This window comes from Meleagris gallopavo, chromosome 1 (genome assembly GCF_905368555.1).
Source record: "Meleagris gallopavo chromosome 1, MGAL_WU_HG_1.1, whole genome shotgun sequence".
Taxonomy (NCBI): domain Eukaryota; kingdom Metazoa; phylum Chordata; class Aves; order Galliformes; family Phasianidae; genus Meleagris; species Meleagris gallopavo.
The window spans coordinates 168,348,041-168,492,219 of record NC_139404.1 but is presented as its reverse complement, the minus strand read 5'-3'; the positions used below and the strand labels follow the sequence as shown (position 1 = coordinate 168,492,219).

Genomic DNA, 144,179 nt, shown 5'->3' with positions numbered 1-144,179 from the left:
TTTGCAAATCTTTGTTTGAAAATATTTTCTTTGGTATTTATCCAGCTTCACTGGGAGAGATCTGCCTCATCTAATGCTAGCACTTCTGAGGTTAAGTAGCTGGTTTAAGCATCTAATTTAAAAGCTTTCTGTATAGATGATGGAGAAAAGTAGGCACTTTCAGAGGGCAATCCATTCTGTCACTATTGTTCTAGCCCTTAGATGATGATGAACCACTCCATGGGGATACAGATATCCCTTGATTGCAGACAGAGTTCAGGCAATTTGTTTGGAGAAAGCATGACTGAGTCAGATGACTCCTGGTAACGACTTACCTTTTTGCCAAGCAACAGATCTTTACCAGGACTTCATGGAATAAGTCACCCATTTTGAGGTCAGCCATTATTCACTTCCATTTGTACATACACCAAGGGGATAGGTGGGACCAGTTTAAATGCAGCTCTGCTTTGGTCATGACTTAAAGTTCTTCACAATGCCAAGGAGATCTCCACTAACAAGAGGCTACATTTAAGTCACCAGCCACTCTGCCCAACCTTGGTTTTTAATATAGGCAAGAAGGAGACATTAAGCATTTATGAAGAAAAAAAAAACCTCTGTTGAAAGAACCACAGCACAAGAGACAAAGAATGTTTCTGTCAAATACACAAGACACTGAGGCCATGTCTAGACATTAAACTGTGTGAGGAAGTGCTCCTCAAGCATCAGGACTTATTCATCTTTGCTGTTAAAAAAGTCACTGTCCTGGCTCGGGGCTCTGGCAATAATGTTTTTTTATTGCCTGATTTGGGAGTTAGCATAAACCAGAATCTATTCCCAACAGGGAATTCGCATGCAGTCTCCATTTGGAGGATAAGAAAGCGTTAGCAGCGTGGATATATGTTGCTGAGTGCCCATTTACCCAAATGCAGGAGAATGGTTTTGAAAAGATTAGTTATAGGTATAGACCACAGTATACTGGTGAGACACAGACTGTTAGACAGTAGACATAATATTGCATGCTGAAGTTCATATCTCCATACTTGTAGCACATTTTGAAATAGAGAAGCAAAGGTTTTCTCAGTACTCACACAAAAGATTCATTTTTCGTCTTCTTCCATTTTATGATCTTTCTTTACATTTTTAACCTCTCACCCACGTAGTTTTGATTGATTTACACCACCTCAGAAAAGCTCAGTTGCAGCAACTGCTGCTAAGAGGAAAGATCACCCCCATAGGTGACCATGTCCCATGACTGCCTTCTGCTGCCACCTCCAATAGCATTTTCAAAAGCAGATCATCTAATAGCAGCCTACCAGAAGAATAGCTACCAGGATGATGAAGCCAAATGTTTTAGTACTGGCAGATGATAGATCAAAGGAGCAACAGACAAAAATCACAGCCTGGGAGGTTCAAGGACATTAAGAAATCTTCTCGACTGGGAAAGTCATGTAGCACTGGAACAAGCTACCAAGACAATGCTGAGGTCTCCATCTCAGGTAGTCTTCAAGGCTTGGGTAGAAAAAGCCACAGCCAATCTAGCCTAGGACCAATGACAGTCCTGCTTTAAGTGGGTGGCTGAACAGGATGAGCATGAGAGGTACCTCCCAAACAACATTTCTATAAGCAGCTGAATGTTTTTCCGAGTGTTCACCGCGTGAGAGTGCTATGCTATCCCTTCCAGCTCTTCCTTTCATCGAAGCTAGACTCAGGTCAAGCAGCAGAACCCAGAGGTCATACAGGAAGGATTACTTCCTTGGTATGCTTTCCTCTTCCTCATACTCCTTCTTCTGACCTCAGCAGAGCTGTGCAGGTTTGCCTAAAGAAAGAATGTGACCTTTTGACAGCAGAGTTCTCCAGCAATTTGTTCTAGATGGAAGTTATTTCCTCTGATTCCCTCTTGTTTTTTTCCTTGCCTCTTTGCCACAAATGGGAAGATTTGCTATGTCTGGAATGTAAAGTTTTGGTCACCACTCACGAGGATAAAATTCCCATTTCAACAACGTGCACCAAAAGTTACTTTCAGACAAGAGCTGTACAGTTTTGCAAAGAGCTGTCCCTCTTGCAATGGACTATGCATCAACATAATTTCCCAAATATGTCTTGAGCGTTTCTTTTTTTGAGTATAAATGGTAAAGAAGGTTAAGCTTCTTAAAAAGTATGCTTTGCTTCATGAAAAAGCTAGTATGCCAGGCTGAAGCAATGGTAGTGGCATAAGTAAATATATTAGAAGTTGCATAGTTCATATGTTAAATTCATATTATAGAGATGCCTAATATTTATGGTAAACATGCATATATATATAAATTTATAATTAAAAATAAATATGTTTACATACTTAATATGCATTTACATAAAAACTGAAGAAATATCTGTGGAGATGAAAATATTTTTTGCTGTACCTTTTGTTGTTATGGAGGTAAAAGACATAAACTGCATAGTAATGCAACAAGTCACTTGATTTTTGACTGCCTAACCTGTTCCTTGTACTCTAGTCCACTTACATGGTACTTAGTCTGGGTAGCTTTAAATTACTGATATTTAATAATAATATAAAGAAAAATAACCAACTGGCAAGATTTGCTTTGCTCCATTTCTGTATCTCACAGTGTTGCAGAAACCAAGCAGTACTCAAATGCCCAATAATCTGCACAATCAGAACTGGAAAGAGTCTTAAATCTTAACCAGAGCTGAGATCAGAAGTAAATAAAAGAAGGAAATTCTTTGCTATAAAACTCTTTTGCTCCCTAGGACTTCCCGAAATACAACGGAAGTTCTTTAAATGACTTGAGTGTCTATTTTAATCAAAAGAAATCTGTCACAAACCAGTAGTGCCTTTTATAATGGAAAGCACTTCTTCAGGTGATAAGTCTTAAAACCTTAAAAACATAATTTTATTACATACTTACAAAGCTTTGATAGATATTTTGAGCTAACATTTTACTGACCATAAACTATTATTCCCTGCTAGATTGACATAGTTAGCCTGAGAGAAGAAAATGTTTGGCTCTTTAGAAAGTAAGGCACATGAAAAAAATAGTGGGAAAACGCTATTTTTAAAAAGACTCTAAGCATTTTTCTAATAGGTTTTCTGTAAAATATGTTGCAGCTGCTGAGCACATGGTACGTCGGAAGCTTGGACTGGTGCTCCTTTGGGACTTCTCGCACAATTTGCTCTTGGATTTTTTTTCCAATACAGATCACTGAGATTTCCCGGAAAAGCAAATTACCTCTGTTAAAAAAGGGAAGGGAGTAGAGTCTATTGTTAAGTTTTCCTTTATTGCTAAAGCAAATAATAATGGTGTAAATGGTTACACTGGATGGTCAATTCAATTGAATTTAAATCAGCAGAAAACCCAGAGCACTTGCAAAGAGGTTTCATGAATGCAGTTCAGGATTGCAATGAAGCACAGGAGCTGTTGCTACCACCTTTTCTGTTTTTAGGCTGTAGGCCTTCCTTGCACTTTACCTGCTGGCTCCTGAGGACCAGCCTGCTTTCAGGAACCAGTCTGCCCAGATCTACCAGGCTGAGAGGAGGCATGACATGATGTACAAATATCAGACATCTGGTTGGGACACTGATTGAGACCTTCTCTTTCTACTCTGCCCTCAGCTGCCTTAATGTACAAGGTAGGTATTGCTGGGCAGTTGAATGGTGCTCTTTGCTCATCTCATAGCAATGTCCTTTCCTGAAGGGCAACAGGGAGAAGATGATGTAGCAGCTCTGGTATAGGCAGGAACAGTCTTAGGCCACTCATGGATCACTGTCCCTCTCCCTCTCTGGCAGATGTTGGTCTATGGAAGCCTCTTGTGCTCTTTGAACACAGACTGACGTACTGCCTGAGCAGAAGCACCAAGATCCATATGTTGAGCTCTTCTCTTCCTATGCTGTACCTTCTCAAAACATTTTTATGAGAACAAAGTACATGGCTTCATCAATACATTGTAAACAGAAAGAATAAACAGGTAGACACAGATATATATAGAATCACAGAATTGCTCAGGTTGGTCATGATGGAATGATCATCAAGTCTAACCACAACCTAACCATACTTCCCTAACTAACAACCCTCCACTAAATCATGTCCCTGAGCACCACATCCAAACGATTTTTAAACACACCCAGGGATGGTGACTCAACCACCCCCCTGGGGAGCCTATTCCAGTGCTCAACAACCCTTTCTGTAAAGAAGTGTTTCCTCATATCCAACCTAAATTTACCCTGGTGCAGCTTGAGGCCATTTCCGCTCATCCTGTCACCTGTCACCAGTGAGAAGAGACCAGCCCCGCTCTCGCTGTAAGTACCTTTCAGATACTGGAAGAGAGAAATAAGGTCTCCCCTCAGCCTCCTTTTCCCCAGACTAAACAGCTCCAGTTCCTTCAGTCGCTGTATCATGCATCTTCCAGCCTTTAGTTGTTGGGTTTGTCTTTCTTCCATGCTAACTGCAGAGACAAGGGGCAGCCTGCCTGTGAAAGTCGTCATCATGAACAGCACTGTGCTATTTTCAGAACTGTCACTGATTTTTCTGGTGAAGACATACCCTGGGAGTGAGATCGTCATGACATATAAGTGACTCAGGAAAGAAACAGAGAAACCACCCACCTTCAAAGCAAATGCACCAGAGTCCTAATTGCAATTAAGAAAACAACTCCAGAATGCTGTCATCATTGGATGCTTCCAATTTCATCCTCCTTTTCCAAAACATTGCCTAATCACTAAAATGCACAAGCCATGATGAGGGGAGATGAAGGAATAGGTTAATGGTTAGCCATCACTGGAGGAACTGGTGATACAGAAAATGTGAACAAATCCTCAAGGAACAGCAGCTAGGGGTGGATTAGAGTCCAGAGATCTCAGAATCATCTTATCTCTTCAATCAACTGTTAATAATTGTAGGAGGATTTCCTCTATACAGAAGTACAGTGACAAAAAGAAATCCATCTGGGGAGAAAATACTCCTCCATTTGAGACACTGTGGATCAGTGACTAAAATTATGTTGATTGGTGAACACAATTGGAAGCCAGTGGTATTTAAGGGACCTGTCAAGACACTCTTTGATACTCTATTGTGCCTAGGTTTCCTCAACAAGATTTTGAGGCTTTAGCTGAACATTAATGTTCTATGCACATCTTACTGTAAAAAAACTTCTTGTTCATATCCAATCCAAATCTTCTCTCCTTTAGTTTGAAACCATTTCTCCTCATCCTATTGCAACAGGCCCTGCTAAAGAGTCTGTCTCCGTCTTTTCTGTAGCTCCTCTTTAAATACTGAAAGGCCACTCTCAGGTCTCCTCAGAGCCTTCTCCATGCTGAACAGCTCCAGCTTTCTCAGCCTGTCCTCATAGAGGAGGTGTTCCATCCCTTGGATAACTTTTGTGGCCTTCCTCTGGATGCGCTCCAACAGATTCACATCTCTCCTATACTGAGCAATCCATATCCGGACGCAGTTCTCCAGGTGACATCTCACCAGTGCAGAAAGAAGGGCAGGATCACCTCCCTCAACCTGACGTGTCCCATCATAGTGTGCAGCCAAAAAGTCCCTACTGGAGCGCCACAGGCCAATGCCAGGGACTTCCTCACTGTACCATGTGCTGCGCCAGGCATGCCATGGCAGCATCAAAGCTCAGCACGTGGGTGAGTGGCTATGCTCACCTACTTTCAGGTATCAACAGACTATTTTGCAGAATTTAGTCACTGTTCCAAATGGCTTTCAATTGAGTTTGGCTCTTAGTTAATGCTTTTCATCAAGGAGGTGCATTTAACCCTGCACCAGGGTTAATCTTACACCAAACCCTGGGTAGAACTTGGTGACTGCCTTACTCCTACCCTCCTCAGAGAAGAAAACTGTGAGAGCTCTCTGAAGCTCCTTAGAACTAGCACTTTCATTCTCTTTCCTTGCATAAATATAATCCAAGGTAGAAGTTGTCAGAAGATCCTACCATTTTGAAGTTAAAGAGTAAAACAATATCAGAGATACATGACTTTAAGTTTTCCCTTGGACAACATGACAGGCTGTCTTGCACCTGGGTCAAGGCAACCCCCATTACCAATACAATTGGGGGATGAAAGAACTGAATGCAGCCCTGCTGAAAAAGACCTGGGGTACTGGTGGATGAGAAATTAGACATGAGCCAGCAATGTGCCCTCACAGCCCAGAAAGCCAACTGTATCCTGAGCTGCATTAAAAGAAGCATGTCCAGCAGAGCAAGAGAGGTGATTTGTCTCTCTGCACTGTGTTAGTGAGGCCTCACCTGGAGTATGGCATCCAGATTTGGAGTTCTCAGTACACGAGAGACATAGACCTGTTTGATCTCATCCAGAGGAGGGCCACAAAAATGATCCATGGAATGGAACACCTCTCTCATGAGAGAGCTGGGGATGTTCAGCCTGGAGAAGGCTCCAATGTGACCTGATATCAGCCTTTCAGTATCTAAGTGGGAGCTATGGAAAAGGACAGACTCTTTAGCAGGGTCTGTGGTGACAGAACAAGGGGAAATGGCTTCAGGCTCAGAAGGGTAGATTTATGTTAGATATAAAGAAAAAATCTTCTACAGTGAGGGTAGTGAGGCACTGAAACAGGTTGCCCGGTGATGTGGTTGAAGCTCCATCCCAGGAGACTTTCAAGTCTAGGCTGGATCAGGCCATGGGCAACCTGATGTAGCTGTGGTGTCCCTGTTCACTACGGGGAAGTTGGACTAGATGGCCTTCAGAGGTCCCTTCCAACTCTAAGGACTCTATGATTCTATGATTTCTAACATGGTACTTAGAAAAAAGATCCTTATCCTCTTATGTAGTAAATTTTGAGAAATTATTAGAATAGCACAAAGGGAAGTAAAAGTGCTCTGCATCTTGTCATCTTGTCACAGCCGTGAGAATTTGGGTACAAATACCCTCAGTGTTCTTAGGTCATACTGTGGAAGATATATCCCTAATCAAATAGTCCTTTTTCTTTCTTTCACGATGTCAATATAGAGACTGATCACCCTTGATTTTTCATTGGTGGTTTATCTGTGCTGGGGACTAGTGAGTCTGGGGGTGTTTTAGGAGCAGCATTGGTCTGGAACCAGAGCAGCTTCCTTTGCTGCCCTGTGCACGCGTCCATGGGCAGTTATGTTCCTGGTCTCTATTTCATTTAAATATTTCCTATACCTTTAAACAACTTAACCTATATCCATTTGGACTAATTTCAGGCTTTGCTTTTTGGAGTCAATTTCTCCTTTTCTCATTTATCTCATTTACAAATGAGACGTGGGGAGTAGGCAGAGCAACTTCGTCTGCAGGGATTGTGCTGCAGCAGTCTGACAGCTGCCCAGCAGATGCACAAGGGAAGCTAAATGGCCGTAACCAGGTACTGTCAGGGAAGATGCAAGAGTCTTAGGTCTTTGTTAGGCAGGTGCTGCTCTTTTCAAGCAGAGGAAAACGATATTTAAAAAAAAAACTGCAAGCAAAAATGTTCAGTCACAAAATATTTTCCAAGTAAAGATTCCTTTTGCGAATTTTGTAGCTTTTTCTCTTGTAGGCATTTAGCTCTTGGACTCTTCCAGCACTAAGTGTTGATAGCTTCGCTCTGGATCAACAAACTGTGAGGGAAAGGTACTTATATATGCATGGATTCAAGAAAAGAGCCAGCAACATCTCTAGCAGATTTTCTGCTACTTGTCCAGGATCATGTGTTACCTGTACCCATAATACCACAGGGAAAACTTCCCAAGGGCATGTCAGAAGAAGCTCCTCTTTGGCCTAAAAAAAAATGCCCAAACATTTACATATTTTCTACAAAAATACTGGCCTCTTTGGAAAGCCTCTGTTTGATATGCCTCAGTATGCAGTGTGCTTCTCCTCCCCTCCATGTGCTAACATCCCAGACAACCCACCAGCATATAAGATGTTCTCAGATTCCTAGAGAAAACAGAGACTTCATAGGCACGCCAATGTAGCAACACTTCCATAGAAAACAGCAAGACCAACTTAGAGTGAGCTATCTCCTATAATTTGGAAACCACAGCTTGACTGTACCTGCTGGAAAGTGTGTATCCTTCTCCTTGGGGGGAACTACAAACACAAGAACGTGAGTGTTCCTGGGCCTGGTCATCTGCACCAAGCTCCTCATGCTGAAGCAAGATGCCCCAGTAGACATTTTGCTCATTTGCAAAGCAAAGCCTAGTGTTGACTGTGACCCAAACATCATCCCCCATCATGAGACTTGAGAGTTTGCTCCAGTAAGGTCAAGAAAAAGGGATTTTGGTAGTATACTCTTTTGCTGAGATTCAGACTATGCTTCAGACAAGATCCAAACCCACTTTTATAATTTCGGCCTTTTCCTGGTGCGAAGTGAGATTAGTGTTTACTGGGTCTGTTTCAAAGCAGCAATCTAGTAATCCCTGTAGGCTACATTCTGAATTAAGTTCTTTCACATGTTTGACTCCAAAAATCCCACTTGGAACTTTGATCAGATATAAATTAAGTAGTGTCACATATAATGATCCTGTTCTCATCCAAAGTAGTTATGGAGCTTGCTGGTCTCTCTAATCTCATCTCCATTTGCAAACATAACACCAGCACTGTGGTTTGGGTCATCTTCATGTGGTCAGGCACAGTCGCTAGAGGGAAGGACTCGTATTGTGATGGGGAGGTAGCAGTCTCCCCTAGCCAAGCAGAAGCATCTTGTGATTCCCCAACACCTCAAGGAGAAGGGTGGGGGACTAGGCTCGTACAAGTTCAACACTTTCAGGTGTATCACAGTGTGGGAATCCTTGTTTCATGACACTTGATGAGTCAGCTGTCTTTTGCAAGCTTATCAGTTTAAATCGCTATTTTCCAGTTTCTCAGCAGGGTTTGCTCAATACGAAAACAAACTACACGGGGCATTAACTCGTCTCTCCTGGAGCTGATCCAGCAAAATGTAGAATTGCCAGTGTGTGAGAAAAAATCTTCCCATCAGGAATACTGCTGCTCTGACAAAAAAATGACTATAGCAAGTATTGATCTATTAGATTTTTATAATGAATGGGTGTGAGCTCAATACCAAACTGCCATCAGCACATTTTTGCACAGATCAAAACCCTTCAAGAAAACATTTCAAGATACACTGAAGTTTAGGCTTTGCTAATTCAAAATTCAAAAGCAAATTTCCCCAGGGTTTCACCAATGGTTTCAACTTTATTGAATGAACCTGGCTGATGGACCTGTTTGCACAAAAATAAAGGAAACATCTCATTTTTTACACACAATTAGAGAGTTACATCTGTAAGTTCAGGCTCAAGATCAAGTCATGGCTAGTATGAAATCAGTTAACTTAGAATCTTTGGCCAGTGGCACATGCAAAGTCATCTGACTGAAATCTCTTTCACTGGGAGTTAAGGTTATCTGCAGTTGTGATGTTGTACTGAATAACAACAATTACTTAAAGATTTAGTTCTTTGCATTTGAAGTTTTGATGCCTTATTGCTGATTGCATTAACCACATAAACACCTTGTGTTAATCATTTCAGATCTGGATATGTATTCACAGTGAATTTTCCCATTTTACCACTAGAGAACAGCCCATGCAGGAGGGAAGCACATACAGACATTGCTATCAGCTCTCCCATGGCCAGCCGGGGACAATGTTATGTTCCCAGGTGTGTCACTGACATCAAGGTCTGAGTTCCCTGATGCATCCTTCCTCTCTCTCATACTCTTTCTTTTGCCATCCAGTATCCAACACACATGAGGAATGAATGTGCTCTGGGCGGAAAGCCTCTGACAACATGCTGCCTTACTGAGATAGTGGAAAGTGTTGAGGTTTTGACACCTTGCTCTGCAACAGTCTCTCAGCAAGTAGTAAAGCCCCATTGGCCCCCAAGACAGACAAGCCACTCTACTCTTACTGTCTTTTTTTTTTGTTTGCAATTGATTTCTGCTCACCTTTAATCATTATGTACTTACCATAACACAGGCCAGTGCTTTATTAAATGGGTTGCCTGTTTGCTCACACAGGCATCCCATATCTGAAACTCCAAGTCTCTGCCTAGAATATAACTCCAGGGCAAAAGCAGAAAACTTTTCTCTTTGCTATTGCAAATCCTCTGAATAAACACCAATAGCTTTTCCTTTCCCAAAGGAATAAAATGAATTGAATATTTCCTAAGATAAAAGGCCATTTCAAAGGGTTCATTCCCCTGCTAGCCCTAAGCCAGTAAAATCAAAGTGACTCAAGTAAAGTAGTGTAAGATGTGGAATCTTCAGTAAAGGAGAGACATAGACCTGTTGGAGACTGTTAAGACAAAGTCCAGCAAAAAATGATTCAAGGGATGGAACACCTCTCCTACGAGGACAGGCTGAGAGAGCTGGGGCTGTTCAGCTTGGAGAAGAGAAGGCTCCAGAGAGAGCTGAGAGTGGCCTTTCTGCATCTAAAGAGGGACTGTAAGAAGGGCACAGACTCTTTAGCAGAGTCTGTTGTGATAGAATAAGGGGAAATGATTTCAGACTAGAAGAGGGGAGATTTATACTGGATATAAGGAAGAAGTTTTTTACAGTAACATTGATGAGGCACTCGCACATGTTGCCCAGAGTGCTGGTGGATGCCCCATCCCTGGAGACATTCAAGGTCAGGCTAAACAGGGCTCTGAGCACCTGATGGAGTAGGTGTCCCTGTTCATGGCAGGGGAGTTGGAGCTGATGGCTTTTAAGGGTCCTTTGCAACTGAAATATTTCTATGATTCTATCATTCTCTTATTCTTATATATGGAGGTCTTTGGGTAACCAGAAGCAGAAAGATTTAAGATGAGGCCATTGTTTCCCCTTCAAGGGAAGACTCAGGCTGAAGGTCCTCCTTCCAGAATGGCAGGAGTTTCCCACATACCAAGGTTCACTCCCAAAAAATGCATGGCTGGTTTTCAAGTTTCTCTGTGTGTTCTGTATGAGGCCCAAGAGAAGGGTGGTCAGGGGAAGCAAAGCACAGAGAACCTACAGAGAGAGCCACCATCATGACACACCCAGAATCCCATGAATCCCATGAGGTTGCTCTTGCCTTGGAATTCCCCCACCCTTGCTCAGGCTACTTCCATGTTTTTATCTATTAGCAGGCTCTCTTAGTTCCTCCCATGCTGGAGGATGAAGGAATTTCCCCACATTTCAATCCATTTGATCCAAGACCACACCATGTAGTGATCTTTCTATCTACTGAGGACGTGTGCTGAAGGTATATTCAAGCCTGGGGAAGAGGGATATCTCGAAGTAGATGAGGCAGCAATACCATGGATATCACCATGTCTGTCCAGAGTTTCATGCATGTTCTGGAAAATTCAGACAAGTTATCATGGAAGGGACTGACTCTGTTTCTTCAGTGCCTTATTGATTGCACTTATGGACCTTGTGGAAAAAGATCTTCTGCAAAAAAATCCTCATGGACCATCACTTCATTGGAGAATTTTTTCTGATAAAATTCAGCCAGGATTTCAGCCTCTCTACTAGCACAAGTCTCTATGTCAAAGCTGACAGCTCAATTGATTTGCTTTGAGTAGTATTATTTCCAGCTCCCTACAGTGTCTGAAGCATCAGCACAGGGATATGGCTTGCCCTTCTGGAGATGCATCAGGAGGCTATGCCAGACATCCAGAGGTGTCTTGGAGTGCTCTGCTTTGCTTAGGTTTAAACAACTGAATCGGGTCTGTGGCATGTATGCAATGGACACCTTGCTTATGGCATGATGCAGAGTGCCAGCCTCATGCTCAACTAACTACAACCTCAATTCAGTAAAATTAACCAGAGGTGTTCACATGCTTTAGAAGAATGATAAAGTTACTTTTGGGGTGTCCAAGCCACACTTGGCACTAAGGCAGCAGAAAGTGCTGTAGGTTCAAGGGTCCCCATTTAAGGGCAAGCCTGAAATCTAAGCATATATGGAGCACAGAAAAATACAGGGACAGGTTGCTGGGCTTGGAGCTGTAGGCGGATGCAGCAACCTCTGCTTTGGTTTCTCTCACTAGTGGGTTTACTTCAAAGACATTGATGCTATTTTAGTAGGTTGCCTTATATTTATTTCTCCTTTTTATCTGTGTGATGAGTTAAAAAATGCCATATGCCTGTTTTTATGTTCCTTGGGCTTCACCCCCACGCACACACCCCATGCACACACACACACACAGCTTCCAGTTGACTAAGGAATGTTAAACATTTATCTGTGGCTCAGCACAGCCACTGGTATACCAAAGCATACATCCAGTGTGGGTGTACCGAGAGATATAGATGCCATATGGAAACTACATCTGACATGTACGGCTTGGGACAAATGGGAAAGAAATCTGTGCCACTCACGCTTACCATGCAAAGAGTGTTTTTTTCTGAAAATCTCAAGTTGTTTTGACTTTATATGTCTCTGATGCACCAAAATGCAGACAGTGGCTTGTCATCAGAATAGAGCCAGAGGGGGAGATACGGATCAAGAGTGGCATGGAGGGAGAATTGGTCGCCCTCAGCCTCCTCCCCTCATCCACATTTGCAAATGGGTTGGACCCAGCCTAAGGAGGCAGCTGTGTTACGCCCACCCACCGACTGGCAGCTCCGAGACGGCATTCCCATGACTGCCAGGAAAGAGCTGGCTGCCATCCTGCCTCCCAGAGCTCCCTCCCTCAGGGGACAACATACACCTCACCTTCTGAAAACTGAATTCCCTGATTCTTTATTCAGCCAAACGATGGCTGATAGGCAAAGAAGAGAAATCAAGCAGGGCAAGGAGTTTCAGGTGGGTTGAGAAAAAGATAAGTTAGAAAGAGGATTTAATTATACAGATTTTATGGTGATTAGGGTCACCCGAGTAGGTAGACAAATTTGCACATGGAGGAAGTTTTGCTCCAGTGGCAATAACTTCTTCTCCTTCTGTCCTGTCTCCATTAAGAGCTGGTCTAGACAGTACATTGCTCCAAGCATCTAGAGGCAGCCGACCTTGGCAGCCCCTCTGCTGCTAATGGCAAGTGGGGTTGCACCAGTGCTGATGCAACTTGTTGGGATGTTCAAGACAGGTTCAGCCCCCGGCAGAACTCAGGCGGTCTGTAGGGAGGCTGCTTTCCAGGGGCGGGGAGGAGAAGTGCCAAGATTTATGGAGGAGGCTGGCAGCCATCCATGGAGAGGTTTGGGAGTGGGAGGCTCCATCACCCATTCTCTATGCAAAGAGACTTGTAGTGCTGTTAGTGTAAGGTTGTACAAAGACCCAAGGGCTGGGCTTGGCAGAGGGAACATGTTGTTCTTCAGTGTGAAATGGATGTGGAGCCAAAAAAGCTGGTGTCAGGAGGACCTGGGTAGTCATCCTTCTCGGCACATGTGGGAGACACGGGCTGTGGCTCTCTTCTCCAGCCCTGCAAGACCAAAGCTGCAACTGGGGGAATAGTTGATGGATAAATTAATTTGTTTAACTTCTAAAATGCAGCATCTGTCTGGCTGTGGTTGCTCATCACTAGAGTGAATGATGGCAAAATGTCATAGGCTTTTTCTTCCCAAGCATCAAAGCTATTTCCAGTACTGACAAGCTGCTGTGGGGTGCTGGTGGTGGCACTCCCCAGATGAGCAAGTCTCTCAGCAACCATTACTTTGTCTCAATTCAGTGGAACTTGAAAACTCTAACAATATCACAGTCCCAGGGAAGAGAATTTTTCACTTCTGTCGGAATGGGGGTAGAGGAGGAGGAGGAAGAGGCCAGAAGGCAGAAGCAGGCCAAGTTACAAACACATGGAGGGAGAATTAAAAACGTCCTGCAAAACAAGAACCAAGGAACGTGCCTTCTCCTTCTCCTTCAAGCAACTGCACAGCAAGGTGCTGACTGTAAAAACAAATACAACATTACAATGCTTACAATGCTGGAGCAGGAAAAAACTAAATCCCAATCACAGAAATGCAGAGAAGAAAAAAATTAATCAAGTAATGCCAAACCTAATAATAACAGCCCTCACCATCAGCCTCCCCAAAAGAGAGGAAAAGGAAAACAAAGGCTCTGAAACACAAAACACAGGAATTCTGGAAAATATCAAACAAATGTAAGAAAAACAAGGAGTGCAAGACTACACACAGGTCTCCACTTCCTTTTTCCCCCTTATGTATACAGAGAAAGAGAGGGAAAGCAAGCACCATTCCCAGACAGCTGTGTTTCTGGAGCTGGTAGATTAGAATATTACTTGTAAGCCATTTGAATGAAGAAGGCAGCTACATTTTACTCTTATGAGGGGTCTTAATGGAATCATTCTACTGAGCTGGGCATAAGGCCAGTGTGACTGTATTTGGACCCTGTTCTGAACCTTTGTACTGAATTGAACTTAGCTGTGTAGGCAGTCCAATAGCAAAGGTGATTCCTTGGCAAGAAAGGGATCTTAGAGAAAGATAAAAGACTCAGGCCCTGCTAGAGGGAATCATTCCCTCCTGCTTTGCTAACACCAGGCTTTCTTACACGTGCTACAAAGCTGGACTGTCAAAACCACTTCATCTTACCCAGGGCACTCACAGCACCTGAGATTGGGCACAACTTTGTCATGGCTTTCGCACTGATCCTGACATAGGGATGGGATTTGCCCCACCTCTACAAAGGAGACATTTCTCGCTAACATAGTTGCCCAAGGGCTGGCAACTATGGTAAGCACTGCAGAGAAGCAATCCTTTCTAAGGTGGCATTCATCTCTTGTTAAAGTAGGTGTCTGAAATAGGTCAACTGAGTCAGTCTGAGAAGTACCAATTGCTTTTTATTGCCTACTAAGGGACTGTAGGTATCTAGTTCAAATGCAGATGTGTGGTTATATGAGATTAATACCATCCCTGTTGACCTTGGGCAAGTCTCTTGCTACTTCAGTTTCATCTGCAGGCCAGCTATGATATCTGCCTTATTTTGATACCTCTTTTCCAAGAACAATGATAGGTAAAAACTGAGTTTTGATTATTAATATTATTGTCCTTTAAAAATAGTAAAGGACTCTCTCACTTCATGGGTTTTAATATTTGTTTTAGCTACATTTATTTTAGCTCTTTAATTTCCTGTGCACATTTTCAGGGAATTTATTTATTTATTTATCTATCTATGGGTCTAAAGAAGAGAAAGAGAATGAGAATTCTGCTCAACCAATGAGACTCACAACTCCTATTGGCCTTCCCTTCCTGCTTCCATGCTTCTTTCCACTCATTCATCCTAGATCTCCCTTTTTCGTCTTTAATCCCTTCCCACTGGCTATCCAACTTAGCTAGTCCAAATTTCCCCCAACCACCCCTCTTGAAGCTCATTCCCATTTCCTTGTTGACATAGCACTGAGAAAACAAAAGAAATATAATTGCTACTTCCAATGTCTGTGTTTGGATGTGAACATGGCAGGGGAGGGACTCTGACTGTGTGGGAATCCCTGTTGACTCAGTTGCTTTCCTCAGCACAACTGCATGGAAAAGAGTAAAGCCCTTCTAGGTTTAAGTCACAAAGCTTTGCTGAGCCAGCTACTTATAAAGGGATGAGAGTTTTGCAATCACAGGCAGATTTCCCACAGATACAAAGGTACATCCCCAATGCAAGACCACCAACCTGACAAATTTTGAATCTGTGTCACACTGTCTGGGAGGTAAATTTTCTCAGAGGACAGACCACCAGAGCTTTTTAATGTAGATGAAAATACTCATTTTTACAGTGTTCTTGGAAATGGATGAGTCCATCTGTATTATTTTTTCCTTCTCCATGTCCCTCCACATCAAGGTAAAACTCTGGAGACAGCTGAGAAAATTCTGACATACTTAACAGGACTATCTCCAGTAATTTCTGTAATAGTCAGGCTACTCACACTGCTATTCACAGCTAATAAAACAGTGCATAGCATAATTTACCCACAAATTTCATTCAGCTCCAAAGCTCAGATGACTTGCTACCCCTCCTTCCCAATGGAAACATTCTGCTCTTACAAAGAGATGGATTTTACAAACTACACCAAACCTTAAATAAACAAGGTCAAAAAGTTGCCCATATTGCGTCTTTATCTGATTTATTGTTGGGTCTGATTCAATAGATGTGAGTGATGTGAGTAGGTATGAGTGAGTTGAAATGCTGAGTCCACACAACCCATATCTTGTATATGGCATAAGTACATGAACTCAGGCGCATGCAACATGTCTTATCCACAGAAGTCATTGTAATGTTCCTAAAAATTGTTAAAAGAGCCTAAGTGTGGCATGAAGGAAAGATATAAAAGCTATGGGGATATCTTCATATACTTTTAAGGAGTATTTGTTGTACGTGAGCCTGTAAAGCTGCTTCCTGTATTCTGGTGCACCGTCCTTGTTCAATTTCTGTTCGATTTACACTCTGTGTGACATTGGGCATTTTTCTCAAACAGCTTCGTAGGGCTGGTCATGATGCATCTCTATACCTCTGTTTGTCCAGTCTATTCCTAAAGACACCAAAAGATAAGGAGTCCAGTTTCCCCTCACAATCTCCTTCAGTATTTCACCATCCACACTGTTTATCTAATCTCAACATTCCTTGTTGCTGTTTAAACCCATCCTAACTTTCCCACCATGGACATGGAAAACAGACAGCTTCCTTCCATTATGCATCAAACTTACAGTTAACTAAAGGCTGTTATCATCCCCTCCACTTCCCAGTACTCTTTTCTTGTTATTAAATCATGCTGATATTCAGCTTTTTTTTCCAAATGTAGGTTTTATAAACCACTGACCACTAACATGGCTGTCTCCTGAATTCCCTCTGAATGGTCTATAGCTGTTGCAAAGCCCAGTCTCCAAAATCAGACATATCTTATAGTTGAGGACACTTCTTGGCTGCACAGGATAGATGACAGATGGAGCATGTCAGGCTTCTCCATGTCTGTCACAGCATGTCACCATGTCAGGCTCATAACTGCAGATATCTCAACATGGTCTGGTTGACTCTTACATGTTTTTCAAGGCTGAGTGGTAGAAATCAAGCATAACCAAGGATATTATAGCCTCCCCAGCTGACAAGAGAAACAAGACAAACCATTCAGGAGGGAATGAAGAATGGCAGGCAGAGTACACTCTGAACCACTAGCATCGTGGGACTAAGTGGCCCCAAGGTGGGATTTGTCATTAAATGGTCAGAAGACATCAATTTTTGCTTCATAGTATAGAATCATAAAATCATTTGAGTTGAAGGAACCTTTAACGGTTCTCTTAGTCCAACTCCCCTGCAATGAACAGGAGCACCTACAGCTGGATCAAATTGCTCAGAGCCTGGTCCAGCCTGACCTTGAATGTCTCCAAGGATGGGGCATCCATCAAAAGTCTGGGCAACCAGAGAATGGTATGTAGAATGAGTGCACTGCACAGAGGATACTCATCAGATTTCTCCTGGGCGTTGATAATCCCCACCCAATGGAACCAGTCACACTCCTGTATCGGGATCGTAAGTCACAGATAGTGAAATTTGCCAGGTGGTTCTGCTAGGGCATTCACATCCTTGGTGTGGCTACATTGACCAGTCTGCAGTAAGCTTCAAGCCTCTCCTACATCATCCTCTCAAACCACAAGGTCTGGCATATCTCTATTTCTGTTTATACTGCACTCCCAAATTGCCTTTCACATTCTTCCTGAATCACACACAAAACCTTTGCCTTAGAGCAAGGCAGTCTCAAGGAATGGGGAACTAGTGCAGGGTCTGAGACTGCAGGTCAGCCCACCTCTGCCAATCTGCACAGCGAGAGGTTGTGTCCTGCATTCCGAGGTTAGCGAGGCACACCAGCAGAAGCAGGTTTCCCCAAAACACCTGCTGCTCACCCAAACTCCCCTGCCTCACCTCAGCATACATATAAATCATTGCAACTATGTCAGAAGACCAGGAATGCATCATGGAAACCCTTCCCCTGTAACAGTAGCTGAGTGTAACATTTGCAAGTGTGAAGAGCTCATGTTTGTGCAATAATGCTTCTGTACACCGTGTTCCACCTGGGCCGCGGGAAGAGGAGTTCACCGTGACCCTTTTGCAGCATCAGATTTAGGCACAGCCACACTCTCCTGCCATGAAGGAGATGAGGGAGGGAATGGGGACCTGAAGTCTCCAATTTACTGCTAGCTGAAGCAGTAAGTCGAAGTGACAAAATTCAGATTTCCACCCACTGTCTTCTAAATCTGACATTGTGATGCTATCATTTTCCACAATTTATCTGAGGAAAACCTACTTTTAGGCATAGCAGCTGAGTCTACTCCATAAAATTCAAATTCAAGAAATCAAGTCATTTTATTGCTCAGTGTGCCAGGCAGCAGTGCAGGCGGTTCAGAGAGGGTACTAGTCAGAGTGTTTTGGGTGGCCAGGACACAGTCCAAGCTGGTGCAACAACCGGCCTGCAGGAGGGAACACATAGTCACTGTCAGATTGTCAATAAAACACTCCAACATTATCTCAAATTTCCTTTGTTAAATGGGAAATCCAGCGTTACTACAATAGACTATAAGTACGGGATAATCTCTACTTAAGGAAGAGATAGAAACATCTCTATTTATTCTGTACGAAGGCAGAGACAGACAATGCTTTTATTAGATCAACTGTCTCCTAAGTATAGCTACGACTTGGTGCATGGCAAAAACAGAGGATGCACCAAGCAGCAAACAAGGCTGAGCATTTGCCAATCATTCGTAAATAATTTGAGACTTATGGATTGTTTTTAAACAGCCAAAATTCACTGGCAGAGTGATGGCAAGGTAATGATATTAACCAAGTTAATCACTCCATGCAAAGTGGAAGATGAGACACTGGAAAAAAACAATCCCAAAATACTCAATAACCTGGTGAATGGAGGAGCACTCAAGACCCATAAGAAAGCAGAGGAAGCAACAACCACAGCTAGTGGATGAAGGCACATTGTTTCCCCCACGATTTCATGTATCTCCCAAAGGAAGCTTTTCCATCACATCTGTGCCACAAATTTGAGTCAAATTTACAGAATATTGGAGTGCCAGGACTCCACTGATACTCCCTCTCCTAAAGGCTGTCTGAAACACACACCCATCCTTGCCAGGAGAATTTTGTAAAGGAATAACTGGCAGTTCTGTTCTCCACTTGGCACTTATCCTGCATATGATGCAGTAGGATGGGTTTTTAAGACAAATATGTTGTCCAGGTTGAAAAAGCATAATAATCAGAACTAGGGATAAGCTTATAGGTTTTGCAAAAGAAAGCCTAAGCAAAGATCACATGATTTTTGTAGCAGAAATCAGAGTTTACATTTTGTTTAAATAATACCACATGCAGTGGGATCCCAACATAAGTAGGGCCTCCAGATGCTCAGAAAATAAATTATAATACTTAAAATGTTTGTTTATTTCAATAAAGCTAATAATGTTACTAATTACACTGCTATTAACACTTCTACTGATTATTCATGGCAATAAGAGTAAAGTAGTAATGGGTGCAGCGTAACTATAACTACCTTTTCAAAATGGAGATCCCTGGAACCTCTTGCATGTTGAGCAGAAATACAGGCAACAGTCCATCTCTAAAGCTTTCATCTCTATTTGCTGAACAAATCAATGGTCGCCTGTAAAAGAACTGTTCACTTGCTAGCAGGTCAACAGAAAGGTTGACAAACATCAGCACACTGAGAATTAATTTATTTGTAATAGTGCCAAAGGACAGTATTTGGATAGACAGCTTTAAACTTCTCCTCATACTACCTGTTTTCCTAAAAGTAAATCAGAATGGTCTTCTTTGGTATCTAAAAATAGGTGCTTTTAAGGGTTGAAAAATCTATATCGCCCTAGATAGTCCAAAAGCAAGAAAAAGTCAACATTAGAGGGGCCCAGAGCAAATCCTCAGACAGGAGTAACTCCAGTATTAGGGAAGTTCAAAGTCTGGTTCATGTAGATGTTTCACAGAAGAGCTTCCTCTGTTCTGAGGACTTCTGCAGCCTGGCAAGCAGTGACACCCAGGTTACAACGAAGAAACAGGGAACTTTTCCAGGAATGGGAACTCAATGGCTAAATCCCAAGGACGGTTCCTGCATGCTCTTTGTTCATGGCCACCAGCCCCCAGGATGTTGTGGGGGTCCCCAAGTAGGGGAGAAAAGTGCTCGTCCTGGGGGTACCCCTACCTGCTGTGCGTATCCCAGCCCATCTCACGGCATGGGAAGGGGCCATCCAGCTGCTGACCTACCTGTCTATAAACATGTCTTCTGCTAGGTACTACTGGATATTACGGGGCCAGCACTTCCTGTCCTCTCTGGACCTCACCAAGGGCATTAAACAACATAGTGTTGTTAGAGAGTTAATGTTGTCTCTTTCAGGCTGGTAGGGCAGTCTGCTTTTTAAGTTGACACTCATGAGGATAAGTAGCTGCCACTGCAGAAACAAGCTCTGTGATGTGAAGATCTGTTCAGAGTTTCCTATTGCTTGCAGCACCCATGCTCACTTCAGCCTCTGCGGTGCCTCCTTTGTTGTTGCTGTTGTTGCTTCTTTGGAGGAGGATAGGAGATGTCATCACCAGCGTATGAAAACAATCCTCACTTGATGTTACACCAGTAGCCTATTGACATGGAACAGCACAGTAAGCCTTTTTTTGCTGATAAATAAAAATGATTAACCTAACTGGTGGCTGTATATTCATCACTCTTGATACCTGGCAAACATTCTGGTTGTCAAGCAGGTAATATCTGATACATCTGTCCTGCTGTTTATCTCTTGGGCTATGCTATCTCAAGCACCCAGTGCTCATCTCCGTTCTTTGCCTACTCTCTCCAGAGGTCTGACTGAAAGGTATGGTCATAATGATATATATATATATTTGTTTTTACACTCTGAGAGTACTAGGTTAATTCTGGACTTCTGAAAGCATACAAAAACTGCAGCTCATACCTAGTACCATTATTAATTCCAAACATTTGCTGCCTGCTATTATAAAAAACACTTGCTTAGGACTATATTCAGACTACCTAAAATAGCACCTCGCACTCCAGCTTTGGAATCAAAGCTCCAGGGAGCAGGAGCCATTCCATTTGAGTTGGCTGCTCCCAGAGCCTTAGGAGATAAATAGCCACAGTGTCCACGTTAAGCAATTTATAAGTACTGGTTGGAAAACACAGCCCCTATGTCTCTTTTAGCTGGATAAAAAGCCAACTCTGCAGCCCTGGATAGCAAGCAGCTTGTTTGAGCTCTCGTGAGCACACCGTTTTTGTAACTAGCACATCAGCTAAGCTTTGTGAAACTCTCTAAGAGGCAGATAGGATACTGCCTGAAGGGCCACATTCAGATAAAGTGAAATTTCAGCTAATTTTGCATCTAGAATAAATAAAGACTGACAGGTATTTACAAAGTCTTTTCAGAGCAGTTCAGAGAGATTATTAAGGGTGCTGAGTGCCATCTTGCTGTTATTGGCACAGATTCAGAAGGTAAAACTGCTTTCACGTGATTGTGGCCATTTCTGATCAATTAAACTATGTCCTGTAAGACTAAAAATAAATGTGCCTCGGAGTCCAGTTTTCAGCTTTTGCAGTCAACAAAGACAAAAACATGATTCTTCACCCTCCCACCAAGATTTAATGAAATTTCTTTTAGAAGTGTTAAAAACAGCAATTGCAATATAAATCTTAAAGAAGAGATTGTTTTATACTCCAAACTACTTTAGTGACCACTGGAAAGAACACATGCCAAAACTTCCAGTGTTGGGGATGTGACAGCATCCCAGAAGAGATGCATTGTCAGTGTGTATATGAAGGAAATTCCTGTACAGCAGTGGTCACCAAGGACAAAACTGCTTTTCATATAAGGTCAGTAAAGTGCCCTTAGGTGTTTTAACTAACTTGCCCTGCCAGGTATCAGAGTCCAAAATAGTTTTATTTACAACTAGTCAAATCACATGAAAAGATCTGCTGTAGCAAAGTTGCTCTTCTTTTGGGCATCTGCAAAAGAACTTGAGAAACTTCTTTCATTAAAGCATCATTTTAAGTTTCCCCTCAACCTATAAACAGACGTGAGACCTACATGAAATTTATCAGACTGCTTTTTCTTGTGTTGGGAATATTTTCTTTCTTTCTGGCTTTCCTTCTACAAGCACTTACAGGGGAATGGATGATATGTTTTTCCATCTTATATAAGCTCATGTGTTTGAACAGTGTCCAGTTTAGGATCTAGTGTTAGTATCATCTATATGGGTTCCTCTGCAGTTTAGTTAACAGAAACCTGATAACTTCAGAAGCACCTGTCTTCATTGCACAGCTCAGAAATCCCCACAGACTTCCTGTCCAAACAAGCAAAACTGCACAGCCCAGTGCATTAGAGACATTAGTGTGACTACTGACAGAATGGGGAGATGGGACATGCCCTCAGCCTATGTCAAGTACCAGGCATTTCCAGCTGTTATAGAGATCCTGTACGAAGTGTCATTATCATGGGATCATCAGTTGTCTGAGTTGGACTGCGTGATCCTTATGAAACCCTTCCAACTAGGGATACTGTATAATTCTATAATTCCCTCAAAATTGTCTCACAAGACACAATGTGATCCTAACCTAAAGATGGAAAGAGAGAAGAAAGGCCAGTACTTTCAGACTGGCAGACCGTCAGTTTTGCCAGTCAAAAAGCAGCGGTGCTGCAAGGTAGACAGAAATAGAGTAGAGGAGACTGGGACCCAATGGAGACATGGCCATCACCTGCTCCTCACAGTGGAGAGGCTCCAGGGGGTGGGGTGTGAGGTATAGTGCTATTATTGGTTGGGCTTTTTTATTTCAAAAGCAGCAAATCTAACCCTACATGATGCTTCACTGATCATACAGACACTGCCTCCGACACAGTGGAGGCTGGTTTGTGCAAGCAGAAAAATAGCCAGATGTTCATCCTCTTGGCTGATTTCATGTCAACAGTTGTTCTGCAGACTTTACAAACACCACACGATACCAGGTTCATGGGTCCTTGTTTAGAGCTCACCCCAAACGGTTCAGAACAGAAGAAATCCAAGAAACCTGATCATAATTAGAACCCACGTGTGGTGAGAAACCCAGTTGGATCTTTAATTTTACCTACTAGCTTTGACACTTTGAAAAGTCTTGTTCTTTCCTTTGCAAGGCTTTACCAAATGTTCCCATGTCTTGACAGGTGGAATAAGCAAGAGAATGAGCAACATAAACTGAAAGTGTGCAAATAGGAGGGACTGGAAGTCAAGCAATGACAGAAAAGCCTGAGGCTGGAGAAGGAGCCCCAGAGAGCCTCTTTCTTCCCGTGACTGAGGGTGAAATCCATGGTGGAGGGAGAGGCAAGTAATGCCATGACAAGGAGCTATGTTGAACATGAGAACTGACACTAACTGAGGCAGAGTCAGGACAATGACATTAGACAAGCAGCCCCAGAGAGAGACCAATCCATTGATCTAATAATGAGAAATGACCAGGAGTATAAATGAAGAGGGAGAAAGATGAAAGAAAATGACAGATCCTCCTGGAAGACATGTTAAGGCACATGAGGGAAAAGCAGGTGATCCGAAACAGCCACCATGGCTTCACCAAGGGGAAAGTTTTCCCTGACCAATCTAGTGGTCTTCTATAATGGAGTGACAGCATCAGTGGACAAAGGGAAGGCAACTGATGTCATCTACCTGGACTTCTGCGAGGCCTTTGACACTGTCCCTCACCACATCCTTATCTCTAAATTGGAGAGGCATGGATTTGAAGGGTGAACTATTTGGTGGATAAAGAATTGGTTAGAAGGTCACAGCCAGAGGGTTGTGGTTAATGGCTATATGTCCAGGAGGAGGCCACTGATGAGTGGTGTCCCCCGGGGGCCTGTCTTGGGACTCTTTAACATCTTTACTGATTGCACAGATGATGAGATCAAGCGCACCCTCAGCAAGTTTGCCGTAGGCAACAAGTTGAGCGGTGTGGTTGATTACAGAAGAAGGATGGGATGCCACCCAGAGAGACCGCAACAAACTCCAAAGCTGGGTCCATGTGAACTTAATAAGGTTCAACAAAGAGATCTCATTATGGCCTTCCAATATTTAAAGGGAGATTAGAGACAGGAGGGAAATCAACTTTGTATGTGGGTAGATACCAATAGGACAAGGTGAAATGGTTTTAAACTGAAGGAGGGAAGATTTAGATTTCAGGGCAAGTTTTTCACTGAGTGGGTGGTGAGGCGCTGGAACAGGTTACCCAGAGAGGTTGTGGATTAAGGCCAGGTTGGATGAGGCCCTGGGCCACCTGATCTACTACTTGATCTAGCAGTTGGCAACCCTGCTTGCAGCAAGGGGTTTGGAACTTGGTGATCCTTGAGGTCCCTTCCAATCCAAGCCATTCTACAATTCTTGAGTCTATAAACTCAAAGAAAATCTGGCAGCAAAAAAGAAAGTGCTGCAGTGGCAGGTGGCAGTGAATACTTCCAGCCAAAACCATGTGGAGAATTTGTGGTGGGAAGTCATTAGAGGACCTGCTGAATGAGAAAACTGGAATTTGGGATAGGAGAGCTAAAGATGAGAGAATGACCTGGGTGGACATGGAGAAAAGGATTGGAACAAGCAGCTAGGTTTTGCACAGAATAAAGCAAAAGAATGCACTGATCCCATATACTCAAACAAGCAGTGCTTGTGAGCCCAAAACAGGACTGTGCCCTGAGGTAGACATAGGAGAAAACTATAAATTATGATTTACTTAAAAATCCAGAAGGAGTTTGTATTCCTGGATTGATTTGGAAGAACTGAATTTTCTAGCCTTGATTTCTTATAAGATGCTTTGTGCCAGAAGCAAAGAGTATGAAACCATGACTGTCCTGAGTGATTTATTGTTGCTGAATCTTCAGCTGAAAAAGTCTGTTGGCCTGTCTTGTTTGTGATCCATATTACAGTACCTAATCTCACATCTGATCAGTTGTCAGACAAGGCTAGTCAAGACTTTCTCATCTCCATTACCTGTCCCCCATCCTAGTCTTTCAAGCCTACTGCTCCACCAGTTTCTCCTTTCTGTGGGAGGAGACCTTACATTACCTTTAGAGGGCTGGTTTATTTTTACCTATGTTGATCTTCATTGTATTATATTTTCCATTTAAACATTTTAAACACTGATGTGTCTCTTGCTTATTGGTTCTTTGTCTTCACTGAGGCTCAGACTCACTCCAGATGGTGTCATCTGAAAGGTGAGCCATCATTCAGCAGAGCCCTGAGCAGGCATCTCCTTGGGTCTGCATGTCTCAGAGGCAACAGACAACTAGGGGCTACCAAAGCAACAGAAGGACAGATCTGACAGCAGTATTAAGGTCAACTGTACCTACAGCTCCAGCTTTCCAATCCTATTTCAGAGGCAAGACCAAGCTCCTTGAACAGCATATGGTCTTGTGCTGACATATCCCAGCCTGGAGAGAACACTCTCTGTGGTTCATTCCACACAGATCTGGCCATGGATTAGGAGTATCCAAGTAGCCCCAACATTGCTCAAAGTGGTCAAGGGATAGCAGCCTTTTCCGCTCTTCTGCCTTCTTACTTCATCTCAAAACCCAGCTCCACAAGCCAAGATCCCCAAGCCATACACAACAGGATTTCCGTTTCTCCCATTCCCCAAACCCTTACTGCTATACACATAGCTCCAGTCCTTTAATTCCTGCTTCCCAATTGCTCTTGCCATTACTTTTCAGAAGTAGCACTGACTGTCAGCATACTCTTCCATACTCCATATCCATAGCACCTTTTCCTTATTTTCCAAGCCAATCCCACTCCTACACTATCTCCAGATGAAAGCATTTACTCCAGCATAAGCTGAATTCCTCTCCAAAGTGTTCCAGGGACAGCAGATATGGGAGCCAAACCTGCCACCTTACATGAGACCAAGTTACCAAGTATGAGTTGATCCTTGCTCTGGCATAACACTTCCTACGGCCACCCACATCACTACATAGGAATTTCTTCCTTATTGCTGCCTAAGTGTTGCTAAAGGGAGTTTCTCTTCTGTTGCTATCTTTGTGTTGCTGAAGTCCATGCAGTCCCAAGAGAGTAGGCAGGAGCAGCTGATGTCTCCTGGCCACCTTAAAACTGAGACATATGGAGAGAAACACTGATGAATTTTGAGATGCATCATGTGACAGGTGCTTCTGGCTCTGATTGTCTGGAATGAGGGGGAAGACGTGAAGAGGGTCTCAAATGGGTATTTTTCTAGTGGGGGTTTAAACAAGCCTAGCTGTGAATCATTCTCATCTATGCTGACCACAGAGCATCACATCTGTTGTTTTTATGATGAAAAAAAAAAAAAGGAAAATGACTAATGCATCTTTATATAGACAAGTCACTTCAGTCAAGCCTGAAGCGCAGTTGGCTAATTGGACAAAACCATGGCTCATAATCACATTTTAACATTCCTCCAGCTTAATGTTTGTGTTTTGGTTAGTTACCGAAGGGTGTTAACCTAGAAGTGGTCACTACAAGGGTTTGAAGTTACAGTAACACCCCATTAAACAGAACATGGCAAATTCACTTCACACCTGACTTGCCAGCCTCTCACACTCACAAGGATGCCCGCCAAACCAAACACCAGAACAGGGATCCACGCAATGACTGACACTTTCACAGCAGGAAAGCAGGCAACATTCTTCCATCTTGTAAAGCATGGAGATTCAAGCAAAGATTGTAAACAAACTGTGTCCAGATCAGCAAGCTCTCAGACAGACCTTCTCTGCCAGCCCTGGATATACAGGTACAAAGTATATGCCCCCATGTGCTCAAACAGTAGCTGGAGCTCAGCACATGAGTTCAAATCATAGCAGTGACTGTCTCTGAGGTGACAAAAATTCATTACAAAAGCACACAAAACACTCAGACTACAACAACAGATCAAGTGAAAGTGTTGGCTTGTAGGACTTAGCCTTATTTTTCTTTACTGCCACTGAGCTGGAGCTATAAGGTTTCAGTCATGTCCAGGGAAATGCTTCTGTGCAGCTCCAGACTATTCCTTATGCCTCGGTCTGTAGACTCTTCTTTGCCCTTCTTCCCTACTGATATACTTAATAGATTACACCACTGTGGCCTCAAATATCCTCTGCCACTGTTTGAGTAGTAAACATACAGCAGGGGGAAAAAAATGTTTCTGTCTTTCAGTAGTCCCCCAGGCTCAACTCTCTAACATTCTCTGAAATATTGCCAGCTACTTTACATAGGTGCTATTCATGTTTTTATTTATGTATGAAAATTTATTTAACCTACAGGGTGAAGTTTACTTCTTGTCCACCAAGTGGTCCCACCTTCAAACATGCAAACTTGATCTGTTTGCAATATCCAAAATAGAAACATTAACAATAATTAGATCAGAGTTTAAAAGGATCAGATCCTCATTAAGGCTTTTCCTCAAAGACTTTACAAGCTTAAAGCTTGAAGCTAATCTTCCATGTCAGTTGAAAGGGAAGCCAGGAGGGCTGAAAGAGGGGAACAACAACTGTAACTTGCATTGGTTGCTCTCGCTGAAAAGAAACAAGGATTTAGTGCTCCAAATAGTTAAATTCATAAGATCCTTGAGGGAGAGCCACAGCCATGAGACTCTCTCAAGTTTCCCTGCTTCCAGCAAGAGTGGTGCATTGTAAAGCTAAAGCTAAATTGCTGAGTGGCCTGACTTTCCCACCCTTCCTCTCTCTCCCCCTCAGAGCAGCTGTTGTTGCAAGGCAGCCACATAGAGCACGTGAAGTAACTTGGGGAGAAAAATCCATAAGGGTGCTGATCTCCTCATCTGTCTTATTCAGAAGTTTCTCTCTGTTTTCTCTCTGTTTAGTCTTTATTATTTCTTCCTTTCTCCCTGTCACACTGGTGACCCCTCTTCCTCACCCTGTTTCTTAAATAGTGCAAACAAGCTGCAAAATATCCTGGTGAATTAGCAAATTTTTTAGCATCCATTTTTTACAGATAGAAAACAGGACAGAAGACTGGGTACCTAACCAGCTGTAAGAACTGAATGGCAGGGCACAGACACAACCTACAAAACCATCTTTCTTGTCTCCATCCATTCATTCACACATAATCTTTGCACAATGAGTTTCTTCTTTACTATTCTTTCCTTGCAGTCAACATTCTTTCATTACCTCTTGTCCAAATCTTCCATTTCATAATTCCTCTGCTTCTTCTGTTCTTATTTCACTGTTGACCTGTTGCTATATTACACGCTCCCATGTATCTTTATTCGTGACACTAAAACATCTCCTTAAAAAGATTCAGTAGATTTCCTTTGTATCAAGGCCTCACATATTGCAGAAAAGCCACACATTCAAAATATAGGAAAGGCAGCAGCAAGAAACCTAATAGACACTGGTATATTTATTTCAAACTATAAAGCGGATTTAAGCCACAACTTATTCTTAAGGCGTGGGACTTAGTATAGAAGAAGAGCTGGAGTAAGAAATCTGGTTGATCTAAACCTTAAACATGGCCCAGTTCTGCTTGCTAATTAAAAGCAATAATTATGCACAACCTATAAGAGCATATGGTTTCATTTCAATGGCCTTTGCAAGTTGAAGTCCCTGATCAGCTGTTTGCAACAGCAAGAGATTGTAAAACAAATCTGTCACCTCTTACCCCCATTATCTCAACAAGTTGTTATAATAGCAGAATGTAAAACTTAGTCAAAACATATCCAGCTCCTTAATAAAGCTGAAGTTCAAATTTCAATCATGTGAAAAGAAGATGTGTTTCTTCTTTATTCTCCAAAACGCTTCTGGTCTAAAGCTAGTAATACTAAGAACTATATGTGTACCATATGAATCACTTAGAAAAACTAGTACACAAATAAACAGATGATAAATATTCATGAGATAAAATGCAGTCTATGATTAGGGGCCAGTGGTCTAAATGTGACGCCAGGATCAGGACACCCATCTCATGAGCCACTGGGTTCATGTGGCATTATCCCTTGTGTCTTGACACTGCTCAAGGCTTATGCACCTAAAACACTTTTTCAGTTGCAACAATACTTCTGCGTTACACTTCATTTCCATTTATGAAGATGGTTATCCACTTCATGCTAAACTCTGGCATCTTTTTAGCCATTAATTAGCTCAATTCTCATTGGACCTGCTGCCACATTGTTCTGAGGCCTAGTCAGAGAGTTTTCATTAAACAATCAGTCCTCAAAGATATAAAAGTATATGAAAGGAAAAAAACAAAGTAGAGCATTGGATCACATTGATTTCAGTGAGGCAATGGGAGGTATGGATAAAGACTGCGTAAGATCCGAGGAAAGAACCTTATAAATCCGTGTAATACATAGGTCACATTGTCAGTCTGTAGAAACCCTTTTCCAATAAAAGGAGGGTCACTGACATGCTGGAAGAAATAGTTTAAGTGCCTCCATCTTAAACAGAAGTAACAAAATATATATATATATTATTCATTCTGCCAAACTAAATACCTTTTATACAGAAAGCCAAGGATCTTAGATGTCAAACCAAAACAAACAGCACAATGAAGGGTTGTCTAGCCTGGTGATACTCATAATGGAGAAGGAAGGAGCAGACTATCCAGACTTTACCTCCTTTTTTCCTCTCCCTGACAGACCTCTGAAGATCATAAGGATTAAATGAGCCATAGAGAGGTAATTGGGCCCAAAGACCACCTCTTGGCATGGATGCTGCAGCCAACCCATGGACCAGCTGTATCTCCCACCTTCCAATGGGATTTGGGGTCAGGTTCAAGTAGGGCTTTGCCAGAACAGAAATTCAAGGATTGCTGCACAGAGAGAAAGCGCTGTGAGGAGATAGGAGATACTGTTTGCTGCTATGGTTAGTAAATAAAAAGTTTGGAGTAGAGGTTAGCAAGGTAGAGCAGATGTTAGATATCTGGGAAGATGGGAACTGGAGAGAGGTTTAGAGGAATGATGGCAAAGTATTGAAATGGAAAATCTTATTACATTGAATTGTTAATGAACTGAAATCTGTGCAAGAGAGGAAACCATTCAAAACCCATGGATGAACACATGAAGCCTGAAAGCAGTAAGATTTTTTGCCTTTCTCTCCTCATGAAGTTTTGTGTGTTATATCCTCAGCCATAAACAATTAATTTTGTCCCTATTCTGGTTTGCTGCTGTGCAGCCACACTGCCACACAAACCTATCTTCACTTTCTTATTGATGTGGCCTTCACACAAAGTTACCTAAAATAAATGTGAACAAAATCTCCTGAACTATGAGAAACTATTATGCTTATAACTTTTAAACTGTGGAATTTAACACCTGGCTGACATTCAGTTTGTCTTCCCTTTGCATTATTTACAATCTATATGTCTCATGCGCAAGTGAGAAGCTCTAAGGACACTAATGAACCCTTACTTAGGGAAAGGGGAAGCTTCCCAGAAAGGGCAATTCTCACATTGTGATGATGTGCAGATCTGTGCATTGCACGAGGAAGATCTCTCACTCAGGACTCAGGTCAGTCAGGAACAAAGAGAGATGAGTGTGAAGATGCAGGAAAACGCGCTGTGGTTACAATTAACAGCTTTAGTTAGGTGAGCAAGTTAGCCTTTTTTGACAGGAATTGACACAGAGGGATGAGGGCTGCAGTCAGTACACAACAGCCCCTCTCTGCCACTCTTTCCTCTACACACATTTCCCTGATCCAGCATGAGTCCTCCCCAGGCTGCAGTCCTTCAGAATAAACTTGCTCTGGCAAGGGTCCTCCACAGGCTGCAGGGGTATCTCTGCTTCAGTGCCTGGAGCACCTCCTCTCTCCCTGACCCTGGTTGCCGTGCTGTTTCTTACTGCTTCTCCCCACTGCTTATCTAGCAGTTTTTGCCCTTTCTTAAGCAAGTTTTCCCAGAGGCACCACCATATTGGCTGCTGGGCCTAGCCATCCCAGAAAACAGAAAAAAAGAATAGGTAAAGAAAATCAAAGAGAATTTAAAAAGTTTAGAAGGGGAAGAAAAAGTAGAGAGACAAGAAAAAGAAAAGGAAAAACTGGCAAAACTGCTAACTGTCTCTAGTTGCTGTTTCTGAATATGCCTCAGTAGCAAGGGAGTGCCTGGAAGCAGCTGGGGAGGCTGAGGCACAGTGCTCATTTGGAGGTCTATTTCTCAGATACAAGGAGACATTTAATTCACTCTTAAAATTGTCATGATTGTGGTTTGTCATGATACATGGAATAGATTGCCCAGAGAAGTGGTAGAGTCACCATTCCTGGAAGTTTTCAAGAACCGTGTACATGTGGCACTGAGGAACATGGTTAGTGGGTATGGCAGGGATGGGTTTATGGATGGACTAGGTGATCCTAGAGTATTTCCAACCTTAATGATTCCATAATTCTATGGTTTAAAATGCACTTTCTTCATTTAAAAGAAAAATGCAAGTGGAAAACCAAGGCACGTCCCTTGTTTATAGTATAAATGCAGTTTTTTATTAAGATCTTGAGTTTAAGCAATTAGAATCAATTCTGGCTGTAGGATTAAACCAATGGTCAACATTCATTATTAAGAACAATTCATGAATGGCTTCCTGGAAATATGCTTGTCATTCCTGACTGAGACTTCAAGCCCACTGACAAATAACAACATGCTCATGGGACACACACATGGTTATCCTGCACTCAAGCTCTGCTGCCTCTGGATGGAGGTCAGAATCATCCAGTGCACTGGAACCTGGAGAAGAACAGATTGTACAGGAAGAAACCCACTGGTTATCTGCACAAAGTGAATTTTACCTCCATGTAATCAGTCTCAGTTCTATACTTTAATATCACACATTATTGACTTTAAGTTAGTAGAGTCTCTTAGGATGCAGTATAATGTTTTATTTCATTAATATATTTTAAACAAGAGGTCCTTGCATAAAAAAATGTGAAAACATTTTTTGTCTCCATCATTCTCTGTCTTAAACAATGATTCTAAAAGTTGGAATGTTTAGCTCTCAATGTCTGAAAAGTCCGGATATGAAATGAAGCGCAGGTATCCCCGTGCAACTTAGAAACAGAATCACAGAATCACAGAATGGCCTGGGTTGGAAGGGACCTCAAGGAGCATGAATCTCCAACCCCCCTGTCACAGGGGGGCCACCAACCTCCCCATTTAATACTAGACCAGATTGCCCAGGGCCCCATCCAACCTGGCCTTGAACACCTCCAGGGTTGGGGCATCCACAACCTCTCTGGGCAGCCTCTTCCAGCATCTCACCACTCTCTCTGTAAAGAACTTCCCCCTGACATCCAACCTAAATCTTCTCTCCCTCAACTTAAAACCATTTCCCTTGTCCTGCTGTTATCTATCCTTTCAAAGAGCTGACTCCCCTTCTGTTTGTAGGCTCCCTTTAGGTACTGAAAGGCTGCAATGAAGTCACCCTGCAGCCTTCTTTTCTCCAGGCTGAACAAGTCCAGCTCCCTCAGCCTGTTCTCCATAGGGGAGGTGCTCCAGCCCCCTGATCATCTTTGTGGCTCTCCTCTGGACCCTCTCCAACAGCTCTCTGTCTTTCTTGCACTGGGCGCTCCAGACTTGGACACAGTACTCCAGATGGGGCCTCACAAGAGCAGAGTAGAGAAGGACAGCAGAGTAGAAAGGGAAGAGAACAGTAGAGAGCTTTAATAAGCTGTCTCAAAACACATTCTCTGATTGCATATCTCTCTCTTATGCCCTAAAAATGAATCTCTAGATAGGAATTACATGTTCTCAAATTTGTGTTTGGAGAAGGAAGGTTCCCCACTTCCACGCCTAAGTTCCTAGGTTTACCTTTGTAACTGCCTCCTTCTCTGGCAGTTCAGTAAGTAAAGATGTCATACACTAAGTGTGCTTTTTATTCTATTTGTATTTTTAACTCTTACACCAAAAAAGAATCTTGTTCCAGTTCCCTGGTTGTGATTTTGCTGCTCAGCTCGAAGCTCAGAGATCAGAAAAATCAAAGGACTTTCAGGAGGTCATCTCCTGCTGCCCAAAGGCAGAACCAACTATACATCATGGATTCTTGGCAGCTGCTTGTCTAACCTGTTCTTAATCGTCTCCAGTGATAGAGATTTCATCACTTCCCTAGGCAACCAGTGCCAAGGCAGAACTGTCCTTATCATTAGAAAGTTTTTCTTCCCAGTACATAGAATCAACTGGAAGATAGATCAGCTGAGAAATGCCTTGAGATGATGCTTCACTGTCATCCAAATCCATCAGGTGCTTACTTATGCTTAACATTTGGTCAGGAATATGCCATCCTTGAAAGATACAGAAATGTTTTTGAGCCACTCCCAAAGCAGCAACTGATAGCAACTGATTCAGATTCAATTAGCAATTGGCTCCTGAGAGGCAATAAATATCTCAGTGGTTGCTCCTGGATATCTTCCACACAATGAATAGGAATGAACTGGTTCCAGCACATCTCCAAAATACTTAATTCTTAAAGAATAGCCATTAAAAAAAAAAAAAAAAAAAAAAAAGTATCTGGATCAAATACCCCTGATGAGATCCAGATGGCATTGTGAAACAAATCAGATTAGACTGGATTAGGCCAAATATATATTCCAAGTTCTTACTGCCAGTGAGCAAGAAGTTTCCAAGAAGGCCTACTGAGCTTGTAATTTAAACTGGCACTCCCTGCAACATAATCACATCACTTCAGTGACAAGCAGCCTAGAGAATGCACGCATTTTTTGTGCATGGCTGTTCAAATGCAAGAAAAATAGAATGGTTGTTTAACAGTGCAAGAGGAAAGCCATTTCCAGTGGTGTTGTGACAGGAGCTCTTGTCGGTGCAAGCATTTCATGAGGGAAATGGAGGCCATAAGAAACTGATCACTCAATTCATTGTAGCTAATGCATTTTTCCATTCTTGAGATTCCTGTCATTAAAAACAGAGAGAGATGCTTCTTATTTCTTCATTAACTTTTGTGAGAAAAATATTGAAGCAGTTCTCCTACTCTATTGAAAAAGCTTTCCATGGAAACCAGATAACGAGCATTTAAAAAAAAAAAAAAAAGAAAGAAAGAAATAACACTGAAACTCCACAGTTACAAGTCCTCCATTAAAATTTTATTCTGTTCAGATCCTAGCACTCACTTGGTCCTCATCTAAATGATGGCTCAGAGAGCACACTGAGCCACCTACTTTTTATCCCACTATCTAGCAGGAAAATCAGCAAGCCCTGTGCTAGTGTGAAAGCTCAAACATGTACAGGGGCTACAATACAGGAAAACCTTACAAGAAAGAACAGGTGGCACAGGAAGCAAACTACATGTGAAAGTAGCTAGATAGTGCAGTGGTTTTTGGTGGTCCCACAACAGACTTATATCCTGTGCCTGGATTCACACCCTCTAACTCAGACACATAACTGAAGTGCTGCAGATCTCCCTGGAAGAACCACTCTTGACGGGGGAAGTTTGGAGTGTTTAGCCTCCTAAATTAGATACTTCCTTTGAGTGTCCAAAATTAGATAGGATGCAATCAAGGCTTACTGCACAGTAGGATGCAAATAGGGCTCCTTCACTAGACACCTTAACACCCCGTGCAAAATGTATTGGTAATTGGGAGACACAGAAACCTATGAAACAGTGAGGAGACTCATAAACTATTTTAAGAAATAACTTGAAAGAAAGCTTGAATGCAGAGTGCAGAAAAAAGTTTTTATCCCGTTGTGATTCTTCAGGACTTGGTCAACAAGGCAGTCCTTAAGACTCAGCTGGAGAAAGGCAGTGCAAGAGCCCCCTGACCAAAGCACTCCAGTGGACAACAGAACCGTTGAGAAAGTCATGTTTGAGGGTGTTTCAGACCATGACTCCTACAAGACAGATGTCACCACAAGGGTATGGGGTCTGCAGAGGTTATCTGCCAGGTTTTGGCTGTTTTGGCAGGCAAAGCAATCATTTAACATCTGTAACTCTGGTCAGCATATGTCTATAACTTAGGTTCTAGAGCAAGACTGAATTAATACCATCTGCTTTATGCATGTGAATTTCCCTCTGGATTCCTCATCAAGAACATAACAAAACAAACTCAAGACTGTTCCATGTTTTTGACTGAACTTCTCATTTCTAGTCAGCATTTTAGCAGCGTTCACTCATTGCAGATATGTTCATTAAAGAAGTCTTACACTTGGCTGCAACAAAGACTCACATTTTTGCAGCACCGACACTGTGGCCTGGAGAGGCTGTGGCAACATCCCCTAATCTTTTAAACTCAACCTTTCTGGGCTACTGGGGACAAGCAATCACAGGATCAGTACGGTTCAGCCTGTGGTTTTTCAGTTGCATGTCACACTACCTCTTTTTCCCCATCCTTGGCCCTAGGCTGATATTTCAGGCTGCAGCAGCAACAGCAGAGGGTGGCTGAGTACACATCCCCAGGCTTTGCAGCCTGGGGAGAAGCACAACCCCAGGTGCTGGGAGAACTGCTCTCTTTGCCCAAACCACTGAGACCTCAAGAAAGAAAAAATAGAAGAATTATTTAATCTCTGCTCGAGCACGAACAGTGATTAAAAGAACCAATCTGTATGCTGCCATGAGATCCTATTTCTCATTGATAAACATGCCTAGAAATTATGGTTAGAAGGGGATATTACATTTTCTTGATTGAAAGTATAACTAAAGATTATGGAACTTAGAACTGCGTGGTCTTCCTTCCATGAGTTGAACAGTAAAAATTGCCCTGGCACTAATAGATGGGAAAAGAAGAAAAAGAAACAACTGAAGTCATCTATTTTTCATTTTGCACCATGAAATAATCCAGAGTCAGTTCATTATCCTAATAAAGGCTAGTTAATAACTTATTTTAGGAAGAATAATTGTTCACACTTTTATCTTGCACCCTGTTTCTTGCCTTTGATGAAAATAAATCTATTCAGGCAGAAAATTAGGAGGATTTAGAGTGGACAAAATATTCACAATTTCCCTAAAGTTTATGCTGAATAAATGAATTGTTTTCCTACATCCTTGGTAAAAACCAGCTGCACAATGGGTCAGGTCCCTCCAAAAGGAAGCCTGTCAGGTGGGAAATCCAAGGTTAAGTAATGGGTTTGGTAACATGCAGTCTCCTTGTATCCACCATCAGATTCCTCTCCTGCTCACACATCTAGAGGTACCTCCCCTGTGCAGAGAGAAAATGCACTTTGTGATTCCCTTCTCTCACTGTTCCTTGCTGAGGGCTGGGTGGATAGGCTCGTTCCATGTGTGCTGCTTTCTGTCTTTGATGTAGGGTGCTTATTTCAGTTCCACTGAAGCAGAAATTAATATTAATCATTCGCTGCCACCACAATCTTGACTCATCCAAAACTGCAGGGGTAGGTTTTCGTTACAGCTCCAATTAAAAATAGAGGTGGCTTTATTCTTCTAAAAAGGAACTGTCGGCAGTGAAATACAAATGACAGAAACTTTGATGCCTCAGGATCTTCCATCATTCTCTGCTATGAGGTTTATAAGGCCAGCAGGTTCCCGACAAAAATGTATTCAAATGCAGATACCTGCTAAGATTAGCCTTCAGCTACTATACAAAGTTTGTTTATTTCTTAGTGATCAAACCGTTGTTCAGATTAGCTGGAGTTTGTGTGCTTCCAAACTAAGTGACTGGCTACAGGGGATGCTCTGATGGGCGGGGGCTGGTATCCAGCCAAAAAGCCATGGAATTATGTACTTGTAATTGCATTTTGGCTTTAGTTTGCAATGAACCAAACCACAATAATTTCTCAAAAAGAAATTCAACTGTTAACTATTGAGCTCAAAGGAACTTGGACCCCAAAATGAATTTGTTCTGAATGATGAAAGTCAGTTCTGCTAAGATGTGCTCTACAAAGTGTTTCCAAATGCAAGAGGTTGGACATAAGGTTGACGTGGGGGCAACCTGCCAAGCAGGCTTGGTTTTCAAAGCTGCGCTCCCCACTTAGCAATGCAGAGAGAATCTTATTTGGTGTAGATGTCACAGTTTATGCAATATCACCCAGCGGAAAAACTCAAACGCACATGTCCTGCACTGACTCAGCAGAACAAGGTTACAAAGATGTGGTCTGGTGAGGGGGGATCACACTCCAGCTCAGGACAGTGGTTCCTCCTTTGTGGCCTTCCTCTTCCCAGGCCAACACCCTGTAGATGGTCAGCTCCTCGGGATGCCGCACTGCCTACACCCAGGGCAGGACAGTAGATGCATGGGAGCCCAGCCATTACTGCCCCAAAATGCACCCCTGAGTACAGGACCAAGAGCCCAGATATAGGACTCCCTCTCTGTGAGCTCAGGGATGCTGATGCACGTGAATCATGCTCCTTCCCTCTTTCTGGGTTACACTTTCACTCCTCCAACACCACTGTCTTGCCTTCCCCTTGCCCCCCACTGCCACCAGACCCATATAGTGAGCAGCACTCCTTAATCCTTTCTAGGGGCCCCACTTCCTGCCCCTCCCAGTTATGGGTGCTGGCTATTATGTGTGAACTTGAGCTTTGGCATTTCTTGTGTTATGAATTCACGCTCCTCTCTTCCTGAACTTGAGCTCAGAACTCAGCTGGTGGAGACAGCTGTCGTCTTTCTTTTTTCTTTTCAGTAGCTTGCAAAGGGACCACCCTTCACCTCTGACTCACCATCTCAAAGGCAGGCTCAGAAGGAGTTAACTTCCTTGTCACTCTGCTTTGAGGTTTCCTGCTTCGACACTGCAGAGACTCTTCATACTGCAGTGCAAAGGATAATGGGGGGGAAGCCCTTCTGGTCCCAGCACATGGCCACAATCTGCTTGAGTGAACAAAAATTTTATCTTGAATTGAAGACAATCAGGACTACTTCCCCGCAATCAGAAATAAATAAGTACACAGCCAGGCTGAGTGGAGACCAGGGAAGTGCAGATGTGTCAATGTGAGATACAAGCACCCACAGCTGCTACGGCTTCAGCAGCTCTGGCTGTACTGCTGCAGTGGATGGAGCCTGAATGGTGCAAGACAGCCTTCACACATTGTGTTCAGGGACCAGGTGCTCTACGGCCAACAGTGTCTGTGCTATATAGCACAAGACCTTAGATGTGTATCTCTGTGGTCCTCTTAGCAGTATTGTTATTCCTTGTGCTATTCTTAACCCAAGATGTCTGAAATAATGAGGACTTTGCTCTACCCCAAAGGCAAAGTTGTTACAGTACTGAAAGTCCACATTGCATAACCCTGGTATGGCATGAAGGTACATGGGCACATGTGAGGATACAAAGTCCTCTGAAGTAGCAGTGGATGACTTTGTAGGGTGAGGGCACCCACACCAGCTGCACTCCTAGTGGCACTGTGAGCTGTTCCTATGGCTCTACCAGGGGCTGTGTCTTGGATTCAGACAAAGTGTTTCAAAAGAGAGACAGAGAATGTGTTAAACAGTAAAGTCAGTTATGTCTTGAGTGCTCAGGCTTGTTTCCTGCGTTTTTAATATTATGGACATACCCTATGAGGCTCAGAGTGCAGTACAGGCACACACCCCCTCTGGGAATGTCCACAGTGGTGGCCCTTGCCAAGCTTTTTCACTGGGAAAGCAGAACTAGCAAGTACAAGCAAGGATGTACAATCCACTTAGCCCAAATGAGCTAATCCACAGCAGTAATTTATGAGTCTGCTTTCTGTCTGCAGTAAATGCAAAGAGGACCCAGCTAAACCACAGTAGTAGAAGGTTAAGCTGGGTCAGATTTCCTCCCATGTGCCATAGGCTAGGAACATGCACTCAGTTACTTTGCCCCAACTGATGCTCAATATATTTCTTGTGCCACAATATGCTGATTGTATGTTTGAGCCTCAAGAAATGATTACCATTTCTGGTTTGATTAAGTGAAGGTCTCTTTTGAAGCTGCAAATGATGCCGCTACAATCTATCAAGCAAATATGTATTTATGAATATTTAAAAATGCTAGTTATGCAAATATGCACTTAGGGAATTTAAAAATACACGTAATTAACCTCTTTGGGGTTGCTGTGATCTGTTGAGTGAATACATATCCAAGGAGAATAATCACAGCAATAGGCCAACAGTAAGTGCTGTGGATGGATACTGGGTTGTCTCTCCCTTCTCCCTTGATAATGGTACCACACACTGGTTCTGAAGTAGACAGTTATCTTATGTCTTCAGTTATTTCTCTGCTGAGCTGCAATATCTCAGGCTAGCTGATGAAGCATTCTCTGCCACAGCCACACCTAATCAGGGCGTCAAGATTCATTATGAAATCACTGCTGCAAAGAACAGATTATGCAGCTTCTTTTCTAGGTTAAATTTTATGTTCACATCCTTCATCTCATCATTCTCTTCAGACTTTGCCTTCAGTGGTACTGAATGCTTAGATTTGTAATGGCTGACCCTAGAGAACCCCACTCTCTGGTGGAATCCTTGTTCCAAGCATATGTAATGACCAGGGAGAATCGATTGTCTAAAGAAAGAGCTCCTGGAAACCAGCCAGGCTGGGACTCACTTAAGCTACCAAAGACACAGAGGAAAGAGGTCACGCTTAAAGTATATAACAGTTGTCTTCAGTAATAGCTTAGCCTCCATTCTTACTCCTGCATCTTGGTCCCCCTTGCCACTCATGCTGCACATACATTACTTCACACCCAGCACCTTTATTTTTGAATCCACCAAAACAAAGTATAAGCACTGCAGTAGCAGTGCAAACATCTCCCAAGAGGCTGAGTGGATCAGCAGTGTGGCCAGTCAGCATTCATACACATACTAGCTTTCCAGCTGCTCTCTCAAATCCCAGCAGAGCCCATCCACTTGCTCTTGTGGAGCAAACAAATGGCTCTGGGAGCCACAAGTGGCCTCCTGGCTGTCCAGTGCAAAGACTCTGTGGAGGAAATCTGGAGAAATATTGTATCTTTGAGACTTTTTTCTATTTACTGAATTTGATTTAAATTAGAGGATGAATTTAAAACTTATTGGGCAGTGGAGAAGAGATACCAAGCACATACATCCAGAAATACAATTGCACTTCCTCAGAAGGCTTTTATATAATTTTAACTGAAGATATTATTTAATAAAAATTCTTTGCACAGAAATCTCCTTGGTTACTTACCTGGTGTTCTGTAGGAGATACTTCTACCTGAGCTTGAAGAAACTAAACGCATCTCCAGTTAAGCTTTCAGACACTCAGATGGGCTTTGAGCTGGAGTTGTTTCAGTTGTTTATCCTTTATTTCATGTCTGTTAGTGATTGCTCCCTAACCTGTGCAATATAACTTTCATCTGAGATACAAGAGATCAAGGTTCAGATACTCCTCATAAGCTATTCACACAGTGTCCAATAGGTAAGATTAAGAAAGCCTCATGCCTCCATAAGTTCTCCATAAAAAAAGGGTCAGCAAAGAGAAGGATTTGAACCTGATATTTCTGGTTAACAGGCTTCTTTTCCTCCTGCCTGATGGATATGTAGTCTTCACCAAGACACTCTGAGCACCTACTTAAGGTTTGACCAAAGTCCATCAGCAGCATGTTGGGAGACCACTTCACATCCTTCAACAGAGACCTGTAGCCTTCCTCCCTTCCCCCCCCCCCCCCCCCCCGCTCCTATGTGTATGTTTAGGGTTTGATTTTCTGGGATCTGTAGCCTTGATTTTGAAGACACCAACAGAACTTCGTTGAAGTACCTTTAGATTCAAGGCCTTATGTGTGATACTCCCCTATGAAGACAGGCTGAGGGAGCTGGGCTTGTTCAGCCTGGAGAAAAGAAGGCTGTGGGGTGACCTCAATGCAGACTTTCAGTACCTAAAGGGAGCCTACAGACAGGAGGGGAATCAACTCTTTGAAAGGATAGATAACATCAGGACAAGGGGAAATAGTTTTAAGTTGAGGGAGGGAAGATTTAGGTTGGATGTCAGGGGAAAGTTCTTTACTATGAGAATGGTGAGGTGTTGTTGGAACAGGCTGCCCAGAGAGGTTGTGGATGCCCTGTCCCTGGAGGTGTTTAAGACCAGGTTGGATGGGGCCCTGGGCAACTTGGTCTAGTATTAAATGGAGAGGTTGGTGGCCCTGCATGTGGCAGGGGGGGTTGGATGATCCTTGAGGCCCCTTCCAACCCGGGCCATTCTGTGATTCTGTGATTCTGTAACCCTAACACTGCACTTATTGTAGCCACTCAGTGCAGGAGCAGTGCCAGCCCCACATCAGACTCCGAAAGTGTAAGGTCAGCTGGGTATCAGTGCAACACAGCAGATGACACTATGGGCAGTTACATTCACTTAGTGATTCCTTTCTGAAAGCAAGAAAAGGTACCACGACCTTTTGCAAAACAGGCGGTGAAATCTGGATCTAGGGTGAGGTTTGTGCATAAATGTGAAGTTTAGCCTTTAGGGAACATGCATTGTGTTCATAGCACCTTTATTAGCCACTTCTGAATCCATTGTTACCACACTTGTGACCACAGGAGCAGCAAATGCACCTCTAAAACCTTCCTGGAAATCTGATCAGGATAAAAGGGGCCAGTGAACTTCACAATAGATCAACAGAAGCAGCTCAGTTTAAGAAACAGCAGCCTGTTTCTAATTTCAGACTTCTGTGAGAAAAGGCTAAATCAGGACTTTTCTGTTCAGCAGCGCTGACTGACATTTTCATGTGCTGAGTTTCAGTCACAAAACCACTTATCTCTAATGGAAATATTGACACAGATACGAACAGCAACGCTAAATACTTTTAGAAAAGCATTTTATTCCTGTGCTTAAGACCTACTGTTTCAAGTGGCCAAAACCAGTACTTGTCTTAAGCAAATTAAGTCCAATTATCTCATGTCTAAATTAAAATCCTCTCCCTTCTCAGCTCCACTTGCAGCAATTTTTAGCACAAGAGCAATAACAGTTATGCACGCTTACCTAATTATAGATAATGATCTTTATAAAGAGCTGCTAGAATATGGTAAGCATCTTAGCATAAACATACCCATTCATTCCTACAGCAAGAGAATGATATAGGTTAGTGATCACGGCAAACAGTATCCCCACAGTCTACTCAGTGCAAAATACTATGTTAGTCAAATGATCTACTTCCTCCTTTTTTCCATCCCATCAGCTGCAGGAGTGCTTTCCCAGCTCACAGAGATCTTAGACCATCCCCTCACATCAGCAGTTTTCAAGGAAAGCATCCTTCATTGCCTCCCATTTGTGACACTTTCCCTCTTCACCACCATAGCCACAATGTGTCCTGAATGCCAGCACTCCCCCCGCTTCAGTGTTTGCTTTTCTTTGTGCTTTCTTGCAGGTGGGACTGTCACTGCTGTCAGTGCAGCTCTGTCAGAACAGAGCTGGGATGTTGCAGCTGGCTAGTTTGGAGATCTGTTTTGTCCCAGACTCCAAATGCTCGTACTGCTTCCATGTGAAGGAGATAAAGTTAATGAGCAGATTCTTCTGCCATGGCAGATTAAAGGCACCACTTGTTACAAAAGGGACAGATTTTCTCAGCATAACTGGGACAGGCAGTCCATTGATCTTAATAGTCTAATGCTGAACATAATAGGTCACATAGGAATTCAAACGTAGATGAACACATCCTTTTGGTATCCAAAAGGTGAAACCATACCAGTACCATACCCCATCTACTGAAATATACCCTACACAGAAGGGCTCATAATGCTAGGGAGGAAGGCCCTGGCTACATGAAGTAAAGCCCAGCCTTGGAGCATCCCTGTGTTCTGGCAGTACTCAAGGCACAACCCTCCATTTTTGTGATGGTTGAGGTCCCTCGGCTACTGTTGCTCCCCAGTCTGCAGCAGCTCCACAGGAAAAGTAAGAGGCACTCCAGTTGCAATAATCTGTCCTGGTAATTTCAGAAAGTGGGCAAGGCAGAGAATAAATGCATCCTACGTACAGGTTCTCCAGTACCTGGGCACTGGACAAGGAAATTATCCTCATGCTAGGATCATGCCTTTGCCTCCCCTAACATTGCATTCAAGGACTTCATGTGCAAAAGCCACCAGTTGCCCAGAAAGGCTGTGCCACACTTTCCAGCCCTCTTCATATGGCAACAGCAACAGCCTGGTCTCACAAAGTGAAGGTGCTGGAAGGACAACTCCCTCCTTGCCACCGTGAACTCCCATGTCTCCAGGAAATAGCTAGAACTGCTAATAAGAGAGCCAAATGGAGCTGAAGTGCAGCCCTTGCATGAGCAGAAGCCATGAGGATCTGGGGGTTTCCCTTGCAAGGTCTGAGAGATTCAGCCCATAACATGCTGTCTGGAGCACACATGCTTTTTCATATCTGAGGACGAGCAGATCTGCTGCCAGCAGACCTGACAAACCACAAACCGCACGGCTGGGAGGGGCCGTGGGAGAAACCTCTTCACAACAGTGGTCCTGAGCATCTGCACCTGACATGAGAGCATCCTGAGAAAGGTGTTGCTAGCCACAAAGGTTGTGCCAGAGCGGTTTGTGCTCTTGCAGCTCTGGCAGCACAGGGCTCACCCTCTTGAGAAATAATCCCTGCTGCCACTGTGAAATAATGAAAGGGAGCCCAGCGTGGATCCCAGTTGCACATCAGATTGCTAGCAGCTGCCCCTGGGCTTTGGGCAATGGGGACACGACAGCAGCCCGAGGTTGCAATTTTTTCTACCCTCATCGCCTGATAGAAATTTCTGCATATGGAGTTGTGAGAACTGTCACGTGGACCACTTTAAAAGACAAATTTGCATGAGTTGTTGAGGGTCTGTATCTCTTGAGCATACAAATAAGCCACTTCTATCAAGTGAAACACACGAGCACCTTTGCTGCTGTCAGGAGCAGAGATTCAGCAATAAGAGAAACTTCAGAAATGGCCCCATTAAGGTCGCAGCTGTTTGATCCTGCCAAATTAAAAGGTCTGCTCAAAGAGGAGCGGGATGCTGAAACAAAAGTGCTTTGAGAGGCCAATCCCGTGCTTGGGAAAATGCAGAGATGAGGCTGTTACAAAAGAAGTGTGTCTGGTGAAGGACCTGCTTCTACGTGTGGTGCACTATCTGTGTGAATATCAGCCTAGATGCAAACTCATATGACAAGTTACTGTACAAAACCTTTCGTAACGTGGAGGTGAGGTTGCAAGACTGCAAAGCTCACCGGTGCAAACCTCAGAGCTGCAGCCAAACCCATCTCCGTGCTGCTGTGTGCAGGCCACAGCCGGTCCCACACGCTCATCCCCTCCCCACCACCTCAGCACAAAACAACTGCACAACGTGTTTTTAGGAAAGGCACACTAATTGCATGCAGAACGGATGAGCATGTAGCTGGTGCTTGGTTATGAAGATTTCCTGCCTTCTACCCAGGAAGGGCATGGTCTGCAGGTGTCATACTGGGTGAAAAATAAAGAGCAACTCCCAGTACCTCATTCCTGGTTACCACTTTGACTTTCAAGGTTTGCGTTAATGAGAGAAGCCCTTCAGCCACAGTGCGTTTATAAGGCAATACATTTAGAGAACACATGTAATTGTAGGAAGAAGCAGCTTGTTATTATTTTGGGCAGGCAGAGGGTAATTGAAGCTACACATACTCAACGCCACTCCTTGCAACAGAAGGGGAATGGACCCAGCACAGCTAGAAACAATCCCTAAAGAGTCATCTGCAGGGCCTGGCTCAGTAGCTTTACAACAGCCTCTGCCTGCAGCTAACCCAACGCGTTTCTCCCATAACTTGTGTGCCCTGTGTGCAGGTCTCTCTGTAAAAAGCCCTCGCTTTCAAAGCGTGCACAGTCCTTTCCTCCCATTCACGCTTCTGTCATGAAGCATCTCCTTGGTGCCACACCGCAGTGCCCTGCCACCCAGAGACCCTCTACATGCCCCAGATGAGCAGAAAGAAGGACCCCTGTGTTTCAGTGAGATGTCCCACATTAGCCAGCTGCTCGCCATAGCTCTGTGAGAATCGCCCCAGAATGGGCTCAGCTGGGTGGATTTAACTGTCGAGAAAAAAGTCATTTCCTGCTGATATAAGAAACAGCACCAACTCCTTCCTGCACAGAATTTTTTTTCTGTCCCATTTCACAGATTAAGAAGCACAGATATAGATAGAAAAGGGCTGTGATTCACCTGACCTGGATCAGGCCCGGCATTCATCTGAATCAGCAAAGAGCTTGCACTATCCACTCCCACAGCCCAAGACTTTCTCTTCAAGGGAAAACACCTGCATAATCAGCTTTAATAGTGTCAGCTGGGAGATAGGAGCTATTCTCTCCTGATACATAGACATACATTTCTCAGTATCTGAAATTATGCAGAATTTCTCTGAATGGGCCCTGCTAAACAATCTGAAATACTTGATCAGATAAAGACTTGTTTAAATTCAGCTTTTCATAAAATATTTCTTTTGTGTAACAAAAAAATGAGAAGGCCATGTTCTCTTTGTGCACATATGCCTCTTTCTGTATAAGTCTTACTGGCATCAATGATTTTAGCATTGACAATTATCTACTATAGACCAAATCTGGAAGAAGATTTACAAGGGCCTTGAATAGTTTCATGTGATCCACCACAGAGTTCAGTCTTTCACCATTTAATATTATGCTTTGCAGAAAAGGTGGTGTGCCTAAATTGTTATGAATATTTGTAAAACTGATGCTTAAATGAGTTTGAAACACATTTAGGCAGAATGGGTCAGGTACCCATCTCCAAGACCAGGGCTTCAGAGCATAATAATATCTGCTTTACTCAGCAAAGTAGACTTCCAGAATGAGTTGATATTTTTGTACGTGAGCATGAAAGGTTTTTCTCCTCTTATCCTGTCTTTTTCGAAAGAAAAACAAACCCAGCATGCTCTCCTAGTTAGTTGAAAGAGTAAGAAAGAGGGAAACAGCAAATGGCATTATGTTTCACCGAAGGACAGCAAGAAACTTGGCTTCATTACATCGTGATCAGCAGAGAGGATTAAATTGTTTTGATTTAATTTATCTACTTCTAAGAATAGTTTTCAGCTATCCTAGCCAACAGATTAAATTGGAAGGAAAGGAGCAGCACCCACAGTGATTCACAGACTGCTGATGATACCAAATGCAATTGTCCAGAGTGAGGAGTTTCTGGCTGTGTTGCACTCTTCTGTAATGATACCCACAGCAGCATACTTGGGCTTGTTCCCCAACCATCATCCAGCCACACAGGCTATAGAGCCCCGTCAGCCTCCTGACTGACCATGACCCTTGCTAGACTAAGTTGGAAAGCTTACAAACACTAATTTCTTACTTGGTGTTCTGTGGACATATCTACTCTCACAACAGTATCTCCAGCACAGAGTTAGTAGCCAACAGAGACTCCCTACAGAGCTGTATAGAATGAGGTATACAGTGGCGCACATACTTTGTAGCCTAGCATTCCCATGCTTCCATGCATTTGAAAAACTTCTTTAGCCAGATAAGACATGTTCATGATGTAGCTAGATCTTGAATTCTGTGGCATATTTCAACCCTTCCCATCTCTAAAGGTATATAGTAGAATTGGAAAGGGTGGAGTAAAGGATTGCTTTAAAGGGAAATAAGAAAGAAGCTTCTGTATAAGTTGTGACTGAGGAGACAGGAATACATCAGCCTGGAAAAATAGGGACTGAAGGGGAATGTGACATCAAATATCATGACATGCATATCGCATCCTTAGTGGTATGGACAAAACAGGGAACTTTTCTTCATTTTCCCCTCATATGCAAAAGACTAGGGGGCATTTTATGAAAGTAGCATATGGCAGTTTCAAAACAAACAAAAGGAAATACTTCACACACATGCACGCGTGGAGAGCTGAGCCCCTCGCAACTGGTCATGGTAGATGCTAAACGTGAGTTTAAAAAGCAGCCAAACATGCTCACAAAACTTGTGAAAACTTAGAAAGTTTGGGAACAAATGTATAACCTACTGACACCTATTAAATGCAAGGCTATTCCTCTCTCCCAGGTGAGGAAGTGTCTAGAGAGATAACTGTAGGAAGGTGAGAACTTTTTTCCATGAAAGTGCTATTGTATACTTGCAATTCATACTTAGGTTCCCATTGTGAACCAGTTGAGAATTGCCTGCCTACCATTGCTCTTACCCTACAGATGCTCATAGCGTGTTTCTCATGATGCACAACTCTCTATGAAGTGTCAGACCCATGGCAAGCTGTACAGACAGTGCTAAGGCAGCCCATTGCCTATGGGAGTCACACAGCTCTGCAAAACATCCCTTTCACTCTTCTTCATCTGGAATAGTTATACATAAAATCAGAGTTTTCAAAGGCCCATCACATCCACCAAGCAGTGCCATTGTCCAGGGTATAGAGGGAATCTCAAATCCACCCAGGCCCTCCAGCAGCTCAGGGCATTACCTGAGTGGCTGCCATGGGGACTCATTCAGTCTTCTTTAGAGCGACACACACCATACGGAGAGGAATTAGGGAGGGGGCACAGGACAGCCATTGGGAACACATTACAAGAGTTGTATGGGTATGGCCATTGCTTCTGACTACAGTTCAAGTATGCTTGACGTATTACATCTGTTCCTGAAGTTCTTCATTTATTTCACAGTTGCCCTGATGTGTAAACCTTAAACATAGCCTTACAGGTAAGATTTAGCTTTGCCTGCTAGAATCACAAAAGCTTGTTTCCATTCAGTATTGCTTCACAATAGCTAACAATAAAGGACCACAGAAGGTAACATGCTGAGGTCCAACCACTTCAGTTCACTTCACAGAAGTTGAGCTGGGATTCCCAATTATCTAGAAGTGACGGTAAGTGCATAAACATCAAGATGAGCATGATTTCTTGATTTCTTTCCAGCACAAGCCACTTTACTTGACTAAGTCTCTGTCAGCCTCAGTTACAGAGGTGAAAATATTTACTCCCTTTGGAGATCTACAGACACAAAAGCATGCGGTAAGTGCTATCAGCTGAGGGATCGTAACACTTTGAAGAGACATGAGCACCATGCTAGAACTTCCATCAACAGTGAGGAAAAGACATTACTATGAGCAAAAAAGAAAAACATCATTTTCTTCTCATGAACTTGCTGAAAGTATAATTGTAAATCACCCTTGACAAGATGCCATGAGAGGAAGAAATTCTGTTCCTAAATCTGTTTAGAAATCAGTGCCACAAGCACTAAATGCTCCAAACAATTATTTTTAAACTGGGGATGGTAAAATTACAGTCCTGGTTGTGCATATCAGCAATGGCAGGCGATGCAACAAAACAGCTCCTATTACAAATAGGAGTCCTGCAAATGAATGCAAGCACTCTCAAATGGATGAGTTTATATTCAATCAATGAAAGGCTACAGGGCAATTAATTACTGAGCATACACGGTAGAAAAATTCCCTTCCTCCACAGGAAGATGGTTTAAACTACAGACTCTGCACTGCTCCTTGAAGGCACATGTCCTAAAACCTGCAGTGTCCTGCCTTGTATGTCAGTGGAATATCCAATTATAATCAATGTGCATATCATTGTTTGAGCCTTTGTAATATGCAAACACGCGTACTACAGGTTGGAGGAAATTGCAAGTGAGCCATTACAACAATTAAGTAGCCAAGCAACCTTTTGATAAGTTCCAAGTAATTTAATTTCCCCTGGAGCTATGCTGTTGAGTCCACAGAGTGATCAGCACCAGCAAGACAGTGAGTCCCTCTGTAGCCATGCTCACGCATGCAAACAGCATTTTGGGAACATCCACCTCCTTAACCACACTTCCGCTGAGCTCATTCTTTAAGGTTACAATTAAGTTACACACTCCTGCCAAAAAAACAGCTGACACATAATGAAATTTTAAGGGATTCTATTTGCCATCTGACTGCATCACTGGTCCTGACTTGCGCCACTTCTCTCAGCAACTACATCAAAAGTCCTTTTTTTTTTTTTTGTCTGGTTTCTGCAAATAAGAATTTGGGGAGCGAGCACCTGGTGTAGGCCTCAGATCTATCAAATTCTCTTCTCTTAAAGTCCCCTGACAAGATGAAGAGAGGCACTATCTTCTTTACACTGAAAATGCTTCTCAGTCACATTCTGCAGATTAGCAGTCTTAAAGATGAGTTGCAATTTAGCTAGATATTGATCCCTTTTTAAGGGGTGTGTGTTCTCCTCAAAAATGTTTCTTAACTTGCAGGAATATAGCAGCATCCCTATAATTTGCCTCATGTTCCATGCAATCATAGCAATGGTACAGCAGAGCCTTCTGGATTTAACCACAGCCCACCAATTAATGTTGCATGGGTAAACATAGTTCAGAAGTGAATGAAGTAAGTTTTAACCAACGGTTATCAAAGCCACTATGAAATTTTTTTTGAATGGAAGAGAAGCAAACATGCTAATTTGAATCTAATGTAATTCCCCGTGCTTTTGCATGAAAGAAATAAAATATTTGGCTATGAGAACAGATTTGCTTTTTGAAATAAGACTCAAGTGGCATTTTTTATGTGGTATTAATGCTGGCAATCACCACCAGCACCGGTGTTGATTTTTACAGAACGGTGTTAGGGCAGTGCTACATGCCATTGTAGAACCCAGCCCAAAGGCCCTGCCCTTGAGCTCCACACGCACAGGTTGTACAAAATCAGGGCCCAAATAGCAGAACTTCAAAGTGGGAAGGAAGTAGGTGAAGAAAAGACAGCAGTGAGTTTTGATGAAAGGGGAAGTATCAATCTGTAGAGAAGCTACTAATAGAATAATTCAGGGAGCAGCCTTGGCTCCGTCCTGTTTAAGGTTTTTACAAATGAGCTTGATATACAAAGTGAATGTACTGCTGATACTTGCTTGGAGCATCGAGAAGAAAGGCCTTATTTTCCTGGGGAAGGTTTGCAAAGGCTCCTCCTTGAACTGGAGGAGTAAAGTGACTGAAGACATAAAAATGGAGTGAAATTCAGAGCTACTCAACACAAGATCATATATTCATGGAGTAATAGTGAGAACTGCTACCATAAGCTGAGAGCTCATTAACTGGAGATGACTGAGAAGGAGAACAAGCAGGGAGTATTAGTTAATTATAGGATGACTGAAACTACCGAGTGATGCAACTGTGAGAAAAAGCAAATGTGATCTTAGGACATGTCAGTCAAGGCATTTCCAGGGGAGAGAGGTGATACTTGTCAGGGCATAAAGCAGCACACCACAATAGAATGGCAACTACATACAGACAACCCAACTAGTTCAGACCAGAGGTCTGCCTAGCCCATTTGCCCTTTTTCAACAGTGGCCAGAGTAAGAACAGGAAGAATAAGTATAGGACAAAAATATGTAAGACTTCCCTCTGATACTCTCACAGCCTCAAAACATTTTCAGCTCAGGGGATTTCCTTCTTAGCTAGTTGTGGTTTGTCTATTAAGCAATCCACAATGGATTTTTCTTCCACATGATTCTCAATCTAGCCTTGCGCCACTGTAAATTCCTTGCATCCATTCTATCTTTGGTGAAGACTTCCTAACATTTACTGCTTATCACAAGAAAAATCACCTCCTTTTTTTTTTTTATTTTAAATTTAGTTTCTGTTCATTTCAGTGGGTGGCCTTTAAATTTTGCACTGGGTAAAACAGGATAGAGTTAACACCCAAATTTCATAGACCTCTAGCATATCTTCCCAAGTAGCTTCTCTTCAAGCTGAAGAGGCCCCATGCATTCAGTCACTCTATATCCATCAACATCTCTACTGCCCTTTCCTGAACCTTAACCATCTTCAATACACCCTTCAAAGCTAAGAGCAGGATCACACAAAGCATTCAAGGTACAGTCAACCTATGGGTTTAAACAGTGGCACAAGGTTGTTTTGTTCTTTATTCCATTCCTAATAGCTCCTATTAGGAATGGAATAGGATTTGATAGGATTTGATTTGGATTAGTGTTGTGGTTCTTTTATAATAATGGGGATTTCTTGGCTGTTGATGAATATGAAGCTGATATTTTCATGTCTAATTCAGTCATCTGTGCCCAAGAAACATTAATTTCACCTTGAATGGACACTGAGTAAGGAATCAGGCTAAGATAATGAGAGAAACTGAGTGTCCATCATAGGAGTTGAAGTTAAAGAAAAGGCATCATTCCTGTCTGTGCACATCACTGAAAGCACCAGGCAAGGAGTGGTTACTGAGGATGGAAGACAGCATTAGGACAAAGATGTAAGTTGGGCCGGGGTTAAATTAGACCTGGATAAATTCAATGATTAAAAGAATGGTGGGGACTGGGAGACTCTGGAGCAGCCTTTCAATAGAAGGGAGTAAAAAATTGAATTAGTTTCAAGATGGGCACAGCCAGTTTGTGAACACAGGAAGGCTTCATCTAAGTATGCTTTTTAATAAATAACGTGTGAGGTGCATCATGCCAGCTCCTGTGCCTCCATTTAGACATCTCAAGGACAATGTTTTCTTTCATTTAGGGTGGAGCACATTTCTTTGCAGAAAACTACTAAAAAACAGACACAAAGACATGAAGGCAGAGGAATCAAGACAGGCTAGCAAGTTTGCTGCTGGTTATGCAGGGAGGTTTCCCTGTCTGAACCAGCCCTTACTAGATGAAGAATAATGTTGGGCAGGTACATAGTAGGAAGTCTGTGTTAATCTTTCTGCTGCAGAGAGAAGAAGCAGTGGGAGGAACAGGTTACATAATCCCTAACAGTTTTAATTCTTCAATACTTTTTAAATACTTAATCAATTAAGCAATTATTCGCAGACTGGCTAATCCCCTCATGCCCCTTGTGTAGACAGACCTGGAGTAACCATTACCACAAAGACCAAAGTTTAGAGCAGGTCAGGTAACAGGAGAGTAGAACTAAGCACTCTGTGGAAGAGCAAAGCTTTTTGAGTTGGGATAGTTTTTTTGGTGGAGTTTATTCCCCAGCTTCAGCATCTATAAAACTTCAGACTACTACCACACTAAAGAAAACTTAACAATTGAAAAAGCACCCACAAATCTTCAGACTCACTTTTCATTTGAAATATGACCAAAACAGAAGAGGATACATGTTGGAGGATTAAATAGTAAAAAATACTGTTGTATATACCAGCATAACAAAAGCTTACAGAGAGGTGTAAGGCAAATCTAAGGCATTTCTTTCTTCTTGGGAGGTCAGAATAGTGGAAAACATATTTCTATATACTCAGAGAGATCCTGTACACCAACAAGAACAGTAAAAGTCTTCTTTTTTAAAGTGCCAGTAGAGATGGCAATTCTGATTCAAAAGACTAAGACCACTCCTTTAAAATTCTCTTTAACTCAGCTGCCAAAAGCTGCCAGTTTTGTTAACATCATTGGCAATCGCTGAACACTCAGACTTGTAATGCTGGTGATAATGTTGTTTTAATGCCAAAGTCATCCAGCCAGACTCTGGTTTCCAGAGGAGCAAAGAGTTAGGACTGATTAAATTTAGATAGATTTTGCTCAATAATCTTTAAATTTGAAAATATGGAATTTGAATAGCTAATGCAAGTTTTCTATTAGATGCAAGCCAAGAAAATGCATTTAAGGATTGAATAAAATTCTTTCTTTGTATTCTTGATGTTTATGTGCAGTGAAGAAAATACTTGTTTTCTCAAAAAAAAAAAAAAACATTTTGGCAGTCAGAGAAACACCCAGATGCTGGTTTGATATGCAATCTCTGTGGTTTTTGTTCAAGAACAGAGGAGGAGTGAATGAAAAAGGAATCTCGGAGGTCTTTACAGCATCTAGCTGTAGACACCTCACAAAGAAACCCCAAATTCCATGTAAAGGAAAAGAGATCCAGCAGAGAGTAACGCACCCTCCCTAAAATACAGTCCTAATAAATTAAAATTCTTGAAATCTTGTATCTGGGGGGGAGGAAAAAAAAAGGGAAAAAAAAGCACATCATGATTTCTGTCCTATTCCCACTGGGGCCATGTCATCTCATTGTCAGGAATAACAATAAAATCAATTCATTATGTTCCATTGAAGGCAGCCTCAGGAGAGAGATCAAAGAATGAAAGGAAATGAAAGCTGACCGACTTTATCACCTTTGGAGTCAGTCCCAAAGATCTCAAATTAATTTAGATTGGTGGGGCAGTGCATAAAAGCTGGCAAGCCCTTGTACAACAGCAGAGCCTTTATACAAACCAGTGGAGAACTGCAGTCTCCAGGGTTTTTCCATGAGCCAGGCATTCTTGTGACCACTAAGTACTTCTTCCTTTGGCTATGTCAAGTTTATTATCAGAGGCAGGGGGGAATAGTTCTGTGCTTTCCTCTTGAATTCTGCAGGGAGACATCTGTCTCTCCTGAAAGACGCAGCAGTGACACTTTGGTGTGAAAACCTGCCCTCCCTAAGAGGCAGCCAGCACCTGGCATCATCCCTAACCACCCCCCTGGGGGAAGCTGGGGGCCAGAAGTTTCTCTCTCAACTATACAGCAAAGCAGTTCTCTAAGCTGCAAGTTACAGGTAGTTTGCCACAGTTGCAGTAGCACAGAAACTCTAAGGGTTGGTTGTCCAGGGGAGCTTCTTGGCTGGGGAGTCGGCATCACCCTACCATCAGCTGCAGTCAGGAGCACAAACCCTGAGGCTGCCCCTTCCTTTGTTTGTGCTGGGACCATGAAAGGTCCAAGGCCTCCCTAGTCCCTCTCTTTATTCTCACCCTTTTCCTAGGAATTTTACTTCAGCTGGGAACATCCCTCTGAGCTCTAGTTTCCCCTCCAGTCTTTCCTTGCAATGTTTTATTGTGTTTTATTTTCAGTCCAGATCACCATTTCCTCTTCAGTCTTTGTTGTAATATCCAAGCTCTGGAATCCCAGATGCAAGGCAGGCCCTGTGCAACAGCCCTGACTTATCCCAAGCCAAATCTCACAGCATCTGTGGTACCACATAGGATCATAGAATCATAGAGTCATAGAATCATAGAATCACTCAGGTTGGAAAAGACCTTAAAGATCATCGAGTCCAACCACAACCTGATCATACTATCCTAACTCTAACAACCCTCTGCTAAATCATGTCCCTGAGCACCACATCCAAATGGTTTTTAAACACATCCAGGGATGGTGACTCAACCACCCCCCTGGGGAGCCTATTCCAGTGCCTAACAACCTTTCTGTAAAGTGTTTTCTGATAACCAACCTAAACTTACCCTGGTGCAGCTTGAGGCCATTTCCCCTCATCCTGTCACCTGTCAGCAATGAGAAGAGACTAGCCTCACTCTCACTGTAAGCACCTTTCAGATATTGGAAGAGAGCAAGAAGGTCTCCCATCAGCTGCCTTTTCCCCAGACTAAACAGCCCCAGTTCCTTCAGTCTCTCCTCATAGGGCATATTCTCCAAGCCCTTCACAAACCTTGTTGCCCTTCTTCGGACCTGCTCCAGCACCTCAATGTCCTTTCTGTATTGAGGTGCCCAAAACTGAACACAGTACTCAAGGTGAGGCCTCACCATTGCCAAGTACAGGCGCAGGATGACTTCCCTAGTCCTGCTGATCACAGCATTCCTGATACAAGCCAGGATGCCATTAGTCTTCTTGGCCACCTGGGCATGCCAGAGAGAGACTAGTTCCTGATAGACCTTCCCTTCCCTCACCTCCTTGGCAAGAGGCTGCCTACTGTAAACACTCAGTCAGTGGGTCCCATTAGCAGTGATGACTCAAAGCTTTGTCATCTGCAGCTGCAGACAGGCACTGCCTTGCTTGCCCTTGGTTGCATGCAACTCTACAAGCAGTATGAAGATGTTAAGCCAGCAAAATGGAGTCTGAGCCCACAGAGTAGATTAATCTACCCGAAAATGAGATGCAATTGATACCTTCACACCCTCTGCATGAGCCATAAGATGCTTTGAATCATGCATTTTGGAGAGGAGGTGGGCTTCAATCCTAGAATTATAGAAATTGGATAGAATCATTAAGGTGGGAAAAGACCACTAAGATCACCAAGTCCAACCATCAGCCCATCCCTAACATGCCCACTAACCATGTCCTTCAGTGCCAAATCCACACTGTTCTTGAACACTTCAGGGACGATCACTCACCCACCTCCTTGGGCAGTCTGTGCCAGTGCCCAACCACTCCTTCAGAAAAGACATTTTTACTAAAATCCAACCTGAAACTCCCCTGGTGCAACTTGAGGCCTTTCCCTCTCATCCTATCAAGGAGGCAGCCATGCACGTGGGCCGCCTTCCTGCTGTGATTCAGCCCCTACTGCTGAAAGCAGGGCCCTATGAAAGGCCTCTTTTTTCAGCTACTCGCTGAACATCCAACAAAAATGAATTCCTTCGTTCAGCCCCAAGTCTACATTCAGTAGGAGGTAAAACCTCATGAAAAAAAAAAAAAAATTAGATTTTATGGAACAGTTCCTCATCTTCCAACTTAAGTTGCCACCTGAGGACTCCCACAAGCAGTCCCATGGCGACTGTACAAAGTCTGCAGACACTCCTGCATTTGCAAATTTTGAAAGCTCAGCCCTGTAAGAAAACTGCTCTGAAGAACTAAGAAAAGACACCTTTATTACCATCAAAATCTCTACTCTTTAGAAGAAGTCTGAAAAACAACACTTTCTTTTCCTAGCTGCCCCTCCATGTTGCCATGTTGTGGAGGGTCTTCTTGCCCACTGTTCGCAGTGTAACACACTCCCTGTGTGAAAACACACCGTGAAATATGCATGCTAAAAAGATCAATTCCGACCCCAGCCCATCACTTGATCCACAGGCATTCAAATTTGCATGCAAATAAAAAAAGTTGTGATTTTTTTTTTGACCATCCGACAGCTGTTCCTGGACTGGAGCATGAGGAGTCATTTGTCTCAGCACAGTTTTTGATGGATGGATCCACATGACCAAAACTGCTTTCATAAGCAACGTGTAGTCAGGCTGCTGGCAAGCTCAGGAGACAGAAGAGAAGAGAGACAGAAGGACTTTTCAGACTTTTCAGCTGCTTTTCCTGGTGGTCAGCTCAGCTGAGTATCAAAGCACACTGCTAGCCTAAAGAAGAGATGCTGCCACTGGCTCATGCCAATCGTGCCTGTAAGTAAATACAAGGCATCATTTTCCTCTGCTCTCAGTCTCACCAACACTAAATTGATTTAAAACCTTCCAAAGGAAAAGCCTCAATGTTTAATTTCTCTGGCTAGCCTTAGATTCTTGGCCCCCATTTTATTTTCCATAACATCCAGTTTCTTTCTTTTGACACTTGTTATCCTTCAAAAATGCTATTGTAATTAGATCATGACACTCTACAACTATCTCCAAACTTAAATATTCCCTTTCATTCAAGACAGTTTATGTGTAAATTTCATAAGATTTTTAACAATGTTATCTTGAAAGTACACAGTGTACAGAGCCAGAGTGGAAGGAAAATAAACTCACAGAAAATAAAAAGCGATTCAAACTCCTGCCCAAAAATTCAAATAAAACTCTTTGATCTTCCAGAAAAACTTACTTGATTTTATTTGTTTTCCCATTCTTCTCTGTTTCCTCTCTTCGGACAAGGAGGGAAATAGTGAAATACTGCGTGAAAAAAATATTTTTACTGTATTTTCAGCCTGGCGAGGACTGAAATTTTTTTTTAAAAAAGCACTACGATCTAAAAGGAATCCCAGTTCATTCACCCCAGGAAAGTTGCCTGATTAAAGACTCTTATGTAATACTTTATCAGAAATACAGATCTATTTCAAATGGTGCAATGCCACAGACTCATCAAGAATAACCCACAGTTACAGTCAAATTTATTGCTTCTGAAACACTTTTGATTCCTGCCTCAAACAGTTCACCGTGAAATAGTTCTCTCTCCATTGTTTTTTTTTTCCAGAGCGGCTGTGACCTAAAACCACTTTCTTTCCCCAGTTCCATTAATATGCCCTAAGCATGCACCCTTGCAGCACCAGCTCCCAGGTGCATCCGTCCTGTGCTCCACTCTACACTTCTATATGGGTCACAGCTAGGTCCCAGTCTTGACGTAGGAGAGCAGGATGACCAAGTCCTGTCACCTTAATACACCTGCAGGGCACTGAGTGTGGGAGTAAACGACTCAGGGAGGAGGAATCTCAGAGCTGCTTTTCTGCAAGATCACAAAAAGAAGTGTCAGGAAACATACGTACATACAAGAAGAGATTTTGGAGGCAGCTCCAATGAAGTTTCCACTGCCTCTGCATACTGGCATCAGATCTCTGCAAATCAATGAACTCTCCAAAGCAGAGGCCATTGTGAGGGACAGGATTATACTGAGATTCCAAAGCAGCGAGACAAACAGCTGAGTTTCTCAGAACTCACGTTATGGGGCCCAACCAAGATTATCCATAGAGACCGCATCCATCTGATTCCACTGCTATGCAGTAGCCTGCTGCACTGAGCAGGACTTGGATTTCATGTTTGTATGCTGGGCATGCATTCTCCACCTAACCTGCCCAAACTGGCATCTAATTCACAGGCATAGGCTCTGTTTCCCTGAAGTTTCAGGCAATACTCTCAGGCTCCATTCTCTCCTATCCCTACGTTCCAGCCACTCTAATCCATATAGAAGTCAGCACTGTGCCTAAAAGCACACTGACAATGTTCCTTACACGCCAAAAACAGAAGCATTGCTTTAAAAAGCATTTTTACACTCAACTTCTAGGAGTACAAACCAAGCTCCTAAGACATATAGAACTACAGAGAGTTTGAACTCACCTAATCATCCTGCATCAAATATTCAGTGTCCCTGGCTCCAAACAATGGTCTCCAGCAGGTCTCATGCATGAAAAGCAACAAATTAATTCCTCTTTATCAGACACACTACCTAACGTTCAAGTACTGCATTCCTTAAACCCTTGGAAAGTGTTGGTTCAGCCTATACCTCAAGTAAAATGCCATAGAGAATCCAAAAAGAGAAAAAAAGAAAGAAACACTGAGAGAGAGAGAGAGGAGGAGGAAAAGGGGGATGGGGAAAGAGAGGAAGGGAAGGGAAGGGAACGGGAAGGGAAGGGGAACGGGAAGGGGAAGGGAGAGAAAGACACATTAAAATCCTCAAGCACATTATAAAAATATTAAGTAAAACATCAGTTTTCTTTCAGGCAATTTTAGAGCCCTTTCCTTTGAAATCCTGTTTGCCCCAGGGCCAGCTGACTTCAGACTGTTTAATATTTCTCAGGATTGGTTTCCTGAAGAATTAGAATTATCTTTATGACAAAGCTGCCTCTGAAATCCACAGGCTTTATACAACAGGGGTCAAAAGGAGCAACCATTCCAGGGCACTTGTGAAGGTCCCCCAACCTTTAAACCTTCTTTGTCCTATCTCTGTCTAGTCTCTGGAGCAAACACATGGAAAGAGCATTAATCCAGTTCTCTGTTGAACTGGTTTGCTTCCTTCCTCTGCTGATACGCTGCGCAACTCCCAGCACCAATGAACCACTCGTAAAAAAGGTTATGAATGAGCAGTAGTGACAGAGGCTTCATCTGTCCTCTCTTTTCGGGACACTGGAGTACCTCTCAAAATGCTCCTCCACGCCATCGGAGGGAATCCTAAATCATTTCTTAGTTTTCCTCTTCTGGAAAAGCAGTTCACACAGGGAGGAAATTCAGCCAGCTTTAACTCTCACAGTGCAAAACTTGGAAACACTTTTGGGTGGTTTTTGAGCAGCACAGACACTGAATGGATACCTGTATCTATTCAACTAAGTACAAATTAATGAAAAAAAAGTGTGAAAACAATAGAGGTACAAAGTTCTCAGGGATAAGATTGGCCTTTTCTCTTCCAGTTGGAAGAGCTGAAGGGGATGCTTTTCCATTAAAGATGGTAATACACCCAGTATGTCTGAGGGCCAAAATGCTCTTTCAGTTCCCAAAAATGCAAGATGGAAAGAATTTCACAAGACCTTATCAGAAAGAATTCACAGTGAGATAAACATTTACTTCTGCCATTTGTTTTCATTCAGACTTGACTTGTCGCTAATAATTATGACAGAGGATGTGATAAATGTCCGCTCAACATTTGTAAGAACAATATGCTTTACCCAAACACGAGAACACACAGGAAAAAAGGCTAATCATAAACTAATTATTTCTTTCACTAATCATTACTGCTCTGAGTCACTGCTTCTATGAATTGCCTCACTTTTTTTGTGTGTTTGTTTTTCTTCAAGAGTGAAGCAAAAAGGAAGAAAAAATCAGCCTTGGCTTGTTCTTTACTTTGCATCTTTCTCTTTTCACATTCTTACGTATTTTATTTCTCCTTTCCATGAGTATGTTGATGTTCCAAACCTATGTTTAAGTGTTCCAACCTTCATAAATCTACCTAATGGCTAAAAGTAGCTAAAATATCAAAACGCTAAACCTGACTGTGTTCTCAAGGAGCTGGATGGAGCCTGAATGACAGTATAGACATGTTTCTTCTTCTGTTTCACCTACCATATTTTTGGTGGTTGGAAGAGCTCTTCACTCTGCCAAAGAGGTAAGAAACATTCCTATTTTGGGTCTGTGCTTTGCTTTCATGCCTCAGCAATAGGTAAAGTGACCTGTGCAGACCACCTTGTTATCGTCCTCAAACAAAAAATGCACGTGGGAATTTAAAGTCTTAACATTCTCTCCTTCCAGGAGAATGAGAGTCACACCAATAGCCCTGGAGAGCAGGCACCACAGATAAGAAAGAAGGGCAGTGAGGGGAAACCACACAGGCTTTGTTGGAAGATTTGAGTTGTTGTCAAATCAAACACATTTAGGAAACTCAGTTTTACTGAGTTGAATGCATCCTGAGAATATGAAAGTGATCCTTCAGGAAATGCCAAGATTCCCTGATCAATGAGACTATGTAAAACTGCAAAACAGAGTAAACACTTCAGGGTGTTGTAACTAGTAAGAGAGTCTCGCAAACAGAGCATACCTATATTTCTTCTGGATACATTCCATAGAGCAACGTGGACTCACAAATCCATCTCCATGCAGCCTGAAAATCATAGAATCATAGAATCATTAAAGCTGGAAAAAACCAATAAGATCATTTAGTCCAGCCACCAACCCATCCCCACCATGCCCTCTCACCACGTCCCTCAGTGCCACATCTCCACGGCTCTTGAGCACCTCCAGGGATGGTGACTCCACCACCTCCCTGGGCAGCCTGTACCACTGACTCACCGCTGTTTCTGAGAAGTTTTTCTTAATATCCAACCTAAACCTCCCCTAATGGGACCCTGCATGCCTTCAGGTTTTCAGGCTGGCAAGCAAGGTTTCAGTATATCTCAGGATTCCATCTGAAGTGCTAACACCTTATCTTAAAAGACAAATTTGCGCACAAGGCTGTGTAACTCCTACAATACTAGGTGCTCTCACCTCTTCTTGACTTCCTAGTGCAGGGCTCACAGTGCTTTACAGTAGGATCTCAGCAACCTACTGGATTTAATCTTTGATAGAAATAGAAATATTCTTTTTCTTCAGAAGGAAGTAGGTGTCTCATTTATTTAACATCCAGGAGATGTGAGAAGTTCTGGATGTTGTATGATCTCTAGGAAAAAGGAAAAAAAAAACAACTTATGAGCAAAGGTAAAATTAACAAATTGCTCTTTAGAAGCTGCACTATCTGACAGTTACATAGCAATTTGGAGTTATTGTCAACAACCCTATCTCCTTGGAGACCAGCTGACGCTGCAGAGAAATATTAGATGGGAAATTAAGGTTAACAAAGGGTTTCCTACCGTTGTTCCTAGTAATATAAGCACTTTACACATCAGTTCTAATTCTGTTGAACTGAGAAAAAGGAAATGGGAGAACAAAATTGAAACAGGGACTATCATTCTACAGTGGAGTTAGCTAATAGAAGCCCCCGATAAAATCAGAGGTACCCAAGTCTCTATAGGCATATGTTCCCCCTACCAAATCACTGGTGCAGTCTTAGTTTACCTGGCTCCACTTAACCTGGCTTGTTCAGAGGCAATCTTTTGATTTTAACTGCCTGAAAGTTCCATGGTTCTGCCATTGACACAAGTTCAGTAAATGTTTTTCAGCAAGATCTGGTTTCTATTCAGGTAGAAACACGACATGGTAATGCTCTCAAAGATAGGACACGTTGTTTACCCAAAAGCTGCTTTGGGTCTGCTGCTGAGAGGTTGAGGGCAGCCCCGGCAGACGGTACCATTGAGGCCGTGCTTGCTCAGCACTGTTCACCTCCATGAACGCCAAATGTTTCAAATCAATATGAACTCAAGCCTCTTCATAACAGCTGTGCTCTGTTCTGCTTTCCAGCAAGGCTCTGACATGAATCAAGTGGAGGATAAAAATACCCATCTCTCTTACAGAGATGTTTCAGCAGCAACGGAAATATTTCAAGAGGCCTAGGAGCTCATTTCCAGTCAGAGCTTACTTTTTCAGCCATTCTCTCAAAGTACTGCACTACTGCCTTCTTCCACTGAGAAGCTCTCAGGTGTTTGAGGTCTTACTGCCAAGTCCACATTAGCATAAGTCATTATGGTTCTCCATCTTCTCACATGTTAGGGAAAAGGGGTGATATAGTGACTCTTTCATGAGGAACTATCATTTCCAGGTCAGGCTTGATCTGAAGAGGCTGCTCAGAGAGGTGGTGGAACCACTGTCCCTAGAGGTGTTCAAGAACCGTGTGGATGTGGCACTGAGGGGCATGGTTGGTGGGGATGGGTTGGTGCTTGGACTAGATGATCTTGGTGGTCTTTGCAACTTCTATGATTCCATGATTCCATGATTCTATCAAGATGAAATGCCCTTGTCATTCTCCTCATTCATGTTGAGAAGAACGTATCCAAAATTGGACAATGAACATTTCTATCACACTGTGGTCAAACAGATCTCAAACATCAAAACTCAGGACCATCCTGTGAGCTCTCTTTGCTGCTTCTGCAATTGCATACTTAGTGCATGCAGCCTCTGCCATCAGCACATGTGTGGCCACTGCTGCCGTGTACTTGACCCTTGTTATGGCATTAGCCTCTCACTTCATCTTGCTTATGGACAGAAAGATTTGGAGAAGGACCCACCTATCTGACCTTTCAGGTATCATCCATATTGCTTAGAACTCAAGATTTAGAAAGTCTGAAATCCTGCAGAACTGTTCTTCCTTCTGAACAACATAAGCCCAGTTTAAAGGAACAGTGAAAGAAGGGAAATAATGCAGTACAGAAATGACCTGCTGATAGCAAAAGTGTTGACATAATTCAGAAACTCTGGATTTTAATGGGAGAGGGAATACCTTGGCTGATTTCCTCCAAGCTCCTCCAAAATCCCTCTGTCCCAGACTGTACCCTTGTCTCAAGCTTCATCGAGCTCCTCTACCCAGTTCATACCTCTGTATTCCAGTGATCCAGAACATCCGCCTTCCTTCTCCTTGTTCAGCCAGTACTCGTGCTTCCTTTTCTTCAGCCACATATCTAATCCCTGCTGCCTTCCTATCCACCCAGCTCTTTGCTAAATTCCTCATCCATCTATACCAAATACTGCTATACCAGCACTGCTTCTTTCTTTCTCTTCTTGTCACTTTTACCTGGTGACATTCTTATTTTACCCCTCTACATTTGCATAAGACAATTTTCTCCTCCATACTACTGGGTGCTAGGAAAAGACCACAGAGAGCAGAGCAGTTCTCCTTTCCATTCTCACTTCCAGCAGCTGGTCCCAGCACAGCCCACAGCAGTTCCCGTAGCTATGGGAGGTGCTTTCCAACCCACTGCGTACTCAGATGCTCTGGAAGGATGGAGCATGTATGTGAGGGTGTTGTTAAGGCTGGAACATGGCTGGAGCCAGTAAAGAGTATATCACAGAATCATAGAATGGCTTGAGCTAGAAGGGACCTCAGAGATCATGCAGTTCCAAGCCCCCTTTCTCAGGAGATCTGAGCTCTAAGAGGACCTGCAAGTTTCTTCATCAAATTTGTGCGAAATGCAGATTCCAAATGGTGCATCACTTGATCAGGCCTGGAGAGATTTTTCACAGGGAAAGCCTATGAAATCCTGTTACAAAGCACAGGGAAATGTAGAAAAGAGAGCATTCAAAGATCACAAAAATGCTAAAAATATTTTTTAAAAACCTTGAATTTATCTTGAATTGTCTTTGGAGGAGTAAAAAAGAAAAAGAGCCATCATAGTCTCATTTTCTTATTATATTTACCTTATGGCAGCAGGCATACTGCACTGAAAATTTCAGCCCACACTGTTGAGAACGTGAGTAATAATTAAAAACAGCCTTGAACTGCCAGGTATCGCATGGCTTTAATGGCAATTAAAGCTACCAGCCCCACCTATAATCACATATTTAAAAGAATAGAAATGAAGCAGCCATTTCTAACCTCTTTATTGCTCGCTACCGGTACATGAATTTGGGTTTTATTTCCTGTCTGCCACTCTTCTCCAGCACCTCCCATCCCAGCCTGAGCACACTGTAGAAGCACCAGTCACAGCCCAGAGGTTAGGATTGTTTCTAGGACACACACACAGATTTTACTGCAGCTGGCAGTTTAAAGCCATGGTGCATCGTACAACAACAACGTAGCACTATTTTCAAGTAAGCACATAGTGCTTCATTCTTTCTGAATCAGCCAAAAGTTTCATTATCTAAATCCGTGTGAGAACACAGGAAACTGTGTTTCCCCAACTCCTGAAATATCTGCCTCAGGAAGGAAGGTATATTGTCTTTTTGATGCCTCTGTTTTGCTTGTGAGGTGGTTCTGTATGCCTGTTTTGCAACGGCACTACAAAAGCAAACCAATTCAAATCTCCTATGGAAATGCCATGTTTGCGAGAGACGGTTTGCATCCTTTTAACTCAAGAATGACTGGATCTTGAGCATATCTTTAACGTTATCAAAACCTCTGTGATCTGGAGAGCACCACAGTGTGATCTGCTTGAGCTGCAGTGGGAAATGAACGGCATGAAAATGATTTGATGCATTTTAATCGCCCCATGTTTTTGTTTCAAGAAATACACTTCCTGAAAGTCTTTCACTCAGGCAGGACAGAAAAAAAAAAAGAGAAAAAGAAAAAAAGAAAAGAAAACCTAATCTAATCTTTCCCTTTAGTGTGTGAAAAATAATATCTGCAGCAAGGGATGATTTCTATGACCTCTTGAAGGCATGAAAGCCAAGCTGAAATAATAATGATTACTAAGACTTCAATCCTCCTCATTCTTTGCCTACACAAAGACTACTCCAGGCTCCAGGAATTTGATCTCACAAATAAAACGTAAAGATAGTGAGATTCAGCACAATTATGAAAGTAATGCTTCACAAAGCAATGCAAGTCTCTGACATGATAAATCTCAATACGCAAACATAAATTATCAGAATATCTCTGTGAAGTTGTACTTCCTGGACTTACAAGGAGACTAATTTTACAAAGCTTCAAAATAGTTCCTGAAAATTCTTTGTTGTTTTTTTGTTGTTGTTGTTGTTGTTTTTATTATTATTACTCTCTTCTCTTCCTCCTCTACCAGCAGAAAACATAGTTAGAGAAGCACTTACATGAACATTTGCACAGGAGCGTGCAATAGAATCCCCACTGCTATCAGCTGGGAAATGAGTGGGAATTTGCACCAACCCAAACTACCCCTTCAGCTGCTTCTATAGCAGTCTGTGAACACCTCCTCTGATATGTCTCCATCTACGCTCTGACTTCTTCCAGGATCAGACCCACCTGCTTGCAAGGTTTGCCACTGACTGCAACAGGCTTCAGATGAGAGCTGGGAAGGTTACTGCTGCAGCTGTACTGTCTTACCTCAAATGCAGGCAGAGACAAGCAAAGTTCTGAGAGCTGTCAGAAAGGGTTCCTCCCAGGCACTCGCTAAGAGATGGCAAGCTGGACATGAGCCAGCAATGTGTCCTTGCTGCCCAGAAAGCCAATTGTATCCCAGGCTGCATCAAAAGAATGGTGGCCGGGAAGGCGAGGGAGGTGATCCTGTTGTGTTGGTGAGACCCCACTGCTCCAGTTGCGGAGTCCTCAGCACAGGAGAGACATGAACCTGTTGGAGGACGTCCAGAGAAGAGCCACAAAAATGATCCCAGGGATGGAACACCTCTCCTGTGAGAACAGGATAAGAGAGCTGGGGCTGTTCAGCCTGGAGAAGAGAAGGCTGTGAGCTGACCTGAGAGTGGCCTTTTGGTATCTAAAAGGGACTATAAGAAGGAAGGGGACAGACTTTTTAGCAAGATCTGCTGTGACAGGACAAGGGGAAATGGTTTAAAACTAGAATAAGACATATTTAGACTGGATATAAGAAAGACATTTTTTTACATAGGGGTGGTGAGGCAGTGGCACAGATTGCCCAGAGAGGTGATGGATGCCCCACCTCTGGAGACACCCTGGGTCAGGCTGGAGGGGCTCTGAGCACCTGATGGAGCTGTAGGTGTCCCTGTTCATTGCAGGGGAGATGGACTAGACAAGACCTTTAGGGGTCCCTTCCAACTCAAACAATTTTATGATTCTGTAATAAGCCACAGGGACAGACAAGTGCCCATAGAACAGCACGGAGGTGGCAACTGAGACAGATGTAGTCAGAAAGAAAGTCAGTGGTCAAAACCAGTGTGAGCCATGCTGCAGCCTGCCATGCAGACTGACATTTATTCCTGTGAAGAAAACACATGGCAGCTATAAGCAACAGCCCAGCCTTGTGTTCATCTGTCATTCAGGAAATTTTATCGTCACCTCTCCTATGATTCTCATATTTAGTCATCTGGGAGATTTGGCATGTTCAAGCAAGACCAGTGGGAAAGGAAAACACTTTGGGAAGGTAACAGAGAGTTTTCTTCTTGAGCCCATCCATTTTTGAATGGCAAAGAGGTTCTTTACGCTCACAGGATACCTTCTCTCCTTTCTACTCATTAGCCAGGATAAATATTTCACAGCAACAAAACAAAGCCAGAAACAGCCCCACCAGGCTCTGATAGTCCATGTCACTTGTTATTCTCTCTCTCTCATCTGAGGAAGACAACTGATTATTATTATTTTAAATTACATATATCTATTTTTTATGCAGAGTCAATATTGACCTCCTGCTATTAAAAAAAAATAAAATAAAAATCTCTAAAAATTTAACACAGTATTTTCGGACTGAGTGAATCAGCAGCTTGGAAATCTTTACCACAGCAGCCTGTAATAAGAATCGAAGAACAAAAAATCTCTCTTAACAGGCTCCAAATACGGTAGATAGGACACTTATTCAGGACTCCTTAATGTGTTTTTTTTTATTCTCCCATGGATACATTTGTACTTCATAATTCAGTTTCTCCAGTGTCCAATTATCTACAATTTAGTCTTGAGTGGATTATAATAGGTTCTGCTTCAGTTTAGCCAAGATAGATTTGTAGATGCTTGGTACAAGGCCAGCCACAAAGGGGTGAAAGATTGCTGAAGTATTTTCAGGGTCATTCTTTTTTTGAGTTTCCTACATACAAACATATTGTAATGTTAACTTTTTAAGTTCAGCACATATCCAGGTCTGTCTGAGACAGAAATTTTTACTTCTGTGCTTACTTCCAGTGTATTTGAGATATCAACAATTACCAGCTTGCTCCCCTTGTTGGGTTCAAAAATAAGCTACCTTCCCACTCTCAGACCTCCTAACACCACCATTTCCTCCATTTTTTCACGATCAACATGGAAAGACAACGCACTTTACTGGCCAATTTATCTGATGTACAATCAAGCATAAGAGTGTGGATTTTGATTGTTTTATTTTTACCTTTTGACTGAAGAGGACGATAACCTGTGGGAAGATTCACTGTGAGTGCCTTTTAAATGATGAGTCTATTCTCCATAGTTCAACCAGTGTGATGCTGTGTGTGCCCGGAAATATACCAAAAGGGGGATAAACTGAACACATTGAGAGCTCAGTTATTACTGTGCATTGATACCACAGACTTTAGCTTCTCTGCAATTCTCACATGCAGCTTCCTGTAATATTATAAAGTCCCAATTGTCTTGTACAGAACACAGTCCGGTACTTTCCTCCTTTTTAAAATATACTTGACTTTTATAATACCATCAAAAGCTTTGAGGTTTTCTGACAAAACTCTCAAAGCCTTGCTTCCTGTTCTGATCTGCAGGCAGACAACAAATTCACAGCAGAGACACCAGCAATTGCACCAGCAAGCCTTCAGTTTCTATTGGGTTTGTGTCCTTAAAGGGGTTTTTTTTTTCCATTTTCTCTCTCCTGATATGCACCATTACCGCTACCTGGTCTGAAAAACAGCACCAAAGTAGCCTTAAATCCTTGTCAAGTGAAGGAAAGTTTTCAAAGCACTCATTGACAGATATGGATATGTTGTTGGAGCCCTGGAATGCCCCTTTGCATTGTCTGGTTTGCTTTTTGCCATCATCTTTCCATAGGAGGTAAAATCTGCTCCTGTGAGATTCCAGTGTGGCAATTGATACTGCATGTCAAGAGCAACACAGTTAGCAGAATTTCTTCTGCCAGACTGTGGAATCCTTGCACATCACATGGGTTCAATAGAGTTTCCTCTAGATTTGGGGTGTCCAGCCAGCAAGAGCACCCTGCTGTGTAGGCATGCTGGGTGACATGAGCCTGGCATCCTGCTAGCAGAGACACTCCTGGATCCTCCCATGGAGAGCACCCAAATCGTTTACAAACAACTATTCTGGAGAGCAACTACCCTATTCCCTCTTCAGTTTCTTGAATTTCCAATTATTCCTAAATAACTCCTGGATTATAACTCCCTTGATGGAGAACCTCTCCATAGAGCTAGGAATATGTTGATTCTGTGAGTAATGGAAGGACCTTGTCAGTAAATGCCACGGGATAATACCCGTTTCTTCCTTCTAAACAACTCCATTTCCATCATAAAGTGTTCTTAGAAGGATGTTTTTCATTTATATAGCTGTGCTGCCTCCAAGATCAACCAGTCAGACAGGTCTACAGGTTTCATCCTTTGTTTCTAAAATCTGTTTAGCTTGATACATCCCAACAACCCAAAGGCACAACTAAAAATCCACAGCATCATTAAAACCTTTGCAAAGGATTTAATTTCAAAACAGTAAGCTAATGTAGTCAGTGGGCTAACATAAACTAAGCTGGCTTTCACTGTTTAGCATTGGCAGTGGCTCTGCCTACCTTGTTGGTACTGTTTACATTGCAGATGGCCTCCTAATTAGGCCTCCAAAAAATCTAACAATTTATCTTTGTCCACACCCTTTTTTACAACAAACACCAATACCTTTCAGTGACTGTTTTGCAATAATTAGGCCTGTTTTGCAGGAGTCCATGGGCTGCAAAGAGCTAAGGCACTCAATTCATTGCCCTTCAGAGCTCATTCTCTAGTCAAAAAGGTAAATAAAAAGTTCAGCATAGTTCTATCAGTCTGATTCAGTTGGACTGGGTGATCATGGAAGTCTTTTCCAACCCTGGTGATTCTATGATTCTCTGATACTGACACTAGCAAAATAGCCAAGCATTTGATAAAAGTATTTAGAATGATGTAGAATTATATACATTTAAAGAGAATTAGCATGGATTTATGGAAAATAAATCCCATCAAATTAAACTGATGTCCTAACAGGACACAATTTTTCACAGAAGCTATAGGCATTGTAGATCTGCTTAAATATATATGAAATATTTTTCTGGGCACTAATGTTTGGACCATGGTGGCAAAAGATAAATAAATCAATAAAATGCTTGATAAGTGTAATTAAAACTGGTAACGTCAAAATGGCAAAGGCAATAGCCATCAAGGGAATGTCTTAAGTAATGCTCCCATAGGCAAGGAAACCCTTCAGGCATCCACAGCTGACAGACAATTGACAGCAAGCTTGCAGCACTACGTTTTGGCCAAAAAATAAATGCACTATTTGGATGTATGAATAGATCTGTACGACATCCATAGTAGGAACCATGTGACTACTGGTGATTCAGTGTACTCAGCTCCAATGTCAGAGAGCACTCTGGAAATCAGAGAAGAACTCAAAGAATGTCTGAAGAATTTTTTAAAAGTGCCTGATTAAGAACCCTGCCAATCACTCCAAATTGTTTCTCATGGAAGATTAGGTGAGAAAACCACGGTATTTTGCCAGAGAATTTATCCACTCTATCAGAACATTTTAGGACAAGAATCAAAGGCTGAAGGCAGAGATTAGGAAACTTGTCTAGCATCTCCAACAGGGTTGATCACTTCAGAATTCATTTACAGTCAATGGACAAAAGCAGAGTCTTACAGGTCACTGTTCATCTACACCCATTTTTCCACCACTTATGATGTTGAAGAGTCACCTATGTTCTAAAATACAGTACAAGAAAAAAGGTGAAGCTTGTTAACAGTGTTTATTGGCCCCCTGTGAAATGGCAATCATTTCCCTCAACCCAGTGAGGCAGGAGTAACACGGAAACACATCCAAAAAAAAAGCTATCCCAGTCGTTTTGCAAGCGCTGTCAGCTTAGGCTCAGCAACTAGACATAAGGTCTTTCCATCATTTCTTCTTAGCACTTTCCCAGTAAGAACTGAGGTCTTTGAAGAAGATATCTACAAAGACCAGACCAGTATCTACAACAATAACATTCACACTGGTTGCTTGTGTTTCTGCTCTCCAATTTCCACCTCGGCATGAGGCAGAGGCCAATGGAAAGCAGGAGTCAGTTGGGCCAGTTAAGTTCTTGTGTTGCAGCTTTGTGGGAGGGGACGCTGGCTCTCGCTGCTGTAAATGAGGGAGAATAATTCCCTCATCTTTGGCTGGGGTGGAGCTGCCACAGAATTGCACACCTTTGCTTCCTGAAACGCAGCCAAGGGCTGTTACAGCTCCGTGTGTGACCTAATTGGCAAGCAGTCTGTGCAACCTGTCCGAGTGAGCTTGGGTCTGGGCCTCTCACTGTCTCAGCAGCAAGAAAGCAAAAGAAAAGAAACAAACAAAACAAAACAAAACAAAAAAACAGTAAGTGATGTGACTGTTTTCAAATTACCAAGTGAAATCTGTTCTTCACTGCAGCACGTCACTCAGATTCATTGGGTCATTGTTACAGCAACGAAGAACAGCTGCTGACCAAGACTGAAATCCACTGACAAATGGCTGAGCCACCTCACGGAGGGGATAGTATTACTAAGAAAAGTTGCTCAGAACAGGGGACAAAAAGTATTTTATTGCAACCTGAGGAGTTTTCAGGCCCTTTTTTCCCATGTTTGATCAAAATTGTTAATTACAAATTAGCTCAAACACCTGCTGCATTTGTTGGCTCAGTCCCTTCTCGTCTTCATCTGAGGAGTGGGAGAGAAAAAAAAATTTTCTTTTATTCTTATTCTTTTTTATCATTATGGAAGAATTTCTGTTAAAGAAATAAGTGATCCAGAATATCTCTTCGCTGGTTCTTTCCCTCTATAGGGACAAATAATTAGTTTTGTAGTAGATGTTTTATTCTCACCACTAATTATCACTCATTATCACACATTGATATAGAATGTCCAACTGTTCAAAAATCACCTCTCTTTTGGGATTTATCAGAAATCTACAACTCAGTCTGCTTATGGACAGCAAGAATTTCAAGAACCATGTGGATGCAGCACTGAAGAACATGGTTGGTGGGCATGGTGGGGATGGATTGACAGTTGTCCTCAAATGATCTTGAAGGTCTTCTCCAACCTTAATGATTCTATGATTCTGTGAAATAGCAGAAACTGGCCGAAGGTCTTCAGTTCTCCTGTGCAAGGCTCTTGTATGACACCAGTGTCCTCTCTGCTGTGCACAGAGAAGAGTGGGAAGCTCTAGTCCAAGGAAGCAGCCTTCATAGGAGCAACACATATGCTTAGGTGTTTTTTTCACCCGAGGAAATAAAAAGTAGACTCTTATTAATGAGCTCCTAAAACCTGCTGTGAAATAGGTAGGAATAGTTCTGGGGACACAGTATAGAACCTCAGGAGTCATTTATTCTTTTTTCCTTTTAACATCCCATTTTAGTTGAGCGTGAGCTGGCTAAAAGCTGAATAAATGCTGAATCTGAGACCCTACAACTGGAACACATTTGTGGATTTAGCAGCTTAAATTTTCCAACAAATGCAGTTTTATAGCCTAAAGTCTCCAAAGCTGAACATCTCAGACCTAAAGACATTGGGCTTAACCTATGCCCAAAGGTCCCTCAGCACCTGATAGACTTCACAGCTGCTGAGTTTTATTGCTAGAACCAGACAGTTCAAACCGAGGCCATCAGCCAGTTTAATAAAAGCACAGAAAAATATCCCAACGGTGACCTATTCCAAGTATCATGCATTATGGGCATGCTTCATGCCTTATCACAAAGTCATGTTTGAACAGGTCATTAGACTGGAAAGAGCAGCTTGCTACACCTGGTTGTGGGACACTGAGAAACTGGACTCTCTAAAAGTGAAAGCCACAGCACATTGACCACAGGCTCCAAAAAGTAACAACACTGCACATTCTAAAGATGGGCTGAGAAGAAATAGGAAAAAGCCTTGGTCTTCTCTTCCAAACAAGCTCTCCAAAAGAATTACAAGGAGCTAGGGGTAGATCTGAGCATCAGACCACATACAAACAGTTTTATTTTGCACAGATCCCTCTCTGTCTGAAAGTAAAGTGCCTCCTAGAAATTCTTCTGCACTGCAAAGTATGCACGTCTTTGTTTCTATTAATTTCTCTGGGGGGTTAAACTGTGGACCAAAGGCCTCATAAGATGGGTGTGTGGGTGGTGAGGGCATGTCAGTTGTCATGAATTCTCTCAAACAAAAGGGAATGTAGTAGCCAGCACCATAAATGGGGCTGAATTTTTCAAACCAGCATAACAAGCACTGGGTAGTTCCCATGCCAAGACTAAGTTTTGACCCCAAGTCAGAAAGAAATTCCTTGGAAAATTTAAGCCACTACATCCACAAATGTGTTCCAGTTTTAAGGGCTCAGAATCAATATCTGTTAAGCTTCTAACCAGTTCACTCTCAGCTAAAATGGGAAGTTAAAAGGAAAAAAGAGGATCAATGATCCCAGAGGTTCTACGCCAGAAGCACAGGTTGGAGTACTCTTAAACAGATGGATCTGACTTTGCAGAGGGGAAAAGGCAGAGGGCATGGGTAAAGTAATATTTAAACCATGGTACTTAGGGGCTCCCAGAAGAGTGAAAGCTTCCAAGTTTAGTCAGTGCTCTTCATCACTTATGTTCAAAAGCACAGTCACTGGTATATATTTCAGCACTGCCTTTTGGGCCAGGTAATAATTCCTGGGTTTCCCTGTGCCCTGTTTTGGAGGAAATGTTGACTTAGCACAGTTCCATCTCAGAGCCACAGATACTCTTTTCTAATGTTATAATGCCCAGTACTTCTTCTCTGATGCATTCTTTCTTGTCTAAATCAGTTCCCTGTGTTGGTTCCCTGCACAGTCAACACAAGGACCAAGACAGGTCACTGGAGTTGCTTATGCTCTGCAGCCACTAATAGCTAAAGCTCCTGATGGCACTAGGTTTGGCTGGAGATGGAAGATGTGTCTCAGATGTTTGCTTCTGCAGGTGAGTGCCAGTTTGCAGAGATAGTCCCATCCCCAAACTCAAAACTTGGCTATACGAAGCCCAGTTCCAGTTCCTCTGAAGATCAGCAGAATACCAGCCCCACACAGCCTGGACAGAAGCCCACTGAGGTGTGCATTTTCTTGAGACTGCCTCCTTAGCCACAAATTAATCTGCTTGTCCCTGGCCAGTGACAGAACAGAACTGGATACAGCAAGCAAAAATGCGTTTAGCAAATCCTGAGGTCAGATCTCAAAACTCAAGATAAATCCTAGCTTGTAGAGATTCTGCAAACATTTTGTTTTTCTAGCACTGAATAATGTCCATCTCCACCGCCCCTGTAGCCCTCCCATACTGAGAATGTCTCTACCTGGTGTCAGACTCTCCCAGTGGCTGAAAATGCATTCACCTGCCTGGTGCACGCCCCATCAAAAAGGTTCATGTCTGATTAACCACATGAATACCATTAAGGACTCTTCCAGGAGCTGAGATCCTTTGTTTCCCAGCAGTCTGGTGACCAGACACTCTCCATACTTAGTCTAGACTCTTCATTTTATACAAGATTGTTCATATTATATGGTCACAGGTACAAGTATGAATACCTCTATTAAGCTCATTGCTTTGGGTGCATGTCCTTTCAGTCTTCTTTCCCCTTGGCTTCTCTGTTCCTACACATATGAAATACAATTAAAAAGTTGTGGGCCATAACACTGCTTGCCAGCATGCTACTCAGTGCATTTATTTGTTTCCCTTTTCCCACCCTGTTTCCCTTTTTACAACAATGACCATAAAGGCTGCAAATCAGAGATGACTTCCTGGAGTGGCTTTTTCCAACACCCACCCCAATGGGGCCCCATTCTGCCATCTACAATTTTAAAACTAGTAGCAGAAAACTATCCAAAAAGGGGAGGACTATTGGAACCTGGATAAAACCAAATGTCCAGAAGCCTAGCACCCAGTGACTTCCATCATCTGTCAAGGATTGTGTTCGTATCTGCAGTCTGTATTATTGATGGATTTCTTTCTGACTGCATCATACTAAAAACAAGTCCACTATTTTTCTCCGTATATCTAATAACTAAGATGTACCTTGTTGAAATACATAGCTAAACTGTATTTCTGAATTGCCTGTAGCCTAAAACAGCATGAGGAAATATAGATTTTTTTTGTTTAAATTCACTGATTAGAGATACATACTTTGGTCTCATCTTGAGAGAAAATAAGTCAAAAATCACCTGCCTTCCCATAGGAGCATTGATAGGAGTATGTCTTGCTCCTATCAATATAGCAGAATCCACAATCATCCAAGAAATAAAAAATAATTCTAACATGTGGTAAATGCATCTTGAACTTAAGGACACTTAAGTCCTTAAGACATCCCTGGAGAAGTGAGTCGCTTTTCCAACAGACAGGCAGCACCCCAGGTAAATACAGCTGCTACATTCCCACCATTTTCAGGGCAGCTTGTGACTTCAGTGGCACTGGAAGCTGAAGCTACAGGCTGCTCTCACAGCATGATTTATTCAATCCGCATCACCAGAAACCGAACACACGGAATTGGAGACGGAGCACTCGATGAATGCTTTCCAACTGGGTAAGCTAAAAAGAAAGAAAGAAATTGAAAGCCATCATGCCCTGCACAGAGTATACCCTTTGTGCAGCAGGAGGGATTGGGACTCTCACAGGGCAGCTCCTGAGTGCTTTCAGCTGAGAAGCAGCTTACCTCAGTGGAGCGGCCCTTGGAGCTCAGTGTGGCCAAGACTTTGGCAGTGGGCTGCATGAGCCTTCATTTTCCAGAGCTCGTTCTCTCTCCTCACCCCGCGGGTAGGAGTTACATTCCAGCAATTAGCACGCAGCATCGGAGCTGCCCGACTGAGACCCTGCAGCAGCAGGTCTGCCAGCTGGATTCCATCTCCTTGGCAGCCAGAAACAGCTTTGCATTGTCACTCAGTTAATAAATGAGCAAAAAGCAACTGTGAGGTCGATACATGAATGTCTCTTAAACTGGAGAATTATACACCCTTCCTCACTCAGATTGTGAGGATGCACAGAAACGATGTGAACAAGGGAACTTGATGCTCATGGGCACCTAACATTACCAGTTCCCTTTACAAGGCCAGAGGCACTTTCAAGAAGTCATAATTCTTCCTGATAGAAGTTACCATTGCTCCTCAGAGCCACTGTAACTGTCTATCAGAATACCACTACACCATTGTCTATGGAAAAAAAAATGTATATATATATATACATATAGATGTAGATACATATGAGGGAAGCGAGTGCCCCTCTGTACTTAGCCCTGGTGAGGCTGCACCTCAAGTACTGAGCTCAGTTTTGTGCCCTTCACTACAAGAAAGACATTGAGGCCAGAGAGAGCGTTCAAGGAAGGGCAACAAAACTGGTGAGTGGTCTGGAGCACAAGTCTTATGGACAGCTGCTGAGGGAATTGGGATTGTTCATATTGGAGGAGATTCAAGGGAGACCTTATTCCTCTCTACAGCTCCCTGAAAGGAGGTTGTGGCAAGGTGGGGATTGGTTTCTTCTCCTAGGTAACAGCATTAGGTAATGGCCTTAAGTTGTTGTTGGGTTGGGTGTTATGAAAAATTTCTTCTCAGAAAGATGGTGATACACTGGAACAGGCAGCATAAGGAGGTGGTACAGTCACCATTCCCGGAGCTGTTCAAGAAATATGTAGATGTGGCACTGAGAGACACGGATAGTGGGCATGGTGGGAATGGTCAGATGGGTGTACTAGATTAAATTAGTGGTCTTTCTAACCTTAATGATTCTATCTCTCTATGAATTGATATAAACCACCTCCAAATTGGAGTAGGTTTAAACCTTTCACTTTGCATTTGTAGTAACCTCAGAGTATCTTCACAGCTTCTTGAGTGGTTGGCAAAGAGCTTCCTGAAGCTCTCACAATGACCTCAACACATCTAGTTTCTAATGGCTAACGTTGCTGAAACAGGGTTCGGGACGACCAGGAAAAATTGAGGAGAAAAACTGTAACCTTCAAAAACAGCCATATAAATCCCATTACTTACCAGAAACTACCAGATGCAAATTTTGTGAAAACAGGAAAATTTTTATCATGTTTGGATACTGTTAATAAAATTGAGTTATAATTGATAGTAGATGGCAGTATAAATGGGAAGTAGCTCTGGATGCAGTCTGTGACATTGCCCATGTTATGGGAGTCACAAACACGTTACCAAACCCAGCAATAAGAAAGTGGTTGAAAAAAAGATGGAAGAGGGAGGGGATCTGCTTGATAACAAAGCCTAACCAGCGCTTTATAAATTGCATGGTTCTCTGTAATTCCACTTGAAATAAATCAAAAAGTCCAAGTTCCAGTCAGTTGAGGTGCCAAACATTAAGCCAATTTAAGCAACCTGCAGGTTGTAATTATGGAGCTTAAAATATCAACATTTTCTTTTAATGGTGGAAATTTAAAGAAAATAACCACTTGCTTTTGAAGGGGAACATGTAGAGGTGACAGGTTTCTTAAAAATTCTTTTTGAATGTTTTGAGAAGAGTCAGCATTGATCAGACTTCACATTTCAAAGCTTCACAGAGGAAGGAGCTTTGGACACAGATCTAAGCAAAGAAAGCGAAGTTTGCAATGCATATGGCAGTCCATTAGCATTATATTTTCAACGCTGAAGTCTGTGATTTCCCGCATATTGGCTGATGAGCTAAAGCATAAATTCACTCTCACCAGTATTTATAGCTGCTGGCATTCAAGACTCGAAACGTCTACTCAGGATCTCTTCACATGAAGTCCTATAATGGGCTGTCTGAGCTACAAGCAAGATAACAAGCCTTATTCTCTCCTTGCATCTTTAGGTCAGCATTTCTGAGTCAGTTGCAGTGAGTTAACAACCCTGGTGTCATTCTGTTAGCGTGCAATGGAAGGAGCTCAGACAGCAAATCCAGCAAGAAAATGTCATTTTTTAATCCGAAAGAACTCCATTCTCCATCATTTCTCTTCTGGTTGACCTCAACACTGGAAAAGTTGCTACCACTGACACACCATTACTTCTAGACCTGTTCTTCTGGGCTTACTGTCCAGTACTACCTTTGACTATCTCTGAAAGGTTTTCAGGTGTATGAATGAGTGACTTTAACCCCTTGGCTACCTATAAAAGCAAAAAAAGTAGTGCTTTAGTCATCAGTGTGGGGGAGAGGCTGAGACGTGCAACACACCATTTTATTCATTTTATTTTATTGATTAGTGGGCATGGTGGTGATGAGTTGATGACTGGACTAGCTGGTCTCAGTGGTCTTTTCCATTCTTAATGATTCTATTATCCTTGCCCTGAGAGTAACCTCTATAGAGCTGCTTGCAAAGAATGCAAATTTTGTTTTTTTGCCTGATCCTCTCTCTTCCTTGTGCTTTTTTCCTCCCCTAAAGTCTTACAAATCTCGTCAGGTAATTTGCATTTGTTACATCGCAGCTTGTTAGAGTGAGAACATATACTCTCAGTTGAGAGTATGCCTTGCCCTGAAAGGTATCAGATAAGTCTTCCAACACAGAGAGAGACAGTCCATGACCACTGCCAGAGACCTGAGAAAGTCTACGTGGATGTTTGAAACCTTCTTACAGAAGGGTGTTGGGTAGCTGTTTCTGGCTGTACCTATTCCCTCCACCATTAAGAAGGTGAAGACAGCCTTGCCAGGTCAGATCAGAGGTCCGCTTACACCAATATCCTGTCCCTGCTCGTGGCCAACAGTGGATGTGTAGGCGAAAGGAGCACAAGTAGCCAGCCATGGACTGAGTAATCCCTTCCCTGGTACATGCTTCCAGCAACTGGTCATTTAGAGACTTCCTGAGCTAGAGGCCTCATCCGGAGCATTGTGTTTAATAGCCACTGATGGACCTAGCTTCTATTAATTCATATAATCCTTTTCTGAATCCATTTAAACTTTTGGCCTCTGCAGTATCCCGTGGCAGTGAGTTACAAAACATAATTATGTACTGGGTGAAAAAGTACTTCCCTTTATTCCAAACCCGTTGCCTGATCTTTTCATTGGATACCCCTGTTTGCATCCTGAGAAATACTGATGAATTATTTCCATCTCCATAGCATCCATAATTTTACATATCTCTACCATCTCATGCACCTATACCCGCCTTCACTCATCTTTTTTTCTATTTAGTCTCTGCTTCTGAGTCTCTGTAGCCCCACAATATGCTCTTTGAAAGTCAAACAGCATGCAATATTTATGATGCAGGTGCAATTTACATGTGGAGTAGCACAACAGAGGTTTTCAATCCTTGTCCCCCACTCATTTCTGCTGTATCTTTTTGTCCACAGCTTAACAGTGAGCCAGGACTTTCAAAAAATGCTTCCAATGACACCAAGGTTTTTCTCATAGTAGTAGTAGCTCATTCAGGGTTCATTAAGCATCTTAATGTATTAGGCTCCATTTTTCCTTCTCCCTTGAGCATTATTTTACAATTACTGACAGTCAATCATATCTGCTGTTCTCACCTAGTCAAAGAATATCCTCCTACAATTCTTGGCACAGCCTCACATTTCACTGTCCTGTATAATGGTGTACTCAGTAATTTAGGTCATCAAAAATGTCAGCTGATCACTTTTCTAACTCATTGATCAGCACAGCTCCTTCAGGTTTTCGAGAGAAGGCAGTTGTAGTTTCCCCAGTGTGGAAAAGCCAAGTATTATTTGTACTCAGATGGCTAACTCTGTAAAGCAGTTGTAGGCACCGAGAGGACCTTCATTACATCCCATTTCTCACAGGAAGTTGACTGAGGAAAATTCCCAAAGCCACGGGAAAACTATACAGATCACACAGACCACACTTGTCTTCATGCTTGCCGACAGCCACATTTGTGAAGCACAGCTCACTCCGGATGAGGCCTGGTTGCTGTTTGCCCCATCACTTCAAAATGTTGCCAATTGTCACATGCTCTGTGAAGTAACTCTGAGTGGAAGTCAGACCCAGCTCCTCTGATCATGGTAGGACCCCTTGCAAGGACAGGAATCCTCATTTTTTTACTTTATGTCCTGGGCAGCCTGATCTAGTGCGTGGCAGCCCTACCCATTGCAGGGGTTTTGGAACTGGATGATCTTTAACGTCCCATCCAATCTAAGCCATCCTACAATTCTATTTATCTGGCTGTCATTCCTAAGCAACAACTCTCACCGCAGTTATACTAGAGTCCAACACATTAAATATTATTATATTCAATATTATCACTCAATATTATTTTTGGAATGAACATAAGCCCCATTCACATGTCACACTGCTTGGTCACCAGCAGGCACTTGGCTTGCTGTACCTACCACACCAAGACTAGTGTGATGAAGACAAACAACCGCTCAAAAAGTTCACAGTCAGGAGAGTCACACTTGTTTTACACTGTTTCCAGACACGTGGATCTACATGAGCAGCCAGCCTGCAGCTGAACAAAACATTGTGACTGCAGAAACCCTACTCAGAAAGTAATCCAGTGGGAGCCCTGTGAGCTCATCAAGGCCCAGTGCAAGGTCTGAACACTGAGGTAACATAGGAGAGGACCATAGTGAAGTGGCTATCCAACCCCAAGACCAGATCCTTCCCCAGCACTTCCCTCATTACCTGTTTTCAATTTAGAAACTTTTTAGCAAAAGAAGCAGAGACAGAGGAGATGTCCCACCTCAAAGGGCTCCTGGAGTCAGCCATGGAGTGAACTGACTTTGGCTTGGGGGCTCTGATAGATCTGTTGCGGGGGCTGAAGGAGGAGGCAGATAATATCCTTATTGCAGATAGACCATCATAGTTGGGGTTGAAGGGACACAAGGTCTTACGAAGCCCGTCTGCTCTGAGAAGGGGCAGGAAGGAAAAAGAAAAAAGAAAAAAAAGAAGAAAAAAAAAAAAGAAGAAACACTCCTCTCAACTGCTCTAACTTAATGGAGTAAAGGGGGAAGAAAGGGAGGAGCAGGAAGTGGTAACATTTGGACTCCTGAAATGAGACTCCAGGTCTCGGTTTCACAGAACATCTTTTGTTTTCAGCTGGTGAGAAAGACTCAAGCAACAAATTGCCCAGGAGACTGTGCAGTCTGTGGTTGCTACTGAACACAACTTCAAACTCCAACCAAAAGGAAGCTCTTTTCCTGCTAAGCTGAGCCCTTCACCCTAGAGCAATCCTCTGCCCTCTGAAACACTCCCTTACCCTGCTCCATCAGCCAGGAAAGTGCTTAGAATACATGCCAAAATTCTTATCCCCCCCCTCCTCTGCAATTCACATACATACACTTCTGTAGTGGTCACGCTGAGATACAATCCGCTGGCTTCAGTAAAATTGAAGGGATTGAATATTTCATAAGCAATTTACACATCCCTGACAAACTCCACAGTTCCCTGGAAATGCAGCAGAGCTCTTGTGCATGCTCTGTGCAGTTGCCTGCTCAGGTAACATCACTCTAGGGCACTGAGAAGGGAATACAACTGTTTGGAAAGACCTTTGTGTTGATGGATGGCAAAAGCAGTTTTAGATTGCACACAGCAAGGAGGTAAAATGTTGAGGCTCCAATTTACAAACCGTCTCTTTGCCTCTTTCTTCACTCCATAGACCTGTACCCATCAGAAGTTTCCTGCAGCGCTCCTCTTGATGTACTCAAAGCCCTCATCCGTTTTCCCACCACTGCAGTGATAAACACCCCCGCAAGAAGTTTACTCGCAAGAAAAAAACACATGCAAAATTTCTGAATGCCTCAGGGTCCAACAGCAAGTAGAAAAACATAAAATAAAATAAGATGGGGCGCTGTCCCTGCCTCTTCATTTTAGCTATCATTTTGGCATATGCCAGAACGTTACCCCAGGCAAAACATAAGCAGGTAACGAACAGGGATTTGCATGCAATTCCAACAGTGGTCGTGACCACAGGCACTGCTTCGTGCAAGTCTCTCCTTCTCAGGGTGTTCATAAAACCCATCTTTGCACACCAGCTGCACTACAGGCAGCTGCAACATCTAAGGCTATTTGTACTTTTAATTGGATTATCAATTGACATGACAGAAAGGCTGATGTTTCTGCACAAAAACATGTTTATTACATTGATGCAGAACTGACTCAGAGCACAAGGATGCTTTGAGGTTTGTATGCTTGATCAGCAGATTCAAATCCCTTGTTGCCAGCTTGGCACAAATTGCTAGCCAGTCCCTTCCCAAGAGACAAGCTTTGACTATCTCTCCCGACAGCAGTAACTACTCATGTACCAATTAGATGCACATCCTTTCCAACAACGGCTTTGCAAACACTCAGACAGTGTATCTCTGGATCTTAACTGACTTCTCATTCCAGGAGTGAGGCTTTTGGGAACGCCAGTGAAGACACCTTCCACTCCATGCTTTTCCCCTAGCGTGCAAAAATAAAAGAGGCAAAGCTAAAATAACGTTGTAAAGCACAAGGGAAAATCATTTTTAAAATATCTTCAGGTTGTCTGGTTTTACGTGCAGCGGTACTCTGGCGTTCTTTCACTCTCCTTAGGTCTACCTATGCTCGCTTTAAGATCAAACTGGCATTTTTTGCCAGCAATTCATTGGAAGCAGCTCTCCACCAGCCCTCTCCCTCCCCACCTGCAGGCAAGCCAGGATCTGGGCCTCACAAGACTATGGTGGCGTGGGTGTTGTTGGCTGCCTGTTTTGGCAGCCTCTCCTCCTTTCTTCCAGCTCTGTTTTGAAACACAATCTAAATTTAAAAAAAAAATTAAAAATTGGATGTTCCTGCTCTCACCACTCACGTCAGCACTCCTACAGAGTTAAGCAGCGTGCAGGTTGGCCTACATGGCACAAACTTTCGGCAAAGAAACTCTTACTTGTAGGGAAAGCATGAACTTTGGGAAGAAACGGGAAGTGAGAGACAAAAACGAGGGAGAAGAGCCAAGAGGCCTTTGGGAAGTGTCTCACTTGAATGGAAGGGGCAGAGAAAAGAGAAAAATGGCTCTCCAGGCTCCCTCCTGCTTTAACAGCATTAGAATAGAATGTAATTTGGACTAAAAGACTAATTTTTTCCTGCAGTTTGATGGATGCTAGTGTCCCCACGTTTTTTCTTCTTTAACAATGTGTTACATAACATTCTGATACACTAGTTACCATCTCATGTCATAGCAATTTTATTAAGAGCTTATACTTACAAATACCCATTCCAAAAGGATTTCAGGACTTTTTTGCCATTTTCTCTGAACTAGGCTTGCTGAAGCACTGGCAACCAGGTCTGTGCTGCACAATGCAGCTTCCAGTAATAAAGTGCCTCTACACAAAATCTCTCATGAGCACTAAGAGTCAGGCATGGATTCTTCTTGCGTTTAGTCTCAAAGACTTGTAAACAAGTTTTGTTTAGCACACTGTGATAAAACACTTGTAACACAGCCCTAGTAGGTTCCTGTACCTGCCACGCTTCCAATTCCAGAAGTAATTCTGAGACAAATTCCTTTATACCAAGTAATGGAAATTTTGTCTAACTATTCTGCAGTTAGTGTTTGCTTGTTAATATGGTATCATCTTGTCAGACAAGACTGTGTACCATGAGGTATTTGTCCATATAAAATTGCTAATGCCATCAAGATTGTCCAAATGGGATCATCATCATTAAAAAGATTACGCGGTACGGAAAGTGATTACGACAACGTCTGAGCAGAAGGATTACTAATCACAAGTAGAATCCTGGAACAAATCTCATTCTCCGTATACAAGAAAGGACACAAAACCTTTTGAACATAATTTATATACATTTATGGCTTTATACAACAAACTGTCAGGGATTGTTCTCGTGTGTCTGTAAAAGTACATCAGGCACTTTTCTGAAAATATCCACGTCTGAATTTTAATTCTGCAGTGTGACTAAGTCAGAGCAGTGAAGCGTTGAAGAGCTGTCACGCCACTCGCAAGTAGAGCTAGCGGTATGTACATGCCAATCTCTCCAGATATTGCTGGTTTGTGGAACACCCTCGAAAAGGAGGCCAGGTTTAATGCCAAGTAATTTGCTTTCTGTTTGCATAAACCATGCTGCATCTTATACATTATGATTACCAAAATAATAATAATAATAATAATGAGAATACCTTATTTAAAATCAGTCATAAATTAAGGATCCTAGCAATTTCATCATGAAAATAGGAATTTCAAATCAGTAAAAAAATAAAAAAATACTAACATACATCCAGTGGTTTAACAAGTGCAAATTTTATACTGTTTTATAATTGGTCCAATTTTACCTTCTCTTCTTAGGGACGCTCTGTTGACTTAAGCCAATAATAAGCAATGTGACTTTTGCTTATAAGTGTAGGCAAATGGTCGGTTTATCAAAGCAGAGCTTTCCAATTAATGCATCTACTACCTAAACATATATCATATAGCTATATTATGGAAACAATACATCTTTATATTTAAAATATCTGAACAGCTCTATAATACAATAAACTTTTAATAACAGTACAAACCAGAAAAGTCAAAAACAAGGCTGCATAGGTAAGATCATCCGCACAATTCACAAACCAATCATTTACAACAATTCTGACAAACTAAGTTACTCCAGAAACTTGGTACTTTTTACTGGAAAAGGATTTATTACCAGAGGTCACATAATGTTTGCTTTCAAGGCAGACAACACCTTCATCAGACTTCACAGTATTCCAGAATACAATTGCAAAATTTTAGGATGGCACCATGCAAGAGAAAGTAAATTTGACCACATGACCCAAAACCTCTGATTATCTACAACTGTTTTCTCTCGGTAATTAAAAGGGGCTTCCTACAGACTGTTGTAACTCGGGGACAGCTACATTTATGATATTCATAGTTATAAAAGGAAAGGAAGAAAATACCTGTATCTAGGAATTTGTACAGTAGCAGTAAATAATAAACAGGAGGTATATTGTTAAATGTAGCATGTTTAGCTGCAACCCCACGGAGTTTACAGTTAAGCACTGCTTTCTTTGCACACAGAGGTGGATTTTGTGCCTACCTTGAACTGTGCTATCAATCCCCATTTGGGAACAAACATTTTTGCGCAGACAGCAGAAAGAAAGGACCTCAGAAACTCATGTGTGAGCCCACCGCCAGGATTTACCATCAAGTCTTAGAGAATGAGAAGTTGATGGTGATGATGCTAGTTGAAGTTTTTGGCCACAAAAGCAGGCTGCTTCGCTGAAGCTTCGGCACCACAAACAATTAATGCTCAACAGTTCAAAAACCACTATCACACTGGGGGAGATCCCGTATCACAGGACAGCTTAATGTCAACCCCCAGAACTGCTGACAACTGTAATTAGATATCTAAAAAGTAGCTGTAGTTGGTAGTGATTTAAGCCCAACAGGGTGCTAAATGCTAGCACATCAGTGGATGCATTGCAGAGTCTTAGGAAAGTCCTAACAAGATCATTAAATATATGGCTTGTTGCTGAACTTCATTTTCTTGGCACATCCCATTTTTTTCTCCACCATACAGCATCACTACAGGGAAGCAGAGTTTCAATTAGAACATTTTCCAGTTATGAGCGTCATAGACAAAACCACAATCAGTGAAAAAACGTTTTTCTCTCTTTCTTCTGCCAGCACATAAACTGTTTGTCCCGTCAGCTCCAAAGATTTCTATAACACAAATGGTGTGTAGACCAATGGAAAGATAGGTGAGGCCCATGCTCCACACAACCATGAAAACTGCCTTGTTAACTGCAAAAAAAAAAAAAAAAAAAGAGAGAGAAATCTCTTATCAATGACCCAACCCTAAAAATCCTCAGGAAGCTGTCAGTGTGCCTCTCAAACAAGACCAAGTATTTCCACAGGAACAATGCCTCTATCATTAATATTCACTCCTATCCCAAGGTTCTTGTGTTTGTATAACTTTCCCACTTACTTTTTCTGTCTTACTTAAAAAAAGTAATGTTTTTTTTTTCCTGTAATGGGGTGTCACACAAGTTTTAGCCTGCCATTAAAATGTAGCACTTTTGTCACCTCAATTATACTGAATGCTGACAGAAACGCGGACAGACTCTAAAACCAGTGCCAAGTAAGAAAAAGATCAATTTTGTCCCTAATTTTATCAAAATCATGAATTTTCTCCAAATGGTCCTGCTCTCAGGAGTACAAACATTATGAGACCTCCATGAAATAAATATAAGTGTGAAGAAGCATTGTACAAGCATCTAACAATGAGTACTTAACACTTTGTGGTAGTCAGAGTTAAAATGATAGCAGAAGCAGATGACATTTCTAAAAATGCATATATAAAACTGATTAAATATTTCCTAAACATAAAGTTGTCTATTTTTATACATCACACAACAAAAAAGGGACAGAAATGTTTTGTATTCAATATACTTATTAAGCTTTTCCTTTATTAGCACTCCCAAGTGCTAGGGAAATTTATAAAAACAAGTACTTAATCCAGTTAAAATACTGTACAAAATGAAGAGGTTATGAATGCTGCCAGATCTCAGAATTATTTTTCAAGTTGCCTATGTAACAAAAGTAGATTTTAATTATAAGAAAAATAGCTTGGAAAGTACTCCAAAAATTATCTTAAGTCCAACAACAAAGTCATTAGTCTGACAATGAAATCCAGATATATTCTTGCATAAATTTACATGAATACAGGTAACTTATCAAATGGCATTTAACCTACTGTTTGCTTTGAATAGTGAGAGAGTTTAGTAGGATCATATAAACCAGCTACTCTGTTCCCATATGAAATGTGTGACAATTTTAAGTAGAATAAAGCAGTTCGTACTGCTGCAAGGCAAGTCCACAGTTATCTCAAATCATCAGAACACAGGTAACATCAATGAAGGTTAAACTTACGTAGGGCATGAGATCATCACAGTATTCTTACAAAAGTTTATAAACTTTTCTTGGACCAAAACAGATAGTCTTAAAAAACAATTCTTCTACAGATCATACTGTACAAAACCGAAAGCACGACATGATGTAAGTAAGAGTCTTTGCTGTGATTATATGGTGTAGTGAATTTGGCACTTCAGAATAATGAAATTTCCAATGGCACAGTTCTTATCTACAGCAGCACATAACCTGCAAACCTTGGGCAAACATCCTGTACAGGAAAATAATCAGTCTGCTGCCAACTCTGACGAAAGGAAGAAAAAAAGGAAAAAAAAGACCCCAAAAAAAGCTAGTGTATGCACACAGCTTTGTCAAGAAAATTAAAAAGGAAGGTGAAGGACATCTTTGTACTGCTTTTCTCAGTTCCTGCTGTCAGACAAGTCTGGAGAATTTAACCGTAGCCTAGGGAAAAAAAAAACAACAACAATAACAACAAATTAACATTCACACCGAAAGATGAAGTCTATTAAAATATGTTCAAACTAGCTTTAAAATAAATTAAATGGGGAAAAACGTTTTCATTAATTATTGGTTACCAGAAACTTTTTGGTTCAAAATATTAATGGCAAAATATTAGCATTCCAAATGAAGTAGGAGAAGGCGGTACACAGTGATCTCAGTGCACCAGTGCAAACCTGATTTACAAACTAATAAAGGACTGAAAAAATCACTGACTGGAACAGAGGCACTTCACATGCCAACAAAGGCGATCGCCCAGGTTTTACGCATTTGACATCTCTCTTCCCTTTAGGCTGTTTTTCAGATTTATTATAAAAAGCACAGCTTACCTCCTACTACATCCTATCCTGACACCCAACTGTGTGTGGTTGTCTTTACGCTGTGCTGAAAACTTTGGTTAGGCAATACACTGTCAAAGTTAAAATCTAACGTTTCTCCATCCATAAGGTCATTACGAATAATCGACTCCATGTCACAGTCCAACCGTTCAATTAACATGTCATCTAAGTCACTGGGAAGCTTCTCCTGGTGGAGGGAAACAATTCCCACCCGTCCGTAGCCGTTGCAACTGTTAACAGGGGCATATGGGTTCATAGCATTCATCTGCATCTGGTGACTCATAGGCACTTGTAACGAAGTCTTCACTGTCGACAGGCGATTTAGACCTGAAGTATGTGACATGGGGTTCACTGTGTGTGACAAGGCACGGCCATTAACTGCAGGTGTTGGCTGGTTATGTCCTTGGTGAGGGCGGGTGTTAGGGTTCATCATTTTGTTGTGAGGTGGCTGATTGCCATAAGTTGGCATCACCGAATTAGTGACCATCAGTACACCTTGGCCCAGCGCCCTGCCACCAGCCTGGGAAACACCAGTGTCTACTGATGCCAAGATATCATTGTGTGGAGGAGAGTCAGAAGTCAGTAACTCCTTCAAAAGTCCTGCAGGACAGTTAAATTGGCTCATCGATCCATAGCTTGATTTACTGTCTTGAAGAGTCTGCATAGGAATTTGGGGCAAAGAGTTCATGCTAGCTTGAGCATACGTAAATTTCCTGTAGTCTGGATTTGGTGAACATATACTTGTGGTCGAAGATGCAAATGAGTAACCTGGTGTTTGCTGCATCAGGGTAGCAGATGACGACTGGGTTGATACAGTCATTGACGTATTAGGTGACAAAAGATTAAGGTTATCCAAAAGATTTTCCATGTTCTCTGAACTACTCATCTCTGAAAGGCTGGGTAGAGTAGAAGTCATTTTGGTGGCTGATGATGGGTATACCATGGAGTGCACATCCCCATCTCCAAGATCATCTTGCTCTGGCAAAATAGGAGAAAGTCTTCCACTAATTGTACTAGCATTAGAGCTAGTTCTAGGTCGAAATGTACTCCAGTTATCGAAGTCATCATTACTGTGAGAGCTGGGGCTTGCAGGCCACTTCGAGAACTGAGATCCAGGGCTGTCACCGTTTCCTTCCTGACCAGATTGAAGAGATGCTTTTTTCTTGGCTGCTCTGCCTCTGCTTTTTGCAAACTTGCTGTTGTTATCCATGGATGCCGCTCGCCTCCTAGGAGACTTGCCACTCTTTCCTCCTTCAGGATTGAGCATCCACCAGGAACTCTTCCCTGTTCCCTCATTCTGCACTCTGATGAATTTGCTGTGCAGGGACAAGTTATGGCGGATTGAATTCTGAAAAACAAAATAAAGTGTAAGAACACAGGTTGCATTTCTGACAGCATTCAAAGAGAGACCTCCTACATACAGCTTAGTTTTCAAATGCTATATTCATACCTGTGATTCCCAGCATAACATTCGGCTATATAAAAGGAGATGCTCAGCATGTTCAAGATTTAGGAAGCAAAATATATCTATCAGAAGACCAAAAAGCCCACTGAAGATCCCATTATCAGCTTTACTCTAATGAGTTGAATCTGAAGGCTTTTAGGGATTTCTTTTATGCAAAGTTGAGAAATATTAGATCTTGTTTTATGGTCCTTGTAATGGGATCTCATCACGCATTTCTAAACCCTACAAACATGCCAGCATGTGTATATTGTCATAGAACGTTAGTGAAGTTTAAATGACTTCTGTCAGATGCAAAAACACAAAGAAAACCAAGGACTAAGTTTTTGTATATAAACATAACTAAATGCCTAAGAAATCACAAGGGAGAAAGGAATGCAAATGGCACAGACAAACTTGCATTTAAAACTTCAGTCTTAAAACCAGCTTTCTCTTTCAAAATCAACATTTTAATATGCAACATTGACTCATGCAATACCTGAGGCCACAAGACATCTTGTGCCAAGACTGACCAGGGGATACTGAAGCTTTTCATGATCTCCTCAGTTACCAGCTATGCTTCGTCAGAAAATAAATTAAGAATCTAATCCTACAATTTGACCTGTTGACAAGTGTCTTCTAATACCCAGTTGGTCTTCCTTCACCTCTTAGATCCTAAATGTCCTCCCGTGCACATCTAGTTTCTCAAAGCTACTGCCAATATGCACATCTTGCCTCATTCCCAATATATCCAACTGATAGAAGAAAAGCATCAACAGTCATAAGGAGCCATATCAGGTGGAAAAAGTCATCTTGCGGGGCCTACCTCAAATCAAAGATCAGAGGCTCAAATTTTCTGCCACAGCCATGGCACAGTGTGGATTGTGGAAAGCCAGTCGACAAAAGCAGGCCTGGCCACCTGCAGAGCCCAACAGGAATTGGTTACTCTAGGGCTAATCTTCAGCAGATTAAGGCAGCAAGCAGTCCTGGACCAGAGACTGTTAACACCTTATAGACTGCAACACCCTGAGGATGTCTCCACAGGAGCACAGCCTCACACCAGACAGGTCAATAAGTGCCCCTGGAGAGCAGAAGATGGCAGAAGACATCATCGTGGTAGCTCATGGTTCAGCCAGCCCAACAGTTAGTCAAAACGTCTGACTAACTACAGAAGCTTTTCCAACATCTTCTTCCCCTCCAGAGAACCATATTTAACAAATCATCCCAGTTAGATCAACACCAGCAACAATTTCAGCATTTCCTTATTCAATTTTGAAAGGAAGCCAATCTTTCTGATATCACCTAATTGCAATAGGACTATATCTCTTCACTGCAGTAACTTTGCAATCAAAATCTCATCTCCTATCCAGTGACAAAGCCTTGAAACGTTATTTTCACCACATGCAGCCCCATAAAAATATCATCACCTGGAAATGCCCTCTGCTTAGCTTTAGGCCTGTGGTGCTCAGTGCCTCATGGGGCTCAAGGCAAGCATCTGCTCCCCCCTGCCCGACCTGACATCATAGTAATGTAGTGGTAGCATTGTGTCAGGAGGGTAAGCCCAAAGATCTTTCTCTGGACTTGCCCGTGGCTGTGGTTGGAAGGGCTGAGGAGTGCAGGGAGCTGGCCCTGCCAGCCCTTTGTTTTCACTGTAGGGCCAAAGCGGAATTAAAGGCTGACACAATTCCAGAGTTAGCAATGTCGCAAGAAAGTTGTTCTGCACGTCTCTTGATTAAAAAACCTCCTGCGCCAGTTCAGTTTTTTATTGTATTTTGTAAACATACCCAGTTGGCTTAGGCTGAGTGTTTACTATGAAAATAAGCATATAAGGCATGCAAAACATCAGGCAGTGAAAATCTTCTGCTCGTGCTCAACTCTCTTTTCTCTGCAAGAGAAGCGTTAAATATTTAAGAAATTACTGCTATTCCTTAGTCATCAAAAATATTATAATCTGGTATTATTGCACTGAGGACATCTGAGGTCACTCTTTGAGTAACAGAGCTGTCTCCTAACACTGCCAACAATGAAAAAAAAAATTTTCCTAACAGGAAAAGGTTTGCGGCCCAGAGCTTGTTACATAAATTCCTGTTTTTCACGCAGCCAGCAGGACATTAAAGAAGCTATGATTTACTAACTTGGAAAAAGTGTTGAAGAGGTAAATCTTGTGAAAATATGCACTGCTGTTAATGATGTTGTGTCTACAGATCTTTGCCAGACGCAAACAGGACCTGATAAAATAGTATAGTTTCAGCAGTGGAACTTGGCAGCCATAGAAGCGGCACCGCGAGCCGCAGCCCCGCCGCCTCAGTGTGCTGTAAGATGCTTCGAACGGCGGCTTTTGGCAAGACTTTGAAGCAAAGCCTCCCAAAGCCCACCTGAAGGATACGCAAAGCAATCGGCTACATCTCCAGCTGAGCTCCCAAGCACAGCAATGAGTTCCAGGTCAGCCTGAAAGCATCTGCTTTGGAATTTTATCAAACCCACATTACGACTCCAGCCAGACTGCTGCCACCTGTGGGGTGTTTCCCGGGACTGAGTCTGCATGTTTGAGATGAAGCTCAGGAAGCCTGCTCCCATTTGGCCTTCAAACTCCAGCATGTACTTCACATTTCAGCCATAGTTGAGCAAGAAGATCAGGTGCTATGGATACACATATTGGTGGTCCTTGCTGATGAAGAGTTAAAATACACAATACCAACATTTGCCTTCTATGTAATGAGCAACTACCAGCTAATAAAACTAACGAAGCCAAGAAAATCATTCATTTGAATCTACACACTTACATTATTCATCTACTTTTCTGACATTTCTTGAAACTGAATCACATTGCAACCAGCTTGCTCTTCTTCTAAACAACAAATAAATTCAAACTGATTTACATTTACTAACAATAAGTCTGAGACATTTAATTCACAGAATCACAGAATTGTAGGGGTTGGAAGGGACCTCCAGAGATCATTGAGTCCAACCCGTCTGCCAAGCAGGTTCCCTACACCAGGTCGCACAGGTAGGCGTCCAGGCAGATCTTGAATATCTCCAGAGAAGGAGACTCCACAACCTCCCTGGGCAGCCTGTTCCAGCGCTCCGTCACCTCACCGTAAAGAAGTTCTTACGCACATTTGTGCGGAACTTCCTATGCTGCAGTTTGTGGCCGTTTCCCCTTGTCCTGCCTCCACACACTACTGAAAAGAGTCTGGCCTCGCCACTCTGCCCCCCACACCTTAGATATTTATAGACCTGTATCAGGTCCCCTCTCACTCTTCTTTTCTCAAGGCTAAACAGACCCAGTTCACGTAGCCTTTCTTCACAGGGGAGATGCTCCAGGCCCTTCACCATCTTTGTGGCCCTCCGCTGGACTCTTTCCAAGAGATCCCTGTCTTTTTTGTACTGGGGAGCCTGGATGCCTACTGTATTTAAGCCCAATAGATACTTTTTAAACAGGCAACTGAAGGTTAATCTGAATAACTGCTGAAAAAAAAAAGAAAAAGAGTTATTTAATTATTATTTTTTTCTAGTGAATTGTTTTGGTGTTTTACTAAAGAGAAACACCTGAAAACATAGTTGCTTTATTGAACTTAACAACAGTGTAAGCCTGTACTTGAAGAGAGGCCATACAGGTACGCTGGCCATCTTTCTTCCACCCCATTCCTTGGAGCAGGTATGGAAGAGGAAAGTAGAGCTCCTGTATAATCTTACTGAAGACCTCTCCAACAGTCCAGGCTCACTGCAGCCTTCTCCGGGATCAGACTGTGGAACTGAGAGTATTCTGAGAGCTGTGAGACTCAAGCGTTGTAAAAGCCTGCATGGGTCCCCTACTGGGATTCCTTCCCTCCCTGTTCAACTACAGTGCTGTGATAGCCACCTAAAAGAGAGAAAAAGGATTGGTTCCAACAGTTGGTGCTGAAAAATAAACAAACAATAAAAAAAAGCAATCTCCTATCACAAATCTACCAAGATATACATGTCAATGGTACTACAACAAAGCAAACCACAGCATCTTGGACAAGAGATTCACCAGTATGGCAATAAAGGTGAAGGACTCAGCCTCTGGAGACAGATGCAGCCATAACTAAGTGGGAGGCAGTAATGTAAGAGCAAGACAGGCTAAGTGTATCTATAAAAATTAACAGTCTTATGATTGCCCACCGTTTTTTCGTTCAGAAGTCATCTCAGCAGTCCATTACTTATTATGTCAATTTATCCAAAGGAATGGTCTACAAGTGCTGTTAGTCAGTTAACACTATCATCAGCAGAAATGGCTGTAAATACAGACAGGAGAACAGTATCTGACTGTAATTCTCAGATCTCTCCAAACAAAATCTAAAGTAGATTTGGAAGGGTGAGATAAAGCTGTCTGTAAATGTGACATTTCAATACTGCTTTTGTCATAATCCTCTAAGATAACAGCGATTCAGAAAAAAATAAAAAGAAACGAGATGAGACTTGAGATTGCCTTTTTATTTTAATGGAGACTTGAACAATATTTCAATACGAAGATGCTTTGTAATAAAGTCAGGCTTGAGGACTGGTAGAAGTGAAGTTCATAGACTTATCAATTAACATCATCACTATGAAATGAGGTTAACATCATCACTATGAAATGAGGTTAATTGGTGACTTTTGGGGAGAGGATACCAAAGCAAAAGCTTGGCAGAAGAGAAGGAAAGACCCAGCATTTATATAGGCTATTAAAGAGGACATCAGACCTGTCTCTCTAGGTTTGTGTACTGGAATTTTACTGCAGTTTCAGATGTTCAAATCACCCTCCTCTTGGAGCCTCAGCCACTCTAAAATAATAATAATAATAATATACCCAGAAAGCATATCACTTAGCCTCAGGTCTAAGAGTCATATTTAGAAGAGGCTGGCAATTTGCCACCTGCAGCTGCATGAAGGTGGAAAGGCAGGATTTCCTCCCAAACAGGTCATGCTTTTTTGGGTCCTTTGTTCTTAGGGGGGTGCTTTTGTTTGACTCCATTTTTGTCCTACACTGTTACATGGCTAAGAAGTTTCAGCTGGAAAAAGCGCAGAAACAGTGCAAGGGACCTTGTACTGCATCTCTGTGTTTTTCATTACAGATGGTAGCATAATGAGAGTCTTTCCCAGAACACCACCCACGAAACATCATCTCCAAACATGGAGACGCTTTCTCAAATTGTTCCATTTGAAGAGATTTCAGCAATCCTTTGTTCCCTGATTGAACGTACAAGAATGTGGCAGACTGTATGTTATCACTATACGACCACTACACACGCCTCTCCTGGACACAAGTCTATTGTGCCCATAGTTCACTGGCAATAATCTAAGTCCTGCTCCTTCTGCAGTTAAGTCCATGGATTTATACCCTACTGCACTTCCTCTCCACAGCTGTCGAAGGGTTGGCCATCCTCCAGGTTGCATCCCCTTGACCCACAATGCACCCTGGACTGGAGGGGATTTCATCACCAGTGGAGCTCTCTCCTCTGAAACATAACATGCAGTAATAGAAAATACACACACAGCTCTAGAATTTGGTGTTTAAGGACTTGACATACTCACATGTCAGGACACAACTCTGCTGACACGTATTTGAAGAATTCCCAACCGCTATAAAAAAGTTACATAATTAATCTTCACTCTATGCAGCCTCCTTTAAAGTACTTTTCCATGCTTGCAATTTGGACATGTCTAATAAAACGTTAACACCTTCCGACTTTCTCTACAGGGGCATTTAGAAAAGGTGAGCATAAAACCCAAGAACAATCCAAACAAAGACTGCTGTTACAACTGGCAGAAAAAGACATGTGCTTGACAAATAAAAAGATTCCTGTTTGTAGATAGATAATACAAGTATTCCACAAATATGGAATGTAAATATATGTATATGCATATATGCTTCTGATAAAGAAGCAGCATTTCAAAGCCAGGTTGGAGGGCCATGGGCAGCTTGATCAAGTGGGTGGCAATCCTGCCCATGGCAGGGGGTTGGGACTGAATGGCTTTAAGGTCCCTTCCAACCCAAGTCATTCTATGACTCTGATTCCTTACTTCATTAGTGATGTGGGAGGTCAGGACTGAAGCCTCACTGAAGAGGAACATTTTGAAGTCAGTGTGTCCCAGTAGATGGGCTCCTTGCCTCTCACTTAAAGCCTTCTCATACCTCTCCCCTCAGAACCAGCCTCTGCTGCAATCACATCGGTAATGCAAAGTAGCAAAGCAGGATTGTATGCACAACCTGCATGCCTTGACATCAAATCCAGGTGATAAAAGAAAAAAACTGATAAAGAATTCAATCAATCAACATGCTGATGTCAGGGACATGGTCAATTCCTTAAAAAAAAAAAAAAAAAAAAAAGTACATTTTGAAGAGTTCGCTAATTTGATCAAGAAAGGTAAGACAGAGAAGACCTGCAGATAACCTGTTGAGTGACATCACAGCCAAGATTAACGCTACTCAGCACCTCTAATGCACACCCAAAGGGATTACAGAGATTAGAATTATCTTCAGTGCAATGAGCCATGAGGAAAGCCATTGTGATCCGTGGCAGACGGTATCCCCGTTAGTCACTGCAGGCTCTAATGCAGCAACCACGGGATGCAAGCACTACAGTAGGGATAACATTCTGAGGCAAAGCTGTTGCTGAGTGCAGAGCACAGAGATTATTACAAGGTAAACAAGAATCCCAATTATAAGCAAATTTTATTAAAATAAATAAAACCATTTGGAGTAATGAAGTAGTAGTTCATCTGTACAACGCCAGAATGACTAACAGCTTAAAGTTTTATTCTGCAACTGCAGTAAAGAGACACTGAGAGGTGTTTATTTTTTTTCAGCCAGTGGGAATAATTATGATCAGTAGGACAAAAAATGTTAATCACTCATTTCCTGTTTAACAGACAGCCTGCTTCACCTCTGCCACTCTCCACGGTTACACCCAATTCATCACAAAGACTACTGCACTGTTTATAGAAAGCTTGCCCCTTTCTTCTTTTTAAATCTAAGTTGCCTTTTATTGACATTTGCTAGCTCAAATGACAAGGTACAAATGTGTATACGTGCTAAATATATCAGTATTATCAGTATATTAGGCCAGCAGATAATCTTAAGAGGAGTACTACAAAAACATTATCACAAAGAAGTAACACTAGGGAGAGAAATAGCTGAAAGTCCTGGTTAAACCACTGAGGTGAGAAACAACACAGTCCGAAAATAGGGCTCGAATTTTGTATTGCCCTTTGTAGATATCCAGAAAAGTTCCAGGAAACAACAACAAAAAGGGATATGATTGCTTCAAAAGCTGTAAGAGGCTAAGTTAAAAAATTGGGAATATCCAAGCCTCTGCCTGAAGGTTAACATCAACTTTAAATGCTTAAAGTCCTGGATAAAGACCAAAGGGGGTCATTTGTCACTCGCCTATGGAAAGGTACAACAGATCTAACCCAAAGGTTTGGTTTCAATTGGATGCTTTACCACAGAACCACACATCCTCTTCTCTTCATCTTTGTGGATTAAGACTTTTTGCTTTCACAAAATCATCTATAACCTAGACTGCTGGAATGACTGTCATTAATTGATGGATTCACAAGTAATGGGAAGGCTTGAGGACTCGCTTCACTTGCAATACCTCTGCTGCCTCACCACAGACCTCTCCTTAAGGAGACAGAGAAGGAGCAGCCACCAGTTTCTGGCCATGGATGCAGAGATGGAGCCCTGTGCACTTGCAGCTCTGCACCCATGACTCCCACAAAGCACAAACTCATCTGGCAAGGGCAACAGAAAAGCATTTGGTGCTTTTTTTCCAATAGAGCCACCAAGCTTGTATGTATTTCTTACCTTGAGAAGCAAAACACCAAAGGGGATGCACAGCTGCAACAATGTAAAATTTGGGTTGAGTTTGTAAAGATGGATAAAAGAGAGGGAGAGAGAGAAATACATACTTTACATACTTGCACCAATTAAGCAGAGAGCAAAGGAGCAAGCAAAGGAGCAAAATTCTCCGGACATGGGTGTCACTGAATAATAGTTTTTGAGAAACAAAGAATCAATGAAAGCAGCAAGCTTCCTTTGCAGCAGGGTTAGCTGTGCCCCACAGGAAATCCCAGGCTGAAGGAAACTGCAAGTCTTGTAAAAAGAAGGGCAAAGCCTTCCATTTATGGGCTGAATAATATCTTACACTGCAACTCACTGTGCATTTGATCTTTATTTTGGCTAAATAAAGTGCAATGATTGGCCATCAAAATTCAAATGTAGACCCCAAAACTACTAAAAGAAAAATAAAATGGAGTTGATTGGTTTTATTTGTTTTCATTGCATCTTTAGAGATTCCTTACCTCACCTAGTGGAAAAAGTGCCGAATGTTTTACATTTGAAGGGGACAGTGTCAACTTAAGAAAACAACCCTTTGGATTTCACCTCATGTTGCTGATGTTGCTGTAGCAACCAGGAGAAATGGAGGGAAGAAGACAAGGACATTTCTCTTCCCCTTGGTTTCTTTTGTACATGAGCACAGTCCAGTGTATGAAGTCATCATTTTGTCTATTTATTTTTCCTCTCGTCAATTCTCCCTGTATCCATCTTGCTCATAAAAAGAAAATAAAGCATTATTTTCTTGTTAACAAAATACTAATAAAAACTTACAAATCCATTTTTCTATTAAAATAGCTGAAACAGCATTAGATTTAAGTTCTCTTTAACCTATTGCATCATCTCCAAATATGTAGATATTGCCTTATGCCATCAGTATTCATTCATTTCTCTTTGTGTTCTATTTTTAATACTTGTTCTTTTTTCCAAAGTTACAAGAAGCCAGTACTGATTTACAATTACTCCTTTTCATGCATCCCCAAAAGGCAGCACCAACACTAGGTATACACTGTGTAGAAACTAGGTATGTTTCTACACAGCTTCTTTGAACACAGTTTGCCTTGGTACAGTTTTTCCTCACTGGAGAAGCATGCCAGACCACCAGCACAGTCTCTTCTGGAGAGCTGTTTCCAGTTCAAGCCTGGTTCCAGCATAGCAGATTTTATATAACATGATTTACTACTGCAGTGCCCACAGAAAGCATTAATCCAATTTCATTGTAGCCTTGAGCTATATTCCATGTGTACGTTGCCCCTCTCCACTGTCTAGCCAGTTGTGACCACCCCTTTTTCAAATAAGGTGTGGTCTAAACTTAAAGGCTTTTCAGTTTGTATTCTCTCACGGGGGTCTCAGGGCACAGCGAACTCATGGCGGGTGGTTGCAATGTTCATGCCAGCATCCTCTTCTTGAATGCTGCTGTCTGTGATGTTCTCTAGACTGTGGCTTCAAGAAACACTGGTGCTCATCATTGGCTTTCACGACATCTGTTCAGCGTTATAAAGCCACGATCACCCAATTTTGCAAAATGAGCTGCACCAACGATGAACAAAGTTACCCGTGAATGTACTCACAACCCACATTTCAGCAGGCTGTGGGAAGCAGAGCTCTGTTTCTCAGAGCAGGGGAAGGAAATCTAAAGGAGAATTTCTTCCCTCACACCAGTTTTGGAAGCGTTCCTATTCCCTCACTACTGTAGGCTGTGCTCTGTACTTAACAGACCCTTATTAAATCAAAGGACTATTTACAATCTACATACTGGCAAATCCACATTCCCATAGAATGTCATCTGGCAGCAGTGACTTAAATCATCAGCTCTGTATTTACTTGCTTCCCTCTCTCCCCAACTCTCAGAAGAGTAAAAAGGACAAGAGAAAAGCAAGTCTTTAAAGACAAGAATGGAACTAATAGAGTAAGTCCAAGAGTACATTAGTATTCATCATACTACCCAAATACACTTTTTTTTTTTTTTTTTTAAGGAAAATATTACAGTGAGGGCCGTAAAAAGGAAGATAAAACACAAGAAACCTTAAGGCCTTCTTTTAACTACACACCTATGAGAGAGATGCAAAATCATACTGAGCATAAACTAAGACAGCAAAGTGGGATACTGCTATGCAGAAATGAGCTTTCTGGATAAGCATTTTGGATACTGTTGTTTCTATTTTTTTTCCCTGCTAACAAGGTTTAGTCAATCTCCCCTCTTATTGCATTTGATGTATGTAAGGAGACCTGCCTCACTGAGACTGCTCAGAGAAAATTTCACTCATTCTTCCATTTCTCTCAACAGAACAGAACCTAGCACAAGGAGGCTCTGGGCACACTGGGGACACCCAGGGGCAAAACAATGAGTCCTGGGAATCGTGTTCATGCCATGCCAAATCAGGGAGAAACCACTGATTCTTCAGGATGGGAGGCAAAACAAAGACTGAGTGTACGAGAGTTTCTGCAAAAGGCTTTCTGCAGAACACAGCCCTCACTCATTTCATTTAAAAAAAAAAAAGGAAAAAGAAAAAAGAAGACTGTTCAATCTTTCTTGTCCCTAGGAGATGCTAAGAAATCAATTGGAGGCTTGAGATCAGAAGGTGGGACATCCACAACCACACTCAGTTCAGAAAAAATAACACTCCCATTCCCCTTCACTAATTCTCCCAATCTCTAAAAGCTCTATCAGCTTTCTGATTAGGCTTCTTCCTCTTAGAGGTCACAGTCTTGACTGGTGCAAATTTCACCACCACTGCTCCCAACCTTCCTCAATGAGAAGCCCATGGGTAACTGGGCAGATAGAACCTGCCTGGCTCCTTCTTCAAATGTAAGGACTGTGACATCCAGCTTCTCAATCACAAAGGCTGCCTTGGGCTACCCATCCCTTCCATGCCCTTGCCTCAAGACAAAGTGAAGGAGCTCTCCTCCAGATTTCCCCAGCACTATGGTGAGAGTACAATGGAGACAAGCGACCAGAAGTGTCACTAGTTTTTTAGGTTTAGTTTTCCTTCTTGGAGATGCTCTGAGATAGCATTTGCTTGATAGGTCAGAATGGGGCACTCATCTCTAAGAAAAGAGAGAAAGAATCTCACAGGACAAAAACTTAAATCAGATTAAAAATAGCAGGAATGTCAGCAGTAGGAGCTGTCATTTGCAATTCCTACACAGGAAGTTAGTTATTCTGTGGATCACGGAAGGGTCTCTTCAAAAACAAGGATGAAACAGAAAAAAAGAAAAAAAGAAAAAAAGAAAAAAAAGCATGCATCTGAAGCATGTTTTCCAATACTGTGTATCTAGCCAAGTTTCTTCATGAAGTTTTATAATAATTTGTCATTGATACATCTATGGATTTATATCCAGATTCATCAAATTGCTGACAAATTCCAGCAGGCATTGCAGCCCTTACTGCTCTTTTATTTTTGGATTACTTTCAGTTTTGAAGATTTTACAGGGAATGCTTCCACATTTTCATTTTGTTTTAAAAAGAAATTAACTTCATCCCCATGGAGGATCAGGTGTTTTCAAGTATTTTGTTTGTTCATTATTCATATAGGCATAAATTAAGCACAGTATTTGGCAGGCCACACTCTTCTCTATTAAAAATTTTGTTTTTACTTTTGCAGTTATTGTTTAGACGTTGGTCAGAACATGCTTCAGGTTGTTTTGAACAGCAAAGAGGAAACAAGCAGTATTCTTACTTCTATCACACTCTATCAACATTAAACGCCTATGCAGCAATACACTGCCTGTTCAGTATTTCCAGCTTTCTTCCTGTCCACTGCTAACCTACAACAGCATGGAGATAATCCATAATTTTATGCAGCTTTTCAACCTGTAAACAGAGCTATGATTGGCCAGAGGACAACACAAAGAAAAATGAGTAAGGAACAGGATGTATAAATGGAGAAGAATCTACGTCTCTATTTGCTGGAGGTTGATTTATAAAATTAAAGGGAAAATACGAGCAAAACTCCTCTAGAGGCAGCTCCTAAGCACAGGCAGTGCCGGTAGCACAGGCAGCTGGAAGAGACAGAGACCAGGCACAGCACTGTTTGCCCATGTTCATCCTAACACAGAGGCAGAAAGTTAGAAAAGAGACCTTGAACTCCATACCATCCCCCCTGCTCATCCTTGCTGCTATCCCATTGCAACTCCTAGGCGCGTGCCCTCGGGATTCCCAAAATGAGAAATGTTCTAGAAGTCACATCAATCCATAAAAAACTATGTCAGCTGCAAAGCAGAATTTTCAGAACTGTTTTTCAGGAATTTCTCAGGGTTTTTTAATAGGGTTAAGTTGGATGCTATTTTTCAAGCTTTGAGTTCCCATGGAGCAGGATTTCTGTCTCCATCCACCTAGAAAGAAACATGACTATTTTACTATGTATTCCCTTTGGCCATCTTGGAAAAATATATCTTCAAAATGGAAGAGCTTGAGTCTTGACATAATGTTTTAATTTTTGAAGTCCTCCAAAAATACAGGCTCAGATAAGTAGTGTTTTCTGTTCTCAGTAGGCCGAGAGAATAGCCCCTTTTAAAAACACCTTATTTTGGATCATTTTAACACGAACTTTGAAAAATCCCATTTTCTAGACTACCAACACTTACAAATCAAGGTAAATTGGCAAGATAACTCCCCAGTCCCACAGATATCTGCAACCTACTCAGGCAAACCTCAGAGCACTATAGCCTTCAAAAAAAAAAAACCATTCTTTTTTGAAGCAGGAATCTTTCAGGCAAACCAGCAACAACAGAATCCTTCCCCCATCCCTACATTTGATGTGTTTAAGTAAATAAAAGCACAAACACAATTGCAAGAAAGAGTACACCTACATGTCTGTAAATCCAAAGAGTTTGCAGATGTTTTCTAGCTGTAAACCAAAAAAGTTGCTACGTCAGCCCTTCAAGCACAGCAACTGGAGATTAGGCTGAGCCAAACCATTACCAACTGGACAAAAATAATTAAGGCAAATATGGTTTTCTTAATCATAGGACCATGTGCACAACCCACTAATTTTTCTCATCCCCTGCCATCAGCTGTGCATACACCAAGCTTGACATCACCATCACCATCCTCCTGTTTTGTGTTAAGTTTAATAGAGCCAGCTTGACAAAGCTACATCAAAGGAGCCACACCAATAAAGCAATACTGTAAGGGAGCCTCTGCCTAACAAAGTTGGTGTCTGAAGCATTAAGATGGTAGTGGTAGAAGTTGAGAGTAAGCATAAATAATTGCAGTTTATCTTCTTTTACACTTGAGCAATATTGAATGTATAAGCACTAGGCCTTAAACAACAGTAGGAATGCTTATCTACCCTACTCCTTCTCCTTCCTTTCCTCTTCCCCCATTCACTACTCCCCACTGAAATAAAATCAGTGAAGATAACAACAGAAGAAGAGTCCTGACCTCAGCATTCACAAGCTAGTCATTGTTTGCTGCAAGCTCATGTTTGTATCCCTTAAAATGACCACAGTTAACAACTGTCTTGATTTAACTCAACCTTCCTTATTTATCCAGTAAAGGGAGAGAGCTGAAGGAAAGAACACTGCTTCCAAGACGGGCTCTGTAATAAAGGTACTTCCAAAACTCAGCTTCAGAGCAGTGAGTGAAGGACCTCGACCCAGTACCTTGAAGATATCTATGCACCAATTACTATGTTAAGAGAGATTAGTACCCTCTTATACACTCTTTTAATGAAATTGTCAAGGGATCAGTAGATTTCAGGAGCTATTTCCTAAAAACTCACAGAAAGTGTCAGGCTCAAATAATGGAAACTGGCAAAAGGGATGTGGGCTCAATCCTCCTTTTTCCTTCTCCATCAATTACACAAGGACCCCTGCTCCACTCCTTCACTGTTGCCTACTTCCTTCAAAGAGAGGCATCTTTGGGACATCTGATAAGGAAGCTTAGAGCTATCTCGCCCAAAGCCTGCTCAAAAAACAACAGCCACCCCTCACCTCTCTCCCTGCACATACATTCAACACATTTGACTGATTTTCCAAAGAGAGGAGCAGCTGAATAATTTTGGCAACAAAAATATAAATCTCCTTGCTCTGTATCTTTAGAACAATAATGAAGTGCTATTTTAAACAGAGTGAATGAAACCTTTAGCAATTCTCACCTATTCCAGTCTTTTTTTTTTTTTTTCCTGTTAAATACTGAAATGTGGAAAAAAAAAAAATTAAGAATGAGAATGACCAACCAAAGAATTAAGAGGTACATTCACACCTAAGAACTGTAGAGTCCCCAAGGCATACAAATTCCGCAGTGGCAGCAATTTTTACTTGGTACAGCTGGCTAATAGAAACCACAGAAACATGTTTAAAGCGTGCTTAAGGAGCTTTTACCTTAAGAAAGAAAGCAGTAGTGACAATGTGTTTGCTTCCTGGCACAGTTAGGGGTACACTGCAGCCTTTAATGTTAGCAGCCTGTGTGATTCCGTGACTTTTCTTCATTGTCGCAGAGGCTGCCCACCTTTTTTACATCTCAAACAGCCGTAACCTTACAGGATTCTTTTTTCTTTTTCTTTTTTTTTAAATAAATCAAGTGTCTTTTTTACTGTAAGTTGTTTTCACCTTGGAGCCCAGTAGACTCTTGATACACCTTAAATGCTTTTAAAAGCCTTCAGAAGGTAGGCTTGGTTGTATGTCCTCTCTACAAATACACTGGCGTTCCTATAATCCAGTATCACAAGAGAAAATAAGACAATTTCAAGCTGCTGATCACAGAAACAGAGCAAGAACCACCCCAAATTAAACCCAGCCTCCAGACTTTGTCAAAAGGCTGATTTAGAGGGTAAGTCTAAAGCAGATTAACACGAGTAAAATGTCAAAGTACACTCAAACAGCAACAGCTTCTTGACAAACAGTGGAGGGTAATAAAAACCAAAACATGTAAGAAACCAGCTCTGCAGAGAACAACTCCTAATTGTGCAGCATGTGCTTGAAGGAAAGCCCTCCCAGACCACATTCTGGTTCTGGGTAAGCTCACCTCACTGAGCAGCCAACCCAGCTAACATCACAGTAAGCTAACCCTCTGTGAAGAGAGCCACGTTGTCCAAGGATGAAGGCAGCATTATCATTTTTCCATTCTTCTTCTTCAAGGAACAGGAGGAACAAGGAGAGGCAGATGTATCAGCTGCCTCCTTTCATTTCTGACACAGAGAGCAAGAAGCTTTTGGAATTGCTCCTATGGAGGGATTCCCAGGTCCTCATATGCAAGGGCCAAACAAGTGACTGGTTAGAAAGCTCTGCTGGCATGTGGTCGTCCTCCCCAGTCCACATGCTCTGGTGTTTATATATACATTGCATATGACAGTCACTGACAAACATCACCTTCTGCTACCTTGACCTACCAATCCTCATGCACCAGTGATGCGTTCACCACCATTTCACAAACATACCACCACCAACACATCTTAAAGAGACTTTCCATACTCCACTACTAGAAATGCACTCTGGCAGGTAACTAATGGAAATTATGTCAGTAGTTGCCTGGGGTGCAATTGGAGTTGGTATGTTTTATGTTCATATGTTGGCCTGAACACCAAACCCATTGTCTTGAATGCCCCCATGGCAGAGGAGATTGGCAGCAGGAAAGAGAAGAACAGGAAGGCAAGGAACAAACTGCTCTTGCCCTCCTCAATTTAAACCAAGACAGCAGCAAGGAAGTAATTAAACAGGAGTGAAAAGGCATTGGAGGAATAAACCACACTAGCAGCACTAGCAGAGAAGGATTTAAAGAATGTGACTCATGTTGTACAACAGTTTCATCACAGTTGCTCTATGAGCCACAGCAGACAGCAGCACTTTGCAGCATTCAGCATGACATCACTGTAGGGTTTGATTGCACAAAGCTGCACCAAGCAGGGCAGGAGGCAAAGATTATCCAAGGAGCCTGTGAGGAAAATCCCAGATAAACTGAGTTACAAAAGCTTAAACTGGAAACGTGACTGCAGCACTGGAGTCAACATTTCTGATCTTGAACAAGTTTTGCAGCTTTGAAGGCTTGTCTCATGACATCAGAAGACCTCCTCTGCCTGACATAAGGTGATGCTGAGGGACAAGCATCAGCTGCTGAACCAGGCGACACTTCCCTGAACGCTTGGGCTCCTCCAGGTCAGTAACATGCCAGGCAGGACTACTCCAGCTTATGGACTGGTAGGAGCACCAATAGGAAGCCTGCTATTCACAAGTTAAGCTTTTGCTAAGTCAAATTAAATCAGGAACCTGCAGTTCTGAGCTTCAGCAGCTTCAAAATAGAAAAATTGCTCTTTCAAATGGGCAACCAGAGAGCATCTCAGTGAGAGCTCTCACCTGGACAGAATCTCCATTCCCAAGCATTGTCCGTGAAGAAATGTGGCCAGTGTGACAACAGATGTCCGGTGCACAAGGCACTCCTCCACACTTCAGCTGCCGTCCACTGAATCTGCCAAATTCCGGACTCAAACCTGTGTCTGATCAAAATTTTCCTCTTCCCCTTCCTCCTCCTGTCCCAACCCAAGTTTACTTTATTTCCTCTGGAATGACGACGTCTCCAGCACCCAACTGAACACAGGCGTTTTGTCCAACAAAGAAACCTATTCTCCTATGTTGATTCCCAGTAGCAAGAGCTGCCAACAAGCAGCTTTCAGTGATTTACCATGTCCACTACAGAAAAAAACTTCAACTACTCAAGGCAAACTTCATCATTTATTTCTCTCATTCCAATACACATTTTTCTATTACGGGCATTCAAATACTGCAGTTAACATCTGCTTCTACTCTATGAAGATCTGCACTGCTTTGGTGTGATTTTTCCTTCATCTAAATTTCAGTACTACATCCTTGAATCTTTTTTATTTATTTATTGGAAGGTAAGTTTGTTATTCGTCCTAGAAACCCCACAATAAAAAACAGCAAAAGTGGTATAAAAAGTCCTTAAGACGACTGAAAACAGTAATGAGGACTGCGGGTTGTGCACGCAGGAGGCTGAAACTCGCACTTCTATTTTGGCTGTTGACTTTCCAACTAGCTTTGAACAAGCCATATACAAAATATCCAACTAACTTTGAACAAGCAATAACAAACAGCAAAGAAAAATAACTTTCACTCCAATATACATCTCTCCTAGGTGAGCTGAGACACTGCAATATGAGGTGCCCTGCCCTACCAACAACACCACTACTAGCAGGCACTCCTACTTGCCTACTTGCCTGTGGAAAGGCAGAAGAGGAGGGAGATGAAATGGTGCTTGGCCCCTTTGTCAGACATTCAGAAAATGCTATTTTCTCCAACACAGAGGAGGAAGCAAACAAGCTCTGTAAGCCCCATCCCTCGGCCACAGCCCGACACACGTACATGCACACGCATTTCCTCCGGCTTCAAGAAAACAATGAAGTGTGGGGAGGCCGGCTCTTATATAAAGTACGCACCAACTATGTATAAAATTAGGAAAGCAGCTGCTTCAAAAGCTCAGTCAGCCTTTTATCATCAACAGGGCTTTAATTAGTACCCATCTGCTTCCTGTTTTATACTACAGAGCTAACTTTCACCTGTTTCAGCAAAACACCCCTTCCCTCAAATGCAAGTACACACACACACCAAGTTAGCAAACACCATTACACTTAAGCAGTGAACATCAGGAAGCCTCATTCCAAGTATCTGGGCTATTTATTTGCTTTTTTAGAAGATCTGACACTGTTGTGCAATTTCACAGTGTACACCTTTCAACCACACATATGGTTGCATGAATGCAATGGCACCCAGGGATCCCAAACAGGAATGGGCTTGCTATCATTCAGAGCCTGCCCAGAAAACTCCCAAGTCAGGTCTGGGTTTTTCTTAATGTCCGTCACACACATGAAAGAATTTATGAATAAACAATGGTGAGGCTGATAGTTAAGAATGGATTCAAGCTCACCCCATTGTTTGAAGGGAAGAAATAACACACGGAGAGAAAAAAAAATATTACTTAGGGAGGAAATAGCTTCACCTTTGAATTTCCTGACATTTTTCCTCCCACGCTTTTCCCCTTCACACATCATTTATTTATTTATTTTCCACGCAGGAGACAAGTGAAAGTTAAGGACAGCAGCATAGCTACGTGCTGTCAGCCCTGCCTACCTCTCCGGCACGGACTCACTCAAGCTTGAAAGTTTGCCAGGCACGTGGTATCTCCAGAGAGCAAAACAACAGCAAGCAAAGCACCAGCAGAAAGAATTGCCTGGTGATGGCCAAACAAGAAGCACTGCTTGCAAGCTCCTAGGCCCAGCTATGGGAATGGGAAGAGGGGTTGAGCATCTAAAGGGATGGTATTTGTAAGTGCTGTACACAGATTTTGAGAGTATGAGAAGTTTTGTCAAAGCTACCACTGCAGAAAGGAGCTTCCCTTAGCACACCTTTAGCAGCAGCCACCACCACCAGCACTTCTTATGCCAAAGAAAACCTGGCAAGCAAGCAAGTATTCTACTCACACTCCAGCTTTGGAGCGGAAAGAGAGCATTTTCTCTTTATGGTTAACAACACAATCTGCCGCAGCTTCCTCAGATGTATGAAGCTGATCAAACTCTTTATTAAAAGTTTTTACCCTTAACTCCTTGGATCTGCTTCCAGAGGTGCTGAAGCCGCCTGACTGCATGTTCAGTGAGATTCATCTCTAGAAGCTTACATTGGATGACTAAGAGTCTTTTCCACTCATTTGAAATCTTAAACCACCTGAGAGGTTGGGGATTTAATTTCTGAGCAGTTAAGCAGGAGAAACACGAGGACTCCAGAATCAACTATGGCAAGTGCACTGATTTCCATTTCTTCACTATTCCATGAAAAAACACAGTTCTTTTGACATCCCGCTTACTACAGGGCCTTTTCATTTCATTCTTCTGGGTTGGAAGAAAAAAAAAAAAAAAAAAAAAAAAAAGGACAATACAAACACCTGAAGATTGAAAAGTAAAAAACCATAATTCCCCAAAGCAGAATTTCACTGGTTACCACTTAATGTAGCAGTGATGGGGTTACCATGAGCAACCAGCCTACAATACCCTGCTGTGTTCCCTACACAATCACTCATGGGGAGATCACATCAATTGCCAACACCAGAAGGGTTAATGATAACCTGGTTGACTCAGAGGACTCAGACCATGCTCCCTATGACAGTTATTTGTAGTATAGTGTCACTTCATTAAAACAGCACAATCTATCATCTCTGAACATATATTTAAGAGGGAAATAGAGAAATCAATCACACAAGCATGATAAAGAATAAAAATTGCCATTCAAAAGTAAAGATTTTGCATTGTATTTAATCTCCACCCCCTAACATTTCTCATCAAATCTTCTACTATGTCACTGTTGAGCTAAAGTAGGACTGTATGTGTATGCTGATTGCATTTGTATAAATACTAATTGAGCTAATAGCGACAGGAGCAAGCTCTGTCAATAGAGAGAAAAAAAAATCCAATGAAAAAAATTGAGGTTCCAGACATAATGCTCTGAGCAAGTGAAATTAGTGAGAAAAGATGGAACAAAATGAGCACCAAACGTGAGAACTTCAAACATTACTTGGAAAAGAAAAGGTGGCTCACATCTCTCTAACCTTGCTGCTGAGATCAGATACGGAAAGAATATGGGTACTGAAATTTAACAGATTTTATTTATTGATAAAAGCAAACAATTGATTTTCTACTAAAACTGCATAACTGTGTTTTCACCTAGAAGATTACACCACCACTTAGATATTTTTCCATGATATCTCAAGCAGCATATTACAAAACTTCATCCAGGACTGAAACAACAGATTGTCTCAAGAGCAAATGACAAAATATTTGTACCAGAAATCCTGGCAACGTTGCGTGCAGATGGGTTTCTGAAAAATGGGGTTCCAAGAATAAGTCACCCATGGTTCCAAAAATACGAGTTCAATTCAAACAAAAACTGGATGTTCATTTAGCAGAGCACTGCAGTCCCTCCCCAGGGTCCCACCCTCGACACACACAGGAGGTACTTGCTAACCACAAGCCTCTGAAGTCTGAGTTATAGCTAAATACATGGGACTGGGGGAACACAACCAAGTCCAACATCCTGGCTGCATAACCCAGAAAACGGCACGCTACGTGGGCCAGCTATTATGCTGTCAACAGATTTGAGCCTGAGCACTGGGGCAGCTCCAAAACTGCTTGGGGAAGGTCTACAGCAGCTCTGATCTGCAGCTGAAAAGAGAGCAGCCCACTGAGCCTGCCCTCAGGGAACGTGGGGACCCAGGTTGCCCTGCAGCTTGTCAGGGTGCAGCTGGGGCCACCACCTCAAAATGTTCGCCCTCCCCAAAACACTGGGGTAGGCACCTCGTGAACCGAGGCACTGAGAGATGTTACGCTTTGGGGTGAGGGCACCGGAGCATGACTACGCTGTAGCAGAAATAGATGTCTGAGACTGCTATTATAAACAAAGATGGGGAGATTTCAAAAATTTGTATTCTTTCTCTCCTTTTTTTCTTTTCAAATGGAAGTATCGGAAGCAAAGTCCATTGGGTGATACCGACTTTTCTTTACACTACTCCTGGGCTTTGAGCTGCATTGTTTTCATGCCTATCCTTGGTTTTGAAAATCTTACCCAACCAGGCAACTAAGTTTCACTGTCAACAGCTACTGACCTGACAGGGAATTCCAAGATATTTTGAACCAGATATTAAAAAATGGGTGATTGTTTTAAAAGGACATAGTCAGTATATAACTCACATCATCAGTCTCTGTAGCCTTCATCAGGCTTTGCACCATTGGCTCATCTTCCTCAGCCACGGCCAACATCATATACTGTTCACAAAGACTATGCAAAGCTAGCGATGTTTGGTAGGAGATAATTGTATATTAACACCGTTCTAGCCTAAGAAGAAAACACTAACATAACGTTTTTGAAATCTGGCACTCAACCAAGACCAAACTTTTCCGTTAGATGACTGAATAACTGGCTTGTCATATTTTGCATAAAAGGCGTAAAAATGTGGTAGGGATCTGGGTGAAGGAGAAGTGAAACAAGAAAGGGCTAATGAGATTTCATGATAAAAGAGGGGATTACAGCCTGGTGCACAAAAGCAGACAGTGCCCTCTCCTTTCTTCCCTTTCACATTTTCTTCTACTCAGAACGTTAATAAAATGTCTTCTTTAAGCTTAGAAGATGACATAAAAATCCAGTCTTAAACTAAAAGCTTGGTCATGCTCAATGGAGACCAAAGAGATGTGATAAGAGAACAGAAAACCAACTCAATACCTAATAGCCACAGCAGAAATAGTACACAACTATAGTTCTGGTTATAATTACAAAGTAATGCATAGAGGTTTACTCACTATTTTACTTGTTGTAAGCTTTCAACTTACAATCTTGGATTCTCAAGAAAAATAATCACTATCAGTATCACCACAGCAGTCCCCTGGAGTATGCTATTCTCAACATTCAATTAGTTCAAATGACAACTGGACCAAAACTTTTGATCCCTAGAAATCAACATCAGCACATCAAGCTGATGACTAAAAAAAACAAAAAAACAAAAAAACAAACAAACAACCCTTTCCACCATTTTACTGCTTCTCTATCGTATTCTGTGTACGTTGACCAAATACATTTGTTCACCTTGGATATGTGTTGTTCCAACACATTTAAGGCTTATTCAAGCTGCTCTGCAAACTCCTCTTGAAAAAAGACACACGCACACAAAGAGGTCCATCCAATATAACTGTGAGCAGGTCAGATCACTGGACAGAATCTGCAGATATCTGTACTACCTTCTGCTATCAAGATACATGCCTAAATTCAAGGCAAGCCTCTCTGCCACAAATATCCACTATGGCAGTGTTCTAAATATGCATTCAGTGGTTCTGTTAAGCAACTTGCTTATTCAGGACAAGAAGTATTATATACAGTATTTTATATATATATATAGTCAAACAAAAATAGTCATAACTTTCAAAGTCAATTAAAAATATATTTTCTTTAAAGATTTTTCTTTTTTTGTGAAAAAATAAGCTAAATGAAAAAGAAAAAAAAACCTCAATAAATGTACAAGTCAACTGAAAACTGAAAATAGATATTTTAAGTCACTCTTATAATCTACTAAATACAAGTCTGAGTTCCCAAAGCACAAAGAATATTTATTTATTTCCCTTCATGCTCACCCCTTTGGTAATCCACAGAAAGGGAAGAAGAATACAGCCAGCTGCAGAGTATACATGCACTTCCATCTCAGATTGCTATACAGCCATGCAACAGAAATCCAAAAATCGTGCTACAAAATATGCAGCTTAGCCCTGAGTTCAAATAAGGAAGAGGACTATGAGAGCACAACAAAAACTGCAGGGACTCAAAGCCTGCAGTTAAGCAAGCAGCCCAAACTCCACTTGATTTTTTTTTTCTTTTGTAACAGAATCATAGAAAGGTTTGGGTTGGAAGAGACATTTAAGATCATCTGGTTCCAACCTATGCTATAGGCAGGGACACCTCCCTCTAGACCAGGTTGCTCAAAGCCCCATCCAGCCTGGCCTTGAATGTTTCCAGGGAGGGGACAGCCTCAGCCTCTCTAGGCAACCTGTTCCAGTGTCTCACCATTCTCACAGTAAAGACTTTCTTCCTAATATCAAGTCCAAATCTACCCTCTTCCAGTTTAAAACCATTTCCCCTCATCCAGTCAGTACACGCCTTTACAAAAAGAAGTAAGGGAAGAGTGATTCAGTGACAAAGCAGAATAAAATGCCATGTTCACAGTCCTTCTAGACCCCACAGAAGGGCAAATTCTGCTTCAGAAGCTCTGGATTTCAAGGGAAGTGAGAAGAAGGTTCTCTGATAAAAAGGAGCGATGGGAATGTGATGAAGTAAGACCTCATGACATACTTCTCCCTTCCTATCTGACCTGGGGACAAAGTTCAGCAAAACTGGATGGGCTTAAAAACTGCTGAACTGAAGACAACTTCCTTTGGTTCCAGGAAAAGCAGAAGACAGGCTCCTGAATCACACACGTGCATGCAGACAGCTGTCAGAACACACGGCAGCTCTACATTCAACCTGAAAACCGCCCAGAGAGCAGCTGAAGGCAAGCGAGTGACCTGCTCTGTGCTTAACAGCAGAAGAAATCACCTTTTGAAACCTTTAATTTTGGCTCCACGCATTACTGTAAAATCAAAAATCACAAACATATTTCTTGGAAATTTCAGCCTTTAAAAATACCGAGCATATTAAAAATAGCGTTTTTGAGCCATCAGCGTAACAGCAATCATAATGATAAACCACTGCAGTCAGTTCAGTCAGAAGTCATTTCATAATGGAGCACTCTTAAAAATAACTCAAATATGCAAAGCCCACATTTAACTGCTGTGCTTGTGTGACTGCAAATGTATCCCAAAGTTTGATTTACTGCTAGAAAAACCCCAGAGCACAGCCCTGATGAGACATCTTTCTGCTTCCAAACAGAGAGGTGACTTCAGTCTTCAATGGACTCATTCACTCACTTTGGTGTCATTTACTTCTGTTGTATCTCAATTGTGGCAAGAGCGTACTTCTGCTTTAGGCCACAGCTACAGAGATGATACATATTAAGAAGGAAAAAAGAAACATTCATTTTCTATATTGCTGCCACAAGACCACTCAAGTTCTACATACAGTGATGTTACCTATATTATTTCTCTTAAAAGCGGGGGGAAAAAACACCTCCTAGAATCTTTTGCAAAGTCATCACTGGGCTCACAGCCAACTAACCCAGCCAACTGGCAAGCACTTTGCTTTACAAACACGACCACAGACAAGACAGGGTTACACCAACAATCCCCAAATCCAGCTGGTCATGACACCAAGGGCAACAGATCAACCAATCAGCAACACCATTGCTTTCCTCTGCCTCCAACCCAACCACAAGCAGCTTCATGCTGCCACAAGCACAAGGGTGATGCGGGCAGAGTGTTGCCCAAAAGCCACGGATGGGGGGGGACACATGGAGTTATGCCAAAATCCCCAGCAAACAAACCTTGTTCTATTTTATTTTCTGTGGGTTTCATCTCACTTATCTTCCCCAGTAACTCTGCCCAAACTGACTCACAGCAGCTTTGTGGAGATCAAATCACATCGCAACTGTTCCCCCTCCAATCCAAGCCAAACCAAATCCAGGGTTGCGGCAGCATTTTTAAGAGTTCTGGCTTTTTCATCTGAGAGAGGTCACCATACAAAATCAATCAGGATTTTTCTTTTGTTCCATTTTACAAGTTTTCATTAAATCCTTAAGGCTGAGTGTACCCTTTGGACCACAAGGCCTTCTACATAAGGGAGCCATTTATCCAAGTTCACCTAGGCAAAAAATGAGGCCTCTAGGTCATATATCTACCATTATTTCCTCTTGTATTGATTATCCTGTGAACACAGGCATTGCATCCCACTCCTACAGACTTTTTGCAGAAGGAGAAAATTGGCGGTCTCTCAGGGACATGGGAGCAGCAGCAGGAGGAATCAACAAGAGAACACATCTGCAAGAGAATAGTAGGAGCTCCCCAGCGACCTGCAATCAAGATCTTTGAAACATTACAAAGGTGTGTAATGGTTTTCTGAATGAGGATACTGAAACAGTTTTGCTGAACATGAAAAAAGGTTTTGTACAGAAGTAGGCAAAGGAGACACATATACCACAGGTGAACCAGAGGTGGGTGTAAACATCACAAAAGTGAGTAAAAGTGGAAGGGAAAATAACAGCAGGTTAAACAAAACCCTGAATGTGGAGATGAGACACTCAGATCTGATGCAACACACACAAGAGGGGGAAGGCAGTGATTAGGCGGGATGTAGCATGGTCCGGTAAGGGGTAGGAGTGCCAATGGATACAAGGTGATTTTCTCAAGGCTAGAGATGAACTGCAAATGAAGAGCACATTCTAGCTTCTCAACACTGGTCTCCAGTGTGTTTGAAATGTACTTCAGCTCTGTCAGCAATACTGAAAGTGGCCATTTGCTTTCATAACACCATGTCACCATTGGAAAAAATTTCATTTTTTCCAATGAAATTACCTTCCCCCTGATTTAAGACAAACCTTTAGAGTGAGAGTGGTCAAACACTGGCATAGGTTGCCTCAAGAGGCTGTGGAGTCTCCATCCTTGGAGATCTTCAGAACTGTCTGGATGTGGTTCTGGGCAGAAGGGGTTGTACTGGACAGTCTCCCAGAGACACCTTCCTGCACCAACTACCCTGCAATCTGTGATCTTTCCCATAGTCCATCTCCACTGATAGTCTTTGTTAACACCCTGGAATCTCTAGCACTGCTACAGGAGGCACAGTCATGCCTTATACAACACTTTGATCCACACTGTCTCCATGGTCTTTTGACATCTTGACCCACAGCAATTCAAAAGAAATTGTGCTCTGCTTTTTATGAAAAAGCACAAAAGGCTTTCAAATACTTAAATGGAAAATTACAATGCGCCTCATGTTCCCAAACCATTTTGGACACCAACTCAGCACTCTCCAAGCTCTCCAAAACGGTGTCACTACAGTTCCGCTATATTTTATCTACCCCTTGAAACAGAGCTGGCCTAGCACAGCTTTGGATTAGTGTTCTGAGCATGTTTCAGTGAGACAAGGGATTTTCTCTGCACAATGTAGTAGTCACAGAGCAACTACTCCATAGAGCACAGGATGGACTGAGGTACAGATGGGCTGTGTTACCACTGCTCCACTTAGGAAACCAGGGTCCAGATGTTGCAAGCTGTGTTTCAGGTACTGTGTAGGTAAAGATGCAATCACCCCACAAGCCCAGAGTTATGAGCATGCATTAGAGCACGTATGCTCAAAACAGCAGAGAGCCCCTCCTTGCTCCCTCTGTGCCCTAAGGATGTACAGCAGCAGCAAGGTACTTCTGAGAGTGTTCATGGTACAACTTCAGTGGGAAGATCCTGCTTCCAGCTGGAAAGTAGGCCACTGCTTGCTAGGTGACATTATTCATGACATTATTCCTGTTACATTCAAGCTGTGAGGCAGATTTATGGTCATGACAGTTTTTGCTGTCATCCCAGCAAAATGGTCTGCAGAGAAAGTAATACGCAGGTCAGAAAAATAATGGAATAACTCGTGCTTTGAATAAGGGAGCTCTCCCAAAACTGTGTTGAAGATTACAAGTATCATAGAATCATAGAATGGCCTGGGTTGAAAAGCACCACAATGATCATCTAGTTTCAACCCCCTGCTATGTGCAGGGTTGCCAAATACTAGACCAGGGCAGACCAAGTATTCACATTCTTGATGTTCACTATTATAATCCCTTTTTATCATAGTACCTCCTTTCTCCTAAACAAACTACACAGGCATAAAAGGCAGAATTATTAAAAAATAATGTCCATCAATAAAGACAGACCAGCAACTTTGTTCAAACTCCTTTGAATTACGCATTCTAAAAGAGTTCATTTTCCTGAAGAAAACGTTCGGAATAAATTCCAATTCATTTTTCAGCTCATGTTGCATTAAAATGCCATCATCAGATGAAGACAAGAAAGAAGAATTAATACATCTCTCTTTTTCAATTTGTCATTAGTGAAGTTTGGGACAAAGTCTACCCTTAAAAAAAAAAAAAAAAAAAAAAAAATTGTAAAGGAAGAAAGGAAGATGAAGAGGAATCAAAACCCACAGTCTGTAATGAGCCCCCAGAAGAGAATACACTTCTGAATGAAATAAATGCAAACAGATCTCAGTACATAATTCTCACAATGGGCTAATTTATTAATTTATTTCTAAAACAAGGCCATAGGAGAGAAAAAATTATTCAGCACTGAAATGAATCAAAATATCATTTTGATTAACCACAGCTAAGATTGTGCGGTATTACTACAGATGTCTGAAAGAAAATTCCAGGCATGTTCAGAAAATCAGACTATTTTGATTTTTTGCCAGACAGGCTACCTTCCAAGAATAAAAGTGTGGGAAAAAATGCTGGTGCAGTGGCAGAACAACATTTCCACTTCTCACTCCAAGAAAGAGACAAATAGAAGATAAAACGAAAGAGCTGACAGTTATTTTGTGTCTCTTCAAGCCCATGTATTCCAAGAACCTGGTGTGAAATAGTGATGTTATCTAGAGAAAGCAGATGGAAAGGTGGAACGCAAGGCCTAAAAAAGCACCAGCATCTTCCTTAACATTTATCAATGGCAAACACTAGAAGGAATTAAGTTTCTGGATGACAGCATATTTCTATTAATTACTATGACACTAATGAACTTTAAAACATGCTTTCCTTGCCAACATTTTGTTATGAGGAGTGTCTGATGAATTTCCTTTTCCCATTTATTTTTCACAGGCAATGCTGAGACACCTTTAACATGCAAACCATGAAGGTTCCACCAACCCATGCTTAATGTTCTAAGTGTCATCAAATTACCATCGTCTCAAGCATACCAAGTCCATAAATCTTTAAGCTTTATAAACCAAGAGTCGTTTAATGCAACTTTTTGTTTGTAAGGAACTGGGCAGTACTTGATGGTGCAAACACAGCCACCTGTCTCCCCCAGAGCTTCACGTATCATGCAAAAGCCAGTATGAACATTTGTTCGCCTAAAAAGCTCGGCATATGGTTGAACTGACAATTTAATAATATCTTGATAAGGATGTTGCCAGATTTTTGGCGGGAGATAAGCATGTTTTATCATTAAATATTTGTACTGCAGTAGCACCCAGAGACCTCACTCAGAAAGGGGCCTCATTGTGCCAGGCACAGAGGCTTATGGAGTCAGTCACCCAAAAAGCTGACAGCCCGAGACAGTCAGGCTACAAAAAGAGCCTGAGAGTGGTATGTATGACACATACTATGCTGGAAACAAGCCTTTCCCCAAGTACATCCACACCAACCCACAAGTCAAAATTGATCCATAGACAGAAATTGAAAGCATCCCTTCTGCACCAACCTGCAAGACCAAGACAGTATGACTGAGAAAACTGTTTATCTTCAAGACATTTGTTTCTTTATGCATCAGAAAACTATACTTCAAGAGCAAAATCCAAGTGTGTGTTCGTCTTCTGGATGTATCAGCTTGCAGCTTCATTAACAGCACCATGCAGTGAAGCTTTGTTGCCTGCAAAGATTCCTTTAAAACGCTGCATTAGAACACTGCTCTGGCATAGCATTTCATTCTGCCAGCAAAACATATAGGTTACTCTTATTTATGGCACATGATCCAGTGAAAATCCTTCTTCCTCCCACCAGTTCCATGATTATGACTTTCTGTTTCCAGAATATCTCCTATCCATAATGTGACCAAGTGAAAAGTGAATAGAGGAAATGGATTAAGCACGAAATTAGGTCTTGGGATACCTTCATTCCATTCATACCGCTAAAGCCAAGTTATTTATGTAGACATTACTGAAAATAGCTCTCCTTGGCTGTGCATTAAGTCTAGTGGCAAACCCGTAAGAACAGAAAACAACCCTCTATACATGGGCTGCTTAAGCACCATCCTTCAAACAGTACTTTCTACTCACTCACTTCCTATGAAAATGTACTTTATTAAACAACATCCAAGCTGATTGAAAATAACTATAGCTCACATTACAAATAGAAGTTGAGAGAAGGCAAAATTTCGATTCAAAAAGAAAGTATCTGCATGGAAACTTACCAGCGAGGCTACAAAAACAAAAGACTTCATCACCAGAAAAAATGTCTCAAGTCTGATTCACCTTAATCTTTAGATAACAACACAACGCACTCGCTCCACTTCTACATCCACGACGTGAGAATAACTGTTGCAGAAACAAGATTTTAGCATGCAGATGCTAGATGTCTCTTAAAGACTGCATATAAGTAAAGGATCTTCCTTTGCAGCAGAACAATTATTTGGGTATCAATCATTTTATATTTTAAGCTTTTTTAAAAATATGCACACACATGCACACAATGTATAGAAATTAGCAACAGAACACAAATATTTTATTTCTTTTTTAAGATATAAAATGTATATACGTGTGGCATATTTTTAAATTTATACCTCTCTTTAGATGTTCAGAAGAGCCAGCCTGCAGTCTCGCAGTGTACAACAGCTGGGAACACCTTTTCCCCCTTGGACCCCAAAAGGGATCAGCAGGGATAAGCTCAGATCACTGACTTTCATTTAGGGCTCATACCAACACGAATTCTAGAACATTTTTGCCTGCCATGTGTTTTCAATTGCTTTTTGTGTTCCACATTTGCTCTGACTTTGTATTTAACCAAGGTTTTAAATTAAGTAACCCAGAGTATTTTAGTTTGCCTTCACAAGTTGCATTCGCAGCTGACAAGCATGCTCTGTCCTTGCTGCTATTTGCAGCATGTCTGCACACGCAGGTCCTCCTTGTCCTGCTTTTTTGCTTCTAGGACTGGAGCTAATAGCACAAATCTTCCCAAAGAAAGCTGCAATAGTTTTATTGAAAATTATTCTAGAGCACCACAAATTCCTACAGCATTTTTTTTTCAAAACAGACATGAGAACTTATTTTTTTTCAATTACTATTTAATACTGCTGTGATTCTTCCTCCTAACAAGAAATGTGATTGAAAGCTTCATCAACAGCAGTACCCTCTTGATGAAGATTCTCAGTTTGTAAAATGTAACAAGCTTGTTATGCACACAAGTGATAGTAAGACTATATCACAATTAAGAAAGCCAACGTGGCACGATTAACATCATTTGGTACTCACAGAACCTAATATGACAAATGAAAACCCAACTACACTGCTTGGGAGTATGCACAGGTAACTTAAAAAGCAAAGTGTTCCAGTTAACCATCTACAGTTAGCTTTAATTATGTGCTTTCCACAAAATAAATTCGAATTGCTGCCTGAATGTGAAGGCTGCTCACTACACAGAGACACTGACAGTCCCAGTGCCTTGACACTGACACTGTCAGTGTGACAGTCCCAGAGAAAATGCTGGAGTAGAGGGACTTCAGGCCTAACTCAGTAAAAGCCACGTCTGTTCTGAAATGCACCTTACCACAGCATTTGGCTTCAGTCAGGAACCAAATCCAGTAGTGACAGGACAAGGGGGAAAGGTTTTAAACTAAAAGAAGAGAAATTTCAGTCAGATATTAGGAGGAAGTTCTTTATTCTGAAAGTGGTAAGGCTCTGGCAAAGCTGCCCAGAGAAGCTGTGGGTGTTCATCCCTGGAGGCACTCAAGACCAGGTTGGATAGGGCCCTGGGCAGCCTGAGCTTCTGGGTGGCACTGCCCATGGCAGGGGGTTGGGACTGGGCAGGCTTTGAGATCCTTTCTAACCCAAGCCATTCTGTGAACCTGCAAAACCAAGACAGTGCTCAGTGCACTCAGATGCACTGGTTTTGATCTGGACAATAAGCACAGTGTGTCAAGCATCTCCTGATTCCATGAGCTCCACTGCCTTAGGGGTACTACCCACTCCCTCCTGTTCATCAGTCCTTCCACCAGCCTGGGGGTAACCCAACACAGCACTGCCTGGACAGACAGCAGGAGCAGGGGAAGGACACCCATTTGGGGCCAGAGCTCCTCCCCACTCCTTCCTCCTTTGCTATCATTGTGCTCTTAAACAACCAGGGCCGATGTCAGGATAACAATCACAGGAAGAAGACTTGTGACAGCCTGGCCCTGGATTTACTATGCCCGGGGACAGGAGGGCAGAGGTTCATACAGGAAACGATAGCAGGACCAGGACACTGCCCTAGCCAGCATGGGGCCTCTCTACAGCTACAGGTTTCAGGGGGGCAGAGGGGAGAGAGGAGGAGGAAATGTATTTTGCACTTTGTGGTTGTGAAGTCAACTTTGCCTGGTTCTGTGCTGCTGCAGAGCTCAGCCCAGGCTCTGCTTTTCAGTGTTTTAGCACCACACAAAGAATTTGAGCATCTCTCCCACTCCATCTGGGAAATATTTCAGCTCAGCTTTCCACAAAAGAAGGACTTCTCTGGTTCCTCCAAAGACTTCCAGCAGTGGCCACAAGTCAGTCCTTTGCAGAAAAGCATCTGCCAAGCCAAAACACAGGCTTGTGGCTTCTAAGGATGCAGCTGTGTGTGGCTCCAATCCCCAGCACTGTTAAACATTGGGCACAACAGAGCATGCAACAAGGGATGAACTACAAAGGATATCTGAGAAATATAAATTTATTTTAGATGATTTGTGATGCTGTGTGTGGCTAACACAATTCTTGTGAAAGGATTTGAGGCCACACCAAAGCACTGCTCCAGTGACTGTGTTGTCCCTTTACCTTCTGCTGGAGGAGAAATAACAACATCACATGCTGCACTCCAGGTCTGGGATGGGAGAGATGGTCATAAACACTTGGTCATGTGTCTATCCTGTTTTCCACACTTCTAACTCCACGCATTTATTTATAGTTTTTTGAAATTCCAATATAAACATGAGTTTAAAATCCACTATGAGCTGCCCATCCTGACAATACAAGAGTCTCTGATCTGTTTGCCCATATACACTAGAATAAAAAGTACAGCTAGAACCTGTGTTTCTCCATCTCATTTCAGTCAAAACTCCCCTTTCCCCAGACCAGACAGCAGAAACACTGCGATTTAGCTGGGCATATTCTAATACTTCAGAAACAGCTTCCCTAGCACTTTACATCCCCTCTAGCATGCAATGCCAGCCAGTGACTGCAAGGGTGGTTTTGATCTCTGCCTCCCCACATAAACGCCTCTTTCAGAAGCTCTAGCCTGGCACCACTTTCATGCTGATACATGTGATAGAGGCCAAAGTTTCAAAGCTGTAAAACCCGGCAAGTTCAATCACCCGAGGGAACAGAAGGCACGGCATTCTGCCCACACATTCTACAGAAAAAAGCATACCCAGACTTCCTGATCCGATTAGCAATTCTGGCACCAGATCCTGACCCAGACAAAATACAGATGACTGATACTTGCCTAGGACCAGCTCAATGTTTCTCAACAGTGTAGGCAAAACTGAATCTGGTGGCAACAGCAGGCTGGCAAACAAGAGGTTGAGGACAGCCCCCAAAGGTGCTTTCCATTCCCTGCAGCATGACATCTTCCATCCATCTTAATCATTCTCCCACCATGGTGTGCCCATCCCATCCTCTCAAACCCAGACTCAACTAACCACATCTGCCAGAGACTCATGGCTTCAGCAGTTCATTCTCCCCCTTGCCCTAATGCAGTCCCTAAGCACAGCCAGGAGCTTTTGGGGCCACAGCAGTGGGGATGGAAGCACGGGGTTGAGAGATACTTTGCCTTGGAGAAACTGCTTTGCCTCTTGCTGTAGTCTGAAGAAGCTGGAGTGATGACTGATGCTGCTGAAGTGGGCTTTCCTCCACTTGAAATGAGAGCTCCTTCCAGTGCAACCGAGGGCTACGCAGATAAGAAGTAAAATAAGCCATCTGGGCACCAGTTCACTTTGCATGGCCCTCTGGTCCACACACCACTGGAGGTCATCACCCAGCTGGCCTCACCTCTGCCACAGCTGGCCCTGACACCCCTGTGTGACTCTCAGACAAGGGTTGGCACCAGGGGGACACCAGGATGTGTTTTCCCTAGTTTCCTAGACACCATCATTAGAAGGCCCGTTTCTCCATAGCAATAAAGCAAATGGTACTGAACTCAACATGGAACCTCTTTTTGAGGGCGACATTTTCAGGGCATGTCTTCCGTAACAGAGGGAAGGTACCAGGAATGCAGGAACAAGGAAGAAACTACTGTTACATTTAAAAGGAAAAAAAAGGAGGAGAGCAGCACTGCACAAAGCAATGGAGTTTTCCATCCCAATGGAATTGGTTTCCATCCAATGAGCAGACACTGCAGTCAGAAAAGGATTGTTTCCATTTCATACGAAGAAACAAGACTTAAGTCCAAAACAAAGTATTCTCTACACTGCAACTGCTCAATACTTCGTGCTGTCTTCTCTAATTTTCCTTGGATATCACCTCATGGGGGCAGAGACTTCATGCCCAAACCATGAACCATGGGCAAGCAATGGTTCAAAGATGGGAGGTGATTGGAGACAAGGATCACATCTTGGCTTCAGACAAAGTCAGGGTTTGGGTTTTCTCTGCACTGGGAGCTCAGTGCTCTCATTGTAGTCTTTCTCAAGAAAGAATATTTTTTCCTAGAAATATACTTCCTATTAAATATTTTGGATTACTGCCACAAATAGGATCTGGCAAAATACAGCCCAGAGAGGGCTTTTTTCCAGTCTCTTTGCATAGGGCAAACTCAGAATAGGTCGAGTTATAAACATTTGTTCTTACAAGTAAAAATCAAATTTTCACGCTCAAGTTTTTCCAGAAATATAGCTCAAGATATACATATATATACAGCCAGTTTCTCAACAAAAATCCTTACTGTAAAGCAAATGTCTTCAGAGAGGTCCACATGTTTGAGCTTAATACAAATCCAGATTTGAAGTTGATGAGAAGATGAGATTGTGGAATTTCATTCATTCTTAGCCTTAAATCAGTCTTTCATAGTAAGCATGAAGCTAATCACGTCAAATAACTGTATTAGAAAGATATTTGGCACATATGAAGTGATATTAATCATCAGTACATTCTTGCTTTATGATGCTAAAATCTATTCATTCCCCAGCACTATGATGCTAAAGGAAGATACTACCCTTAACTTTTCTTTTATTAAACTGCACTAAAGTACCTAGAGTTTAGTCTTTGCAACTCAGAGTTGTCTCTGTTTTAATCTCAATACTTTTTGACTGAAAACACGTGCAATGCTACCTTTTATCATTTCAAAATTATTTGCATCTCTTTTGAAGTTTAAAGGAAATTATCAAGCAGAAAAGACTTTTAACTACATTAATAGAAATTTCTAACAGCGTCAGAGCTAAAGACCTGTACATATTACAGTCTGTAACCCACACTTCTTGGAGAACACTTAAGTCACTACCTTTCCTCTCCTCCCCTGCTGGACGTAGCAAAGAAAAGGAGATGCAGTAACAAATATGCAAGTTGGTGCTACAGCCAGACTAACAACAGGAGAGAAAATACAAAGTATTTTGACAACAAACACAATAATCTGTTTCAGGGAAAAAAGAAAATACAACCCACCCTGTAACTCCCAAAGAATACCTACTAATACATTCTCTGTTGATACACATACAAACCTAATTTCTTACTCTAAATATCTCCTTTTAAATCTCCTGCTCACACATGCACGTGATTCCAAAGGAAGCACCTACTGACTACAGCCTGGCTCCCAGACTGCCACCTTTCCATCTCACGGGAACACCAGTGGCACTCAGATGATAATCTCTCACTGGGGGAAGTACTCTGCTTATGCTTCCATTCTCAAAAGCCGTGTTCTCCTTTCAAAATAAGTTCCAGGTCAAAAAAAAATAATAATAATAATAATAATCGCTCATTAAAGTAACTAACTGATTACCTGCTTGCTTCCTATGATAAATAAAGCATTCTAATAAAAATTCTCCCTTCAGTCCCACACTTTTTTCCACCTTCTTTACTTTATGTAGGCTCTTCCTATCCTGAGGTTTGTCAGAATAGATTCGCCAGTGTGTATTTTAGCCTAGACTCCAGTGATGCCTCTTCATCTCAGAAGATCTATGAAGACTGGGAGCTGATAATCATACAGAAAACCAGATAAGGAAGAGCTTCGCCAACAAGTCCCTGGAGTGGACATGGCGATGACGGATTGATGGTAGAACTATATGATCTTATTGGTCGTTTCCATCCTTAACAATTATATGATTCTATGGTAAGATTTTGAACCCTCATACAATTTAAGGATAGCTACATTGACTGCATACTTCAGTTTCCTCTCTGTGCAGAGATCACACATTTATGAAGAAGCATTTTAAAAGACAGACTTCATACACAGAGCTTTCTTGCTTCCAAATTAAAAGAACAGGAGGAAAGCAAGGAGACCAATAACTCATGTGCCTCTTCTACAATGCAATAGATTATAATGTCTGGTATGAGTATTAACTTAAGAAAACTGCATGCTCACTACTAGCTTCTTTTCTCAAGTAACCTATGCCATCAGCTGTCATAGACTGTCATGATCAGAAAGTACCCATTCTCCTGGGTACCGACCCTGCTGCACACTGGAGTTTAAACACAGCAAATGAAAAATCCTAGACTGCCCTAATGAAAGGCTTGCACCTCCTGTTTTGCCATTTCCAAGGAGCTTGAAGCTATCCGATTCCCTCTGCTAAGCTTCAATGTGCATGCTTTATTTTGTCCTCATTTTGACAGCATGTCAAGTACCACACACTCCCAAAAGAGGATTTCAAACCAAATCAGCAAACAGAATTTTTTAGGGGAACCTAAGTAGACTTCTTGATGACTTGCTCAAATTACCCTACAGCTAAATAGGTAACTTTCATTGGTTAAGCAACCAGTTACATTGACTCTGATCAAATGTCCAATATTGCATATTTCCAATATTATAAGATACCAATGCTGCAACTCTGATGTACTTTCTGAGCTCTCAGGGACAGAGACAAAAAATACTAAATTACATGATGAGTAGAGGATTTGGTGGTTAACTGCAGAATGCTATTAAGCAGCAGGCTTCAAGAAGTCATGAGTAGTTTCCTGGTCAAGAGGAGACAGGATGAAGCAATCAAAGGACAGATAAGAGTGGATCATGCAAAGCCTAACTTCTTCAGAAGAGTAAACGGCAGAAAGGTAGCTCTTATATGAAGAGGAAGTTTCACAAAGTCTTGACCTAGTAGCTGTACTCAAACATACTCAATACCTGACAAATGGAAGATCATCCAATCTTCAGCAGATGAGCTCCGCACAAAGTCTCAGTATGAGGGTAACTCTGAGGTCAGCTGCTCCATCTCCCTCACAGGAAAACAATTCAGGCTCTTGTGCATGCGTTCTACTACAAAGTCAGGGGCTCAAGGCCTTCAGTCAACCAGTTGTTCTACTTGCAGTTTGTTCTCTCACAAAAAACTTTTGCTCATATTAAATGTCTAAAGGCACAATGAGGCGCCCTCCAATTGCCGCTTGCTGACAAAACCAAGATACACAAGGGTCTGTCAGCCTTGCAACTTGGGGGAGCACATTAGACTAGTACCAGACTACAGAACCAAACAGTAAAAATCAATCTACTGGATTGCCTCAGGTCACTGCTGTTACAGGAAGAGCAATGAAATATTGGCACAATAAGGCCACAACACCCACCTGCAGGCAGGGCTGGTCCTTCCCAACGAGTAACAACTTTCCTCCTAGTGTGGTGGGATGGGCCTCTCTGAACACCAGTGATCAGAATAGAGCACTGGCTGTGCCCATTTTTGTGAAGATGCTCTCAAAGGAAGCATCATTTCCTGACATACCTCTCTATTTCTCTGGTTCACCATATATCTGCCCATCTGGTGCTGTAGGTTGCAGTAGATCAGAGACATTCAGTTACAGGTTTCCAGTCAAAGAGATCACCCAGTTGGTGGTCTTAAATAGTTACGTGGGAAGAGTTTTCTTGATTCACTGCACTGTAATGAGGATCTCCCTATCCCTTTCCCAATCATTTTTCAACATCTAGCTGTCAAGTGATCATGAATTTCACAGTTGCCCTCATTTATCAGCAAATGCAATGGTATTCAGAGGCTATTACTGAAGAAAAGAAAGAAAAAAAAAGCAGAGTACAACATGATCTGTCACACATATCTCAGTAAAAGGAGCATATTAGGAGCCAGTATTTCCCAAGCTATACACAAGTGCAAGAATAAAGTCACTCAACCAGCATTGAAATACTGTTACCTCCAAGTTGCAAAGGAGCAGCATCTCTGCACAAGCACTGAGATTGTTTATAAGAAGGGAAACGAAGCTCAACATCTCCAGCTGAAGCTGTGGAGGAATTTCAGGCAGGCAGAAAGCAATTATTCAGATGGAGTTTGGCCACGACACTGCAGTTAGCACTGCTATTCTTGCAGCCAGTGTCAGGGGACCATGTAATGACCACCAGAGCTGTCTACTGAGTCATCAGCACTGCTTCCTGCAGGAGCTCTCCTTGGACATCTCGCATTTCTGCACTGACCAAGTCCATCCCCAAGTCAGTTTAGGAACACAAGACAAGGAGGAAGGGCTCAAAGTATAACTATTAGTGTCACTTTCAAGAGCAGTAAAATTTACATGGATTAAAGGGATGAAATCTTTATATATAGTAAAAAGGATAATTATAATGAAAGCATCTGTCTAGCTGGCACCACCTACAGCAAGACCTGCAAGCAGTAATTGTACAATAACAGCGTGGTGTTTAGTGTGAGGTTTAGGACTTTCTGCCAGAAAACCTAAAGCATCCAGGTTGTAAAACACTGTAATAAGTAGGTAATCCCCATCTTGGCGTCCAAGTTACTGCCCTAACCTGTTCCTTGTGATTATAAAATGTCTCAGTGTCAGCAGGTTCACTGTGAGTCAGAGCTGAAATAATAAATGGCTTATTTTCCATCCTGATGGAGGAAATACATCACGGCTCATTGTGGCTCACTTACTGAGCTTTTTTTTTTTTTTTCTCTCTTTTAAACAGGAAAATGTAAAAATAACCAAGTCATTCTCCCTTATTGCACTTATTTTTGATTAACAAAGCCCTCATTACAATCAAATTAGGAAAGAAAAAGAAGCGTGTTTTCAATATGGTCTGCAAAACAATACCTTAGGAAAAAATACAGAAGAAAAAAATACAGCACAACCAAAGACAACCAAATAATAAGAAGTTTGGGACAAACAGCCATTCTGCCAAAGCGATTCCAGCACTTTGCTCCTGAAAACAGTGGAGGCAAGGAGCAAGGCTCTAACCCTCCCTGCACTTTTGCTCCCAAGAAGTTGTCTTTCATCACACTCCCATGCAACACGGTCAAAACTACTCCGCTGCACTTTCACAGAGCCAGGTCCTCTGGTTGTAAACTTTAAGGGAAGATGTCACCTCTTGTTTTGTGCATTGCTAGCAAGCAAACAGTGCCTTACATATAGCAGGTCTGCTCAAACACTGCATACAAACCCCACTGAAGTATGTGAAGAGATGAAACACCAGCATCCTTCAGAATACTCATTCCCTGCCTAACATATGTAATAGCAGGAGTACTGCAAGCAAGGTGCCATCATTCCTCACACCACTCACAAGCTAAAACAATTGTAACCGGCATGAGACAATAAAGCATCATCCTTACACATAGGCCAAAGGCACAAATTATGATGGCTATTTCAAGTTCAAATTCAGAGAACATGTACTTTACACACACACACACACACACAGAAACTTTAAAATGAGAGAATAATATAGAAAAAATGAAAACAATATTGAAAAATAAATTAGAAGTGTCTTTATAAATACCTGAAGTAGCATGAATAAGAGAGGGGATGGGAAGGGAGGGAAGAAAAAGTAGAAGTTGTTCAAACTACTAAAGGAAAAAAATCTGAATACCATGAAAACAACCCTAATGCATATTTCCCCTGGAAATAGTTTCAAAGAGTTGCAAGCTCTATGACTGCATATTTGAAATATATAGTAAGTGGCATTAGACATTAAAAAATGCAAAATTATTTTTATGAAAAAAATGTGTATTAAGAATATAAAGTTTCTCCAGTATTTCATTAAAGTGGAAAAAAGGACTTACTGTTCTGTATTATATACAGAATAACTGTAAACTGATGCTTTAAAGCACAGTAGGAAAAGCAAATGCTAATCCCCAGAGCAGTACTGCTAATGAACTGCTGATCAGCAGCTACTAGAACCAAGCATCTAGTGCTGGGCTAGAAAAGGGCAGATAAATGTACAAAGTTGCTTTTAAAGTGTTGTCTCTGGGCTGCAAGAGTTTTGAACATCCAGTTCAAATGTACAACTGAACAATTTCAGTGCCTTGCCCATCTTTTCTGCAGCTTCTTACTCATGCTTCAGTAACTCAAATCTATCATGACCTTTAAAACCACAGGATCCTTTGGGTAGCCACTGTCAGGGCTCAGAGCTGCAGCAGGCAAGTTCTCCCCACGCACCGATCACTGTGCCAGTCTGCCTGTGAGACACACTGCAGCGGTCCTTTCTACCCCCTGCTGCTTTCCAGCTGGAAAGGAGCACCTAAGAATTCACGTTGTGTTCTGGTGCTACCCATCAGCCCTAGTTCTTGGCAGCCCTTAAGGCAGCTACTTAAAAGGACTAATGGTCTTGCGATTGAGTCATGGGGCTTTGACTCACAGCCCCAGCACCGCGTTCTACTGCAAGGCCTAGCGTGGGCTCAGCTCTCCTCCTCGCTGTCCCTCTCAGCTGCTCCATCACTGCATGGAGAACACTGATAACTTAATCCTCTCGGGCCTCCCTAGGCTTCAGGCTGGCTTTTTGTAAGGTGTTTGGTGCTTCTCATGTGTTCAGAGTTGCCTCTGCTTGCAAATGGTTCCTCTCAGCTGTCCTCAGTCAAAACACAGGTCATAATGAGTGAAAACATTAGCATGTGGAAGGTTGACCTACACAAGCCATGGTTTCCTACAGATTTACCCCTGTGCCCCACATGGCTTCCCAGGTACGTGACCTCAAGCCCAGGCTCTGCACTCTTTCAAGACAACACCTACTTCCTCTCTCTCACCTTCTGCAGCTCACAAACACTGCAAGCACCCAACATCCTTCAGCTCTCCTCCCCAGCAGCTCTCAATGGGGGCAAAGAGCCCCAGCAGAGCTCACAGTCCAGGCAAGACCACTTCACTCTTGAACTGAACCTTTTTGCTTGTGTGTCTGTGGTTTATGACACCCATCATAATGATTTTGAAGTGATGAGCACAAAAGTTGAATTTGTTACTACCATGTGACTCATTAAAGATTATTTCTAATCTGGGTGAAGTTTCCACAATTGGAGGCTCACCTTTCACACCAGAGCTGTGCTTCACAAAGCACTACAAATCAAAACAATTTCAGCAATAATACAAGGATACACAAGCACTTGGCATTTGGAAGGGTAAGAAATGAGGATTTACAAGTAGTCCACAGATACATAACAATTAACGTCCACTCACAATTTTCTAATCCCTTTCGCACTTTGGATTTAAGTCCTTAGAAATACAGAAGACTGATTCATTTTAAGCTCCAGAATTTATTTACCTTTTTTCAATTTCGTCTAGCGATATGAACAGATCATTCAATGACATTACACAGCACTACTTTTGAAGGCACAGTTCTGCTCTTTTTTTACTATACACAAGAGCAAAAAGTCTCTTCCTTCTCACCCAAACACAGTGGAAAAAACATTTTCCACATAGTGGAAAAGAATACGTATGTCTAAAGACAAGATGTGCAGATAGACCTTGTTGTACCTTGTATTGGATAACTAGCAATGGTGAAAAAGCACAACAGCTTTGAAATACAAAAAAAAAAAAAAAAAAAAAAAAAAAAAAATCACAGAATCATAGAATCACCAAGGTTGGAAAAGACCTCCAAGATCATCCAGTCCAACCATTCACCTACCACCAATGCTTCCCCACCAAACCATGTCCCTCAGGACAACATCTTAATGTTTCTTGAACACCTCCAGAGTCAGCGACTCCACCTCCTCCCTGGGCAGCCTATTCCAGCACCTGACCACTGTCTTGAAGAAGAAATTTTTCCTAATATCAAACCTGAACCCCTCCTGGCACAACTTGGGGCCATTCTCCCTCATCCTATCACTAGTTAAGTGGAAGAAGAGGCTGACACTCCCTTGCCACATTCACAAGCTCCTCTTTATTATATAACTTATCTGCATTGGAATAGACATTTTTTAAATTATACTTCGTAGTAAGTTACATTTCCCTTTCCTTTCAGCTTGTTTGCAATCTCCATTTAGTTCTAGATCTTTTTCTTTTATTCCTTTCTGCATTAATAGCATCCACAAAGCTCCCAAAGAGTTCAAGCATACAGGTAGTTTGTATTTTTTTCTGAATAGGAAATCCTATAAAGTTGCAAATATTCTCCATAACAAAACCTTCCATTACATAACAGACTGCATATCTTTAAGATGTGCTTTTTCCTTATGACACATGTTGTCTTCTCTTCAGAAAGTAAAACTTTCCTTGCTAAGCCTCAGCAAGAGAAAGCAGGAATTTACAAAGCAAAAAATGAGAAAAAAAACACATCTCATGCCAATCACTACTTCACTCACTTTTCAAAGTTTTCTCATTTCCTCTGTCGCTTTTCTTATAAATACCGCAACCAAAACATATTTGTTTGCTTTGATTTTCAAAACCCTACTGCTTCCAAACATGAGGAAATTTCCCTGCAACCCGCTGATGTTACGGGTACACTACAGCATTTGTCCCAAACCGAAACCATCCAATCTGCAGTCTTTCTAGAAAGCACAGAACAACACGCAGCTCAGACACTTCTCATGTCTGTTCTGGAGGCAGGCAGCCCTCTGACAGACAGACGTCACAGCCATCTCTGGCTCACAGAACATGCTTCATCACATGCAATCGGGATGCACAGCGTGCTGCTAAGTATCCCATATATTCTCACCAGATGGAGATGGGGGAGAACCCTTGAAGAGTGTATAGACACAGAAGTTATGCCGTTTATCTCAAAAACATGCCTAGAATATGTATAGATGGTGTGGCTGAGTTGTGTCTCAAAAGAGACTTGAGCTAAGGCTTTTTCAGGCTGCAGCCAGGCACTGGTTGAACCTATGTAAAACCTGTCACTTTTCTACCTCCTTAGAGGAGCAGGCTGTTGCTGCAGCATGTGACATCATGACTTCTCTACAGACTAGGAGACATTTGCTGTTCTAAACCTTCCTAGAGAACCTTCTTCCCGGTCTTTCAATGCCCTGCCCAAGGCCACTGTGGTATGGACGAGCTGATGCACAAAGATTGGTTTCCAAAACGGTTTGCCAAAGCGCAGAGAGAAATCCAGAGGTTTCTAAACTCTGCACAACATGGCAAACTGAGCCAGTTCCTCAAGGAGCCACAATACAGAAGCCTCTGCACAAAGCTGGAAACGTGGTACAAGGTATCTTTTTCCAACACGCTCAAGACTACAAGAGTGAATTTAACAAAGTTGTTTTGTCAACACTTGAAGCTGTCCCTTGGCCTTTTCTCTAAAGTGATGGTGTATCAGTTTGAGCCTGAAAGGATTTCTGGGGAAGTTCACAAGGGCACCTCCTTTGTAGAGGTGTCATTCACTGCCCCTGATGAATTGTCTCCTTGTTAACAGAACAGGAACCTACTGTCCTTCACGGACTATGGAAGAGCTCCAAATAGACCAGATTCCCAAGCTAAAAGGAGACTATACAACCCTCTTCATACCCAGTTGTCTTCTCTCCCTTTTTTCTGCTACCCAAAGGCTTTCCTTGTGACAGCCTTAGGTTAACACATGGAAAGAACCCATTGGGCTTAATCAAAGGCAACAACCAGGGCCTTCTAACTGCAGGCAACCTCACAACGAGGTCAGGAGGGGACTCTGATCTCCACACCAGCTAACCTGTTAGGGCACAAAAGGAAACTCTATTTTCTACCAGGAAACTTTGATGCTGCTAAGGAATTGCTGAAAGCACCATCAGGCTCTTGCCCAGCCTGTTTCTATCAGCAGCAACGCATGTCCTCTTTGGGTTGTCAGTAGAAGATGAAAAGTTAAATCTTAAGTGGTAAATAAGAATCACTTTTCTTAACGATGCTACCTGTGTGAACATTAAAGGAAGGTTTACATCCAAGCAGAAAAAATTGGGAGAGGGAATATTCAACTCAGTATGGACACATTTTACTGTTCTGTCTCTATTCCTCATGTAATAAAATCCAGTGTAAGAGGTACTTCAGCAGCACAAGCAATAAACCTAGTTAGAAGCTTCTGATAATAAAAGCACATTCTGTCTCCTGATTTTTTTCCTTAAATTTGGAAGGAATTTTCAGATTTCAGCATGGTTCAGACCAAGATAAATACACTTCTGGAAAAAGGCACGTTACCCACAGCAAAGCTCTTTTTGCTGCCACTTAATAGCAACAAACGTAAAGTCTTCTTGGCAATTTTGACTTCTCTGGCATGAGTCATTTATCCTTGGGATAGACCCGAGCAAGGGATTCTCCCAGCACAAGACAGACTAATCAAATCATTTCAAGTCAGTCAGGCATTTGCTTTATGCCAGCCGGTCCCAGTGGCAAAATCTCTCATAATAGCAGATCTCCTAACATTCAGAAAAAATATTCATGGGCTAAATGCAAGCTTAATCACAGCCAAGAGGCAAAGCTCCCACAGCCAGAAAGACATAAATGTTATCCCTGCCTCCTCGTTCATAATCTTTCACACTGCATTGGAAAGTAGCTCGGAGGGTGAGAGCATGCATTTCTCATACATTTGACAGAGACCAGAAAACTTACTCTAGGTGCAAGGCAGCACTGCTATGTTGCATCCCAGTGACTGGCACAGAAAGGGCAAATTTTTGCTATGTGCTAATAGTCCTACACTATCCCATGGTAACCAGGACTTTGTGAAAAACTCGAGAAGGCTTGAGACTCCCCAGTCATGTCTGATACCCTTCTTTCAGAGTAGGTGGCCATGCACGTGGATCCAAACACAGCAAAATTCCTCCTTCCCATTTCCTTGACCTCCAATGAAGAAGGGAGACAGGAATCACATCACTTACTCCAAAAACTGCAGCTCTGTATCTTCAGTCACTGTGTGAGCACACGGCACCAGCTCTACCTTGACCATCAAGATCTTTGGTGTGCATGTACTCCAGCCCAGATTCCAAGGACAGGCTGCAGCACCTGCTGGGCTGCCACGTATCTGAGCAAAAACCAGCTCTCACCTCAGAAGTGTATGGGGAAAAAATGAGAAAAACATCAAGCAGTTATGCCAACAACTACAGTGGTTGTTCTCTTACTTCTCTCCAAGCTTCAGCAGCTCCCCTGGAATTGCTGCACAGCTCTCCTCCTCACCTCATGTCCCTTCTCTCCACCATTCTCTTGCCTACTTTCACTGGAAAACTATAGAATCATTGACATTGCAAAAGATCTCTAAGACCACCTAGTCCAACCAAAATGAAAATATTTCTTCTCAGCTTTGAAGATGACTGCTTTAACTTCATACACACGTGACCTCCTGCACGCCATACCATGGGCTCTCTAAAACACTGAAGAACACAACGACAATACCTCCACCACGGCCATTTCACACATTCTCATACTCAACACAAGAGCACAGTCACGTGCTCCCGTTCACACATCCCATAATACAAGGCCACTATTTATCAATAAATGCCTGAAGATGCAGAGCAAAGCCCAAGATGAGGATTAGCTGCTGGTGTTTCACAATACCGGCAGCAACAGCCAGGAAAAAGTGAAACAAGGATGCTGCAGAGAGAGACCACAAAACAAAAGGAAAGTGCCATTACAGATATTCAGTGGGTAATGAAGAGAGAGGAGAAGGCAGCAGAATCAGAGATCCAACTTATTTAGAAAGACAAACGCATAAATGAACTGTAATTTAAGGCATTAATGAACACGCAGAAAAATGCTATATTTTGCTCAGTAAATAACTAACTATTGGAACCCATGGCTGCAGGATAGCTACTGGAAAATAACTTGCAGTGATTAAAAAGGAATTAAATGGATTTTATAAACAACAGTATCTGTTGTTAAACATGCTAAAATAAAATTACAAGAGTTAATAACCCATTTGCCTCAGGGCATAAATTAATCCTCATCTAAGGGTAGCAGAGATCTGCCTGCATGTCAGCTCTGTATCTGGTGCAACAACTCTCCACAGGCGAGCAATCTTTGCTCTTAATTCCTGGTATTTAAAAACTGTCTGTCTTGTCTGAAAAAGAGAGCATGCTATTGTTCAGGCCTTCAACTGACCTCACATAATTAATTCTGGAGTTTACCAGATATATAATTCCCTTGAGGGGCAGGGGTGAAATGCATGAAAGAGAGAAAAATAGTTTAATTGCTACACGTTTCAATATTCCACTCTCGGTTTCTTTAAATACAGCTTGTCAAGGCATTCGGAACAAGGGCATGAGATAAAGTTCTCATAAAAAGCTTAAGACACAAACAAAGCACAAAATCTATTAGTATTGTTCAGTGCAACAGTTCACCAGCCAAATCAGTTTATGAGAAAATTAGATCTTTAAGACAGACAGAAAGGGAGGGTTTTTAATATATTGGAACAGAAGAATTTACTCAGGCTGGTAATAATTAAAGCATTATCTAATATCGTAGCCAGTCCTCAAAGATGGGATAGAGCTGAAGTACAAACCCTGTGAGACTACGATTCCACCCCTTTCAATTCCTAAGTCCAAACCCATGAACCTTACTAATGGACTGGCCAGTCTCCAAAATAATTGCTCCTGGACAAAACACGAGATGAGACACGACACGTTTGATGCTACGCTGTGGTTACGACTTTTCAGTTTCAAATGCCAGCTTGCTCTTTCCCACAGGGAAGACAGCCGCGTGATGGAGATGCTCCTCCTCTGGATCGGGAGAGCTTCTGGAAAAACAAGACTTTAGCATCAGATGTACATAACTCAACCCATGAGTGATCTTCAATACTATGCTTCCAGGCTACCATAAGCCTACAATTTTATTACTACCACTATTAATATTTTTCTATGCCATGTAAATTACATCTGGCTCAGTTTCTTAGTGCTATAGGTCAACATTTAAACTGTATTTTCAAAAAAGGACTTCACAGTGGTCCACTTCAATACTCTAGCAAGCCAGATCAGGTATGCCCTGCACCTTCCAAATCTCAGCAGAACAGTGAGGTTGCAGAATTTGGCACTGACTATCCAACAGAGCAGTATCAGTGCTGGAACCCCACACTGAACTGATAAAGCAAGGGATATAAAATACCTGCAAGGAAAAAAGAAAGCTGTGAAACTTAAATTAATGTTACAGTGAATACACTGTTTCAGACCACTGTATGCATGTACTCCCTCTGCTTCTCTACTGCTGAAACAGCAAACTGTGCATGGCAGATGGCATGATTCATCCTAAAATTACTCTAGCAGTATTCCCTCTATTAGCCTCTAAGGAGTAAACTAGGACAAAAACACCCTGCATGTTAACTTCAACTAGGCAGTTGTCATGAGGAGCTCTCAGGTCAGTCTACTTGCTTATTTTGCAGAATTTTTCTTTCTATCAGCAATTCACATTATGCATGGAGATGCCATTTATTTGTTATGCCTACCAGGAGTTAATACAGATGGAGGCAAGAAGGGAAGCAACTGGGCTGGATGTGGAAGTGTTTTCCGACAGTAAAGAAAATCAGTAAAGAAGTCCAACAGAACTCAGGCCACACATCACACTAATAACAGTGTGTATGGCAGGACAGGATACATTCATTTTTAGACACTGCACAGCTTAGCTGGGAGAAGAATTTCCTGCCATGCCAGCGGCTGAACACAGATCTACTCAGTTGAAGACATGCAATAAAGCTTTAGTGATACCACGCTGCCTTCACCAGGGATAGGACACACACATCACATTTGGTGTCAAGGAAGCCTTACCAACCAACCTGCCCCCCCTATCCCCCCCCAAAAAAAAGCAGTTACAGCACCCTATCATCAGGCCCCCTCCTTCACACAAGGGGCAGGAGCCAGCCATGCACGGCGACTCCTTCCAGAAAAATACTAAAACATACAAAATAACAAATTCAGATCCCAGCTGCAAGGAAGGCTGAAGAGCTCACTCACAGACCTGTTAGACTCAATGACTTCAACTGAAACTCCATCCCTCACTTAAAAAAATATTCTAAACACACTTAAAAGATGCTCTAGACTATGCTGACAGTACAAAAACTCACTGCAGTGCAAGACACGTCCCCAGATCAACTGCAACATTAATTGCCCAGAATCTGGGCCCCAAGCTAAAAATCTCCTTCCAAAATAAACAGTCCACAAGAACTAATTTATTTTTTGCTCCATCAGCAACAAGCCTCGGTCAGCAGAAGCAGAATATTTTGTGTGCTTTGATGCCCATCAAGGAGGGGGTGAAATCAATAACACAGTTGCCCTCATCTTTGGGGATAAAGTGGTGAAACTGTTCTTAATGCCACCTCTTCAAAGAGGTGTTTTCTACATGCGTATACCCTACTACGTCAGCCTGGTTGCATAACCAGGTTGTGCAATAATTGCAAATTCATTTACATCTTCATTTTTGTTCCAGTGCTCCAGAATAGGGAAGCAACGAAGACCATCTAATGACAGGATGAACTCTGCATTATTCCTCTCCTACACTGTGGGTCAGCCCCTTGAGGATGCTCTGCAGAGAGCCTGGACATAGTGAGAGTGAAACATGACTGCTCACCTGGAGCAGATGTCTGGAGAAAGGCTTTAGTTAACAACCTCAAAGCAAAAGATGACTTCATAGCATCAGGAGATGACTGGTGCCAGCTCAGACTGCAAGCAGAGGAGATTATGCTTTCTCCTTTTAATACTTATTGCTATGTAATTGCCATAGAACTGTAAAGAAGAAGTAGGCAAGAGTGCAGTATCAGGTTTTCATAGACTAAACGAACTGGATTATTCAAGAGCGACTCAAGTTTCCTAACAAGCATGGAATAGTCTGCATTAAGATAGCATCTACTTAGTTCCCGAAAAATCAATTGCAACAGGCTGCATTTTAAAATACTGCTTTAACCTCCTGTCCTCACTTTTATTTCAAGAGCGTATGTACTGGATTTACTGCATTTGTGAATCGGGGTACAACACATCAGCAACACCAGAGCTTAGACCTGCATTACTATTCTGCTTGCTAGAATATCCACTTGTTTCACCTTAGGAAACATCTAGTTAAACTGACAGCATATTCACAAAGGAAGAAGAGAAAATAAGATGGGAAAAAAGTTACTCATCCAGCTTGAACTGAAAGAGAGTTCAGCCTTCTCTGGCACTCTCCAAGTTTTTCAAGCATTACGCCACCTGCATTTAAATGCAGAAGTGCCTTTCACCTCAGTGCTGCCCCAAGGATAGCAGGGCATAATATAACTGGGAAAAAAGGAAGTGGCTCTGATTTGAGCACGATGTCACACTCCAGGTTTTCACATCTGAATGCATATGTGTATATATACATATATATGTATATACTGGTGTGTGTGTACTGGTGTGGGTTTTGGTGTTGCCTCCTTCTCTATAAACTCCCAGGTATTAATGAAGACCTAAATGTATCTTGCTAAAAATACGTAGTACATTTTTATTTATGTTTGAATTATATAACATATTTTGTTCAGATAGGACATGAGGCAGTACCCTCACCCTGACTGCCAAACGTCTTCTGGCTAAACATGCAGATCCTTCAGTTGACCAGAGCTCAGTTGCAAGAGGCAGGGGAGAAGCAGGACAAGTGCTGCAGCAGTGTCCAGCAGGCAAACACTGCTGGCAAATGGCTGAGCTGGATCTGGCTCCAGCATCTTAACCTTCATTAACATCACTACAAAGCTCATTTATAAATAATAATAAAAGAATAAAAATAGATAGAACGGTTTGGGATGGAATGGTCCTTAAAGATCAGTCAGTTCCAGTCCCTCTGGGACAACCCCCCCCTTGACCTGGCTGCCCAGGGCCCCATCCAACCTGGCCTTGAATACCTCCAGGAATGGAGCACCCACAGCTTCCTGGGCAGTCTGTGCCAGGGCATCACCACCCTCGTGGTGAAGAATTTCTTCCTTCTAATGTTTAGTCTAAACCTACCCTCTTGTAGTTTAAAGCAGTTATGACACTTGCAGCATGGATTCTTCCCTTCAGCACAGCCACTCTTCTCCTCATCCTGAAGCATCTCACTGAAAAACAGACATGGCAGCAAAGCATCCTCCCAAGAGGCCAAGGGACAAAAACCCTATCCGATTTCAGAATCACAGGATGGCCAGAGTTGGAACGGACCTCAAGGATCATGAATTTCCAACCTCCTTGCCACATGCAGGGCCACCAACCTCCCCATTTTATTTGATTTGAATTTTTTTTAACCTTTTAACCAGGGCACCCAGCCAGCACCAGGGCAGCAGCCAGGCCCCAGGTCTCCCCCAGCAGCCCCCATCTCAAACCCCCCACCTTTTCACACCATCCAACAAGAGTTATCCCTCTTCCCTCGGCCCACCACCAGGATGCCTGCAGAGCTGGGTTTTTGGGGAGAAAGGGTTGTGGGGGCTGCAAACAATTTTGTTGAATTTGAAAGTTCGCATTTAATCAGAGTATTTTTGGAACGAGAAATCAACACATTAACGACAAACGGGAGCACACAGCAGATCCTTTCACATCCTGACAGCAGAGAAGTGCGGAGGCCTGCTATGAAGCATCTCTGAATAACAACGTCTTCATTTTTTGAATACCTAATTAAGAGTTTCTACATATTGCAAAGCCCCGCTATAAGATATAATTTAGTTGGCAAACACTAAAGATCTCTCACTCCGTAAGTAGGCTTTTGGCAATCAAAATTTAAATCTGGATATATGTACAGCTCAGGTAGTTTATTTTTTATTCAAACAATTACATTCCAATTAGCAGATTAAGTTGAATCAGTTTTAAGCAAATGCAAGCTACAGGCAAATCAGCATCCCCCCCCCTCCCACCCTCCCCCACCACAAGAGCATATTTTTGGATTGTTGATATCCTTAACCCCATTAGCTGCTTCAAATACATTCAAATACACATTAAAGGACAGCAGCCAAAGTGAAACGAGTTGTCTGCATCTAAAAACACTACAGATGCCAAAAGACAGCACCAACTTGGACCCAAAATTCACGCATGCCAAAAACCATTTGCAATCATGCTAATTCACAGTCTGGGAACTGAAAGGCAGCTCAATATAACACAACGGGCAACAAATCCATTCCTTTAATTTCAGTCACCAAATTTAATTAATTTCCAGCCAGGCAAACATTTAGCATTTCTGCTGACCTTGCAAGATGTAAGCTCCTTTGCACAATAAATGCGGTCTAACAAGTCACCACATTTATAGCGAGTTGCTTCAGCCTTATCTAACTGTGTAGTTTGAAAGTCAGTGATGGGTAATTGAAACTCCACCCACGTCACAGTTTCTGGAGCTAAGCACAAGAAAACTGAAGAAGTCACTACTTTTTCATTGCAAGCAAGACTGCAAACAGTATTTGGATGATTAAAGTCCATACTCTGAACTATGCGGATAGCCCTTATTTGGGAAGGAGATAAAAAAAAAGCCTGCAATCTGCATTTTGACTTTTTTCCCCATAAAATGGATATCCACACTCCAAAGCTGCAGAGTTCCCCTTCCAAAAGAAAAAGAAAAAGCAAAGCCCCTCCACTGCCCATTCACCATAACTACCAACAAGGAAAATTAAAAAAAAAAAAAAAAAAAAAAAGTAGGTTTTGGAGACTTTAGAACAGATCTGGATGAAAAGCAGCTGTGCTCATCCACTGCCCTGCTCCTCTGCAACACCAGCAGTGCCCAGTAGACCGCTCATTTCATTCCAGAAAGTCCTTAATCTCCGGACTTCTGAGCATGACTAAAAAGAAATATCTATTTCTGGCACTAATTAAATTAACTATAGGGCAAGGGCTAGGGTTGAGCCTCTAACATTTTTAGATGAAGACTCTAGCACACAAGAAGTGCAGTCCCCTTTATCTTTTCACACCCTGATGTAGGAGATACACGAAGCCCAGCATGAAATAAGCTCTGAACAACAGATTCTCAGAAAAAAAAAACCTAAAGATGCTAATTAATAAGAACTTTTACATCTTGCAAAGTCCAGGTAGGAACCACAGAAACAGCCTTGACAGCTTCACACCAGCATGCAGTTAACATGACAGGGACAGGCAGGCTGCTCTAATGCTGCCATAGCCATCCCCAGCCCACTGGCTTGGAGCAGCAACAGGACCAAGCACATTTCCAGCTGTGCAGATTCCTAGCATTCCCAAAAATTAAGTTTCTAAGACTAGAACAAGAGAAGACTTGTAGCTGGAGGTTGAATTAACTCTAGAATAAGAAGTGCTTACAAGCAGAACTGTAAAATCATTGATATCACGCAGTGATGCACGATGCCGTGAGCAAAAGCAAGTTGAGCAAACTGAGTACTGCCCTTCATTTCTCCGGAAACTTTTTGCTTGATGCAGCAGCTGCTAGAATTGCAGCAGAATTCCAGTGACTGTGTTTTCAAACCCAGCCACCTCCCACCCCACATATCACATGGGAAAGCACTCCTAAACCTTTACCAGTTACTAAAGATATGTTTCTGAAGTAAATACATTTGCCTTCTTAGATATTATTTTGCAGAGATCACTAGCCACTACAAAAATCTAGCACAAGGTCTAATGAAGTGCTTTGTTTGAGATAATCATCAATACAGTACAGAAGTTGACTTCATTCTCGTTACTCCTCCACCTCCTACACTAGGAATGGAGACCTGCGGCTGCTACAGTAACTGAAGATGTTTGCATATTACAAACTAAAGCACAGGAACGAAGCAGCTTTGTTTGATGAACACACGTGAATAACATTCACCAAATATATTTATAAGTAATGCTTGAATATGAACAGCATTTGCCCTCAGAGATGAATTGAAGTTCATGCCGAAGCTCTCTACGCAGCAGCAGACGCTGTTCTAAAACAACTCTTCCCAGCAAACTTCATCCATTTCTGACGTGCAGACTGTCATCACAAAAAGCAGTGTTTCCCCCCATTTAAAACTCACATTGGCACACCAAACTTACACACAGAATGCTACAAAATTCACTGCAATATTAGTATGCACTGCCATATGCTTAACTATAGTTAGCTGCTGTCAGGATCAGTGAATTTTAAGTCCCTTCTTCATAGGACCTAACCATAAAGTAGATTTATCTACATTTTGCATAATTCTGAAAGAGGAAAAGAAGCTACTTAAGAGGTATCTTCAGTATCTTATTTCACTGTTCACCACCTAAAGTTACAAAATCATTTCCTGGAGAAATCCCTGCTTCAAATACTTTCTCCCAGCGCAGAAGAAGCTTAAGATTGAACCTCTGTAGGCCGTGGCAACGGCACTACATATTTCACAAATCTGTGGCTGCAAACTGTATCAGCATTTTTGTTCCAAAAGGAAAGCAGTCATTTTGCAAAATATTCACCAGTTGTGTCAACAGAGCTGCATATATTTAGGTAGCGGTACGTTTAGAAATTGGAGAGAATCTGAACAAACGTCTATCTCAGGAGTACGTCATTTCTGGAGTCTTATTTAAAAAAAAAAAACAAAAAACCTTAAATATAAAGCTAAAATATTTTCAGCATAGAATTGAGGCTAGGAGCCCAGCAAGGCCCAGGAGCAGCAGGCCGTACCAGCCTGGAATACAGGGCAGGATCAGGTAGGCCAAAGCCCTGAACAGGGCTTATCATTTCTGTCAGGCCTAAGTCTGAAAGTCAAATGTAAATGGTAAAGAGAACGAAGCTTGAAAAGAACAAGCATTTGAGGATCTTCATCATTAGTTACGAAGGAACAGGCACCCTACACCTGCAAAAATGGAGCTTCTCCTTTAGTAAGCAGAGTTGGGGCTGGTGACTCAGGCAGGCAGAGAGGGCAACATCCCAATGCTGAGGCTATTGCCAGCGTCATGTGCAAAAGCACGGCTGTGATAAGATTTATCACAGGAGATAAATAAATAGACATATGCAGATGGACACGCACGTGTGTGCTGTACATATGCATGACACAGTGCGTGACGCCAGGGGGTCTGCAAGTCTCCCAGGAAAGCTTTTACCTACGTAGTCTTAGCACAAAGGGACAGAGTTAAACACTTGCAGGTACATAACCAGCACTGAGGGAACACAGAGCAATTTCTCACGGCAGTCTTCAGTTAAAGTGACATTTCCACACTGAAACAGAAATGCACAATAAAAACCTCACCAGGATCTCCTTGTTCCACTTTAAACACTTGAGCACTGTACAATTATTCCCTGATCTAGAATCAAAAGCTTTTGACAACCATGAAGATGGCTCTTGATTTCCTAGAGCTTTCCAGCACTCAGTAACACACGTGCAGCTTTCAACTCAAACATACCACACCCCAGCACTGATTTTGTACGGGGACAAATTCACTGCAGAAGAGTCACGATCACCAAGCTGCCTATGAGGAAGCCACCCAAAGCCCCCCCACACACCAGATCAGTCCTCAGGCCTTCAGGCTGATGTCCATTCATCCTTCTGCAGCTGGATAGCATCTAGCTTCATTCCTTCAGCAATGGCTACAAATAAATTTGGGTGATCAAGTTTCCTTGGGTCTAGAAGTCAAGAAGGTGTAAATACCTGTGCCACCTTAACACCTCCCATAGGGAAAAACAACCACCATGGTCACTTTGAAATGGGTGCGTCAAAAATCTGCATTTTCTGCTTAATAATCTAATAATCTCTATCCAAACAATTATTGAATAAAGCCGATGTAATACCACAGGTTGTGATATTGTGATCTGGACCTATTTTCAATAGCTGGCTAAAAGACTGAGACCATTCAACAAAGCCTAACTGTGATAGCTCCCTTACAGTAGACACAACGATTCTGACAGAGCAGAAACATTATGACATATGCCCATCACAAAGGAGTTTCACTCTTTGCACATGGTGATTAGCCAGGAAGTTATCAGATTTGAGTAAAAAGAAACCAATCCATGGCTGTGATGAAGCTCCTCGAGGCCTAAAAACTGCCCTAAGCCCCACACGCATTCTCCCACTAGGTAGAAGAAAACAACGCTTTCACTTGACTGCTGTGATCAAAGTTTCACTCTTCCACGCAACTTTCACAATGATCTCTCAGCTATTTCAGAAGCAAATCTTGTTCTTGCCTCAGCCTTCTCTGAGCAGGGCTGCATGCACTCAGCCCTGTGCCCATGTCCTGTACTGCAGCAGGTTGGGCAGGGCGCACTGTGAACGCTCCATCCACTCCAGCTATGAGTTCCCCACTTCGTTCCCCCACTGCTCAATGGGGATTTTGGTTTTTAGAGTAGTTTGTGCTAAGATGCAAGTCTGAAATGAACTGCTTTCTCCTTACAGCTGAGAATAATTTTACCTACTTTTTGAGCTAATAGTGATAAATTCATGTTACTGTGTTTGGCTCCTACCCTTATTAAAAATGACATTTTCACTCAAACGTTTTTCGCTTAGCAGAAATTCAACACTGTTTTAAGCTCCCAGTAGATTATGTCAACACCTCTGAACTTCTTCATATGGTGGAAAAATAAAAGCAGTTGAATCGTAGACATTAAGCAGGGGCCACACATGTTCACGAGCAGTACAGCTCTCCTCTTCCGGGTGACAAACACAACTGTGCCACTGGGCACAAGGTGCTCGTTCTGCTGTGTATTCCATAGAGTTCGTGTATGATTTCAAAGGTGTCTTGTTTACCCTCACAAATCAGTTGGCTGCAACAAGACGAAGCCTTATTTATGAGAAGGAAAGAAGATAACGCTTTCTTTCTCAGGCTGCCAAACAGCAGCAAGCCACTTCTTAGGTCAGACCCGCACCTCTCCTGCTGGCTCTGTGCTGCAGGTGATGCTCTGCTGGCACCTGCAGCTCCTGATCTACCAAGCCCTGCTCCGGGCCGAGCCACACTCCCGGTGCTGCAAGGGCTGCAACTCCTCAGGGGCTGGCACTGGGAGCTGCACCTAAACCCTCCCCATAAAGGTGCTCTGCAAAACACAGCACCAGTGCTATAGTGCTATCCTGCATCACGCCAAGCAGCCTGTCAAAAGGAGGGCATACACATGGCAGGACACATCTATTTTCAGGGTACCTACTGCACCCTGCCACAGGGTACCACATCCCCCAGCATCCCAGTTCTGTACCAGTACTGCACAGCGTAGGTGTGTGGGCATAGGAAGAGATGTGTGAGTCCTATTACTTGCTGAAGCAACACAGGAAGAAGAGTAATAAAAAAGAAACACCTCCTAACTCAGGCAGCTAGGAGAGCTCGCATTTGCTTGCTTGAATTGGGGAACTCTTTGCTTTAATTTTGTCTGTTTTAAGTCTCTTCTGCTTATCATGCAAATGTTGTTTGCCTTATTTCCAGCAGACCAAACTACCAGTGAAAAAGAACACAGCATTTTTAAGCGCTGAGCTCCCTTGTCTCAGACTTGTCACCCATCAATCCCTCTCCTAGGGAGGCTTTCTCATGAAAGACGTCTTGAGACAATTATTCTTTACACTTGATAGTCAAACACATTGATAAGAACTAACAAATTACTTTTAAGAGCTTTAAGAGCCTTCTACCAAAAAGGAGTTTGAGATCGTCACCTATGTTTTTTTTAGTAGGGTGCTGCTTACCTGCATAAAATAACAACATCTACAAAAATCAGATGGCATAATCATTCCTAGGTATGCAATTAATATATTAAAATACATAAATATAGGATTTGAGCTTTAAAAAAAAAAAAAAGTGAATATTAGAGATACTGGAAGGTGAAGGGAACAAAACTCAAGAACGGGCGAGCAGGGTTCGCCTGAACCGGTACAGAGCCAGGAGTAGGGCAGCGCTGAGCCATCCCTACAACGAGGAGGAAGAAGAGGAGAAGGAGGAAGAGGAGGTTTAGGGCTCCCGCCGCTCACACGCAGCGCTGCCGCAAACCCCGCGCGTCGGCACCGCGGTGCGCACCGCACTTGTGAGTGAGGTCGGGAAGCGGAGGGGCTGAGCAGAAAGCACCAAAATCAACAGGTTCCCCGCCAGCAGCCCGCTGCTGGCCCGCGCCGAGATCACAGGAAGCTCCGTCCCAGTGTTTAAAAGGACACACGCTCCGGCAAAGCGAGCCGAGCGCAGCCACCGGGACAAATACAGCGCTTACTCATTAAACACACGGCACTTCTGCAACCCTTGTCCTGCCCCTGCTCTTTCCCCATCGCTGTTTGCCTCTGTCCCATCCCGTCCCACGACGGCTCCCCTCGGATCCCCCGGAGCCTCGCAGTGCCCGCAGCGGCGGCGGAACCTCCGCACCGCGCGGCCGGGGGGGGCCGGGAAAAGCCGCGCTCCCTCCTCCTCGCCCGGGGCCGGCGCCGTGACACGGCGTGAACTTTTGCTTTCGGCGGGGCAGGGCGCGGGGGGGGGGGGGGGGGCCTCCTCCCAGAGAGCCGAGCCCTGCGGTGGGAGGGCAGAAACGTGTCTTTTTTTCTTTTTTTTCCTCTCTTTGCTTTTAGGGAGGAAAAAAAAAAAAAAAAAAAAAAAGTAAAAAGAAAAAGCAGCACGTTTTAGAAATGCAAAAGGTGTCCCGTCCGACCCTCACCTTCCAACCGGCTGAACTGTTGCTGTCTCCCTTATCCTTGAAGTAGGGCACGCTCTTGACCATCCACTCGTAGATCTGGGAGAGGGTGAGCCTCTTCTCGGGGGAGCTCTCGATGGCCTTGGTGATGAGGTCCGCGTAGGACAGGTTACCCCAGGCGTTGCGGCGCGACGAGCTGCTCTTGCGGGGCTGCCCGGCCACGGGGCCCGGCGACAGCGCGGCCACGGCCGGAGGTACGGGCGGCACCGGCGGCGGTCCCGGCGGGTGCAGGCGGCAGCCGGCCTCGGGCGCCGGGAAGTCCCCGCAGCGGCAGGCGGCCGGCTCCGGGGGGGCGGCGGCGGGGGGCAGCGCGAAGTCCTCGCTCTCCTCCACCAGGCAGAGGTTGCTGATGAAGTCGGCGCTCAGAGCCCCGGAGGCGGCGACGGCGACAGCAGCTCCGGCCGCGGCCGCCCCGTCGGGCTGCCCTCCGCAGGACGGCGCGGGGCTGGAGGTGGCCGAGCTGGGCGGGTTGAACTCCGGCCGCGGCAGGGGCCAGGTACACGAGCGGGGCCGCGGCAGCGGCTCGAAGTCGGGGTCGATGTCCACCAGCTGCGGGGCCTCGGCCATGGCGGCGGTGGCGGCGGGGGGCAGCGGGACGACGGGGGGCAGCGGAGCGGCTCAGCACCGCCGCCCCATGCAAGCTCCGAGCGCGGATCTGCGCGGCCCCGACGGCGCGGCCGCCGACTCCCCTCGCGGCTCTCGACCTCGCGGCTCCGGCCCCGCCGCCCTGCCCGGCTCCTCGCCCTCGGCGGCGGCGGCAGCAGCGACCCGGCCGCCCGGCGCGCACCGACTGCAAAGCCCGCCCCGCCTCCAGCCTTCCTCCTCCTCCTCCTCCTCCTCCTCCCGGCGGGGAGGGCCGGCCCGAGCCGCGCCAATGGCAGAGCCGCGCCGCCCGCCCGCCTCCCGCCGCGGGGCCACTGCTGCGGGAGGGTGCCGGTGCCCCCGTGCTGTTTGTGGGCGGTTTGTGTGTGTTTGGGGTTTGGGTGCTGTGTTTTGTTTGGGTTTTTTTTGTGTTTTTTTTTGGTGGTGTGTGTGTGTGTGTGTGTGTGGTTTTTTTTTCCAGCGCGAAGCCGCCGCGTCCCGTTGGGGACGAACGC

At 42.5% G+C, this 144,179-nt stretch overlaps 1 protein-coding gene and 1 long non-coding RNA gene across 2 annotated transcripts; both read right to left on the bottom strand.

Moving 5' to 3' along the window:
* Positions 1-54,829: 54,829 nt before the first annotated feature.
* LOC146545774 (uncharacterized) lies at positions 54,830-60,251 on the bottom strand. Its single transcript, XR_014881283.1, has 5 exons — positions 59,936-60,251; positions 59,490-59,552; positions 57,302-57,361; positions 56,076-56,143; positions 54,830-55,658 (listed from the first exon to the last, which is right to left on the bottom strand). It is a non-coding gene; the product is annotated as an uncharacterized LOC146545774 (long non-coding RNA).
* A 20,912-nt stretch (positions 60,252-81,163) lies between these two features.
* FOXO1 (forkhead box O1) lies at positions 81,164-143,907 on the bottom strand. The gene is made up of 3 exons (XM_085215944.1): positions 143,047-143,907; positions 85,700-87,056; positions 81,164-85,313 (listed from the first exon to the last, which is right to left on the bottom strand). Exons 1-2 carry the CDS (start codon positions 143,647-143,649, stop codon positions 85,713-85,715), a joined length of 1,947 nt encoding a protein of 648 aa, XP_085072070.1. The 5' UTR covers positions 143,650-143,907; the 3' UTR covers positions 81,164-85,313; positions 85,700-85,712.
* Positions 143,908-144,179: the final 272 nt, after the last annotated feature.

Bases quoted from the DNA above. Each gene is read 5' to 3' on its own strand.
- FOXO1 (XM_085215944.1), bottom strand. From the start codon at position 143,649: ATGGCCGAGGCCCCGCAGCTGGTGGACATCGACCCCGACTTCGAGCCG. The intron at 87,057-143,046 runs GTGAGGGTCGGA...TTTGTTTTTCAG, and splicing joins ACAGTTCAGCCGGTTGGAAG to AATTCAATCCGCCATAACTT.